Source organism: Aptenodytes patagonicus, chromosome 2 (genome assembly GCF_965638725.1).
Source record: "Aptenodytes patagonicus chromosome 2, bAptPat1.pri.cur, whole genome shotgun sequence".
NCBI lineage: Eukaryota > Metazoa > Chordata > Aves > Sphenisciformes > Spheniscidae > Aptenodytes > Aptenodytes patagonicus.
The window spans coordinates 43,332,882-43,456,421 of NC_134950.1; the positions used below are offsets into that span (position 1 = coordinate 43,332,882).

At 41.6% G+C, this 123,540-nt stretch overlaps 3 protein-coding genes across 6 annotated transcripts; 2 read left to right on the forward strand and 1 right to left on the reverse strand.

The window, feature by feature from the left end:
* The first annotated feature begins 26,643 nt into the window (after positions 1 to 26,643).
* On the forward strand, positions 26,644 to 40,219 carry LOC143156347 (epidermal retinol dehydrogenase 2-like). Of its 2 annotated transcripts, none has more exons than XM_076329684.1 (7): positions 26,644 to 26,778; positions 29,810 to 30,153; positions 35,578 to 35,709; positions 36,727 to 36,826; positions 38,032 to 38,176; positions 38,762 to 38,887; positions 39,433 to 40,219. In XM_076329684.1, exons 2-7 carry the CDS (start codon positions 29,833 to 29,835, stop codon positions 39,524 to 39,526), a joined length of 918 nt encoding a protein of 305 aa, XP_076185799.1. In that variant the 5' UTR covers positions 26,644 to 26,778; positions 29,810 to 29,832; the 3' UTR covers positions 39,527 to 40,219. The 2 variants fall into 2 exon arrangements, with proteins under 2 accessions (XP_076185799.1, XP_076185801.1); XM_076329686.1 differs by having other exon boundaries at positions 26,644 to 26,772.
* Positions 40,220 to 58,539: 18,320 nt separating this feature from the next.
* On the reverse strand, positions 58,540 to 69,595 carry CHCHD7 (coiled-coil-helix-coiled-coil-helix domain containing 7). 2 transcript variants are annotated; one of them, XM_076329688.1, is made up of 5 exons: positions 69,457 to 69,595; positions 68,403 to 68,509; positions 66,478 to 66,555; positions 65,810 to 65,908; positions 58,540 to 64,979 (listed from the first exon to the last, which is right to left on the reverse strand). In XM_076329688.1, exons 3-5 carry the CDS (start codon positions 66,529 to 66,531, stop codon positions 64,878 to 64,880), a joined length of 255 nt encoding a protein of 84 aa, XP_076185803.1. In that variant the 5' UTR covers positions 66,532 to 66,555; positions 68,403 to 68,509; positions 69,457 to 69,595; the 3' UTR covers positions 58,540 to 64,877. The 2 variants fall into 2 exon arrangements, with proteins under 2 accessions (XP_076185803.1, XP_076185802.1); XM_076329687.1 differs by lacking the exon at positions 68,403 to 68,509 and having other exon boundaries at positions 69,457 to 69,520.
* A 208-nt stretch (positions 69,596 to 69,803) lies between these two features.
* On the forward strand, positions 69,804 to 120,081 carry PLAG1 (PLAG1 zinc finger). 2 transcript variants are annotated; one of them, XM_076329689.1, is made up of 4 exons: positions 69,804 to 70,005; positions 111,274 to 111,373; positions 115,219 to 115,577; positions 116,159 to 120,081. In XM_076329689.1, the coding sequence occupies exons 3-4, from the start codon at positions 115,336 to 115,338 to the stop codon at positions 117,420 to 117,422; spliced, it is 1,506 nt and encodes a 501-aa protein (XP_076185804.1). In that variant the 5' UTR covers positions 69,804 to 70,005; positions 111,274 to 111,373; positions 115,219 to 115,335; the 3' UTR covers positions 117,423 to 120,081. The 2 variants fall into 2 exon arrangements, with proteins under 2 accessions (XP_076185804.1, XP_076185805.1); XM_076329690.1 differs by lacking the exon at positions 115,219 to 115,577.
* The last annotated feature ends 3,459 nt before the right edge of the window (positions 120,082 to 123,540 follow it).

Genomic DNA, 123,540 nt, shown 5'->3' on the forward strand with positions numbered 1-123,540 from the left:
TAATGACAAAGTTCAGATGAAAAGAATGTGAATTAACCAATGGGTCAGCAATGATTTCATTTAGATAGAACATGCATCAGGAACCCAAACTGTGGTGACTTATTGTAGACTTCATCTGTCCTTGCTTTCAACTGATGACTGCACAGAAAATGCCTCAGAATAAGAGGCGTAATTCTGTTTTCTTAACATGTCCTGTGCAAAAAAAAATGTGGCTTTCTGACAATAAGGTTCCTAACAAGTCGAATATATTCATCCAGCTCTACTACCATCTTTTTAAACAGAGAATGAATTTACCACATAAGATGTGTGAAGTGGGGTATTCTCCAGTGCTCAAGCATTGTACAAATTGCCAGTCTCATGACAAGATATCAGATAGTTGTTCACTGCCATTACAATCTGTTCTTTACCTGATTCAGAATGATAAAAGCCTCTTACTGAGATTGTGAGTATATTTGGTTTTACTGTATGAGGCTGTGACTACGTAATCACTTTGGTAGTTGGTTTCAGTAAATACCAAGTAGCACATATGTTGAAAGATAGATTTGCTCTTGCAGACCAGTCGAAGACCAGCATATTATTTTCAGCAGGGAAGAATACAGAAGAACTTAAATCTACAATCCATTCCCTAGGAACTGGAAACTTTTCTAAAGAAAAAATTGTACACAGAAGATCAGCAACATACGGAAGCCAGCAAAAAAAAAATGAATACATCCCTATAATTCAGAAGCCAAGTTTACCGACTATAAATCTGCAGTGAAATGCCTGGAAAACCACACAGCAGACTTTCAGCATTGACAGTGCGTTTCCCCCCTTCTGATGTTTCAGCATCAGCAAGCACAGGGCACTGCTCAGATGCCCTGAGTGAAAAACGGTGCATCTCCCCTATCATCTGTCCAGACAGTATGTGTTTCACTCAGACTTCTCCCCATCACTGGAGCTATGTCTATATCATGCCCATGTTGTTCTTTTTTAATTGTGGAATAAGCTCTTGAGCTCTATATTCTCCACTTCTATTTAGTTACAAAACAACCAGAAGCAGAAATCATGACAACTGAGGCCAAAACTGTCCAAGTTTTTGCCGGATAACCAGGCGCCCTCTTGCCCTGTCCTACTGGATGGAAAGCTCTCCTGGTGAATTGAGTTTTTTGGAGTCTGACTGAGCTGTGCATACAGGCTGAAAGGAGGGGATGCACTGTGCTCCCTCCAATGCCATTACCCAGGGCAATCGCACCAGTAGGCCTCGGCCATCCCTGTCAGGAAGGTTGAAATTTCTTCTTTTCTACTGAGTTCAGTTCTATTTCTTTTCTAAATTTCATAGCCCACTTTGTTTTAATGCATCCAGCAATGACTAAATCAGAGTTCTTCCTACAGTCCCTAAGAGGCCCAGCCTGGAAGCTAACCTTCTTTTCATCCCATTCAAAACCATTTCTCTCAGATGAGCCAAACCCCGTACAGCATTGCCTGCTCCTGCTTTACCCTCCGACACACCAAAGCCCATCTCTCATGCATTTACAGCAGAGCACCACAATATCTTTCCTATGCCATCATCTCCCACGGCACGCAAAGTCCTTGTCCTACCAACCCGCCGCACAAGGGCTCATAGAGCAGGGCTGGGGCAGCAGTACTGGTCTTGCCACCAGTGGGGGACCATTAGCAGGACCTCGTGTGGAGCCTGCTTCCACCTGCAGCCTATAGTGCTACCCGCAACACATCAGTCCATAAATTAGCTCAACGCCACCTTCCACACTGAAATGAAGGAGAATCTTCCTGTGCCAAATCCTTGATATTTTGCTCCTGATTCCTTTAAAATCTGGTGTTGTCGTAAGACAGTTATGATAATTCAATGCTACAGATTGTATTGATACAGGTGGTAGAATAAGAGTTTTCTGTTTAGATTATGTTTCACTGTGAATTTTGCACTGAAATCAGTGCCCAATTTCTGCACATTCTTTAGTCATTCACACTTTCCCATACCAACAGAGGGAAGGGCTGTGGAAAGTAAAAGAAATGGAGAAGTGCCTAAAAGGCAGGTATCTTCTGGTGATGGCATTCCATCTTCCCAAAATACTCTACTTCTTAGACAGGTTTTTGCAAGTCAAATGGTAGAAAAGATCAGACATCAAGAACCTTCAGCTCTTGTAAATCTTTCAGTTTTACAATCAGGCTACACTCATACAAAGTTCTTCTCAAGATAGTGCAGAAAGTGTGTTACACTCAGTCATATTTCCCTGATTCTGCACCGACATTTATAAGGTCCGAAGACTTTCCTGGACTGATGAGTTTGCCCAGGAACAGTTGTCTCTTAAAGCTGAAGAATAAACACTGAATTTGAAAAACAAACTGAATTTTAACAGAACTAGGTAAGACTGATGCCTTTTTAGAAAGCCTAAGAAGCACTAGCACGCTGATTTTCCTGCTACGTTCTTCTCGGAGCAACTTTGCCTTACATTGCCATTAGCAAATCCAGATATTAAATTCGTTTTAATGATTAAGTTAAAAGGAATCACTCAGGTATATATAATGCTTAGTCATAATTTCTAATATCTTGACCACACTTCAAGAGATATAAATGCACTTTTCCTACCATACCATCATGGATGAACTCTACTATTTGGTGTGAATGGGACTAGTTTAAAGCACCAGAATTAACTGTTTTACAAGTTGCCTTCGATATTCCTTTAGGACAACCTACTTTGATTTTATAAAGGAGAAAGATGAAGGTAGGCTTTTCAGTTAGGATAGCAGAATCCAGATCCAAGGAGTTGCATTACTCTGAGCACCAGCTCAGCCATGTCACTTTTATGACACAAGGGACAATGTTATCATTGGAAAAAATGATAACATCCCTTCGGAGGACTGACAGCCAGAAAAAAAATGAAGCCCCATTCCAAGTTCAGTTTCTTTTCCTGAAACTTCTTAAAGAGAAGAAAAAAATCTGAGTTTCCAGAACATAGATTTTATGGCTTTTTGGCTTGGTTTTTTTCTTGTTTTTTGTTTGGGGTTTTGTTTGGGGTTTTTTAAAGAGCAAGATAGTTCTCTGCTTTTGTTTTGGACTCTTGCCAACTGACTCTTCCTGGTTTTTTACCATTTGCTCTGCTAATTCAACAGTACCCAGTAGGTGGCCTCAGTGTATAATGTATTTCTTTACTCTTTTTTATTAATTCTGCCTTGCTTTTGTCATTGTAACAATTTTACTTTAGTTGGAATCTCCTGCTTTTGATTACTTACTTTCAACATTTCAGCATCAGCTATTTGTTAAGTACTAATCCCTTTAAATATTACTCCTCTGTTGGTGAAAAAAATTCATTCGATTTCTAGAGTGCAACTAATTATTTGGAAAAAGAACAAACAAGATCCATACAGTTCTGCCCTGGTTTAGAGATACCACCCATATATTTCTTGATTCTCCCTTTACCTCTCATTTTACATTCCTCGGGGCTTAGAGAAACATCTTCTTTAGAGAACATGACATTTTATCCAAGTCCAGACAGACATACTCATATGGGCTGACAAACGTGGCAGGTCCCTGGAGTCGTCTGCTCTGGATCTTTCAAAGAGCTATTGCTGACTTGTTCTCACACATATCCATCTTCAGAACTCTGTTAACTTTTGGGATACAGTCAGCCCTTGTTTATGAACAAGGGTGTTACCTACATTCGTCATCCTGTGGGAATGTCCTTTCAGATAAAGAGAGGGAGGTTCTTTTGATATGAAAACTGTGAAATGCATTCTTAACTGATTGAAGATCTTAACTATCCTATTTCTTGTTCTCATGGGAAACATTTCTTAGTTTCTAGGTAAGCAAGATTACCTATAGCTGGGATCACTGACACAACGTATGTGCAGCTTTTTCTATTTTCAAATACCAGAATGAATTCAATGCAAGTATTTAAGACACATTCAAAGTCATGTATCTACCCATTATCACAAAATAGGAACTTCTGAGCTCCACTAATTAGTGGAATCACTTCTATAATATTTTGTCTTGATGAGACTCCGTATTCATTCTACCTTGCTAAATGTCATGCAATAAATCCTATAACACAAGACCAGTTGTCATTTTCACTGTGACCTTCTATACCGAAAGAAATGCCAGTGTATTTGTGAAACACATTTGCCAGTGAAGTATATTTGTCTATAATGGATGTCCCCAAACTTCCTGATCCTACTTTTTGTAGATAACTGATACATAAACTCAGTCTTTGGCTATTGCCAGTAAGCTAAGACGACAGACAGTCTTATAGTTTCCCTACCATAATGAGGCCTGAAACCAATTTGGCTAGGATCAAGGAAATATGAAGCCTCCAAATATTTCTGGAATTGCCTCACTATAAACTTTTTCAAAAAGACAGATTGAAATGTCCTATAATAGATGTGACTGTTTGCATCAAGAAGCAGATATTTTTAGGTTTGTGTTAACAAGGGCTTCCTAAGGAGAAGTTGGTGTCTGGTCCTATCGTACCCTAACACCACTCTCAGCTAAGCTTGGGATCTTCATTGCCCAACAATGTGGCCTCAGTACTGTCTTCACTTAAGGCTTCGTTTACATGGGGACGCTAAGGAAAATGTCTAGTCAAGACAAATTAACTAGTCGATGTACGTAAGTGAGGCATTTTCATTCAAAAGAAAGGCAGTTTTATTTCACAGTAGGCTAAGATACGGTGACCTAAGTTACAATGAAAGAGAGCATCCACATAGAGGTTTAGTGCAACTTAGCATATGTGCATTAGTTTATTTCATTTTCACAATCCTGAGTGTCCCAGTGCAGGCAAGTCCTAAGAAAACAACGTTAGCCAAAATGAAAACTTGGGTTTGCATTTGTCCCCTCCATAGCCTGCTCTACTACCATGGAGACGGACAGCTCTGTCAGAATCTAGTAATCTCATCTTCAAAGAAACAAAAACATTCTTGGTGAAAGAGCCTGCAAAGCTATATTGGCCCTAAATGTGATCTTGCACCCTTCATCGAAATCCCGCTTCATCACAAAAGGAAACAGAACTATTGTCTGCCACCCTTGTTTTCTTCTAATCTCTTTCTCTGAATGGTAATCAGAGCTCCTAAATTATAAATTGTTCCATGGGCAGCACAACTAACGGCTCCTGCACAATGCCCTACATCTCCCCAGCAGCACCATCATAGCACCCCTGTCCCCTCTCCCGCATCCCTTCTGCTCCTCAGTGCAACTATTCCAACTCTTCCCCACCAAGGCAGGACCCTGCAATACCTTCAGTCCACCCTTGCATGCCTTGCTCAGGCTACTTAGTTCACACCCTTGTTGTCTCCTCTCCATAGCTCAGTCTCCTCTCCATAGCTCCTGCCGGTTTGGCTGGGGACTGACAGCACGTCTCCAGAGAGCACTGGAGGACTGGCCAAGCGGTTGGCTGCCTCTCGGAGCAGGCAGTGACTCAATTCTTCCTGCATTTCCCTCAGTTCGACTCTCTTCTCCCCTACAACTCTTCACAAAAAGTATGGAAACGTAAATTCTATGTCCTTCTGCCAAACATTCCTGATTGGATTACTGGTAGGGCAGCCAAAAGACATCCTGGTTAGTAACGTGTTGTCGTGGTCAGAAACCAGGCCTGTGAGACAAGAGCCCTGGGGTCCCGACCCAAACTGAGAACCAGGTGTCCCTGTGCTCCCCACAAAGGGACTTCACCCCACTCCTCGTTTCTTTGTCTATGTAATAGAAACGTGAAATCACTTATCAAAACTAATGTTCAGAAAGGTGTTGGGAGCTTAAGACACTGGTTGTATATTGTGAGACTGCTGTTCTTTAGCACTGAAGAAAGAACAGAATCGGTCTTCTAACTCTCAATAACATATTGAAATGAAGAAATTAAAACTACATTCAAGTGCTTGGGAATATCTGTATTTTGGGGGTACATTCTGAATTCTGAACATAATTTAGAAGGAACTCCAAACATTTTTAAAGAGAGAAGTGACACATGGAAGTTATTTTCATGTTAGCTGGAGAGACATTGAAGGAAATGCAAATTTAACTCTCAGATTGGGAAGGATAAAACTGCAGCACATTCTACTTTCACGAGATTTAAGTAAGTCTCCTCTTTGCCACAGAGGCGTAGACAGAGCTCTCACAAGCAATCGCAGATCTCGGCTCTGTTCCTTCCGGAAGCTGCTGCCAGAAAATCTTGACCTTTTATTTCTTACTTCCCTGGAGCATTTTATACCCATATGATTATACACGATTTGGGTGACTATAGTGATCACAAGCTCTTTGTTAACATACCTGTGCCGTGCATAAATTACTGAGGAGTCACTGGCCTGGGCTCATCTTCCACCCAACGCACTGATCTATCCCGATCAACTACTGCAATACTTTCTCCGTTTTGATCAGATCTTGGTACAAATTCACTAGGCTGAAGACAAGAAGAGTCTTACCCTTTCCTTTTCCAAGAAAAATAATCAAGGTAATCACCCCATTGTAAAGCGGCATCTCCAGATGCAGCACATCAGGTACCTCAGGTAACGCAGAACTACTGAACCCCAAACTAAACTGATGTCTGTGGTGTGTCCAGCAACAGCAAATGTGAGATGGAAAGCACCAGCTTTTTACACACTTAATTTTGCCACTTGCAACAGTTCAATGGGAATTAAAGAGGGTGAGCTGGGAGTGCTGCCTGGCGTAAGGACAACGTATTTTGGGGAAAGGTGAGCAGGTAAGTGGAAAGGAGAGGGATGTGCCCAATACACTGTCAGGATTTGGCAGAGTTAGACCAAATTTTTTGTTTCTCTCACTGCCCTAACATATTTTAGCTATTTCAAAGTATGACCATTAGCCCTGTTCTATTATAGAGAGGTATACAGGGAGAGGAAGAATCAGACTAGGATCACATACCATCTACACACCGCGTTCAGTGCCACTCAAACTTCTGAAGTCAGGCAACAACGAGTTAAGATACACATCAAAACCACGAAAGTTCTGCTCTCTTTGAGCAACTGTAGTTTAATTCACATAAATATATTTTGCCTGTGAAGATTATAGGTATTGTTCTAGAACTGAGGCTCCGGCACTGATTCCATCCCATTGCTAAGTCTAAGCATATGTTTACATGAGACATATTAAACCAAAGCATCCCGCACAGCTGTGCACTCAAACTTCTAGTCTGGTACCCAGAATTAATCCTGTTAAATTTTACAACAGTTTAGTTTATTCTCAGTCACATAACTCTTACACAAAGTTATACTTTCACAGGCCTACCATGGACCCCCACAAACCCCTCTTCCCTGTACATCAGCAGCCCTCACAAGACCACGGGAGTCCAGCACTGACACATGGTATAAAACTTGGCTTTGGCCATTCTGGATCCATTAGGGAACCTCTCTTGGCTTCTTCTGATCATACAAATGGGGTGGATCCTCTCATGCCGTAATAACAGCTCTCTCAAGCTGCTCCAGCTAATCCCGTAAACACCTCAATTCAGCATCATCTAAAGCTGGGGACAGAGCTGGATGCCAGCAGACAACTCCAAGTGATTATTGCCCATTCCAGGAGGCAGAGCAAAGGTTGCATTAGCATATACCTTGATCCCTCACTCTGGTTTTGAGATCAGAGTGTTCTTGAACTGCACACCCTGAAAGAGCGTGAGACATTACAGAGCAATTTTGAGAATGTGTTAACACATTTTTCTGCAGTGAAACCAGCAGGATTATTGAGCTAATGGCCAAGCTTTTTAAATCACAAGCTCACCCACTTCCCCCCACCCTTCTGCATGCAATCCTCTCTTCCCTTGTGTGATCATCCCATTCAGAAAAATTGAGACAGTTTATCTCTCATGAGTCTTTAATGCACTGCTGGCCCAGTTTTTCTGGTTTAAGAGCTTACACATGGTGTTCTTGTTTGCCGTAAACTTAGTCATAAGTCTAACAAGCTTGTATTTTACCTATGCAAACTATTCTGTGGAGTACAAAAAATGTACGTATTTTCTGTAAAGAGAAATATGATTGCATTTGAAACTGATGTGGAATATTGGAAAATAACATCCTGCAAAGACTGTAGCCACTTCCAGTTTTGACCTGCAGCTGTGCTTCTAAGTGTTGCAAAATAGACAAAGCAAAACCTGAACAGACATGGAGAAATGGGAGAAGTTTTAATGGATACCTTTATTATTCAGTTTGTGAAGCTGTAAGGTGCTTGTGCTCGGGACTTGTAAAAGGGTGTCTAATTTTCACAAGAAACACCTAGTACTGTGCTCTTGTGTTTATCAGAAAAATGAAAGTTGCACTTTCACAGTCAGTAAACAAAGAACAAGATATAAGAAGTTCAAGTATTACAATAATATGGAGTGTAGGACATGTGTGACTATGTGGATAACAAAAAAGGAAAAGAAACATAAAAGAAAAGGAATACGTTTAAATTAAAAATCAACATCTTACTTCAAGCACCAACAGAAAGATAACCCATAAGGGAAGAAAATCTTCCCTTCCCAGCACATCTACGTCTCAGAGAAGGTGTGCAACTCCAGCAGATGTGAACACAAGCTTAGCACTAGAGGAACGCTGCCTTGGAAAAAAAAACTTCTTTTCTCCTTTTACCAATAGTACAAAGTTGTTTTACAGGTGTACCTGTACAAGGTGATTAGATACGTTTTATTACTAAATGACATTGACCTATATGAGATAAATAAATCCATCTACTCCTGATAAAAAGTTATCTTATCCTGTATGAGGCAACAAATATATACTGATTATTTCAAATCTAAGGTGGCCTTTGAACTTCTGCCCATAGTGAGCTCCAGTTCATATTTTACTTCTGAGTCTTCTCATCTCTGATGTCTTCCATTCATCTCCAGTTCTGTCAGGCCTTGAGAGATGGTCACCAGCAACTGGAACTGTAGTGAGGTTAGGTAAGGCTGAACACAGCATGATGACAATCTTGCCTGCTCCACTTCGCACACGTTTAATTGCACAAATATGAAAGTCCAGGACTTCCTTATTACATTTGTCCCATTTTTCTTGGTAATAAATCAAATCAAGGTGTCATTTTATTATGTATTAAGTACCTTGGTGTGTACCTTTTACTGTGGTTGCTACAGGTCCTAAACAAATGAAGGAATGCATCATTACATCTATGCAGGAGGTGGCAGAACAGACAAGATGAAGTTCACAGAATACATTGATAAAGAAGAAGCAGGAGAAACCAAATTAAATTGGAAATTTGACGCAGGGACTTTCTACAAAGGGACACCAGAGACAAGATGCTGAGAACATATAGACAAGTAATGGCTCCACTAAAAGGACTGATTAGTCTGGACATTAGATCTGAAAACCAAACAGCACTGGCTCAGCTGTTCAGGATAGACAACTGCTGGCTCAAATTCTCAAGGAGCCACATGCCTTTCACTGCGTAGGTTTTTCACTTAAGATTTCACAGTAACAGGAGATTTAGCCATAATATTAAAATTACACAGAGGAAATTTCTCTATACTAGTACAAACATATCTTCTTTAAAATTAGATTGTTTTGTGAATCACGTTAACCTATCAAATCTGAAACCTGTGTATTGCACTGACCTTCATATATTCAATGGACCCCAGGTTTAGACATCTTATGGACAGTTAATGTAATAGGAATATAAGTCTAAATATATAGTGATGAGATGAAAACTACACTCTCCAATGTAACTCTTCATTCCCTGACTTTCAACATAGAACAGAACACAACAGAACAGAACAGCATAGAATAGAATAGACTATTTCAGTTGGAAGGGACCTACCATGATCATCTAGTCCAACTGACTGACCACTTCAGGGCTGACCAAAAGTTAAAGCATGTTGTTAAGGGCATTGTCCAAATGCCTTTTCAACACTGACAGCCTTGGGGCATCGACCACCTCTCTAGGAAGCTTGTTCCAGTGTTTCACCACAATCTTGGTGAAAATCTTCTTTTGCATGAAATGTGATTCATTTGTGGCCTTCTGTGGCTCCATCCAGCGTATGCTATTAAAAGATACGAGTATGTGATTTCCAGCAACACCTAATGACCATCACCTCTTCAAACAGCCACTATATCTGAGTTATGGCACTCAGAAAGCTTTTATTTTTTTTTTATTATAGGGCCATCAGGAAATAATGTTCAGTATTATAAACTTAGCTAGGGAACCTGTTAAATGGTTCAGAGGAAAAGTTAAAAAGACAAGCTAGTTTCAAAGTGTTTGCAGTTCAGTTTTCCACATGGCAAGGCAAGTTTGCCAAACATGAAGGAGGTTTACAGGGAAGTACATGAAATAAAACGCAGTGGGTTTCCTTTCCTATCACACCTGAACACTGTGAAGGTAGGATAAATATTTGGCAGATGAAGAAACACAGGTCTATTTCTGTAAAAAAGAAAAAACAACAAAGCAAGCAAACCACTGGATGAATCGTTCTTGAGCACTTTGCCTCCTACCCAAATTTCATTCACGTTTCATTACACGCAGAAACAGTCATATGGAAGTGAGATACAACAGAAACAGAACTGATGAAGAGGTGGACAACAAACATTAGCAAATTGTGGAGACAGACCTAAATATTTTAATGTTCAGCAAGATGTAGGAAGAGTAGATGTCAGCCATTATTTGTATGGGTTTGGAAAGAATTCTGCCTGTGGGCAAGGTACTTCCATAATTTCTTGTTAGAGGAGCTCTGCACTTTACAGTAACCTTTTGGTAAGTTACAGTGGGTAACTTACTTAATGGTTGGCATCATTCAGGCCAGCACCCTCCCAGTGCCAAGGAAAAGAAGTCAAAGAGGACTGGCGCCAATAAAATGTTGCTGCTCCCCACTAGCTCCTGTTCAGGCCCATGCAGCAGAAGGCTCTCTTACACTGCAGTCCTGACGTGTGTAAGTGAGGCTGGCAAAGCGCGTTCCTATGCGCTCTATTATCCCGGCCTTGACTACTGTTGTTTCCCCTCCTCACAGAGGCTTCTCTGAGGGGGCAGCAGGCATGTGCATCAGAGGTCCTCCTGTCCGTTTTCCAGACCTAACAGAAGGAATGAAAAAATAAGCAGATCCTGTGGGTCATTAACAATGCATTCTCCACTCTTATATCCCTGATGCTTAAGAGGTTCTCTGGCTTTTCTGTATTGGGAACTGATCTGCCACCAGCCTCTCATAGAATCATAGAATCATTAAGGTTGGAAAAGACCTCTAAGATCATCGAGTCCAACCGTCAGCCCAACACCACCATGCCCACTAAACCATGCCCCTAAGCGCCTCATCTACACGTCTTTTAAATACTTCCAGGGATGGGGACTCAACCACTTCCCTGGGCAGCCTGTTCCAATGTTTAACCACTCTTTCAGTAAAGACATTTTTCCTCATGTCCAATCTAAACCTCCCCTGGTGCAACTTGAGGCCATTTCCTCTCGTCCTATCGCTTGTTACTTGGGAGAAGAGACCGACACCCACCTCGCTACAGCCTCCTTTCAGGGAGTTGTAGAGAGCGATGAGGTCTCCCCTCAGCCTCCTTTTCTCCAGGCTAAACAACCCCAGTTCCCTCAGCCGCTCCTCATAAGACTTGTTCTCCAGACCCCTCACCAGCCTCGTTGCCCTTCTCTGGACACGCTCCAGCACCTCGACATCCTTCTTGTAGTGAGGGGCCCAAAACTGAACACAGTAGTCGAGGTGCAGCCTCACCAGTGCCGAGTACAGGGGCACGATCACTTCCCTACTCCCGCTGGCCACACTATTTCTGATACAGGCCAGGATGCCATTGGCCTTCTTGGCCACCTGGGCACACAGCCGGCTCATGTTCAGCCGGCTGTCGACCAACACCCCCAGGTCCTTTTCCACCAGGCAGCTTTCCAGCCACTCTTCCCCAAGCCTGTAGCGCTGCATGGGGTTGTTGTGGCCAAAGTGCAGGACCCGGCACTTGGCCTGGTTGAACCTCATACAGTTGGCCTGGGCCCATCGATCCAGCCTGTCCAGGTCCCTCTGCAGAGCCTTCCTACCCTCGAGCAGATCAACACTCCTGCCCAACTTGGTGTCGTCTGCAAACTTACTGAGGGTGCACTCAATCTCCTCATCTAGATCATTGATAAAGATATTGAACAAGACCAGCCCCAAAACTGAACCCTGGGGAACACCGCTCGTGACCGGCCGCCAACTGGATTGAACTCCATTCACCACAACTCTCTGGGCCCGGCCATCCAGCCAGTTTTTTACCCAGCGCAGAGTCCACCTGTCTAAGCCATGAACCACCAGCTTCTCTAGGAGAATGCTGTGGGAGACGGTGTCAAACGCCTTGCTGAAGTCCAGGTAGACCACATCCACAGCCTTTCCCTCATCCACTAGGCGGGTCACCCGGTCATAGAAGGAGATCAGGTTGGTCAAGCAGGACCTGCCTCTCATGAACCTGTGCTGGCTGGGCCTGATCCCCTGGTTGTCCCGCTCATGCCTTGAGAGCGCCCTCAAGATGAACTGCTCCATAATCTTCCCTGGCACCGAGGTCAGGCTGACAGGCCTGTGGTTCCCCGGATCCTCCTTCCGGCCCTTCTTGTAGATGGGCGTCACATTGGCAAGCCTCCAGTCGTCCGGGACCTCCCCCGTTAACCAGGACCGCTGATAAATGATGGAGAGTGGCTTGGTGAGCTCCTCCACCAGCTCCCTCAGCACTCTCAGGTGGATCCCATCCAGCCCCACAGACTTGTGAGCATCCAGGTGGCGTAGCAGGTCGTTGACTGCTTCCTCTTGGATTATGGGGGGTTAATCCTGCTCGCCGTCCCTGTCTTCCAGCTCAGGGGGCTGAATACCCTGAGGATAACTGGTCTACCTGTTAAAGACTGAGGCAAAGAAGGCATTAAGTACCTCAGCCTTTTCCTCATCCTCGGTGACAATGTTCCCCCCCGCATCCAATAAAGGATGGAGATTCTCCTTGGCTCTCTTCTTGTCATCAATATATTTGTAAAAACTTTTTTTGTTGTCTTTAACGACAGCGGCCAGATTGCGTTCTAGCTGGGCTTTTGCCTTTCTCATTTCCTCTCTGCATGACCTAACGAGATCCCTGAACTCTTCTTGAGTCGCCTGCCCCTTCTTCCACAAGTGGTAAAATCTCCTTTTTTTCCTGAGTCCCAGCAAAAGCTCCCCGTTCAGCCAGGTCGGTCGTCTTCCCCGCCCGTTCTTCTTACGGCGTATGGGGACAGCCTGCTCCTGCGCCTTTAAGACTTCCTTCTTGAAGATCGTCATAATCTCCTACACATTGCATTGTCCTGATATTCAAGTGTCTGGGCAACCTCCTCTGTGGAAAGTCTTTCCTTAGATTTCTGAGGTCAATGGGAAATAACTGAGACACAGATAACCATTTCAGCAATGGGACTGGCAAGTAAAGGATTGATTTTTAAGATTTAAAGAGGTGAAATAAAAGAAGTTGAAGAGGATAGTAAAGGGGAAAAGAATAAAACAGTGGTCAGCTTGCTGAGTAGGAAGGACTGCTGAGTTTTGGGAGTGCTGAAGGTAGTAATGCACAAAAAGGGAGTGGTGAAAAGAGCTGAGTATCTGTCCTTAAAAAGGTGTGTATGAGATCCAGCCAAGTGTTGAAGAGGTGATGCTTTGGAAACTGCTAGAATTACAACATGTAGCAAATGTAGATTGGCTAAGGATCTCCAAACTGTTTCACTGGAAGTAGATAGGATTCTCCTGAAGGAGGAGGGACTGTGATCTGTTTCTGATACCAAAAATGTTGAGGAAAGCACGACACCATGGTTGTAATATGGCCTGTAACATTGAACCCCGGCACCGTGAAATTGGGGAGTGGAAACCCGCCCACATGTAAGTGTCCAGGTGCTTTTCCCACTCATGGGAATGTCATCATAGGGGCACACCTAAGCTCTAGGCTCAGAGAAATTTCAGGACCCACATATCAGACGTCTATCACTTTATCAGCTGTCATTGCTCAACTGCCATCATTGACGCGTGGAAGTTCATCTGCCCTCAGCTACGTGACTGAACTTCGCGCTGAGACCGAACCGCCGGCACCGAGACTCCCTGCCCTCTCCGGCGCAATCGGCAGGTGCCATTTTGTGGCACAAGCGGCCCGAGCACCTCACCCAGCCTTCGCCGAGGCGCCCCCGGCGCTGCCGAGCCTCCCGGCGCGCAGGCCGGCCGCCCGAGGGGGCTGCGAGCGGCGTACGGCGGCGGACACCATGCCTATGCCCGCGCCCGCCCTGGGCCCGCAGGCACGCTGCGAAATCACTCGCGCCTCACTCGCCACGGGCCGCGTCCCGCCTCCCCACGGCCCCGCGCCGGCACTACACTTCCCAGCAGCCCCGGGCGGGGGAACGGCGCCGTGACCGCCGCGGGGGCGGCTGGGAGAGCCGTTAGGGGGCGTGCCCCGACGGCCGCCTGTGAGGGGGGGGCGGCGGGAGGTGCGATCGCCTCTCCCTGCGCTTGGGAGGAGGCGGTTTGCGTTAGCCGGTGCCAACCGGCACCTGCAGCTGGCAATAAAACTCGGGTGCTGGCCGATAACGTAAACGCTCATTGCGTAAGTGGTGACACGCGGGTTGAGAGGGGCCGGTGCGTGACAGCAGGACGCGACAGGGGTTCAGCCCCGTTCTCCCGCCTCCTGGTTTTCCGGAGCATCAACGGCTTCGTGCACCATAGGAAGGAAGGGGAGGGGTTTTTTTGTCGTAGGTGCAAACCTAAAGGGGAAAGCCCAACGGCCCTAAAAAAGCAAGAGCGCTGACTCAGTCCCCATTCCTGCTGGGACCAGTAACGGTAGTGCCAGTCAGTACAGAGGAGGTTTTCAGCTGGCTCCCAGGTGGTTATATGGGGGAAGCAGCGCCTTCCTTTTGAGGGCTGCGGCACTTCAGAGATCGATTTTAAGAATCATTTATTAAATTTACGATCTCTATAATCGCTTCACAGACATCCTGGAGAAGAACAGCTGCTAGAGGATGTCCGTGCCTATGGGCTGTGACTGTATTTACGGGCATTTGTTCCAAATACAACGTTGAGGCCCTGGGAGGCAGAGACTATGACTCTCTACTGCTCCACAGGGACTTGTAGCAGACCTTGCCCACTGCTTACGTGACCTGAGATTAGCAGATACATCACACATCTTTTTGTTTCTCATGGCTTTTTGGTCTTTCCTAGGAAAGACTGGGAACATGAGGTTGGTAGCTGGGCCATTTCTTTGGCAATACCTTCCTGACCACTGTTTTCTCACCCAGTGTTAAGCCAAACACGAAAAGGCAGTCTATCACATCACTGTAAACAAGCAAAACAAAACCGTACCCACAAGTATTTAGGAGTATAAATAAATTAGGACAACGTGAAAATAAGGTTTTCATTTGTTGTAGATGAGGCGCTTAGGGACATGGTTTAGTGGGCATGGTGGTGTTGGGTTGACGGTTGGACTCGATGATCTTAGAGGTCTCTTCCAACCTTAATGATTCTATGATTCTAAGAACTGAATCTTCAAAGCTGACATTTGGTTTTGGTTGCTTCTAGCCAAAAACCTTTGGTACAACGCTGCACAAGCCGGCCTATAGATTTTCTTTGCTCAGAAAGTTAGTAGATCACTATTTTTCTTGAAGTTTGTGTGGCCTGTCAATTAAAAAAAAAAAGGATGGAAGTCTCTGTTGAACATGATGGGAAGCTTTTGCCCACCTTCCTTGCTGATCTTCCCTTCTTAATATATTTTTCCATCTTAGTTTGCAGATGCCTAGAAATTTTCCAGTGGAGCTGTATGTCCCCATATGGCAAATTTAAGCCCAGTGAGAAGAGGTTTACTTTTTTAGTTAACTTTGTCATTATGTTATGCATGATCCACAGATGACACAACCCATGGATCACAGTTTCAAATGCAACAGATACAGGGTAATCCACATTGTTTTCCAATTCAGTGGTATCTTCAATAGTTAATCACTTCCCCTGATTGCACAGTATAAATATTATGTGCCTATACTCTTATGCCTACGAAGGCAGGTAAGTCAGATAAAACCCTGAGACTTTATCTGTACATGGGTGACACACTAATATGGACAAACTGAAAACATGTACTTTACATACAAAGGTCTTTTCTGGGGGAAATTATCCAGAGCTCAAAAGGCAGAAAAGCAACATTTCCATAGTTATTCAGAAGCTGCTGTAACGTGCAAGCACATCAACTGCATTTGCTCCATTTATCCGTCGGGACCATTAAACGCACAACTATTTTCTGTGGCTTCAGAAGTCCCTGCACTGAATGTGTCTGTACACACTGGGGAAATAGCACTTGTATGCTTTCCCTGTTCTTACACTGTTTTTGTAAGTATGTGCTGCTGGTTACCTGAGAAGTAACATACTAAGTTAAATAGATGTTTTGTCTAACACAGTATGGCTGTTCTTCTGTAAAGAACTATTTTACAGCCAGTACTGTATAGGTACATGAATCAGTCGTGTCGGATCAGCTATGTAATTTAGCTTTCTGAAATGAAATGCTTCTTTCTTTAAACTGCTGCTCTGAACAATAAGAACATTCTCCACAACCACTTTATAAAGTGTCCAGTAGTCATACATAACTTAACTGACTGCTGAATCTCTGAAAAGGGGCTTCTAGTAGGCAATTACTAGAAACACTGGTTAATAAGTACACTTTTATGGGTATGTATTTGTTTTATAAACAACCTGCATAAAAGGGTTGCAATTTGCAGCATGAAAATCCGTCTGATTTCCAGGACTAAGGGTGCTGAGGGAAAGGGCAATTTCTTTTCTTCCATTTATAACTTGAGGATGAAGTTCACTTGTTATCACCTATTTACTTATTGTGAGAAACTGAATAATCATTCAGTTTGCCCACATCATTAGAGATTTTATATTCCTCTTTTACACTCCTCCCCTCTCGACTCTCTTTCGAAAGTTCTTGAAATGTCTCTTAAGCAAAAGCTATTGCATACCATAACCAGCCTTATCACTCTCCTGCATACCTCTCAAGTTCTACCAGATCCTAGATGGGGGGAAGATGCAGGGGAATTAGTCTTCACTCAGCGTTGAAGATGTGGGTGCACTATGGATTAAATCCTGGTGTGATTATTGCTTTCTGTTTTCTTATCCATTTCTTCCCTGAAAAATTGTTACTTCACTTCACGTTACTCTGACATTCTTCCCAATGCTCCCAGAGCTCTTTCCCTAATTCAAAGACAATTGTTTTGGGTTTAAAAAGCAAGTGATTGTCAGCCTGACAGATTTTGAAACAAAGTCCAGTCTAAAACCAGGTTCAGTGGTCATGTTTTGTCCAATTTTCTTTTGTCCATTTTATCCAATTTTGTCCATCCCTTCCCAATTTTCAGGGAATGGGAAGGAGGCTGAGGAAAATAACGTTAGTGGAACTATCCTTCAACTACAGGAAGTTAAATGGGCAACAGTGAAGCTTTTTAAAAATGGTTTTGTTTGGCTTTGAGCTGTGGAATTAACACATTATAGATTTCAAGGCTAGTACAGAAAAATATTTTAGAAATTAAATGAGCACTATGAAATACAGACATTTTAGAAAATAAAAGGAACCTACTTCATATTCAGATAAATGAGAAATGCCACAGTGAGTGCTAAGATCATATCCTGCATTCAAAAGTAACCAAAAGAAAAGGGGAAAAAAATTCTGCCTCTGTAATAGTGGGCTGATTTCATAGGATTCTCTGTGGGTGAGGTTTCACACTTAGCTAGGTGATGTCTGGAAAAAAAAACACATCACAAAAGTAAAAATCTCCTGTGGCTCTTCAAAGTCAGCTGTGGAAAAAAGTTTTAATTGAGCACTGTTTTTCTAGGTTTTCTAGTATAAAATACAATGAAAGATAAAGGGCTACAAGAGCAGCAATAAGCTTTTTCCTTAGGGTTAGCTGAGAGTAAAGATCTCCTGGACAGGTTTCCTTTCTTCACAAACTTGGCTGGTGTAGATGTATTTTAGAAAGTGAGATTTTTTTATCATACCACTTTGTGTTGCTGTGGTATCACAAGCATCAGCCCTTTGTCACCTAACAACATCATGCAGTTTCACACATCAGAAGCCAGGTATAGGCATTAAAACCAGAGCTGAAGTGTGACAACAGTGAATTTTTAAAATACGACTCTTATATCTAATACACAAAGATAAAACAGTTTATTGTAGGCAAAATGTATTAACAAATGCAGTGGATGCACTTCAAACAAATGTAGGCAAATTGATGTAACAAAATCATCAAAGTGTAAATATAGTAATTGATACACACCAAAATGTAGTACAACTTGCAGAAGGGTTGGGAAATGTGTCTAGAAGAGCTGGACAGGATTGTTTTTCCCTGCTTTTATATTTGAAATGTCTTTTTCCTTACACTTTCTTTCTAACGCACAGAGCACCACATAGGCCGGTAGCCTCGTTAGTACTCAAGACCTCAAAGTCCTGAATACAAATCATCTCCCTGGTTTAGATCAGAATTTTACATATGAAAACAGCGGCTTGCACTGCATGTAGTATTGTGTGCACCATGCAGCGTAAGCGTGTACCACCGAGGCACATCCAGAACCACCTGGTGGAAATCCGGCCTGTACACCCTTATCTTCTTTTGGGGGGTTGTTCGACTTAAATAAACTATTGACTGGACCATAGAAATCCAAATCTGTAAATGTGGGAGAGTGACATTTAAGTTTGAATGAAACCTGGCAAAGCAAAGGGGATTTAATTTCTGGTTCCTCAGACACCAGCTGGATCACTCAGAAAGTAGCAGGTTTGGAGCTCTTCTGAAGTAACCAGGGGAACGCAGTGAAACCTTGTCCAAGCCAGTACACTCCTGTAAATACTTCATGATCAATGTTCGTGAATTTACATGTTCTCTGACAAAATGGTTTCACCAAAAATTTTATGTGTGGATTTTCTGTGCATCTGAAGACCCTAATAATTTAGAAATGATAGAGAAAAAGGCAAGTTAAAATCCAAAAGCACCAATGCTGGGATTCTGCAAATAGCAGAGACTCAAGGGTGAATGTCATTGCAGCTGGTAACTAATTATGATATTATGGACATAAAAGTTCATATAAAAGTATCAGCAGTTTTCCCCTTCATAGCATTTTTCTTCAATTTACAGACCAACAACTAATGCAGAGAAACGTAGCAGCCTTTACTCCTCTCACAGCCATTTGCAGCATCATCTCAACTTCTGAGAAATACACAACAAGCCAAAATTGACCATCACAAGATGCGCAAGTATGTTCTGGCTTTCACAAAGTTTCACTGAGGGACAGAGGGTACTTTACTTCTCATTGAGAGGCACTTACTTCAGAATAGCCGAAAAACCTGATGCTTAATGATCACATCAGCGGGTATCCTAGAAAGCATGGTGCAGAGCTGGAAACTCCCATCTCCTTGAGACCTATAAAACACAAAGCAATGAAAGGACGAGGGAGCAAAGGACAAGTTTCCTTTTTTTACAGTAGCTTACAGTGATACAAGTATAGAATGAGGCTGAACACTCAGAGAATTAGTGGCCACATGTTAGAGAGTGCATTAGAGTACGCTAAAAGTTCTGCACCTCACTGCCTCCAGACTATTTACCATCTAAAACAAGACAAAAAGCAACAGAATTTGAAAAGAAGGAAAAGCAGAGAAATAAAATTAGGTCTGGCAAAGAATCATTATTTCTTTGTTTTCTTCTTCCCCTCTCACTTGTCTCCACATGCAGCCCCTACCTACCTGCAAGGCTGCCCCGACTTTCCATCAGGGCACAGATCTGCAAGCCCAGATTAGATATTCATCACAGCCTCACCTGGAGTCTTCCCTCCAGTGCATGGAGGTTTAAATTAGTTCTTTGGTTTGTTATACCCTGCTGTTTCCATCCCATGTTCTCCTCCAGTCCCTGCTTATTCCCATATTAGAACACACTCTCCCACCCACTGCTTTCATATACACTCAATTAATTAAAACCTTGCTAGCTTTTCTTTCTGTTAGCTGGCCATCAGCCTTGCTGCCTCATTTCCTAAACATCACTACAGACCTAGGATCTCTTTTGCTAGTTTTGCTTCCCTGCTGTGTCTCTAACTTTTCCATGTCAGAAACCTTGCATTACTCTTTAATAGGAAGACATTTTTCCAAGTCCCAAATGGTAGGAAGCTGCCTCACTCTTGTTTACTATTCAGCGAGGATTATATTATGATGAATTACTTTTTTTTTTTCAACTTCTCCCTTTAAATCCATCCTGACAGCTTGTACACATCTGTATTCTAAATTATGTTTTAGACCAAACTCCCCAAGTAACCACTCACAAATATATTTTTTTCCTGGAGGAAGGAGATAAATCTCTTGTGGGCCACTTCCTCCTGCAGTACAGGCAGGTTCTCTTAAAAGTAGAGATACTATGAGGAATATATACCACAGGCACATAGGGGAACATGCAAAAACAGTGAGCAAAGAGCTACATAGCAGCAATCTCTTTGCAGCTGACTATGGCAGGCTACTGATTATCCGTGTTCGTTGTGCATCGAAGTTATAGCTTGTGCATTTGCTAGTGGAGGGATCAGAAAACACAACGCTGCTAGATGAGGCCCTGATTTATAACACCACTCGGACACATACTCAGTATTTGAGCATATGCTTTAACACTTCTGTATCACACTAGAATTACTTGCACCTTTTATTTCATTCGTCTCTCTGTTCTGAATAAAGTAGGTCAGCTCTGGAGGCAGACGAGAGCTCAGCCAATGCTGCTTGCTTACCTGAGCGAGCCCTCAGCTGCCACTCCCAGCAAGTTTGTGCCAAAGCATGTCTGGGATCGATAGACTGAACGCTTCTGTACCTGAGTACCGAGAGGGGATCGGAGTGTGCCAATTCCATCTCCATTGTAGGGAGTTCAGTAAAGTTCAGCACCCTTGGCAAATGTCACTTCAAAGAAGTGATGCTGCTGCTGTCATCCACTTTTACACTGCAAGGCAAGGGAAGGTATCGGCAAGGCCAGATACCTATGCTGTACCCTCTTGTCCAGCATGACTCAAAGCTCTGCAGCTCCGATAAAGAAGTTATAACCAGGTATTTGACATGTCCTCCTGGGAGGTGGAAAACGTGGTTTTAAGTCCTTCACACCATCATGGTCATAACCCTACTATAACAGAGACTGGCACACGTTTCCATGACTGAAGGGCACACACCACTTCTACCATCAACAGACACCAGTTACTCATAAGAGCTGATGTAGCCACCTACATCCACAAGGAATAACTGAACTTCGGCATTAGAGGCCTAACATAAACAGGCATTCCTGTCTGGGTAAAGAACATCATTTCAGACACATCCCTGTCTGTGCTACCTGTTGCCAAGGTTAGAGGCATCTGCCCATGCCATATTTTCACGTCCCATGGGAGCTCCAATTAAGTTAGTCTTGTTCTGCAGGCTTTCGCTCCTATTCCCACACAATCCTCTCCACTGTGTGGGCACATGGTAAATTTGATCACAGAGCTGGCCCAGATGAGGAAGCAAACTCCAAATATTGTCTTGCAGGGTTTTACTCATCAGTTCTGATCAGGTTCACCACGCTGCAGTAAAATGCTCAGGGAACGAAAGACAAAGTGTCAGGTCCTGACACCAACCATCATACTGGAAACACGGTAGCTTAACAGGCTGTGAACTCTGGGATCTGGACATCCAATGGCTAAGTCACTGTCCTGGTTTCAGCTGGGATAAAGTTAATTTTCTTCCTAGTAGCTGGTATAGTGCTGTCTTTTGGATTTAGGATGAGAATAACATTTATAACACACTGATGTTTTAGATGTTGCTGAGCAGTGCTTACACTAAGTCAAGGACATTTCAACTTCTCATACTGCCCTGCTGTCATGGATGGCGTGAGAGTGCACTTCACTTGTAAGAGACAAGGCACAATATACTTTATTGATAGAAAACAGTAAGTTAACAAAGTTCAATGGTAAATGCGACAGTGGTTTAACAAGATTTGATGGCAAGGTACACTTGATTATTTACTGCATAGAGGATAGGGTCAGACATTACTGTCAGGGAGACCCTCCCACTGAGTCATGAGGTTCAGAAAGGACCCCCTTGCTTTCTAAACTCCTTCTCAGAGAGGAGTCTAGGTGTGGCTGGATCCAATCCTAGTCCCAGACTTGGTCAACAGTTCATGTCTAAAGGATTATAGATGTGCAATTGATCCTTTATATCACTTAGCTAAGATTTCAAAGTTTAGCATGCTATTAGTCACTTACTGAGAATCTGTTGTGGCAAGGAATCTCTCAACCTCGATGAGTAACCTTGAGAGGTGTCCCTACTCAAGGGGAGATCCTAGCGTGCAGCCCGCTGCCGTGCAGGAGAGCTCAGTGGGCCCTGGGCTGTCTATAGAGTAAGATGATTGACTTATAGTCATATTCGCATACCAGCAAGTTGTTTGGGTCACTGCTCCAGACAGCCCTTGGCTACTGTGTTGCCATCCGTCCCCAAAGTCCAGCATAAGCTAGATGCAGCCATCGTGACCCCCACTGGTGGTTATGGCTTACGCGGGGAGGGGGGAGCACACCGCCACAACCTGCCAGCGAGGAGGCTGGGGTTACACAAGCAGTTGAGAGGGGACACAGCCGGGACAGCTGACCCAAACTGGCCAAAGGGATATTCCACACCATATGACGTCATGCTCAGCACAGAAAGCTGGGGGAAGAAGGAGGAAGGGGGGGACGTTTGGAGTGACGGCATTTGTCTTCCCAAGTAACCGTTACGCGTGGTGGAGCCCTGCTTTCCTGGAGATGGCTGAACACCTGCCTGCCGATGGGAAGCAGTGAGTGAATTCCTTGTTTCGCTTTGCTTGTGTGCGCGGCTTTTGCTTTGCCTGTTAAACTGTCTTTATCTCAACCCACGAGTTTTCTCACTTTTACCCTTCCGATTCTCTCCCCCATTGCACTGGAGGGGAGCGAGCGAGCGGCTGTGTGGTGCTTAGTTGCCGGCTGGGGTTAAACCACGACAGTCATGATGATATTTAGTGCTGGCATATTCCTCTTCCGATGACAATTTGTCCCTTTCTTAATTTAATTTGCAAGGGATAGAAGCATGCTATTCAGTGCACCAAGCTGCCGGTTATATTTGCTGCGTAGGTAGTAAATATCTTGAACAGATGTTAGTGCAGCACATCTCGCCTCCTCACCCTCACTAAACAGGACTTCGCATTCTTCCCAGATGTAGTGAATGGGGCACCAGTGAGTAATAGTTTGTCAATTCTGCAATTCCTGTATTTTCAATCTGCTGACAGAGGGAACTAGAATTCAATTAACTCCTGTCAGAGGGTAAATATGAGTCAAAGGAAACGCATATGGTAAATGAAAATTCAGAATGCAACAGTCTTCTGCGTTCAGGATGATGATCCTTCCTTTTGACTGGAATCTCCTTTGCCCCAGCTGTTTTTCTTCTGCTGGAAGAAGAAAAAGTCAATTTTGAAGAATTCTGGCTAAGTGGTGTTTGCCCTACTTCCTTCATAGGCAACACGGGAGACATTTGACTTCTATTAGCAAGGCAGTAGTTTTCAAACTAAGACCCACTCGTCCATGGGTAGTTGCAATATGTGACTAAAGACAAGTTTGTGTATGCTGCAATTGCAATGATGTACCTGCAATTGCTAAAGCAGCTGACACTGCCATTGGAAATTTGTTAGGATTCTGCAAGTTTCACAGTAGACATATAGAATGAATCACAGTATATAGGCACCAGTGGTATCACCTGTACTTCCTTTCCTACTTCTTGCCAGTTAAAAGAAAGCAGAAAGATCAGACAGTTTACAAGCATATTACACTATTCCACTTCAGCAGCTGGGGTAGGTGGGGGGTAATTAATGCTTTAATATCAAAATATTTATCATATTTTGAGTGCTCTGATAGAAATAAAAAAAAAATATGAGCGCTTTTAAGAGAATATGGCTCCAACAGCAAGCCAGGCTGTTGTTGGTTTTTATTATTCTAAAGTGCGGATGGGTATCCTAGTCACCATGCAGTTGCATTTATCCAGCTTAGACCAACCCTTACTCTCTATTTGCTTTATCCTCATTTGCTGTGATACTTCTGTAATCAAGATTAAATGGTGGTGGTCAGGTCAATGCAATAAAGAATCTACCACAGATTCACATGAAGCATAAATAGCAATTTAGTGTGCTACTGGTTACACTGTTCCATTAGAGGTGCCAGCATCTCCCTGACAACAAATGCCAAGAGCTTTCAGAAATTAAGGTAGACCAAAATACAGTACAGCCCTCAGTAAAAAACGGCTACAGACTAGCAGTACACTTACGTAGCACAAGTACTACAGACAAGCAAAAGTGAGAGCACTCACAAAGTTCCTCAAACTTGTTCTTATGACTTGAGTGACCTTGGGTTCCTCTGAAAACATCCAGCACGATGTTATACAAAACACACAAACACCACCAGTCCCAGTTCTGCACTCCTGGGATTTTGCCAGCACTCACAAATTGGTCCAAAAATAATGTGTGGCAAGAGGGAGACATCCTCATCTAATACAAATTAGGGCAATTCCATTTCTGAACTTGAATCAAGAGTAACGATTCCATTTGGGTCTTCTCTGATTGCAGACTGTGGAAAACACTAATTTGACAGTCTTAAAAAGGGTATCTTTACTTTAAGGCTAATTTTAGCCTTTCATCATACAGACAAGTAAACTCAAGACATTTAGTGAGTTTTATTTCAGCAAGTTTTATTCAGCGAGTTTACTACTTGCAGGAAATCTTTGTACAAGGTGGGGAAAGGAGCCAGGTTTCCCACCTTCTAGCCTCCAACTCCGATCATAAGGTCAGTCTCAATGTTAAACATTATTAATTTCCAAGTATTATTACAAAGCACATATTTTATTTAAACCTTTTTGAAAATTAAATGAATGGGTGTTTTTTACACTTCCTTGTTTTAAGCGAGCCACTGTAAACAATACAACCCACAAAAAGAAAGCAGCAGCCAAACCCAAATTTCATCAGTGTCACCGTTTGGCTATCATCAGCCTCCTGGATTTACTGTATTAATACAATAATACATTAACTCCCACTAAAATATTCTAATCCAGCAGTTAATTTCTCTTCTGTGAATAGCTCTTGAGAGCGCAGCAGTCTATAGTCAAGAGCCTAGACTCTGACCCAAAACAGCATACCTGAAAGAAAAGACCTTCTGACCTCTTTCAACAATACTTTAAATAGAGTGTGCGGGGGAAACAAGAAAAGTATTTATTCAAACAGCACAGCACCTTTCAAACCCCTGCTCTTTTTGACTATGGGGAACCATTTGTTCCAAGGCAAGCAAGCAAGTAAAGCAACCTGCTCCCTCACCAGTACGTACAGCAAGTGTTCTCTCCATCCCTTCTCTTTGAAAGCCTTTGTGCACAGGGAGGTCTTGAAATTTCTTTGGCGATTACTGGATCAAATGGCAAATTTTTAAAGCAGCCTAAAGAAGGTTACATTATAAATTGCTGTTTCATATTCTTCATTATGCGGTATATTAAATCTAGTGTTTCATAAGCAAGTGTTTGCTTAATTCATCAGATGAAAATAGCATTCAGAAAGTTGTATTCTCTTCCTTCTGCAGAAGTGTAACAGCAACCCAAACATACCAATCTGGAAAGGAGGCATACTAAGGATCTCAGTGCCAAGGAAATACCTTCAGTCACATTTTTTCTGGTGGTACTAAGCATCCTCTCCTCATATGGACATTCTTTGAAGTTGTGAATATTTAGCGCTTTTCAATATCAGAGTTCTGCTGCCTAAGGATGAGCATAAGGTAAAAAACAACAAAGCAACTCTGATCTAAGGGAAGAAAGCATCTATAGCAGTTAAATACAGAGCACTTCACTCTATTCTTATGTTTTCATTTCTGTCCAGTACCCTGACCACTGCTAGAACGCATTTCGCAAGCTCAAGTCTCGTTCATTCCCTTGAAAGGACACCACCCTGGAAGGGTCACGTTCACCCCGCTGAAACCCTTTCCGTGCAGCATGGCTTCACACAAGGTTTGGCCCTACAGGCCAGGTAATTTCTTCACATCCAAGCGTACCCTCAGGTGCAGGTCTCTCTACATGGAGCAACATTCTTCACACGGGCTTCCCTCAATCCTACATGTCCCAGAGCCCAATACTGCCCAACAGGTTTCTCCAAACTTCCTCCAAAGCCAAAATCGGCGCCCCCCTCTCCCCCAGTACCACCCCTCCAGCGGCCGCACCCGTTTCCCTGCTCCCCCCACAGCCCACCTAGGTTAATTCCTGCATTGACCCTACAACACAGATCTAGGCCAGCCCCACAAAATCCACCTTCTCCCAGTCGATCACCTCTCCAATATAAGTTATTTCTTCCCTCACAAAAATCATAATAAATAACGCTTTTTTTAAAAAAAGCAAACTAGGCGGGGGCGCGGAGGGAGCTGCCCCGAGAGACCCGGCCAACAAGCTGCTCCGTCCTTATAGCCCTTCGCCCTACTCCCGGCCTCAGCGAGGAGCTAAGGGGGCCGAGCGCCCTCACCGCCCTCCCCGGGCCGCAGCTCTCCTTCCCGGGGACGGCCCCGCAGCTCCCTGCCGCCCGGCCGGAGCTCATCCCACCGACCGGCAGCCCCGGGCGGTGCACGGGCGGCGCAGCGGCTGGCCGCGGCCCGGCTTCCTGACGGCGCAGAGCCCTGCCGCCCCGCCCCCGGGCATCCGGTCAGCCCCGCGCCGGGGCGGGCTGCCAGCATAAAGGCTGGGCCGCCCCGCCTTGCTCGCTCGCTCGCCGCTCTTCTCGGTCTGCTCTCGCTCGCCCGCCTCGGAGCCGCCGGCCGCTGCGCCACGCCGGGCAGGCGGAGGTGCTCTCTCTGTCCTTCAGCCCAGCAGGTGGAGGTACCTGCGGCCGCGGGGGGTCCCGGTGCTGGGGCCGTTATGGGTTGGGCGTGCGCTGGGGGACGGGACAGCGTGCGTGGCCGCTCGGCGGGGGGAGCCGTGTTTCCAGCCTCCTGCCGGTGCCGGGCGCCTCCTCTCGCCCCTGCGAGGGCGGGTCCCGCTCTCGGGCGGGGGGGGGGGGCGCGGGCAGCGGTGGGAGAGAGGGGTGCTGCGGCGGGTCTCGGGGAGGCGGGCCTGAGGGAGGGCGGTGAGCTGGTGTGCCAAGTGGGAGTAAGGCAGTCCAGCATCTTGCGGGTGGTGAGGAGGGTGTTGCTGCACCTCAGTCCTTGGACTGTCTTAGCTACAGGACCACTATGTTTTTGGAGGGGTCACAACCCTCCAGATGCAGTGAGCAAGTTCATACTTGCCAAGCTCTGCTCAGGTGACTGCGTGATCAACCTTTAAACCCTTTGGCTAGCAGAGGTGTTTTGTGGTTCAGATGCCAGCCTCAATTCTGTCCCTGTGTTTTGTGAGCACTGACAAGTCTGCAAGAGCCACTCGTCTGTGAGCATTGGCACATGCACCAAGTCTGTGCTGGCAAAGTTGTCTGCACTTGAAATCTGTCTGATAAGCCATTGTAAAACCTTTGGTACTTCACTACAATATAAAAGCCCTCCATGCTTATGTCAGTGTGGATGTAGGCATATTAAAAAACAATAGGTGGCATCAGAAGGGATCTGAGATCTTACATGTGCCAAAGGCACCCTTGGTTAATTCACCTGTAAATATATCCCTGCTTACTTCAGTTGAGGAGCCAAAATCAGATAAGCGTGTTGGCTAATTTAGTTGTCCGTATGGATATGCTTGGTTACAATAGCTGGTGTAATTAGCAGTACTAATGCAGTGAGCCAGCGAGAATGGAGGACTCTTGGCCCCGTCAAAGCTGGGTTAGGTGAGAGACCTGTCAGTGGAAATCAAGCGTCTCATTGAAGGATGTGGAGTTGGTGTTCCAGCAGAAAGTCTCCTGTGGTCTGTATGCCTAAAACAACTCTACTTCTCTAAGAAAAAGTCAGTACGTCTCTAAGATCTAATGGGCCTCTGTCCTGTGTAAGCCTAATACCTGATTATTTTACTTAATAAATTACTGACATAAGTTCTAAACTGGGTTTAGGTCAAATTGTGTATTATACTTCAAAGGCAATTGCCCCTCTTGTTTTTCCATAGGGATTAACTGTAACATCCTTACCTACTCCAGAGATACCAATCTCCTTTCATGCAAATGGAGGATGTTATGTTAAGCGCATTAAGTTAGTGTAATCAAGTTAAATTCAGCAACTACATTTATTTTAAAGGTTTGTTGCTTCTGTTTTAGACTCAGCAAAGAACTTGTGTTTCCAAAAACTTGCTGGTTTTTTGATGTACATGAAATTTAATAACATTTTTCCTGTATAACTCTGGTTTTGCTTATATCTGTAGTAGCTCTATAGCTATGAGAGCGTACTACAGGAGATGTCAATATTTGCTCTAGAAAAATGTTCCTGTGCAGTTTTGATATTTCTTCCATTTCTTACTGGTGTTACTGCCTTTCATCTGTGCCAGAACCTCTGCACGCATTTTGTCCCATTTTAAAGGGAACTAAGAACAGAAAACATTCACCCTGTGACTCCTCTTCTTCAGAAAGAAGAACTTGTTTCCCTATCCACTATGTTTTTAATGAATGTTTTTCTGTTATTGGAATAGTTTAAAGATGTCCTAATGTTTCTGCCAGAAAACTTTCTGAAATAACTTGCTCTGTTCTAGCAGTGGCCTATCCCTTTTCAGGACTGGCCTTGTTTCCCACGTATAAAACCTGAGACTCATGATAACATGTGTATGTCCACATGCTAAATTTCACAAACTTTGCTCAGAGTAGCAGAGATCTAAGTAACGTGGCACTGGTCAAAGTGCTTACCTATACACATAGATAACAATGTTAACTAAGAGATGTGATCAAACTGGGCGTGTAGTGCTAAAGGTTGAAATGTAAGTGCCAGAGTGCTCTACCTTTAGCTGAGAAGGAAGATACTAATCCTTCATACCGTAGTTAGTCAAAAATCAAAACCTGCTTTGACCAAGGGTACATTTCTTGCGTAGCATTCATATGCTGGGAAATAAATAGCATTCTTTCAAGGACTTAAATGCCTGCTTGGTGTCAGCATTACTGTGATGAGTACAGACTGTGAAGTTAAATGCATAGCTGAGACAGTATGATTCAAGCCCATGACATTTGCTTAATGCTGGGAGGTGAAGAGAAGAAAGTCAACAGCTTGGCAATGCATTCCTAAACAAAACACTCTGTTCAATTGCAAAAGCAGGCTCTCCTCCATAATGGTAGTACTCGTAGTTGAAAAGCTAGAGGTGGCAGCCAGTAATTTACCTGGTGTGTTTTGGAGATTTATAAGCATATTGTATTCTGAAGCTCCCTATGCTGGCACTTTTTCAGCAGGGTTGAGACTGTGACTTGGTCTGTATATGATTTCTTGATGAGAAGGAGTGCCAACAAAGCAAAAAAAGTCATGGTCCTAGAAGGAGAATTTTTCCTGACCTCCAGTACTGCCTTGTGAGCACTAAAGTTGCTTGATCAAGCCATAAGTTTTGATTTGTAATTGCCATGCATTTCTGCTTATGATGCTCAAGGGGCAACTATCACTTTTCTGATTCTAGTTTTTGAGCCCACATTCTGCCAGAGCAGAGATGGAGACCCATGATGTGAGGGGTGGGGAATTTCTAAAGCAGGTGAGGGCAGGTGTTTCCTGCCTCTGACAAATGGTAAATCAATTGTGTGCTGCATTCTGGAGTAGAGTAGGAGCAACCTGGAGATAATACAGAAACAGGACAAATGGGTCAGATGTGCAGATGTAAGCCTATACATTTTTTTTGAAACAACATTCAGAAGCAGGCTAGAGAAAATGTTTAGAATGCATCTGAAAATGCTTTTCAATTTTGAAATATTGATGTTTGCATTTTCTCTCTTCATGGTTTATTCTATCTGGTAAACATCTTCTTTTATCAGGTATCTGAAGAAATAGCCTCAAGATGAACTTCTTCCTGGAAACATTCAAAGTCATCGGACTTACTATTTATTACTTGCTGGAGTCGCTAGTGTTCTTCGTTGTGCCTAGACGGAAGAAGAATGTTAGTGGTGAAATAGTATTAATAACAGGAGCGGCAAGTGGCATTGGAAGGCTCTTGTCTTTAAAGTTTGCCAGCCTTGGAGCCACGGTGGTTCTCTGGGACATTAATCAAGAGGGGCTCAAGGAGACAAGTAGACTGGCCAGAGAAAATGGAGCAGTGAGAGTACACTGTTACATCTGTGACTGTAGCAAAAGGCAGGACATCTACAGGGTCGCTGATGAGGTAAAGTATCTTATTTGTGGCTTTGACACTATTCTAAGATGAGTGCATGCACGTGTGTATGATGTATGATAAGTTTTAGTGACTTAAAAGCAAGAGATTAAAGTTAATTCATTCAGAACGTATTGCGCATGCTGCCTATTTCAAGAATACTGTTTTTTTAGAGTTGACTTGTGTACCTCTGTTCCTTTAAAAATAAAAAGAGCTGGTTTTCTTTTTCAGTAGCTAATTCCAACTGGGTAGCTTCTCATTCATTCAATTACTGAGCAAGCACTTACTGGTGAAGTGCAGAAAATGAATTTATTGAAGCTAAAGCAGTATTTCAAGTTCTGGCAGCCTTTTACCAAAAGTAAACCCTAAAGACCATACATTGTAAAAAGGATTAACTGCTTAGGCAATTTTCAAATAATTACATGGCTGTGAATAGATTTTTTTTTTTGCAGACTCACTTTATCAGAATTAATAAATGTATCTTGAGGTCTTACGTATTTCTTACTTTCCGTTCTGAAGAGCTTTGTAAATATAGCATGTGGTTAGATATTTTGGGCAGACTAGTAGAATTGCCAAAAGCTAAAATTGCTTAACAGTTTCCATTATAACAACCTGTTCTCATTTGCTTAAAATGTTGCTAAACTTAACTGTTGGACTAGAAAGTTTCCACAGTGAGTGTTTGCCTGAGGATGAATTCTTAAAAAAAAAAAGTTCAGCTGTCTTCCCGAACATCTGTTGGCTGAAATAATGTTCCTCTTCTAGGGCTGTTTAAGAAGCTCTAGCCTTCTGCATTTTTCTATCTGTGCAAAAATAACTAGAACAAACTTTCTGATAAGTGAAGCTTGTGCATGACTCGCAGCTTGTTAGAGGCTGGTACTAATGGTTTTGTATGCTGGTAATGCTGATTACCCTTGGTGCCCCTTGCAGCTCTGTTATGCCAGCTGAGTTGCATGTCTGCCGTCCCTGCAGAGCAGTTGCACATGTCTCACTGCAGGCCTGTAACTGTGCTTCCCGATGAACTGGGAGGAGCGGAGGAGGGGGGAGTATTGTAGTGTGAAGGACACTGGAATGAAGAAGATGGAAACTAACCTTCAGTTTTGAGGACTCAAGGGCTAGCACTTCAGTCCCATGGAGAAGAGCAGTAGCAGAGCCTTTCTGGCCAAATATAAAAAGGAGAAGAGGGTGTAGATATTTGCATGACGCAGATTAGGAATGATAAGAACAGACATAGACAGGAGTGAAGAAGTGGCGAGAGGGTCTCAGTGCATGATTCCTTGCTTATAATCTTCTGTCAGCGGTTCACTAACAGCTGATCTACATAGAAGAAAACGCTCTACTACTGTTATTTCAGAAACATCATGTCCTGCTGATGACTGTTGTAGAACCATGCTGACAACCTTCCCATCTTACTAGTGACAAAGACTTTAGTATTAGTTAGTGCTTGTTGTCACTGTTTACTTAATGTGGTGTAGTAGACTTTGGCTCATGGCGTGCAGCGTCAGCCTTTGCAAGATGAGGCAGCACAGTTCCAGATTTTGGTTTCCCCCCCGCAGTGATTCAGCTTCACGCAATGACTGGGAGTTTTGCAAGACTATAGAGAACTAAATTCATGCAGGCAGGACAGGGTATGGTTGAAAACTTTGTGCCTGATAAAACAATCTCAAAGCCAAAATGAAAGGTATGTGAACCTTAAATACCTGCTTCTGGTACTTCATCAGCCATGCAGAGGGACCAAGAAAAAGTCACTTCAGTAGGAAGAAATCCAAAAAGCCCTGCACATGTGGTGTCCTTGTTCCTTTCCTGTACCAACAGGATGAAGGACAGCTTTTGGCTTTCAAGAGCTACAGCTTAAAATTTATTTCTAATGTCCCTGTTCCAGAAGTACCCAACCCCAAAAGGAATGTGGCCTTCTCTGACCTACCCCTTCCTTCCTCAAGTTCAGCTAAACTTTAAGAATCTAGGGCTTTGAAAGAGGGAAGTAACTCTATGGTTTTTTGATCCTCCTACTTGTGAGGAAACAGAAGCCTTTTCCTCATTATCATGTTGCAAAATTGCATCTGGGCTCACATTTACTTCCAGGATCTCTCTTGCATGGTACTTTTTTGCTTATCCACTGTTTTTTCTTGCTTGTTAGTCAAGATGACCGTTTGCAGACAGTTTTCCACTTTTCTGAGAATCTTTTTTCCTGTGCAGAGGAGCAACAGTAGAAGCACATTTCCTGGTGGTGTTTCATGCTGCCTGTAAAACATCCAGTGCTTTCTTCCACCTCTTGTAGGCAGTTACGGAGGGGTTCATGGTTCTTAGAAAGTAGACACTTTGGGATGCTGTTTGCGAATCATGGGAATTGCTCACTACTAAACTTCAGTATAAAAGCATAAATATAAATACAGAAACAAACAGGAAATAGTGTTTATACCTAAAAAAGATGTTTAACCAGATCAGCTGTTTGCATAATGCTTGCCTTACCTAGGCCTAAAACAAACACCTGCAACATACTTTCCTGCACTACACAAATGGAGAGGTTTAGAGCTCTGGAAAGTTGACATTAGCTGCCTCTCCCCACCCCGCACCCCCCCCCCCCCCCCCCCAAATCCTTAATAGCTCGGGAAAAGGCTTGGTAAAGGTCTTCTGTCCTTGGCCTCAAAGCAGAGTGTGGAAGCCTGGGCTGAGTGTCCTGGCTCTGTCATGCACAGGGGAGTGCTGAGAGGAGAAGGGAATTAAAACAGCCAATTTGCTGCGGAAAGAGCTGCCACATCTAGTTAGTAGGGAAGCAGCATGAACAGAGGTGTTGTAAAGCTGGAATTATTTGTCTGGGTTGCAAGAAGGCACTTGGATGCAATTCAAAGCAGATTCAAAGTGTGACTATATTTTGGAAGACTGAGTAGAGACAGGTGGTAAAGGAAGAGCTTGTTTGGGTTTTTGCCACTAGTTAGAAATGGGATGATCAAGGTTCTGTTCTTACTTCCCTTCTCCCATCTAACCTGAATGCCCCAATTACCAAACTGTATGTACCATATCCCCCACGTTTCGTTCACACAAAAGAAGCATGACTGCTTATTCAGGTATTTGTTATTTGCCTTAAAGGGTAGATTTGGGGTGCTCGTCCAGGCTTCCAGAATTGCTAGATCATCTGACACGAGGCAGTATTAAAGCATCATTTACTAATGATTACATTTATGTCTCTGAATGCATACTATTTTTAACTTGTGATGAGGGGTACATACTCAGGTTGGTGACTAGAACAACTTATCTAAGGCTGTCTATGGAGATCATGTGGTGCTGCTTCAGAAATATTTAAATTGTTACACAACAACTTTTTGAGAGGGGAATAGACAGACAAGAATGTGTGAGCAATGACTGAGGTGGAGAGGGGCTCCGGCTGATGAATTTATTATAAAAGCTGTTCTGTATAATCCTACCAAGGCTGCTTTCTGTTTTTTAAACCCTTAGTTAACAAACACAGACAAGATTGGAACAAGTTAAGGAAGATGAGGAAGTTAAGCTAGAATAAAGGATAGGTGGTAAATTATCCTTTAATTCTTTACTGTTAAATTATCCTTTAATTCTTTACTGTTATACAGGCTAGCCTACCTGGTCTGCTTGTGCTTTCTTCAGTCACTGTAGACACCTAGCAAAGGAAACCCCATTAAGAAATGAGGTTCTGTGATCTGGAGCTGTATGGCAAGATGGCATAAAAACAACATGGTTTCCCAAAGCTACTGATCAGCACATGTTTAGCACTTGATCCGGAAATCACAAATTAAACAACATATAGAGTACTCATTTTCTTTTTCCTAGATAGCTCAGATCAATGAATTGTACTTCAAATACTGCATTAAATATTTTCTTTCTCCTTTTGAGAGCTAGCACAATATCTTGATAATAGCTGGCCTATAGTTGTTCTCTCAAGTGAGTCTGTTCATGAAAGTTCTCAGTCTGGAACTAAAATGAGAATTATACTTCCTTTTACTGAACTAAATGTGTAGATATTATTCTTTAGCCAACTTATTTTCTGGGAACTATCTTATAAGGATTCTGGTACAGTGTTAGAATTGAAGCAAATACACTAGAAATAAGCTTATGTACCGTGAGCCCCAGAAGCTCATAAGGCTTTTGCCTTCTGTGAATGCACATGTCCTAAAATCTTCCTTTATTCAGAACCCTATGGCTTTTGTTTAATTTTCATAACAAACTACTACTCTTCCTACAGTTTTCTCACTTCTTGTGTTGTCCTGAGAGCGAATATCAATGGAGACATGGTGTTCTTTCAGGCTGTCTTCATGAGAAATAAACTTGTAAAGAAACCTTTTTGTTTTGTAAGATAAGCTCTTAAGTTCCTGACCTGTAAAGTTGCTTGAAGTAGTCAAGATACTTGAATAAATAAAAAGGTTGTAAGGAGGAAATTAATTTTACAGGTGGTCTTTCTCACTGCCTATTCATATGAGGAATACTTCTTATCAAAAGTGGCCACTTGCCCAGTCTAATTCCAACACAATGAGGGCAGAAAACTCCACCTGCTCCCCCAGAAGGCTGTAGGGAAGTCTGGTTTAATATATGTGCTGTGGACTGCAAGTAAAAGTTATCACTAGTGAAAAACTACTTCGTAATACATGTCCGTGTTTAACAATCACAGCCAGGAGATGTGGAACATGTGGAAAACAGCATGAAGAATCTTGAAATACCTGGAATATTAAGATGCTACTAAGTGGCCGCTGCCCTGTGCAGCGGGAGAGATGAACCCCTGGACTGTTGGGATGCAGGCAATTAATGCTACCAACAGGGAATCCAATTTTCCTTCTGCTAATCAAAAGACTCAAGTACTGTGCAAGCTGGCTTCAGCCTTCAAGTCGTATGGCAGCACTGCTTCTGTGCTCAAGTTGCTCTGTGGAAAACACAGAGGATTTGAGTATAATGCAAGGAACCTCACAAGTGAAAGTTTAGATATTGCAGCCCTCACATAGATTTGATGTACCTGATTCTGGTGAACTGGCCCCAGGATCTATGTACTGTGCCTCACCACGTGGCATAGAAAGTGGCCCTACAAACAGAATTGCTCATTGGTTTTAAGAATTGCTCATTGGTTTTAAGATTGGTTTAAGATGGGTTTACTGTAGCAAAATACTTGTTGCGTTAGTTAAGCTCTCTGCAATAGAGACTTACCTGGAACAGTTGCAGCAAGAACCAGAGGTGCTGAAAGCAGAAGCCTGTGTGGAGTTGTTGGGCTCCACACCTCCAAAGAAAGTCCAGTTGTAAACTCAGCTCTGAAAAGGCATTAGGTGAGAACATGCAAGAACCTGAGGTGTTCGGATCCGTAACAAGCATAATAAGTTCAACTTAGTTGAAATACACAATATTTCTTTCTTATGTTTTCATACATAAAACTTGGAAAGCATGTTTGGTATTTATTGCATAATATCTGGAGGCTTTTTGTTTTAGGTTAAAAAAGAAGTTGGTGATGTTAGCATCCTAGTCAACAACGCTGGTATTGTAACTGGGAAGAGGTTTATTGATTCTCCAGAAGCGCTTGTGGAAAAAAACATGGAAGTGAACATAATGGCACACTTCTGGGTAATACCTGTACTTTGCATATATGTACTAAAACTTCCTTTTAACATGTTTTCAGTGTTAATTTTGCCTTTTGGAATTGAGGAAAATATGCAAGGATATATAGTTCTTTGTAAGTTCAGTCAGAAATGATACAAGAAATTACTTTCTGTGCCTGGGAGTCTGTAAAATAAAAAAAGTGGAAGAATGGATCCTTTGGGGACTTTTGGGGTAGGTAGGTGGAAGCAAAACTGCTTCGTATTTAGAAATACTCTCAAGAACTGAAGTTTACCATCTGCTAAATTCTGAAGCTAGTCATATGTTATAATCCCTCAATATTAATTGACGTGAAGCAGGCCCAGCCTTAAAGTTGCTGCTCTAGTAACAGAGAAGTGTTCAATTCTGATAGTTGCTTTGTGGTTATGATAGTTTCAGTAAGAAACACCACATGTTCAGGCAACGCTCTTAATAAGTGGGGCTTTTGTCCAAAATGAGTAACTTCATGTGCTTTTTCTTCCTTCCAGGGAAGGCAGGTCATCTATATGGTGTTCCTATCACAAAGAATTGCAAAAGGGATGTTAAAAAATGCTTCAGTTTCTTCAAAAATAAATCTAATCACAAAGATGAAATGAATTTAATAGGAGGAAGACATGAAATTCAAATTTTTGCCATTTTACAAAATTTGCAGTGAACACAATTCTTATTTGAAACATTGCAGTGCTGAACTTTAGGCTGAAAGAAACTTAACTAGCTGAAGCTATACCTTTAGCTTTCAGCAAGTTACATTTGTCTTCGGTGTTGAGGAGAAAGTGGTACTGGTGGGGCCTGGAAAGTCCCAGCTTAGTAGTTGAAGGTTAGAGTTCAAACAACTGTTTTTTCTTTTTTTTTTCCCTCCCTCCCTTCCCCCCCTCTTCCATAATGGAAGGGGGGGAAGTTATTTAAACTGTAGGGAGAATTTCTTTAATAACAACCCCTTCAAAATACTATAGCATGTAGCTTTCTTAGTAAAATGTTTCATTGCAACTCTGACTTACATTGCAGACTTACAAAGCCTTCCTCCCAGCAATGATGGCCTCTAACCACGGACACTTGGTTAGTATTGCAAGCTCAGCGGGACTGACTGGAGTTAATGGTCTTTCAGGTAGTGTATTAAAGCTAATGTTCATTTAGACAATTAGTTTGATTTAAACTCTGCAATCAATGCTCATGAAAAAAAATCCTAATTTTGAGTTTCTGGGTCTTTGCGTATAGGTAAAGCAAATGGTCATATTTTCAAACCAGCTGACCTTAAATAGACTATTCCTTTCAAAAGAGTCTTCCAGATGCTCAGCAGGGCTGTGAAATAGGTTTTTCTGCCAAGGAAGTTAGAGGATCTAGGAGCCATGTAGAACTTGGGAAACTGAGAACTTCAATGTTGTTAAAGTTAACCTGCAGGTATTTTGTGGGGAAGAGGCCTCTCTTCCTGCCCCCCCTCCCCCCCCCCCCCCATGTTCTCAAGCTAAGCAGAGTCCTGTACAGGTTTCCCTAACTCAAAGAACTACTAAAATCCAGATGTGGTACAGAGGCAGAGGTACGATATCTCATTTTACATTCTCTGTCTCTCAGCCATTCATTCAAGGGGACCCATACAGTGATGCAAAGAAAGTGTTGAGATTAGGGCAAACTCTGAAGGCATTTCTGGAAAACGTATACAAAGGGAGAGGAAAATGAAATAAGGTGACATAGCAGTAAAAGAAATCTGGCTTCAAGGCAGTGATAATGAAGACAAATTGAGTTTCAAGTTGAAACCACATTAGAGAGTCTTGAAAGCTTGAGTTTGATGCATAAGAATCCAGTGCATGGATTCAAAGATAAGGTCTGGTATGAAAAGATAATTTCATTTGCTATTGTTCAGTAGAGAGTGGAAAGGTGATAGCAGGGGTGCAATGAGAAACTCTGTCTGCCAGTCTAGAACAACAGTTAACTTAAGAGAGGAAAAGTAAAGAAGTTAATCACATCAAAGGCAAATTTTATTGGTAACCTAATCCTGAAAACAGTTCCTACTCTGTTGTAAAGTATTTTAATATCGGACAGTATTTTTCTGCAGGTACTGTGTATATATCATTTCTATACTATAGTGCTGCTGCTGTATACTGAAAAAAAAACCCACAAAAAAATGCACAAAAAAACCCAAAACAAAAACCCCATGGCTAGTTTACTTGCTAGAGCATAGTTTTGTCCCTGTTCTCTGTCAAAAACTGTTACAGCTCCTGTGTACATGTTCAGTGGTAGGACTTACTGAACCTGTTTTTTTTAATCAGTAAATTAAAATGTTTAACTGCAATTAATGTTTTATTTATTTTACAGATTACTGTGCAAGTAAATTTGCAGCAGTTGGTTTTGCAGAGTCAGTTGACTATGAGATGAGAAGTCTGGGAAAGACTGGTGTTAAAACCACAATTGTGTGTCCTTACATCATAAACACAGGAATGTTTGATGGCTGTAGAAGCAAGTGAGTAAACTCTTGTGAGGTTTTTATGCAACTTGCATGTTTAGCATGCTACGTACTCCTATTTCCTTTATGAAAATCATGAGCTAGGCTTTTCTCTGCTTGTGTTATTTTTAGGGCCTCAGATGGGTCTTAACAGTGCTATCCAGTGACTGAGTAACCCAAATGGCAAAGCCCTCAGTACTTTACTATTCATTTAAGCTGAAACGTGAAACATAATTGGTGTCCTTTCCCCTGCAGAAGCCAAATGCTCCAGTTGTCCTCTCTGGTTTCCAAACTCCCATTCACATCCTGAAAGCAGTGGCATAGCTTTGCTCAGTATGCTTGTATAATGACAAATTTAGGAGCTAACTAGAAGCCTAGTGTGTCTTAATATGAGGACTATGTGGATTTCTCTTGTTATTTTCCCTTTGTATGATCTCTCACAATGGCCACTCACTGTCTAACATAACGAAGGTTCTGTTGTTCACAGGATTTGTGGTATTTATTTCTTCTTTTAGTTGAATAACTGCAAAATGGAGGCTTATTTTGAGTAAAATATGAATCCAAAGCAATTTGTATTATAGTAAGAAATGTATTCTCTTCCAGGTGGCCAAATCTGATTCCCACTCTGGAGCCAGAGTATGTGGCTGAGAAGATAATCACTGCTATTCGGCAGGACCAAGAAATATTGCTGCTACCACGCAGTCTTTATGTTTTACTCTCTTTAAAAAGGTAAGTTATGCCTCTCCTTCTTTTCCTCTATCTCTTTTCTGTCCAGGGATGTTTCAGCTATTTTTTTTTTGACTAAAAGCGCAAACCAGGCTTCTACTTGTTGGTGTGAATCTTCATTAAGTTCAGCACATTTCTGGAGGTTTCTTTTTTTCATTTCTAGGGGTTCGGTCTACCCTTGGACCACAGAACAATGACAGAAATGTCTAACTGATTTGCTGACTCCACTGGGGTGCAGTCTTACTGTGGGCTGTAGAGACTGGGCCTGCTCCTCAGTAACTGCATATCTGGTGTCTTGGCCCCAGCATTAGGGCACTTCTGACCCTGTTGCAAGCCAGGTTGGGGAATTGATCTGTCTAATAACTCAGGCTGCCAAATGAGTGTAATGGATATTTTGAGAGGACCAGTGGTACTGTATTCTAGAGAGTATACTGTCTTTGCCAGTATTAGCCAGGTAAAACTAATTCTGTGACAAAACTGCACAACTCTTCTGATGTCTGTTTTGGTCTCTTTTTTTTTTTTCCCTCTTCAACTCCCCTACCTTGCAGTAGCGTACCAGTGAAAATATCTGCTCTCCTTTCGGACTATTTTGGGACCCTCCATATCATGGATAGCTTCAAAGGTCGAGCGAAGAAGGACTGAAAAAGCGCAAAATTCGGAGACCAGCAACTCTGAAGTGGACCTTGTTAAAGGTGGTGGTGGGAAAGGTCTGCTTTTCTAGCAGCTGTGAACTTAAGGTGCCTCACTTCTCATTAGTAACAATTTTTAAGGAAATTGCTTTTTAATTGGCTCTTAATCAACAGCTTTCACTTGAACTATTTTTTTAATCCAGTGAACTGTTTTCTTTTCACCGCATTATGGAAATACATTAATTGAAATTAGTTCCTTTGGTTATGTCTGTTATAATGCCTTAAATATGATTCTGCATCACAAACTAATAACTGGCAACTTTGGGGGGGGAAGGGACCAAGAAAACACATGTATTTGGCAGGGAGCCAGGAAAGCCTCTAGTGAACCTGACTTTTCGCTGCCATTCACTGAACCATGAGGTGGGGCTGTACTGCTGGTGCCGTTACCATTCCCTGGTAAGCTGAGGAATTCAAGAGCTTCCTGAAACAACAGATTTGAATTTGTACAAATGGAAGTTTTGTGAAATGAAAATATGTGCTGTGTTGGTACAAAACCAATGAAATAAATTTTTGGAGGTGGTGATCTTGGGACTCACAGATGACTATGGATGTTGGGGCAGGGAGGGGGAAGCATGTAAATTATGTATTTGTGCTGCTAATCTACTTTTTGTCTAATTCATTTTAAAAGCTAATACTATGCCTGCAACTTTGTAGTAGAAGTCTTTGTATCTTCAAAGTGCAGTATTTTAAGAAAAACTTTAAATTTTCATCTCCTAAGCAGAATAAACTTGTAGTTATAAAGCATAAGACTGCCAGTCTAGGTGGGCTATCAAACGTCTTGCCAAGTAAGACACTAAGCTACTAAAAGGAAAGGTATTACATTGTATAATCAGGGCTTCTCTTGGGATTATTTCAGAAAGGAATGATGCTGATAGAAGTAGAATGAATGGGATCATTACAGCCATAGCTTGAGTAACAGCGTTATGTTTTGCTTCTCTGAATTGGGCGGCAGGTTGCCTTGTGTCTACGGAGATTTGTTTTACTTTCCCTTTACTCTTAGGACTATCCATTTATTTTGGACATATGCTGAGGAGGCCTTGCCCTTTTTGACAATGGCCACTTAAAAAACTGAAAGCCCCCTTGACTTTTTTCTTGTTTTGGATTTACCAAAAGATTATACCTTAAATGTATGTCATTTATGAACATGCTGGCTAAGCCCACCTCATGTCACAGTACTCTACTGGCAATTGGTAACACCTGCAAACTAAGACTAAAATGCATTAGCATGCAATTGATTGAAGGACAGTGTGGAGAAAAGGGTGATTTTTTTTTAATGGTTTATTTTTCCCATAATGGCCTAGAAACTACCTTCATTTCCCTTGTCTATACAATTAGTGAGGTTTACCAGTGGAGAAAGGTTTACATAGAACTACTTTACTACTGATGAGCAAGAAACCCTGAGTAAAAGAAGCGTGTTAAAAATAGCCTTACCTTTATGACAGATTGATGAGAGTTAGAATTCAGATTGACGAAGAAAAGATTTGTCTTACTGTCTTTTCAGATCTGCAGCTTTGCTACCTCACAAATTCTGCTCATTTTTTCAGTACACTTCAGGAAATGAAAATTACTAATTAAAAAACAGATATTGCCTGAGTGTGCTGTCCAAATGTACATTGCACTGTTCACGAAGTCAACCACTAATAACTGTGCAGTATATCTGCGTCTTGTAGACTCCTCACCTTTTTACGCTAACAGAGCACACTTTTCCTCCTAACTATGAAATACTAGGTGTGCAGGATTCTGGAGCAAAGGAGGAGAGAAGTGGATTATACATATGAACAGTATGTATCAAAGCTCTTGTGAAAGCAAGCAGCTTTTCATTCTTAGTGTCTCTGCTTTCAATTTCCCTCAGCAGAACATGTTCACAATGAGTCTGGCTGTGGGATTTGTGGATTCTCAGCAGGTTCAGGTTTGTCACACCACTGGGAGGACCTTACCTGATAATCTGTGCCAGAGAAGTACATCTCCATAGGGATTTTACTGCTTCACAGAATCTTTGAGCTTGGAAAGGACCTCTACTCAGAGCAAGGTCCATTAGAGGCGGTTGCTCAGTACTGTGTCCAGTCAAGTTTTGACTTGACATCTCTAAGGCTGGAGGCTCTACAACTTCTCTGGGCAGCCTGTTCTAGTGTTTCTTCACGCTCAGTTTAAAAACAAATAAATGAAAATTATGTTTAAATGGAATGTACTCTCTTCCAATTTGTGCCCATTGCCTCTCGTCCTTTCAGTGGATACCACTAAGACTCTGGCTCTGTTTTACACCTTCCCATCAGGTACTTATGCACATTGAGCCTGAGCCTTTTCTTCTATAGACTGAGCAGTCCCAGCTCTCTCAACCTCTCCCTGTATGACAGGTGCTCCAGTACCTTAATTGTCTTTGCGGCCCTTCACTGGAGTCACTCCAGTATGTTCTCATCTTTTAGAGACCAAGTTCTGTAGTAGGTTGAGTGTGCATAATCTGTCATACAGAGCTTCCCTGGAAAATCTCTGCTAGCTAGCTGTCCTGGTAGGCGTACACAAGTATTGCTTTCATGCAAGTGTGCTGCTACTGCTTTGAATAGTGGTCACTGTCAAGTTACTTTGTGTGACTGGAGGATAATAGCCTATCCTCTTGGTGGTTTTGATCTCCCACGCTTCCTGAGATGGCATGACAGATATGTAGAGTTGTATCCTGGAGGTCAAACACACAAATCCTTCCGCTGTGTTCAGGAGGTGGTATGGGGGTGAGTGTTTGGATCTTCAAGTGACATATGAACTTCTTGAGATAAAAGATGGCTTACTTCCAGCATAACAATGATCTTGATTGATTACTTTCCTGATGCCAAGAAGGACTCTTCTTGCTGAGAGCAGGAGGAAAAACTCACAGAAGGATCGCTGTGAGACCCAAACAAGAAGGTAGAACATGAAATGGAAGAGCATCTCAGTTGTGACAGCATCATGTCTGACAACAGCAGGGGACTGCTTTCTGAAGTACATCAGGCAGCTTCCACAAAGGAATTCTTGGTTTCATGACCTTTCCTTGAAACTTTAAATGGTCTCTAACAAAATGACTGGGTCCAAATTTGACTGGGATGGCTGCATTGGCTTGACAGTCACCGATACAGTGATTCAAACAAAGACAGTCAAGAACATGGTATTTTGTTGCCTGTTGTATTTCTTTTCCATGTGAGTTCATATTCCTGTGGTAGCAGAAATCTTACTATCCTCTAATGCTTCAAAGCACAGAGACTATAATTTTTCTTGGCACTAACTTGATCCTCTGAAAAAGACTGAGGAGGAAAACAACAAAAAAAAATAGCAGCTGAGATTACAGGCTCTATTATTATGTATTTTATGAGTTTGGAAATCATACCCAAGAGGAATATGCAGCTGCTTGGAAGCTGGTCTTCATGGTGGTCTGATCTCATTTCAGGAAGGAACCAGGCAGGATACCTCTCTTCTGGTAACTTTCCTAGGGGCAGTTGATCTTCTGAAGACACCTATGTGGACTGCATGCTTTGCTAAGCAGGTGTCTAAAACCATAGGCTTTGTAAAATAAATCTTCTAACAAAATAAATTAGCTTCTCTGACTGAGTTTTTCTTCGCTGTGACAGTCAGGAGAGACAGTTTTGGATCCACAGCTATCAGATATTCCAGGAGAATGCAGAACTACTGTCTCTCTGGTGAGACTTAGCGCAGGGTCATTGATGCTTCAGTAGGTGGGGGAGCATTACAGGCAGTGGCTTTTGTCTAATCTGTGTATAACACACTTTCTCTGTAGTCCTAGGTGTCTCCAGCTTGACAGATCTTTTCTCTGCCTGCCAAAGCCACCAAGCTCACAGCCTGAAGTTGCGCAGATAGCATATACCTAGGAAAACATAGCTTTGTCTAGGGAAGAGGGGTGGAAAAAAAAAAAAACCTTCACACCTTCTTTCTTTGCCCTTAGCAATATTCACACTAGGAATAAGAGGGTCCTCATGATCTGGACACAGATATACAAGAAAAGGGTATGACAAAGTCATAGGTTACATGCCAAAGTGCCTTGCGGTGTTGGGTCTGCTGGGTGGTTACTGCTCAATCAAAACACACCTTGATTTTTGGTATAGCTGTGTTGAGAGATGTCACCCTTATCCAAGGTGGTGAAAAACTACATCTAATTAAGGAAACATGGTTCTGTAGGACTTGTGTTGGGATAGTCTTCCACACTCCCTGCCCAGGAGGGAAGAATTACAGAAAAGACCCAGGAGAGGCAGAGCCCTAAGACAGGGTCTGGCATATTCTGACACTTCCTCCTCTCCATGTCTTGAGGTCCAGAGGCAGCATCCCTGGCTGTGGCACGGAAAGAAGAATCAACAGAGCCAGAACATGAGCAGCAGCAACAGTACTGTCAGCAGATGCAGCCAACAGAAAAAAAAAAAAGAGGTTTTTGATGAACACGTTTTGTCTGGTGGCACCATAAATTTCATGCCGTGAAGGTGCCATGATCTAGGCTATGAAACTTAGGTGATGGTGCAGCCCCACTGGGGAGGAATCTGCATCACCTGTATTACGTGCATCACTGTAAAAGCAGCTTGCTCAGAGACTAATGCAGAGTGAGATGTGATGGTTGAGGAATCTGTTGAGCCTGCAATCCTCAATGATTATTGCCCAGAAGTGGGAATTCTTGGTGGAGGGCTAATAAGGAGGGTCTTCTCTATATTCATTTTAGAAAATACAGTTTGCATTACTTATTGGTCTGTCTGCATATTTCTGGCATGATAATGGTTGACCCTGAAGCACGCTCATACAATGCACCATGCACAGTTAATTAAATTCCAAAACTGATTTGAGTCATGCTACAGTTAATGCAAAACGGCATACCTGTGTTTTGGGAAGCTTCTAACAACTTAATTTAAGAGAAAGCTGTCAGTTCCAAGTAATCACATCTGTAAAGGATGTGTATCCAGAAGGAAGAAATCTCACCAGAATAGCCAGGTGAGGTGCTTGTTTGAAGTGTTCCCTTCAGGAAGTATGTTATTTCCACGCTCTGGTATTGAGTCCGTCTGTAACAGAGGATGGGAGTAAAATGACAAGGTATCTAGTTGAAATCTTCTGTGTTACAACTCCCTAAAAAAATGAATACCAAGTTAATTTCACAAAAAAATTAAATACTTGAAGCAGGTAGAGCTTGCTTGTAGAAATTGTCTCCACCTGCAGCAACAGGCAGAAATCTGTTTCCAACCTTGCTTCTGAGCCAAGGACTTGGAAGACAGCTATGAAGCTAGTTTCTTCAACTTATTTTTTTTCATTGCCAATGAAATGGCTGACTGCCTTCACTCATGCTTTTAGATACAGATAATTTTATCTGCAATAATATTTATATTAACACTTCAAAGATTATAGATTGGTCCTTAGCATTCAGATAATTAAAAACCCAAAGTATCTTTGCTTTTAATTTGTGCGTGATTGTAACTCTGCCTGTGTAAAACAGGTCAGGTTTTCAGATTTCCTTGAAAGGGGAGAGAGCACTTAAACAACAACTTCACGTTCAAGGAATAATGTCCTGTCATTTGCTTCTTCCTAGATTTGGAGAGAGGCAGCTAGTTGATAGGATAGTTTGATAGGAGAGAGCTACAGTTTCCAAAGTGGAAAAGCACCTTAGAGAAGGCGGCTGGAGGACAGATGAAAAAGTAGTGAGGAAGTTTATTTCACCAGTTCAAATGGGAGTTCACGAAATACGTGGAGGGATGCAAGAAAAGAGGGAAGGGTGATATTGGTGATGAGTAATTAGTTGGTACATGGTCTCCTTATGGGAAGTACCAGAAGACATCCTTTTGGTCCACAGGATTCTTGAAAGCTGGACCTGTTTCTACTGTTTTAGAGAATTTCCTGAGCTAAAAAAGGGGTAGGTTAGCGTTGTGTCTTAAAGTCTCAAACAAGGTGTTTTGTAAAGAGGATAAGCAGAGGGTTGGGCATTTTGGAAAAGCAGAATATAGGACGGGGGGGAGGGGTGTCTGTATATATCTACACATACATACTATACATATATACTTCAATTATACATGTATGAAGTATACTTCAATTATACATACAGGAAGTATAATTTTTAAGTTTTGTTTGGACTCTGCCTGTACAGAGGTAAAAAGAGGCAGATCAGAGCTGTTGTGAGTGAAGGAGCAACATGCCCCCTTCCTGAGGCAGACAGGAAGACTTCAAAATCCACCCCCTTTTCAAAGTCTTTTTAACTAGTTTTTGCAATTTGGTATGCCATATCAGGCTCGAGCTTTACATCTGAGGCCATGTAGTGACTTGCCTGTGCAATGCTTTCCCTCTTGGATTAAATAATCTCTTTAAAAATAGCAGGCATTTTATGGGGTAGCACCCTGACTGCTAAGAACCCACACTAAGGAGACACTGGCACGTTCACATCTTTTTTTTTATTCACCTAGTCACAAGGCCAGCCTTTTTGCCATTATTTTTTTAGAACATGACACAGAAATAATGAATTTTTCACATCCGAAGGAAGAGCTGTTGCATTATTTCCACTGTGGAGGCCTGTCCTGTGGTTTTTTTTATATGTATGATTTTTGTCTTACTGTATTACAGCAGACAAAGCCACAAAGACGTACCATGAATATCCATCCATGTTCTCCACCTGAGTTACAGGTTGGTTTGGGGTTTTTTTCTCTTTTTAATAGTGTTCTTTTAATATCCAAAAAGGAGCACTAAAAGTACACACAGATCAAGGGAACAAGCTAGGAGAGATGTTCAGGGATCGCACCATTCCTTGGCTGAGGATTTCAGAAGAGATATAATAGAACAACAAATTATGCCTTTACAAACCAAATACGAATTCTCTTAACTATTTTGAAGCACCTGATCTAGCCACTTTGAAATCCAGGAAATAATCACCCTGAAGAAATCTACTACTTCTTCTTCTTTCTCCACTGTGTAAGCAAGCAAGAAGCTTCGACTTTGTTGGGATACATTGATAATATCTGCTAATCAGGGGCAGAATGGTCCTGCATCGAACTTTCATCAACCAAATATTCATGAGACTGCATCAGTAATGACTTACTAGCACTTCAAGATTTCTGGAAATTCCTTGGCTCTCGTCCTATTACCACTCCCAAGTTGGACCGTAAGGAGACTTGGATGGAAAATATTAAGAACCTTTGTATTTTGTCTGCATAGAGAAAGGACTGCTATAAATTGACTGCTGTTATATTAGAGCTTTTTAAAGAAGACTAGCAAAATGGATTGATTGTAAATGGAGTATAATCCCTTAAGAAATAAGATCCCTCTTAACAAAAGCAATTATCTTATGAGAAAAAAAAATACCTGTAAACTTACATACACATACACTATGCTTAACTTTTGAATAAAGTTAATAGAATGGTAAATAGCTTCACTAGTCTGGAGACTTCCAACACTAAAATGGCTGATGGTTTGAAAATGAATTGAGGTAGAAAGACAAAAAAAGGCAAATCACAGTCAGTACAATGCTGATAATACTTGTTTGGCTCTAAGATTTGTGTGTGCTGTCTTGCAACTAAGCACGCAGCTTAGCAGTGGCTTTTCACTGAGGTTGGAATGGTATTAGAGTACACAGTATTACATGCCACTTAGAGATGTATGTGTACCCTTGCATTTGTTTTTCTGCAGATATTTGGATATCTGCATTCTGCGTGTGGTGATGTTTTGGAACATTACCTCTGCGTGTAAGAATCTCAAATAGCATCAAGTCCAATGTCTGCTATTCCAGACAATGGAATATTGTTTAATATTAAAGATGTGGGATGTTCATTGAAAAATATGTGAAGGAATGCCTTTGAGTAAATCTCATATCTGTTTCTCAAATAACATGCTTATCATAAGACTAATTTGAAGGCTTATTGAGAGACAGCAAGTATGATTATAGGAGCAAACCTGGCTCATATTGGGATTCTGCCATGTCCTTGGAACTTCCCCCACAAAAATGTTAATACAGTCGGACTTGTTCCAAAAATAAGAATTGATAGAATTACACTTCTTCATTTAGCTTGGTCCTGCCAGGTGATGAACCCTCTGACTTTGCCACAATGAGGAGTTACACAGATACATAACTTTGAATAATCCTTTTTGGCACTGTTTTCTCTACCCTACGTGACTAAAAATTTAACCATCTGTGCTGGTTTTGGCTGGGGTAGAGTTAATTTTCTTCATAGTAGCTAGTACGGGGCTATGTTTCGGATTTGTGCTGGAAACAGTGTTGATAACACAGGGATGTTTTCGTTACTGCTGAGCAGCGCTTACACAGAGTCAAGGCCTTTTCTGTTTCTCACATCACCCCACCAGCGAGGAGGCTGGGGGTGCACAAGAAGCTGGGAGGGGACACAGCCGGGACAGCTGACCCAAACTGACCAAAGGGATATTCCACACCATATGACGTCATGCTCAGCATATAAAGCTGGGGGAAGAAGGAGGAAGGGGGGGACGTTTGGAGTGATGGCGTTTGTCTTCCCAAGTAACCGTTACGTGTGATGGAGCCCTGCTCTCCTGGAGATGGCTGAACACCTGCCTGCCGATGGGAAGCAGTGAATGAATTCCTTGTTTTGCTTTGCTTGCGTGCGCGGCTTTTGCTTTATTAAACTGTCTTTATTTCAACCCACGAGTTTTCTCACTTTTACCCTTCCGATTCTCTCCCCCATTGCACTGGAGGGGAGCGAGCGAGCGGCTGTGTGGTGCTTAGTTGCCAGCTGGGATTAAACCGCGACACCATCATTGTGCAACCATTGGTTTGCAGGAGGATTTTGGCTCAGAGGACCCTGACAAAAATGATAGGAAATATCTGTTCGGAAAGGGTGATCTTGCCAACCAGCTGAACAGGGGCCATGATACTGCTGCTCTCCACAGGGGAGGGAGGAGAGCTGAAGATGTGCTTTTCTTGAGGATGGAGCCAATCCCCAAAAATAGATTAAGCCGTACAACAAAGAGGCTGGATGTAAACAACATCTAGCAAAATAATTGCCATTGTAGATAAAGCTTAGTTTTTTCCTTTGCACTTACTAAATTCTATCCTCTTGATGGTGGGCAGTCAAAGTAGCTAGCTGTGACTATATTTTCTTCAAATTTCAGCCACTCAGGGAACTATTGCTGGTTAGATTAAGTAGTACAAATCTGTACCACAGCAGGTGGAGAACAAAGTGCATGCTGGTTCTTGCCAAGGCTCACAACAGAGACTTGGAGATGATCTTCTCACAATGTCTGCTTGCTTGGCAGCAGGGGCGGTTGGTGCTACTGTCACTGAAAACAGGCAGCTGGCTTATACACTACTTTTCTTTGATTATTAAGGGGAAGAAAGTACCGACACTGAAAGAAATAGTCAGAAAGGCCCATTGATCACATTAGTTAAAAATTCTTGTGGTAAACTAGCATTGTTTTGTATCTCTCAAACAGCCTCTGTTTGCAATGACCTGTATTGTTATGTGGGCTGGAGGGATCAAGGATGAAGGAAAATTGTCCAAGTAAATGCTGAATGTGAATGAAAAAATAAGAACGCCTCCCTTAATGCCAGGAGGTAAGGGCTTATTTTCTGTAGGGTAGGAAATCAGACACTGGACTAAAACAGTTGTATAGGACCATCCTAGACGACACCTTTGTAAGCATTATATGGAAAATTTGGAGTATGGTGGCCTCCCTGGGATCCAGTGGCACCTCACATAGCGTCTCCTCACATCTCGGGCACCCCTTGGACTTTGCTTGACGTTCCCTCTGTTCGTGCCCTGCGCTGCCGCTGTCCCCCTTCTGTCTCTGAAGCCCGTGCTGCGTGAACATTTACAGCATGTGCTGGGCTTCAGCGTGTTCGCAACCTGTGCAATGGCTGTAACTTTGATACTGTGCACCCATGACTTACGAGGAGCGGCTGACGTCACTTGGTTTGTTCAGCTTGGATAAGAGAAGGCTGAGGGGTGACCTCCTCGCAGTCTACAACTTCCTCAAGGGGGGCAGCGGAGGGGGAGGTGCTGATCTCCTCTCTCTGGTGACCAGCAATAGGACGCGAGGAAATGGTATGAAGCTGTGTCAGGGGAAGTTCAGGACCTTAGGAAAAGGTTCTTCACTGAGAGGGTGGTTGGTCGTCAAACAGGCTCCCCAGGGAAGCGGTCAGAGCACCAAGCCTATCAGAGTTCAAGGAACGTCTGGACGACGCTCTTAGTCATGGTTTAGTTTTGGGTAGTCCTGCAAGGAGCAGGGAGTTGGACTCAATGATCCTTATGGGTCCCTTCCAACTTGAGATATTCTATGAAACAGCTGTAAAGGACATTTAGACTCGCCACATAGTGACAATAGGTTCTCCATGTTTTTCTCCCTACCAGCTGGTTGGACATGTGCAGTCCTGTGGGGATGTAGAGCCTGGCAAAGTTTTCCATGTGATTTTTAGTTTTTCTCCTGTCTTTCTCCACCATCACCAATCCAGAAAACAGTAATTTGAAATAGCAAGATTTCAGAAGGCTTTTCTAGATCTCATCTCTTTTGGGGAACAATCTCTCTGGTTGGAAATATTCCATTACTTTCCATGTCGCCAACTGGAAAACAGTGAAACATCCCTGACCAGTATTTCTCCAGTTACATTCACCGACTGGTTTCCTGCTAAAGAAAGCTTTACAGCAATGCCTGTGAAAAGCCCTATCATGAACGAGCAGCTGCACAAAGGAGCTTTTATTAAGCAAGATCTCAACAGGGATTGTTGAAATTACAGTAAAAACTATGCAACCACGTCTAATTGCAGCGAATCTAGGTGCGCAAGCAGGAAAATTCTCCCAGCAGCAGAAGACAATTTTCTTGTTAGTCTGCCTTGACAGGTCACTGTTGCTTGAGAAAATGGAGCCAAGCTATCACTTTTAGCACTTCAGCAGGTGATTCACCAGCAGCTGAGTCATCCCTGTCCAAGGCTAGCACAGCCAAAACCCCGGGAGGGGTGGACGGCTAGGGAAAGGAAGCACAACAAACCTTCCTCCACTAATTCATGCCATCTGGGAATGACAGCCCATAGGCCTGCAGCTTTATTTGCAAAATACTGTTTACAGTTTTTATTACAAAGTCCATAGGGAGAAAGACTTAATTTTATTTAACAGTTCATCATCATGACACAAACTGTTGTTCTGGATTCAGCTTCAGAAAACAGGAAGCAATACTCATAAGATTGGTTTGTCAGGCTTTTTTTGCAGACTTTTGTTGTTCAGAAGTCAAACAATTAGATGGGAAAATTGGAATCAAACCCACTGTCATGCAATTGGAGTCTTTTGGTGTTAGAGGTCTCTCTGGTGAGCCACAGAGGATATGAGCTGTTGCAGAGTCTTGACTCATCACTTTGGTTGGTGGTAACCCAGGCTTACATGGGAGGTCTCTTGGCCTAAATGTTCATAACTGAACAGAAAAGCAGCAATCACAAATGGTTATCTGTGAGCAGATGCTGTGTGGTGCCTGTGGCTCACATGTCCCAGTGCTTGCACAATCACTTTGCTTAAGTGTGAAATTACGTAAGACCAGTCATTAACCCCACAGAAGCTGTTCCCTTTAACCTGCTGGGTTAGCAAATTTGATCAGCTCAGTGAAGGATCCAGCAAGTGTGAGAACTGGCAGAAGGTTGAAGATGAGACTGTCCCTAGGCAAGGGGATGCGGTAAAGGGAGCAGGGTCTCCCCATTTGACAATGGTAAGCTGTTAGATAGCTCAGCCCTACAGTTTAACTCACAACATTTTGTTTATTGATCTCAGATACCACTTTAAAAAAAAAAAGAAAATCGGTAATAATTAGTTGCTTTCCATCTGCTGCAACCAACAATTAAACACCAAACTTTGCAAGATAAAGGTACACAGGGGATTATTCATTAACCCACAGTGCAGGAAAAGCAAATTCACAGGCTGCGTAATGCTTTAGAACACTTGGCTACAGTCAAAATATGTCTTGAAAATCACTTTGATCTGTAGTTTCCATGGAGAAGGAGCATCCACTGCACTTCCACGCTGACCATGCAGCCTGGGTTGAAAACAGAGTTTCTGCCATCAAGAGTGAGGGTGAATGAAGTGGACACACTTGTCCTCTCAAAGGAAAGGCAAACTTTGTCTTTACCTCAGGACAAGAAAACTGGACTAGAACTAGGCTCCAGGTTCCCAAATCAGCTTAGTTTCTGTAAGGGAGCATGAGACGAGGCAAGATATTCCCATATCTTCTCTCCCTTTTTGCCCCTACTTCCCCAGACAGGAGGAGTCGGGAATGTAGCATGTGGTGCAGGTTCTTGAGGAACTTAAATGAGGGTGTAAAAACATCAGGAGTGTGATATGAACAGTTAAAGGTCAGGATTTGAGATGTATCAAGTGGTTGGGCTTTCCATGCTATGAGTATAGCCTGAGACATACCCAGAGGGCCAACAGTCACAGGGAAGAAACACTGCCTAAAATCACAGCTTTCCATTCTGAAAACCTCATCTGAAACTCATAATATTTGGGCCTGGGTCTATGAATACAAGAGTCCTGTGGGGATGGCACAAGTCTACAATGAACAGGGCACAGTCTGCAGTGTTCCCCATCCATGTGCTCTAACGGAACATACCACTGGTGATCGAGGCTCCAGACTTTGCCATTTGCTGACTTGGGAACTTTGATACTACAGGTGCATATGAACTTCTAAAAGTTATTTGCAAAAGTGAAGTATCTATGGCTTAGGACTGCATTTTTTTTTTTTTAAATCCAGATTTTACATTGGCAATAAAACCCTTCTTCTAGAGGATTTTTTTTAGATAAAAACATAGTTCTGTTATTAAATACCAAAACAAGTCTGCAAATACTCTCAAATATTCTTTTTTTTCCATTCTGTTTCCCCTTTGCTTGAATTATCCTCACAAATGATACTTAGCTTAATAACATCCAAATAGTTTAAACAGGTCTCAAAGAAGGGGGGGAAATACGCTTCTAGTTTTGAGCGCTAAAATGCGATTGCTTCACCAGAGGGAAAACACGCACATGATCATACTCTTGCAGTGAACACTGACATGCAAATGCCTACTTAGGTGCGTGCTGGTTTCCTTTCTGGTTTTGTTGTGGATTTGTTTGTTCGTTTGTTTTTTAGGGGAATGAGGCCTAGAAGTTTGAACAATGAAACCATTGGTATAGGTTTTACCTGGGAAACTACCTGTCTTCATAACAGGGTTAGAGATGGCCTCTTCAGAGGTGCCACTAGCTGCCATTCCTTGCATCATTTTTTTCAGCACAGCTGGTAGAATGTGGTCTGCGTGAGGAATGTGGAAGCTGTTTTTCTGCTCTCGGTTAATAAAATCTTAGCTGTCCTTGATAGCAGGGCAAAATTCAGGGCAGACGTAAGAAGCACAGAGCTACTGTCTTTTTTTTCTCTTCAGAATTAGGTTTTTGTAGTACCTGAGGAAGCAAAGTACCAGTTATATGATCTGGTTTCTTTGGAATAGAAAAAATTACTTCAGGTTCCTACCGCTCTTTTTACTGAATCAACACATGCTTTAACTCTGCTGGGTGGCCAGAGGTTGATGGACGTTTTCTTTCAATGTCTATAGGTGAAGCTCATCTTCAGCAATGCTGTTTGATACACCCTCAGAGAAGTTGTTAGGAGCAGATGACACACTTTAATAAGCAGGATGTCACACTTGGCATCTCTCTCAAACAGCTTTGATTCTGTTTAGCAGAGAGGGAACATTTCAAAAGGCTATCCTCATTTACAGCAACTTGTGACATTCTGAGGTTCATCTGGAAGATGATAAACTCCCTGACACAAGCAATGCCTTTCCTGACATGTAACTAGTATTTGATAGTTTAAGTGTTTCTCATCCATCTCACAGAAGTAAACTCACTCCTACCAGTCACCCAGAAGGGTTCAACGCTGCAGCTCGGTTCTTACAGTCTGCTAACAGCTTCTCTCAGATCCATCAGTGAAATTAATGAGCATTCACATGCATGCTAAGTTGCTGGCTCAGATCTTTAGGACAGATTGTGAGAATGTGGATGTTTCCAATAAATCAAGACTAGTTTACAGACATAATGACTGAAATGTCTTTATTGGGTTATCTTAGTGGATAATACTGTTAAAAGAAATAGAAGAGAAATTAAAATACAATGAGGTTATTGAAGGACAACTAGTTGGTGTTGCTTCATTTATTTTGAAGTGTCCAGATTTTTTTTAAGAAATTGTTTTTAGAAGTTTTTTTTCCTGTTGTTAGAGTTGCTAAACTTTAAAAATAATAAAATTGAATCAAAATGTGCTTCTAATTTTAAGAGAACCAAATCAAAACTCCTTTTTAACAAAAAACACGTGACTAGGAAGAAAAACAATATTGGTTCAGCTTCAGAAACCAGGAAATGATGGCACAGTCTAAGGAGTATGTATATTAAGAAACATAAAATTAACTTGGCAAGCAGATACTCTTACAACCAAATGCTAATATTTCAAAATAAAATTAATTTCTATCCACTTTGCTAACAAAACTCTTGTTCCAGTGGCTGAAGTAGTGACATCTAGTACTGGTTTGCCTGAGCATTTCACATAACATCAGGAAGGACTTATTAAACCCTACTTAACAAAACAGAGTAGTCAGCATATGCTGGGTAACGACAGTAGAAGCGATAGGTTAAAGTGGGACCATGGGCAGTGAAACAAAGGGCTTGTGGATGGCTTACTCTAAGAAAAGCCATGCTAAGGACCTGCCTTCATAATAGTGTGAAATTGTCATTCTGGCAGTCTAGTAAGCTGTGTTTCACACTCGGAGAGTACTACCTACCCAGAAACAGCAGGATATATTAAATAATTGCTGTAATGTAAACCAGGGGAATATAAACAAAGTCTTCTTCCTATATCTCTTGAAGAAATCTGATCTTTATGCAGCTCTTCAGGGGGTTGAGGTGGGGAGGGGAAGGCTATAACCTTTTTTTTTTTCTTTGACTAAGTCCCTTTAAGGTCATTGGGGTAAATACTGTGGGAGTCAACGTTAGCTGTGAGCTGCCTGACAGGCTCTGTGTCGGACAAAACGCAAAGCACATGATCCGTAATGTCTCATCCAAGACCCACTGTGACGATACAGCCTATCCCGAATCCCACACACATCTTTCAGTAGAGAAAGTGATATAAGGAGGCAATTTCTGGCAAAAAAAAAATCCTCTCTCGTGGTGCAATCATCTCTCTTTGGAGAAGTCACACTTAATTATAAAAAGCGCCCAACTTTTGTGGTTCTCAGTCTTTGGGGATACAGAGAGATGACTTGCTGTCCAGAAATGTTGAAATCTGTATTGAATACGGGCTTTTGAAAGAACAACTCTGCATATGCCAAAGCATTCACTACCCACAAAAGGGTTTATGCATGTGAATTTAACGCACTGAATGGTTCCCCTTGTTAGAAACCCCAGAAATCACTGTGAGACTGGAAGCAGAGTCCTAGGACGCTTTCTGGTGTTGTGACAATTTCCTACTCCAGCCCCCCTCAGGTTTTTATCGCTGATGAAATGGAAAACAGTGAACCGGACACACGAAATAGCTCACCTTTCTTTGGCTTTCATTTCAAATTACGATTTTTTTCGAGTTTCAGGGATGGGTTGTGTAGCACAGTATCGATCCCTTCTTTAAAAACCCGGAGGAAGAGCAGCTCTGCAGTAAGTGCTGCTGCTGCGCTCCCAGCGGAGCCGCCCTCTTTCGTCGGGAAACCTCCCAACGCCACCGGCTCCGCTCCTTCCCGTCCAAAACACTGCGTGAACCAGATAGCTTAGTAAGCAGTAAATTATACTGCACTAATAAAAATAAATTTCTTGGCAAAGTACTTGATTTGGCTCTATCTAGTTCGATGAAAAGCAGTTTATGAAGTTAAGACAATTTGCTTACCTAAAAGTTGCTGAATATGTTCTTGCAATGCCACATGTCGAATGTCCTTTAAAGGCTTGTGCAAGAACATCTGTGAACCTCCTGTGTCAAACATCTCATCAAAAGTATTAATCCCTTACTGAACAGAAAATGTTATTTCTCTTGGGTTGGTGCAGAATCTAGCAATGCGAAAGCTGAACTGGAAATAAATCACGAGGAAAAACTTGCACATAAAATCCTTCTCTACAAGTGAATAGCAATTCTAGACCTGACAGAGGATGCAAACAAAACCATAAATGAATCCATTAACATTTTAAATTAGCAAATTGCTTTGATTTTAGAAACAGTGTCAGCTTCTTGCTGCTTTACAGAGGCCAACTGGTAGCAATCATCAGCAACAAATGACCAGCCTGCATTTCCAGACCAGTACAAAATCGGGCAGATCTGTGCCCATTTGGGTCAAACTGAGAATGAGATTTCCCTGACACAAGGAGCAGCTGGCTGTTTGCAAACATCCAGCTTTACAGCAGCTTTTCCAGCAGGCCGATCTCCTGCAGCTGCCAACTGGAAGAGACGGAGAGAGATACTGATGCTCTCTGCCAACTCCTGGCTGGCAATTTTTCTACACTGCAGAAAACCAAAGCATTTTGTGAACTCTTCTTGTCCCACAGCAACCCTAAAAGAGCTGAGGTGTTAAAGTATTTATTAACATAATTGATTCTCAGGGTTTTGAACATTAAAATTTAAAGGGCAGAAACCTGCAAACTGCTTTTAATGCACAGGTGGGTAAAACCTACCAGTGAGCCTTTTCAGTGCTTTTCTACTCCTCATACAGGCGTGCTTGCAGCACTTAACTGCAATGTGATCACATCTAGGACTAGAAAAGACTGGCACACTGTCAAGAAGACTACTTAAACTGCCCAGCTGGAGGTGCTAGGAAATTGTGACTCCGTCTAGCTTTTATCTGCTTTTAGCTGCCTGCCACCTCGAGAATCACAGCCCTTGTGTACTCACAGCTTTGAACACCGAAGCCCCTTTTTCAAGCACAGAAAGCCCTGCTTGACCTGCGATAGCAGCTGTGGCTTCAGCATTTGCTCCCTGTCTTTTGTTGCTCACTCAGACACCCTACGTTGTCCCTTCCAACCCAGGGGCACAAGTGTGGCTGCAGCTGGGCAGTGAGGTGCCCGGGGCTCCAGCTGGGCTGAAAAAGCACCGGGCCTCCCTTTCTCCCCATTTTCCCTTTGCTATTTTGCAGCTGGATACGTTCCCCAGGCTAGGGTCCTGCACCAGCACTGACAGTGGGGACCACAAAGAGGCACCAGCTGGAGGGCAGAACAAGGGACTTGAAATGGCAGTTGCTGAAGGGAATCACTGAAAATACAACCATCAAGTAACACCCTGCACAAAAATACATTTCTTTCTGCTCACCCACACACCAGCAGACTTCGCAATCGCTCCCCAGGGCTGGTGGAGTGGAATGTTTATTCCATAAATCCCAGCAGTGCCGAGGTGGGGAGAGACACCTAGTCCATCAGCACTGCCGGCACCAAAGCAGAACATGAAGCGCCAGGGACTTCTGATATCAAAGTGTTTGGCGCCCACAGGCTCTAGATGTCTGAACACGCAGACAGCCAACAGGTGAATGGGCCCTTAGGTCTACATTTAAATTTAAGGATCTTAAACTGTCATCTTTAACTTAAGGAACTGCTTTTGTTTACCTGTCAAGTAGAAGAATACCAAAATACAGCATTTCTCAGACCATCAGTAACACCTGTTTGAATCCATTCACCACCAAACCTAAAGCCCAAGTACTGAAGACTGATATTGCAGGATATGGCACATTCATAGCACACACCCTACTTTAGGATCTGTCCCTTTATCTACATTCCATCCTTTTGTTACTTATGCATTGAAGGAAGCACTGTAGTGCTAACATATCCCAGTGCAGCAACTTCATTCAGTTCCACTATTCGACAAAAATCAGGAGAAAGTACCACAAAACTCCTGTCACCCTACTTTGCACATGCAACCACATTCACTGATCACTTCCAACAGTTGCATGCAACTCTAGAGCCAAGGACTGCTCAGGGGTCCACATTTCAAGGCAAGAAAAATTTTGAGATTCACATGTGGCACAATAAAAAAATATTACCAGCAGGCTATTTCTGTGAAAACATTGCAAAATCTTTTTTGACAACACACTTACTTACAATCTTTTATCATCAATGAAAAATGTTTAGATTCTTCACAGACTTATGATATCAAAGTGGCAAGCTTGAGCTGATGCCCCCTATTTCTACTATTAGTCTAACTTTGTCTTACAGCTGTGAATTGCTTTTATTTTACTCAGCAAGTACCTCTTTTCTATCTTGAGCATAATGTTTCTTGTTTGTCATTATACATCTTCTTAATCACCTTACAATTGTTTTCCATTTTGGAACAATTCTGACATGTAAGTGCAGTTTTTAACCCATTGATATAACACAGTACAGTATTCTCTGTAGGCAGAACACCAGTTTTTGACAAATTCAATTTTGTTGTACGCATACACAATAAAAATCTGATCCAACCCATACAGTTCCCAGACTGTATAGTTTGCAGCTACTTTTAACATCATCCAGCATTCATATTCAACTGCTTTTACTGAAAAGCAGTTAAAGAAATCTTTTATTTTCATCCCTTCCAGTAAGTTTTAATTAGAGGGTTGCTTTTTTTAAAAATTGTTTTGTTGATTTGTTACTTTCTATTTTAAATCTACTGATCCATAGCACACATGAAATGGTGTTTTGCAATGGCTGAGGGTGATTATTCTTATTTTACAGGGCAATGGATGACATTGATATTCCCTGGCACGAAGGACAGGTTTTGTGCCAGGAAACCATCACACGAAGCGCTAACAAAACAAAACGTAAACATAGCATAGTTAATGTGCTGAAGTACAGGAATTTTAACAGCACCTTTCCAAAAGCAAAGGCTGAATTTAAAAACCTTCAAGAAAAAAAAACCACAAAGTATACTGGAGAAGGTGTAAATTTAAAATACTGAGTGGTGAGAGACAAACAAAGAATGGGTAGTCAAAGATGCCTGTATTTCTGTTCCACTGAGGATGTTAGATACAAGACAACCTCTTTGCTAGAAGAGAATGAAATATGTAGTACAGAGAAAAAGCTAAAACAGAAGGCAAGATTTGTGGTAATGTTTACCATAAAAGGGTAAAAACATTTTCCAGGTAAAATAAAGAGTTTGGCATTAACAGAAAGTGTTTGTTACATAGCAGCTTCAAAAGGTGGCTCATAGCTTGTATCCATTGATGTGACCCAGAAGAAATACGAAAGAGGAGGCAAGATGTTTTTGAAACTGTTTGAAAATGAAAACAATGTTAAAGAAAATAGCAGGGATTGAGCAATTTTCATTTTTGTTTCAAGCCTGTGTTCTGCCAACGTCACGTAAATATCAGGAAGCATTTGCAGTGCATAGCTGTTTATCGAAGTAGAGTAAGTAAAGAGGTAGCCCAAGGGTAGTGGGACTTGAGAGAGTAATGATTGGAAGAACAGTGCAATGCAAAACCTAATTCGCCAACAATTAATGCTTGCTTTTAAAAAAAAATAAACAGCAATAGCAGGTTGTGGAATAGCTCCAGATAGATTTAACTAGATTAGGGTTGGGGCTCCAGACAGAATCTGCTCAAATTGAATGTTGCAAAAAAACCACACAGCCCTTGAAATAGGGAGGCTGTGAATATGAATAATCCTTTGGGGCATAAAGGACCTAGAAATTAATGGAAATATCACAATTAACTTAGCAAAAGGGGAAAAGGCCTAGATATAGAAAACAATTCTCAAAATTAATTTTGAAAGAGTGTTCTTAGAAAAAAAAAAAAAGATGTATGCCTAGCTTCAGTGACAATGAAGATTTTATTAGCTTAAAAAAAAAAAACCAAAAGAAACCTCTGTACTATTGGTGAAAGACCCATACCACCAAAATTTTCTGATTTTGTTAGACATTATATAATAAGTTAAGGAATTTCTCCCGATGCTGTCTGTGGGAGTAAGTGTTTCGTATTAAATGGCCATCATGTCTCCCCTCAGGATTGATTTTCTAGGGAAGGAACTGCTAATAATAATTAGGCCATCTGCCACATTACTTCAGTATCAGAAAGACATGAAAATCTGTCGTAGCTCTCAGCCTAACCACCTTCGGTATTATTTTTGCTGTTTCTCCAGTGCCACAGCCATGTACAGCATTCTACAGACTACTACAAAATGGCAGGCTGCTGCTCAAGGGGCTGACAGCCTGAATTAAACACGATGCACCTGCATACAAGTGAGACTGGAAAGCTTTTTTTGAGAAAGGGCTACCAGAACTTTAAAAAAAAATATAAGGGAGATGATTTCACTAGCTACCTAATTAGCATTTTATATAGATACACATGTAGTCTTAGAGTTTGCTGCTAGAGCAGCCTTTTTCTTAATCACAGGGAATTTGCTACAAAAGTGCATTTTTGGGTTGAAGGGGAAGATAGTGTTGTAGAAACCAGGCGCTCAGGGGGAAAAAAAAAAAAATCAGTTGTATAATGAGTATATGTAGCAGGGAAGATATTCCAGCCAGAGCTAATGGAAATTAGCTTGTGAAAGAGATGACTAGGCAAAAGGCAATTAGGGAAGATAAAGCTGTAGAATGAAACCTCCAAGATGAACTTTGAACCTCAGGCATGGATGGTGATCACAAAGTTTTAAGACAGGGTGGGAAGCAGTGTAATTGATAAAAGCAAGAAGGTAATATAGTAATCAGGATATGAAGCAGTATTGTACCCGAGGAAAAAACCCCAAAAAATAACGTAATAGGAGAACGGTGTCCACAGGGCAGAATATAGCATCAGTGCAAGGAAGACAAGAGGCTGAGCTTATTGAAAGGGACGCTGAAGGGAGAGACAGGCAAGTTACAAAGGAATTTCAAGTTAGCTGCATTCAGTCAGCAGCTCAATTCTCAGAAGGGAAATAATCATGTGCGATTTGAGGATTGTTACATTGAAGGCCTTAAAAGTGAAAATCCTCAGAAAAGGATTTTGAGATAGGAGGCATCAAGATAGAAACCTGAAGGATGGAGAGGAATTACTCATTCAAAATCTTATCAGTCTTAGTTACTGCATAGATGATTATCATACATATAAAACATACTAAGGTTTTATTTTAATGACTCACTGCATTCAGTCAGTATGAATGCAGTACTTCCCTCTTACATTTTTTTTTCTGCCAAATAGGCTGCAACAAAAAATTAAAAAATTCTGAAGTAGTATGCTTGTTTTACTTTTTACTACTTATGGAACTATTTCCTCCAGTTGCCTCAAATTCTTGCAAGAGAATAAAAGCCTGCAATAGCGTACTATTTTTCCAAACTTTTTTCACACGATTACTTTTTTTCATAGCTATTTTGGAAGACTGACTTTAAAGACGCAGATACTTTTAACATGAGTTAAGGGCTGCCTCCAAAGGCATTAGAACAGAGTAACACTGTGTACTCTAAATTCGTCCTATCTGTTCTGCAGAAGTTTTAGGGAAACCTCCCCTATACGCACGCCTTTGGTCACACGAGTGCAAAAGTTTTATTAGAAGACCATGAAAAAGACTCAAGAGCTGCAGCACATGCAACTCCCTGCCTTTCAAAGCTTCAGCTATTAAACCCAAAGAAGTTTTCAGGACTCTAAAGCTAGATGACTTTCTTTTAACACCTTCAAGAGCACAGATGCATCCCAATTGTGGCAGCACAAAGCTTCCAGAGCCAAACATACCAAGGCCTTGCACTGTAGGGTAATGAGAAAGGTAAGATGGTAGAATGTACAGGTGGGAGTCTGGACATTCACCTGGGCCTGGCAGAGAGCCCACAGCTGCTGCTCAGTGCTCAGCTGTGATCAAATGACTACAGTGAGAAATACTCTTTCAAGGACCATATTCCAAAGCTTCTCAGGCTGCACAGAAACCTCCTATTTTCCAGCAGTGATTTAGACTCTTGTCCTCCTCTTCTGTTTATAGTGTAGAGACAGCACCAATCTTCCCTTTCTCCTGCATGAATTCTGCTATCTCTGTGGGAAGAGGCTAAAAAAGCTCAGAAGAGCCAGTAGTGGGTGGAGTGAGTGTTTTCATACCATCTGTTGTGCAACAGCACCATCCAGCTGTCAAAAAAAATAATGAAAGATTAATGCCACTATCCAGATTTGGTCCTTGTACCACAAGCAAAGTGAAGAATTACACCTATTAAACAAAACCAAACCCACAGGTCTTTTCCCTGCTTCTGAATTATATTGGTCCATTGTGTTATGTTTTCTGGGTTAGCACACAAGAGTGTGCTTTAGCAAAACTAAGAATTCAACCCAGTTTATTTCTGCCCAGTAAGACTGGCAGGCTAGAGCTTACCTCCATGTTGCAGTGAAGTGTAGAATATAAGCTCTCAGGTATGAGGAAGAGACCATTATCTTTGGCTCACAACCAAAGACAGTTAATCACACTACAAAAATTAATAGAAAAAAACTCTTACCATTTCATACGTAAGAGCCCATGTTTTAGCTATTATAACTAACCACTCGAGCTTCAGTAGTGAAAGCAAGAACAGCAACCTCCAGTGAGGGGGAAAAAACGATGAAAACTCAGACTTAACTAATGGATTACTCGAGAGGCATTATGACATGAGGAAGAAACTTCTTGCTTTCCAAGATTCTTCATAAAGTTGTGCTCTTTAACAGTAACTACAAGGCATATGCAATGGAAATAAATAAATGGCATTCCCTACAACGGATGACTGATCACCTGAATTAAATCCACAAGGTCACTGCTTAAACTGCCCTCAGTTCTTCACTAAACTCAGTTTTGCCATAACACCTGCAGGGAGCTTACCGTGTGTGTCCACTGATGATCAGGAAGTCTAATATTAGAATACTGTTCTTGCATTACATATGCCTTAGCCTGTCCTGTGATCCCACATTCTTGCATTGTTTGATACTTGAAAGCAGGGAATGCATCTCCTTTTCTGACTTTCTGAAGTCCAGTACTAGTTCTTTACAAACACTTTACAAAGCAGTGTAAGGTATCTATTAAGTCTAAAGATAAGTCAATCATCCTTTAAAAGAAAAAAAACAGTAGAAACTTTCCAAGTAAATATTGGCAGGAAAAAATTGTAAATGCAACAATAACCTAGGAGAAAGGGCACTTCTACACTCAAAGAAAACTTGAAAGGAAAACCTAGGATAAATGAGATGATTTTAAGGAACTTGAGCTTATGCAAAGAAGAATCAGCATAATCACGCATCAAGAGGAGATGCTGTTTTTCTTCCACAGAACTAAAACATACAGCAGATTTTAATGTAAGCCCAGAACATCAGAGCACAGCAACAGGAAAACAGCAAGCACTAGAACAGCAGCCAAAGCCATAGGAGCAATGAACACACCCAAAGATACAGTAGAGGTGCCAAATGACAAGCCTGTGCCAACTGGGAGAGAAGGTGCCCTTAGACAAGCAAGGCAGCAAAACCAGAGGAGTCCAGAGAGACACAGTCCTAAGGAAAAGGGGACAACCAGCTCCCCAAAAACTGCAGATGAACAAGATGAAACAGAGGCATGGCCAATAAGGAAGTATTATGGCTAAGCTTGACTAATGAAAGCAAGGAGTTCTCCTCTCACTAAGACAGGGAGAACAGAACACAAGACCTTCAAGAGGAGCTATATTAGAAAGTCACTGCAGACTCCATTAGATCAGAGACAGAACAAAGTCACTAGAAAAAACACGTTGGAATGAAAACAGACCAAAATGCTCAAATCTGTAAAAAAGAATTGGTGTCAAATGCAAAAAAAAAAAAAAGGAAAGACTGGTATGTAGGAGGGTACTGGAAGAAGGTGGCAAGGAGGTGGTGGGCAAGAAAGAGCCTTTGAATCTATAATGAAAGTTTCTTCTCTGTTCCACAAAAAAAAAAAAACATCAGCAAAGTTTGAATTTTAAGTACAGAGAAAGTAATTTACCATAAAGAATCTGATGATCTTGACTGAAGAAAGTCTATTTCCCTTGCCAGGAACTGACTAGACAACTTGTGACATGGCTTGGAGGCTGCATAGCTATGCTCAGAGAACTGCATACTCAAAAGGCATAGAGTTACACACTCATTCCAGTAACAGAAAGGGTACGATCAATCTATTTCAAAACTCAGATGTGTAAGGAGAACAGACAGAAAGAAGAGGAGGTCGAAAAGAAGATCTCCATTAGTTACTAATCAGGTCAAATAACAAGGGGAAAGGTGGAAACAGCATAAAAATCCCACTAAGCATAGAAATAGGCCTCCAGTGGAAAGAAACAAGACAAGCCAGACAGAAGGAGAAACAGGAAGCCATGAAGTCTTTCCAAAACAGTCTAAATAGAGACACTTTTACACCATCCTCCATGAGGTCAGCCAGAGTTCTGCCAACTTGATCACAGTAAGTCCTAAAGGATTTCACATGGAACTTGAGCTCATGACAGTGGTTTTTCTATTTTACCACAGGGTGCAAGCTTTTAAGCCAGGACACCTGAAGGTACAAAAGGTAAGAAAAGAGTGTTTCCACTAGACAGCAACCCGTTTACACTTACTAGTTGTTCAGTTTAGTTAAGGAATCAATCTTACTTAAGATTAGAGTACCTGTTCAAACTGAGCTTTGTAGTCTTGTATGAGTAAGCATTTCCAAACCCAGGGCTTCAGCTGTCCAGAGAGTCTTAGATAGATGTACTATAGTTAAACCTGCCATGTCACTCAGAGTATATGTTTACATGTCTGCAAGTCCCCCTGCCTCCCCGCCAGCAAAGTATCTATTTACTATCCACAGAAGGTACTATTCAGTTCAGACCTGAGGAGTTCAATTCTATCTTCATCAACCTCTCTAACCTTGTAACAAGGAAAGCTTGTGGATCTGATTTATTGCAAGCTTCTGCTGTCACTGATGAGTGCAGTGGCAGACCTAATGACAAACTTGTTGGATTTGGGATTTTAGTTCATGAACAGTCTTAAACCAGGGACACAGAATACAACTCATGTGGGAACAGTGATAGGATCACACGTGATAAATCCAGAATATTAGGCAGAATAGCTGGATACAAAGACATGTTGCACATACAGATCTTTTAACCTGCTCCATCCTTAGAACTACACTGCAACACTCACCAGCCCCCTCTTCTCAGACTGTGAGTCCCATTAAATTTTGTATTTAGCATTTCACGGCAAGTTAGTTTCTACTTCCAAAGTGTCTAGACATAAGCTGTGTTGATACCCATGTCTTCCAGTGAGAGGCTAAGTTCCCATGACAGGGAATATGAATAAAACCAAGAAGTTCTATCCTAGAAAGCTCACACATTTCAAAGTTTAAAGAGCTTATTTTAATCCAAGATATGGCAACTGTAAAGTCCAGTTCATAAAAGGGCAACTTGCTGCTGATAAGTCTTCAAATGTACAGTGAAAACAGTCAATCAATGCAAGTTTTTAGTCAGTAGGGCTTCCCCATTGATTCCAACAGTTTCTTTCTCTCTTCTGCCGAGGGCATCTCTGGTTTCACACCATTTCTCCTCCTTTGCATCATAATGTCATGCTGAAAATAGAAGAAAGTGACAATGAGAACACAGATTTCTCAGAAGTCTCTGCCTCTGAGCTCCGAATGAATAACATTCTTTAACAGAAGTACTCTTTATATATCAAGAGCCAGATACGCTAAGTCTGATTAGCTGATAACTAAATGTACTAGTATTTAATTGAAGATATCTGATAGTTTACCTTGCTGCTTCAGAAGACAGTGAAATTACAGTATTCCTATTACGCAATATAAGACTAATGCGCAATTGTCTGTAAAGTTTTTTGGTAGTTTGCACAATTATTTAAAGGCTAAACTAAAAGACTCTTTACTACAATGGCATAGGGAAAGAAAATAGCAGATAACAGTTTAACTGCACATAGTTCCTCGTGATACTTTTCTACTGCAACAGAGAAGGAAATAAGGACACCACCAAATAAGAATGAACTCTTCCTAAGTTTTATCTTAGGTTAAAGTAAATATGACCCAAACCAATGGAAAACCAGATGAACTTCTCTTACCTCAGAATTTTTTTCATTATATTCATTTAAAACAGAACTTATTACTAGAAATCTCTGACTCAAATTCAGAGGGAAACATATCAGGTACCGCAAGAACACTGACTCACAACCTAAGAGGGTAAACTTGGAAGAACCAAGTGAAGTACTTCCATATGCACCTGCTTGAGTCTTCCAGTAACACATACCAAGACTACCTAGGCCTGTAAGTCACCGTAAAAACAGTAGCAGTCAGCACTAGCTAAGCCCGAAGAGTTCAGAAAGCAGTGTGTCAGAAGTGAGGTACTTAAAGCAAAGCATGGAGTAAAATTTAGAAAAATCTACTGCGCTTACCCAGAATTTCCTGCAGCTTTTGTACTTCAAAAAATAAGCAGTACACATATCCTTGTTATAGTTGTTGTCATCCATACATTTTCTAGAGGCATCCGTTTCCTTTAATAGGGGAAAACATACTTCAGAGCTGAGGGAAGTTACTGTACTCAGTGTCTAAAAATTCTAACAAGTCCCAGAATATCTATGAAGATAGGAGGCAGCTTCTCAGATGAAAGAAAACTATCAAAGAGAGCAGAGGAACATCTATCACAAAGGATAATCAGTAATTCCAAACAATGACTTCATTTAGAGATAACAGACATTAGTACTCTTTAAACAGTAAGGATAGAGTCCACAGAATAGTTGTTTATAAAGATGCTTGGTATAACCCACAGGACTTTTAAAAAATCAACCAAGCTTGTCTAACCAGGATTTCAGGCTCTGGTTTTAAGGACAGAAAATTGAAGAGATTGCTATCAGTTGTATTACTCCTATTTACGCGGAATTACTGGTTGTTATTTCACACCTACTGTAACAGATGATTTTCAGCTTTTCCCATCTTCAGACTCTTTAAGAAAGTTTTTCTGCAAAATGCCAATGCAAGAGTGCTATCCATAAAAAAATCCTCTAGAAATTGCATTATTTAACATTGAAACATACAAACAGAAATCCCAATTTGATCATCTTACCGCTACACATGGATTTATATCATGGTCTCTAAGCTGCTGTGCATGCCTGGACATTCTAGACAGACACTCGTACCTTGGCTAGAAACAGAAAAGGAACAGGTTAAGTATCTACTTTTAATAGCAACTCAGAATTAAGTCTGAACTGCAGCATGTAATAAAGGCTTTCCAATAACACACACAGTCTGGCTGTCTTAAAAAAAAAACCACCACCATAAAATTTCTTTTGCAAAATGTTATTTCAAAAGCACTAACAGCAAGACAACTCAGGCAAGTTTAGCCTGTCACCAAGACTGCTTACTCCCTGATAAATTCCTGCAGAGAATGGAACCACTGCAGTGACTCTCATACCAGGCTGTCGTATTGTTGAGGAAGTGACCGTGTCCAGGAGAAACAGCTCCTTAGAAGCTGTTCACAGCCAGCACACTGTAGACACTTCAATTAATAGTGTGGGGGAGCAATGTAAACTTTTCCAGATTTGTGCCTACTCCTTAGCTGGATCACATCTGTGTCATCACTGAGCTTTCCCAGGTATAACAAGTGCCCAACCATCTCCTGTGTTGCTGTATCAGATACTTAACAGAAAAAGAAATGGTTTCACTACAAGGAGGGACCAGATCCATTTACACTGTGTACGACAGCTTGAATCACATTTTTTTACCAGTTCAGTAGTTTGACATTGACTCTAGGAACTGTAAGCTTGAGACACACAGAGTTCAGTGCCAAGAACCTATACTGATCCAAGATGATGACATCAAGATGAACAGCAGACCCTTGTTCCCTTTACTACTTCCCATACATTGCCTCTGGCACACATATGGCCATGCAGGTATTTGTTCCAAACAAATACTAAATCTAACCAAAAATAAATTAATGTTGACCAGATGAGTGTTTGAGCCAATGCAAACAGAAACACAGGACTGAGGAAGAGAGCGCACTTTGCAGCAAATTAAAGTACAGCTGATTAAGGAAACTGTGAAAGAACATCCTTGCTTGATCTTGTTGTTGTTTTGTTTTTTTCCCCCTAAAGACATTGCCACTAATTCTAAACTTAAACCTGTTTCTGTTCACATTAGAGATTGATAACCGCAAATCTGCAGTAAAAAGCCAGTTTTGCTTGATATCAGCAGACAACAATCAAATACTGCTCTTAGTAGCTCACAGACAGAAAACAATGTTTTAGATGAAGGTTCTTCTTGGGTAAGAGTAAGCTATTCCAGGTGAATAAGCCTTACATTTTACAATCCTGTTCAAGTATACTCTCCTGCTGCTTGGAGTATTTTTTGCATTCCACGTGATCGTTTTCTGCAAGTGGGCCTTTTAAAGAACAGTATCAGGAAACCCTTCCACTTTCCTTTGAGAACTATCCAGTTTTTAAGTTAACTTTACAAACTAGGCAAATGTTTCCTTTTTGTGGGTGCAAGAGGATTTCTGATCAGGCACTTCCAACTCAAATGGAAACACAAGCATGTAGAATAGCACCATCCAGACTTCAAGGAAGGAGGGGGGAAAGAAGCAGAAGAAAACAAAAGCAGCATATCACAATGCCTCATCTAAGTCAGTACTACAGACACAACGTTTTTAGGGGTTTGTTTCTGTCTGTGTTACAACTCTGTTTCATTGATATTAAAGGTGTAAGTACCACTTAAGCAGACATGCCACAAGGTGTGCAGTATTAGACTAACTTCAGCCTTACTCTCTGAAAGAGTATTTGAGAGTTGTAGGATGTGTCATCAGCAGTGTTCATTATACAAACTGCAATTAGCATTTTCAGTTTGATTACACTACCACATAATCACACAACCGTGCCCAGTTTAAGGAACAATGCACACAATACATTAAATACGCACTTAATGAACAGGCAGTTCAGGTTCTCATGAAGCTGCTTAGTTCAGAGTAGGCAAATGCTTAAACATATTTAGTACTACCGAAAAGGTCTGATAGCTCCTGCGCCTGTTCCTCTCTCCCCATCTCCGAAGTACTTCAGGATTTGAAGCGTTATCAGCTAGAAGGGCAGGCAGGTCACACCGAAACGCTGCTGTGCGATTGAATGAGCAGTCGAGCAGGAAGAGATCTTTCCCCCCAGTTTTCGCACATGCACAGGCTTCCCTTCCTGCTTTCAGATTACAGGTCTGAGCCCAACCACAACCAAAGGCTTTTATATTCCACAGTTCTTAATTATGCTTTAACACATTAACAGTTGTAAACCGTACCACAGAGAAATACAGTTGTTGCTAGCACTCTTTAACCCTAGGGCTTTTTTAGTTCATAAACCATCAGGATACTTTTCTATGGGCTCCCTCCCATTGAAAAGCGTTTGGCTTTTTTAAATGCATATATACATACAAAGTTGCTAATTATGCTGCAATACAGACCAGCTTATTAAACCTTAGACCCTGGAGCGAAGGCCGTATAAAAATCCTACGGTCTTTATCGCTATTACAGCAGGACAAGCGAGGGGCGGGAGGAGGCTGCCGGCGGGTCCGGACGCTCGGCACCGCTGAGCTGCCTCGCCCGCCTCAGCCTCCAGAAAAGGGTTCGGGGGCAAGTCAGGTGCAGAGGAGGCGGGCAGGCCGCCACGGGGCCGGCCAGCGCCGGGGAGACGCCGGCGCCCACCACCTCAGCTCCCGCCTTCCCCCACCGCGCCCCCTTCCCCCCGCCGCCGCCGGCGGCCCCTCTCCCCGCCTCGCGCGGCTAACGGCCCTCGCCCCAACGGCCACCGCTGCCCAACGGCCGCCGGCCGGCGCGCGCGCGCAGCCCTCCCTCAGCACCACCTGCCGCCGCAGAGAGGTGCCCGGGCCCCGCCGCGCCGCAGCCGGGCCCCCCGCGCCGTCTCCCGGCCAGGCAGGGCTCCCCCAGCCCGCGAGCGGGCGGCGAAGGAGCCTCCCCTCCCCCGGCGGAGAAGGGGAAGCGGCGCCCGGCCGCAGGCACGGCAGGCGGGCGGGCAGACGGGCAGCGCGGGTCGCCGGCGGCGGCACTCACCTCCGTCCCCGGCCGTATCCGCGGGAGCCCGGGGCGGGAGGGGGCAGCCCGTCTCCAATTCGAAAGACGTCAGCGGCTCGGGCAGCCCGCTTAAGTACGGGCGCAGCCTACCCCGCTCCCGGCCTCGCGGCTCCCCCCGTCCCAGCGCCGCCGCCGCCCACGCCCCGGCGGCGCTGAGTGGCAAGGCCGGGCCGCCAATGGCGGCGGCGGCGGGCCCGCCCCGGCCTTGAGCGGCGCCTCCTTCCACCAACGGGGCGGGCGGCGCGGGCCGCAGGCGCCGGCGGCGGGGCGCGGCCGCGGCCCTGACTGACGGGGGGAGGCGTCCAACCCGCGGTGCGTGTGGGCGGCGGGCGGTGTGGGCGCGGCGTGTGCGGCAGGCTGGGCTGCACCGCAGCGCATACACTACAATGGCTGCTGGAAAGACGGGAAAGCAAACAATTTCCAGGCCCGCCGCGTCCAGCCCGAAATATGGGGAAAAAATTACAGAAAAATCGGAGAACACTGTAAAGGGTGGAAACGGGGCGCAGAGGGGATGCTGAGGCTCCCGCGGTGAGTCTGCTGCGGGTTTGGGGGGCAGGCGCCGGGGTTTAGCAGGGAAATATCAGGGTTATTTAAATTATGAAGGGGGAGGAGGAGAAGGAGGGGGGAGAGGAGAGAGGAGCAGCGAGCAGTGAGGAAAAGTTTGTGTTAACCATCCCTCCCTTCCATCCCGCTCCCCCCGTCTCCCGCAGCCCCCCACCGCCCCGCGTCGGACCCCCCCGGAGGGGAAAAGCAGGGGAGGGGAGGCGAGGCGAGCGGTGCCCCCCTTCCCCTCTCTCGGAGGGAGAAAGAGATGATTTTGAGAAAAACCTCTCTCAGGAGTTTCCTCCACTCCTCCCCTCCCTCCCCGCGGCGCTATGTTGGTTCGCGAGCGAGCGGGCGAGGCAGCGGTCTGCCCGGGGGACGGCAGGAGGGCGCGGGGTGCCCGCCGCCGACCCCCGCGGCGGGCCGGGGCCGGGGCCGCGGCGGCGGCGCGGGGCAGGGGCAGGAGCAGGAGCCGCGCGGCCGCCCCCTCCCCTCCTCGCCTCTCCGGAGCCTGTGCTGTGAATGCAGTGACAGCGGCGAGAGCGGCGAGAGGGAGCGGAAGACATTAGAGACCGCGGTGCCGAAAAATGAGGGAAAAAATTAATATAAATTCGCCCCCCGCCTCAAACCGGCCGAATTTCGCACAGAAATTTCCCCCGTGGACCCGGCTACCCGTGGGGTGTTCCCCGGACCTGGCGGCTGCGTCTTTGGGGGGATCCGGAGTGACTTTGGGGCACTCGACCCCCCTTTCCCGTCGTTTTTTGGACAAAAGTTTTTTTTTTCGTAATAAAGAAACGAATTTGCCTGCTCTCCCCCTCCGAGTGGCCCAGAAGCTTTTCCCTTCCCCATCGGTGTGTGTTTAGAGAAAAGTGTGAACCCAAGTAAGTGCTGAGTCGTGTTGCATTGGGGAGGGGGGTTTGCTAACTGAAAGCAGGAGAGATCCGGAGAGAGAGAGAGAGAGAGCAGGGACAGCTTGTTGTCAGTATCATAAACAACCAAAATGGAGGGAGAACTGAGGCATATAACAAAATAAAAATCAGAAAAAAATGCCAAAAAATACCTAAAAATCGGGGCTGCTCCCCCTTTTCTTCCTCAAGGTAACAGAATAAAACCCGTGTCTTCCCGAGACCGTTTTAAGGTTTCAGGGAGCAAGGAGTTAATATTTATTATTTTTTTTTGTTGATGAATTCTTTGGAAAGGCAAAAGCCTCTTATAACTCGCCACCGACAATGAGAAAACGTGAAAATCCCTTTCAGGAGAGAGAGGTAGGGGGAGATGATAGTGCAGAAAGTGCATAACTTGGGGGTAATGTGGAGTGATCCTAGATAAGATAAATGCTGTATGTGCTGCTTTAGAACTTCCTTTTTTAATGCTTTTTTGTATGTTTGGGGGGGGGTTGGAGATGGGGGCTCCTTTCTTTTCCTCTGTCTTTTTTTTTCTTTCCTTTTTTTTTTTTTTTTTTTTTTGGACCGGAATGTAATGCCTTTGTAGTGTCACTTTCCTGATCTAATTAGGATGTGTGAGGCAAAGAGTAAACCTTTCCGGTTTATAAAGTGCATTTTCGTTGCCTTTGAATTTCAAGTTTTCCTGGTGGCTCCCTCCTCTATTTAAACTGGATTCTTCAGAGTAGTGTGGGGTTGAGGTAATGCTCCATAGGGAAAGCAGAGAGGGCTCAGGGGCAGGGCACGTCTTCTGCGGGTGGTTGCTGATTTCCCTGGCACGTTCAGTTCACCTGTTTGTCTCCTACAAAGAATGTATTCTGCAGTCTCCTCGTTTTATTTATATAAAATAATGATGCCTCATCTCGCCTCACATTGAAGTTAATGCGAAAGTGCTGCTGATGTTGGTTCCACGTGGGATCAGGGACATAGCAGGGCATTTTAAAGAGACAGCTTCTCTTTTCCTAGGGTTATCATCACCTCTGCAGCACCTCTGCCTCTAGCAGAGGGATGGTTCGTTGTTTTTTTTTTTAATGGAAAGGTATCAAATCGGCCCTGGTCTGATAAATTAAGGCAGAATAATAGGGGAAAAACGTGCAGATTCGTTTGGATCAAAGCAATTCTTTTGTGTGTAACAGGTCTTCAGGGGAGTTTTCTTGGTGTGTTAATTAAAATGCTGTGTTTTGGAGAGCGTTTTTTGGAATGGGTGTTGCAGAAATGAGATAGTCTCAGGTTGTTTGATATTAAAACCTAGTGCTGGTCTGCTAGCTGTGAATTCCCTGGGAGGAGACCTATGCGCATAGGGCAATTTCACAGACATTTTGTAGAAGTTGTGAAGTGCATTATTTTTACTTTGAAAAAATTCAGTTTTGTTGGGGACACCTGAGTTTGTTGAAAAGGATTGTAGAGCTTGTCCTATACTTAAATCTTCTGAACAGTCCCCAAAGGTTTTGAAAGTAGTGAAAATAACTGTAGGTTTTAATTGGCCAAGCTAGGGGCTTTTTACAAGTACACCTTAGCTGTGTAATTATAACATCACTTGGAAGAATTGCCTCTGGCTTTGTTTAAAAAAAGAAAAATCATCCTAACTGCGGTCTAGTTTCATGTATATGTGTGCATGTGTGTGTGCATGCATGCTTTTAGCATGGGTTCTGGCTGATACAGTTTTTTGCTTAATTTTTAACTTGTAAATGTTTAACTGTAATGATGTGAAATGCTCTGTTTGTCCCTATTATCTCCCATGTATTTTAATTTTCAGTGAAATATCCTATTTAAAAAATTAACATCACCTCTTAACATGGCAATTTGATATCTTTATGAGGAGTTATGATGTTTCCTTTACACATGCCTTGTTTTTGTAGTCTTTGTGTTTAATTCTAGATTAAGAATTGAATACAGGTATGTGGTTCTCGAGAGGGAAGGTGGAGTACTGAACTTGTAGGGAGGCTATTTCAGCAAATGTTTTCTTTGAACTTGTGGAAGTTGAGTATCAGTTGTGATAGCCCTCTGTGTTGAATAGCATGTATTCGCAAATGATCTCTACCTTTTCTGCAAGTGTGACCAAAGAAGCTATTGTACAGTAGTTGTTGACTAGGGTAGTCTTGTGGTTAGAGATTTTGGAAGAAATCTCAAAGTTTTCCAGTGACTCACAGTTGTGAAAATTAAATCACATTAACTACTCTTAGGCTAGAAAAAAAAGGCTCATTAAGGAAGAAAGATTAATCAGTTTGTATAAAGGAATGAAATTGAACATTTTTCCAAAACTGTCTTTTATGATTTAGAGATCTCTTTTACAGTTAGCAAGAATTCATACTTCAAAGTTCCTTTCCTAGTATTTCTTACACTGATCTCTTCTTTTGATTGACTGAAGTAACATTATCCTGAAATGCATAGAAATTTGATAAATTAATAGCAGTGCACCACGTGTTGGTGTTTTTAATGTACCAGGGTAGCTAGATAGTAGTAGATGTACAGAACTAACTTTAATAAACTAGTTAATGGTACTGAGAACAGTATTTAAGAACTCTTCAAATACTGTGTCTGTGACCATCAGTATGAAGTGTTTAACGTGTTACCACATTTTTACCTAATTAAGAGCTTCTAAATCATTAATATTGTAATGCTGAAAATAGGTGTGGACACTGGTAATAACAACATGAAAGAAGCATATGTCGTGGAGTATCTTTCTTGACTTATAGTTATGTATTACAAAGTAAATTCAGTGTATCCAACCATAGTACAAAATTCAGGACACAGGGAGGAGGAAGAGGAAAGGGTGTTCTCACAGAATTTGATACTCTTCTAAACTGGGTTTAATTTTAAGGTATAATCCAGATGGTGATAATAATAGCAGAAGATAAATGTTGTTTAGGATTGGTTTTTACAAACTTACTCTCTTTTTGTAGAAAACTGAATTCTTCTTACAGGGAAGATGTGGTGTTTAATAAAAATAGAAGTAACTTTCAAAGCTTCCTTACTTCTAAGAGTTAAGATAATCTTCTCTATTATATGTGCTCTGTTTCTATACATGATTCAGTATGATTTTTTCAAGATTTTCTAAAATTAAAACACCTGAGGAAACAAATACTATGGGCTGTTGTTGGTAAAGTTACCCTAGTTTTTGTAGGTAAACTGGGGAGCTGTAAATGTATTAAAATCCTTCTTAGATACTTATCAATCCTATTCAATAATGTTTAAAAGTTAATAACTACAGTATTCTACAACAGTACAGCAAATACAGGAATCTAAATTGACATGCATTCAACTTTTCTTGAATGCTTAGTTCAAGTTTGTTTCTTGGTGTGTACTTTTCATTTAGTAATTATCTTGAAAAATGAGTTTCCCAATGTAGAACTTTGAGATTTAAATTAAGAAACTTTTTTAAAAAATTGTGTAATTCCAAAAGGCGCTGCATACAAAGCGCAGCCACTTCTAATGGTCGTCCATCTCTGCAGCTAGTCAGTCAAAATGGTGCCCTTAAGTCTCCTCCTTTCAGGGTAGTGCATGTGTTTTAAAATTATTGGGTTAAAGAGGGCACTGCTCATGTTCTAAATAAACCACTGTTTGTAACTGTTCAAGGTTATTTTGTTAAAAGAGATGTTTTATTTCAGAGTGTAAAACATAAGTTTTTTAAATTTTGTATCTATAACCTCTTAGATCTTTAAAACCAGTTTTTGTCAGCAAATACCTTTTGGGAGGGTTCTTGACCAAGTTCGTCTGTTTACTAAGGGGAGATATTCTGGAAAACATGAAATATGTTGGAGCAATTAGACCGTTCTTAAATCAGTGTAGAGGTAAAAGGAGCTAGCAGCCACCACCACCAAAGTGATAGGGCACTTGCTCTCAAGGAGATATTCTCTAAATATCTGTTACTAGTGAGGATTTAGCTTGAATTACTTTTGAAAGAAATGTGCAGTATCTATCTACTGAACTGTTAAGCATCTTTAACCAATTACCAAATGTTTAGGTAGCCTTAAAAAACTATTTAAAAATAATTCAAATATTAGAACAAAGTAACATTTTGTATTGATCAAATGTAAAATGTTTAAATTTCTGAAGTGTGGGGGATTTTTTTTGCATTTATCTGAACATTTGGATAATAGCATTGTGTATTTTACCTGCTAATCAAAAAATCACATCTAGAATTTAATTAAATTTATTTTGATTTTTAAATTGTGTGAACTTGTAACTTGAATGTAAAACACTGATTAACTCTCAATATAATCACTTATACAGCTGCCTATATTTTATTTTTAATTTTTCAAGGAATATAGTGACCCTTTATCTGAAATTGAATAGATTGCAGTTACTAATGCATTTTAAATGAACAGCTGTCCACCAAACATCAAATGCGAAAAATTCTAATTGTATGCAAGTTGTGAAAACCTAATATTGAACAGAACTGGTCACCATTAATGCAAGTTCAGTTTTACTTTTATTTAGATTGGCTTGTTAAAGTATTTTTTTGTCTACTTCAGTATCAGTGTTCACCTGTTATTGTCTCATCTTAGAAGGACAAATTAGCAGAAATGAATAGACTTAGAGGGTTTTTTTTTTAATTTTTGTCGAGATATAACATGCTTTTAAAAACAGTTATGTGATAACAGTTAATAAAGGATGGGGCCTTCTCATAGGATATATTAAAATTGTTAATATTTAAATGGACCCTGCATGTCTTGTAAACAGTTACTGTAGGATCATGGCATTAAAATTACCCACCATACATACCGGGGTTTTGAGATGACTGCATAAGTACATACTTGACAGTGAAGAGTGGGAAAGCTTATATAGTTATTCTCATGTTGAAGGAATAAATCAGTTTCTATTATAGCCTTCTTTGTAATAACTTCTGTCCCTTTCCTAATTCACTGTCTGTCCAGAGTGTAGAGATACCATGTCACATACATTTAAAATACATGGCCAGAGTGATGGGCTATTTTACGCATGCCCAACCCTAGTGGTTTTGATAGGCTTACAAGGGGGCACGAAGAGAGTAGAATGTGGCCTGATGTACATAATTTTATTTTATTTGTTGAAAGGAAAGGAAAGAGAAGGAGAAAAAGCCAGGGCTGAACTAGTATAAAATCAAAATGTGAGATACAAAAACAAATGAACGTAGACAAATGTGGCTATAATACACAGAATAGTAACTCAGAACTCTGAAGTAAAATAGCTCAAATCAGCTTTGAGAAGTCAAGTGGGAATGAGGAAAGTAAAACCTAGAATTGCCATCAAATGCAATTAAGAAATAAGTATGTAAAGGAACTTGGAAAAATGCAAAAAGTATCTGTTACAGTAAACTGAATTGCTGTAATCTTCTTTTGCACTTAATGTGCTAAATTCCTCTCTCAAAGGAGAATATCCCTAGAAATCAGATTAGAAAGTGTTTAAAGGGAATTATTTGTCAAAGTTGTTTTTTTACTAAAGTTAGGATAACAACTAATAATCTCTTCCATATTGTTGTAAATAATACTTTATTTGATATCCTTTAACCATGCAGATTGCACATAGACTTACTTACGTATTGTACAGGTAATTTAGCTGTTAGCCTGACACTGTGCACCGCTAACTCTCACCCTAAAAGCTTTTCTTCATGGTTGTGGGTCGCATTACACTTTGGAGACTGCCAAATCTGAAGTATTTCTCATGAAATAAGATGTAGATGGCTGGTTTTGTCTTATGCACATTTACTGTGAATTGCCAAGTAATCAAAAAGCAAGGACAATGTCAGAAAGCCTATCTTCCTGCTTCATTTATTGAGTATGTATTTGTATACTACAGGGTATCAGATTTACTAGTGCATGAGTTCTCTAAAAAGCCCTGCAAGTCATCTGACTCTAAATTCATGAGATCTGACTACACTAAATGTTTGAACAGCAGAAAGACCCTGTGTATGCAAATCAGATTTTACTGTCCCAAGTGCTTGTCGCTTCTAATAAAACTGTTTATTGTGTGGTATATGTATTTATCATGAATGTTACATTTATATGTAATAGAGGTATACACACACACACACACATATTTTAAGGAAACATCTGGCTGTTTAGGGAGAATGTCATGTCTTTTGAATCAGTTGATGTACAGGAATTTTTTTTTTTTTAAAGAGACCTTTTTGAAGAAAAGGCAGAAAGAGAGATTCTGGCAGCTTACTATTAAATTTTAATCAAGCCTATATAGTTAGTAATAAAAGATTTACAAGTTTGTAAATGTTAAGTTTCTCCAAACTCTTACTGTCACGTGTGGAATTTTCATTTATTCTAATTGTGCATTTACTACAGCTGCTTACATGCAAGGCTTAATAATAATACTGTATTTATCACATGGAAGTATCGATACAATGTAAATATGTAAAAATAGAAATTGCCTACAGCTGTTCTTACATTTTCATCAGATGATGCACTCCAAAGGCATAAATTTATGGTGTTAGCTACCTCTTATCAGTTACTGGTGCTCTTCCCCTCACAAGTACTTTAGGAAGAGTGAGTATTAAACTAAAATAAAACAAATGTAAAACCCTGTCAGGGTTTTGTGCTCTGTTTAAAAGCTAAACATAGACATTGTTCAAGCTTATTTTGTTGACTGGAAGTTATTGTGGTCAATACACGCATAATTGTTTCATCTAGGACACTAGGAAACTGTGAACCACGTAGCTTGGAGAAGAGCTTAGACATAGCTGATCACTATAAAAGCCAGTTAATTTGAATCTGTAGATTTTTTTTTTCCCCTCTGTGACTTGACAGTTTTCTTTAATTCTTTTGAATACTGGGATTGTGTTTAGACTAAACCACTTGTAATTATACCCCAGCACAAACATATAGCTTATGGCTATATTTTAATCAGTTTCAGAAAAAGTAATAAAAATATTATTGCATCTGTCAAAGGATGGTGTTGCTACATGCTATTTTAAATGGTGTTTAAGTACAGTTATAAGCATACCAGTACAATGAAATCAGCTCTATTCCTAAACAACAAAGTTACATTATTTGTTACTTAAAAAGTTACCAAGAATCATAATATGTTAATTATCCTAATTATTCAGGCTGTTTTTAATATGTGTTGAAAATGCTTTAAAAAGTATATATGAAATATTTATATCAAACTCGTTTAATTTCTCATTACTTGTAAAATGTAATGTTTTCCCAGTTGTAATTTTAAAGGGTTTTTGTCTTAGCTGGATGAGTGTATCCTTTTCTTTTGGATACACTCTTTTCTGAACCCAGCAGTTCTTTCACTTATTTAAAACACTTTCGTTCTCTCGAAATGAATTTGTGTCCCAGTAAGTGTTGATATTGATCATTTTTGTACTACAAAAATTGTGCTGAGGAGTACTGTGGAATTAACTTGTGCTGATGCTGCTACAAGTATAAAAATTGGGTGTAGAGTAACACGGGAAACTTACTCATAGTGGTATTTGGATGATGGGAATAGTCCCAAACTGGATGAATGTTAAACTAGCCTGTGAGGAAAAGATGTCAGGTTTTGCAGCCTTGTAGCATTAATCAAATATGTGGTATCACTATTTCTCATAAGAACTACTGATAGTCCTAGCATGAATTGCTGTAGAAGGCAAACAGAAATACAGATTACACTTTCAGAAAAAAATTGGTTTTAGAGGTCTCCCCTGTAGTATAATATTATTTTACCTTTGAAAACTTGACCACTTCAGAATATTTGAGAACAAGTAAGTTAAGTCCACCTTGAGTTATACATTTCAGTTTCTAGTACAGTTTTTATCTATGCATCATGTAAAACAAACTTCTTACTCTTCACTATACTTAAATATTTGTACTGAGAGGAAAGTGCATTTAAGCAGTTTTTAACTGCATTGGTTACTCGTTCATTCGATTGGAGTAGAAAGGTGCTTTAGTTTGGGAGGTTGAATATGTATTATTATTTTCTGTTTTTCTGTAGTTTGCCTAATAAAAATACTGAACATAAAAGAAGACTGGATCTTTATTCAAGCCTTGAGTGAAAAGGGAGGTGTGGTTAGGAAGGGGCTCTGATGACTTAAATCACTGCCCCTCAGTCTCTCAAAATACATAAATCCTCTGAATTTGTGATTTCAGTCATGCAGTAATGTTGCAACCTCGAAACTGATAATATTTTCAGTTATCTTGAGATGAACTCCACAATTCTTCATTAGGCAGATTGAATTCCCTAAAGGTTTTGTCTGAATAAGTACTTGAGTATTGTGCTGTTTGTTCCAGTTTTCATCAGGAATCAAGCCATAGAAAGTGTCTCAGCTCTGAGCAAACCCTCAAAGACTTCATGGATGCCCTAAACCTCCCCTATTCCTGTCATAGTTTTGGTTGTTAAACTATGATTGAAAGTCAAATAATCCTTTCTGCTAAGCATCTGACTTTTATCATAAAGGAGGTGGTTCGACATTTGGTGGTAGTTTTAGCATAATGGTTTTATGTAGGTAGCTTAACAAAAAAGCTTAAAGGCAGGCAGAAATTTGCTGTCAAGTTGCAAGTATTCTGTAACTGTTATGTGAAGTAGTACTCAAATCGCACTTGTTTCATTGAGATAGTAAGACTCGTAGTTTGAAGAAGACAGAGCTTAACTGATTTGTTAATTCTTCCTTCCCAAATATATGTAAAAATTTGCCACCATTTTTGCTGCCAACAGTGCTCTGAAGATTATCCATACTTCCCCCCCCCCCCCCCCCCCAAACTTCTTGTAACTTGGGCCTTTGTGGGAAGGTTAAGAGGTCTAGCGAATGGAGATCATAATGTATTTGTATCCCTCTTACGAATGAACTGTTACTTAGCAACTTTGTAAATTCATAATGTGGTTTTGTGTTTGGGGGTACATCTGAGAGAGTATGTAGTCAAAAACAGGTGTACTCCCCCCCATGCGTGGCAGAGCTCAGGCCTGAAGCGCAAGTATTCTATCTTCTTGCTTTGGGTATTTTTAGACTGGTTATGTGAAGATAAAAATTTATTCTTTTTTTTCCCCTCCACTTGTTGCATTCATCAGTTGTTTAGAATGTCTGTTTCTTGATATTTTTTGAGTACGTTGCAGTGGCTGGCAAAGTTATTAAATAACTTGAACTACAGAATTTGTAGATGGAAGAGGGAGACTTTTTTTCCTGTCTGATCTCGACCAGATTATTTGAAAGTTTCCTGGGCCTCTTCAACAGTGCTTTTCTATAAAACAAAACAAATTAAATTGAACAAACAGTCAATAAAAATGCATGTCCCGGGTTCCTCTGGCAAAGCTTATTAAAATCCAATTGGATGCTGACAGTTCTTCACTGTGACCTCCAAGATATTCAGCCTCTACTTCATGCTTTCCAAATATCATCATTTCCATCTATCAGATTCTAGGTAGGTCATTAGTAAATGCACAGTAGTAACTGTATAGTCTGCAATGCTAACATTTTAAGCCTGTCTCAGAATAAAAGATCTATGTTAAAGTTGAAATGCTTCTCAGGGAGCGAGTGCTATTTCCCCATCTGGTTTTTTTTTATTGTAACATGCATTTGAGATTGTTTCAGGTGGCACTCATGAAAAGGAGTGATCTTTCAGGTTGTCAAGAATCAAGCTGTTCAGGGTTTTATAGGTTAAAACCAGTATTTTTTTTTAGCATCATTTGGAAACTGGTGGTCATTGAGGGTACATCATGGAACAGTAGAGTCATGTGCTTCTCAGCAGGGGATGCTGCTTAATGATGGAACTGCAATGTCTTGAATGTGGAAGGAGCAGACCTGCAGTGAAGGACTGGTCTCTTTCTACAGTGTGAACAGGGAGCTGCTTTACTCTGGCTTTTACAAATAAATTAATTATTTGGAATAGGATCCTTCCTTCACTCACTGACATTTTCATTTTTTCCTGCAGTATCAGAAATGGACACTTCAGGATGATTTTTACAAGTCTGTGACTTGAAAGGGCAATTAATGTAACCACATATGAAGTTAGAGTGTTTGAAAAGGACAAAAATCCTTTTGCTAAAGATCTTGGAAAAATATTTAACTGTCTGGAAAGCAAAGAAAAATAACTACTATACTAATCTGATGATATTTTCAACCAAATAAATAATACTTAGATGTCATGGGAGATTCATTTAGCAATAGCTTGGATCCCTCAGTAAGGGAAATGCGTGTTATAGTAATATATTTATGAAAATAATACATAATGTAAATTTAGAAGAATGTAGTTTTCAGTAACAAAGCCCTCGGAACTTGATTGAAGGGAAAAAAAAAAAAGAAAAGATGTCCTGTCCATGTACATCCATAACTTTTTTTTTTTTTTGAGGTAAAAAGGTTAGGTACCTAGACATGCATAGGTATTCAGAACCCTGTCATGATTATTTCTGGGAGCTGTACAAACACAAAGCTCTTCTACTACATTCAGACAGTGCATGATAAAGTGCTTTCTAAGGTTAGTGAGTTTGTTGGTTTTGTGGGTTTCAATTCAGAATTAAAAGTGATACATAGAAAAGTGATATGGAATCACTTAGTAGCACACAGTGTTTTAGTCCAGTGTTGGAAATGCATATTATAAAACCTGAATGTAAATGTTATATGGCTTTGGAGTGGACTTTCTAGTAATGTGGGTTATACCTAGGAAAACAAGTGTTTTGTTTTGTCAGAATTACCGTTTCCCGCTGGTATATTTGCCTTTAATTGAATTCTGCTCCGTGATTTTTTTTTCTTGTTATTTGCACGGAATTGTCCTCATGCTTTTTCCTCCAAACAAATACAAATAGCATTGTACTCCTGCTGTGATTATTATGCATAACACCTCTGACTCAGCAGATCAAAAGTTACGTTTATTGGAAAACAGAATTAACATTTTATACTTTTTTTTAGGACTACTTATAAATAGCTGTGTCAGAAGAGATTATGCTTTTAACATGCTAATCCACTAAGCCATCATACATCATTCTGTAGGCAATGTTTTTATTCCAGGCAGCTACCTCTTACTAGAGTCCATCTGAAAGGTTTCAGGTAATCACAGAAATATACCCATTAACTTGAATTGTTAAGGAGAGAGGCTGCTTTAATAGAATGCATAATACGTGCCTTATCAAACTGCAGCCTTTTTTCCAAGAATTGTTTTATATGTCAGCATGGTTTGGCCTGCTTTAAGGCTTTCTGGTTATTTGAGACAAATTGTTGATTAAAAATGGCATCTGCAAAAACTTTTTCTCAGTGGGGGGTAGCAATTCCTAATTTTGATGTAGAATATTATGTTGTGATAGCCAAATACCTGAATGGATTGCTATACTGATTATGGGAAAGATAGAGTAAAGGAGGATGAGAAATTATTCCAGCTGGATTTGGAGACTGAGATTCATCTGGATTAGTAGTTTCAATTGCTAATCTTGCCCCATGTTCCTCTGCACTTTGTTTTCTGAAGTTGTGTTTTCCTCATTCAATTTCTGTAATTGTATACTGTCGCTGTGGAAGGAGTCACACAAATGTGGGAAACAACAATACTGACCTGGCAGAAAATTCTGTAAAGTGCAAAAAATACAACAGAAAAATATAGTTCCGCCTTATCTTTTCACTTCAGAAATCTTAGATGTTACTCCTAAGAACAGTAGATATGTGTGTGTTAGTCTGAAATTTGACTGTAGGTTGACTGCCACTGTGTACATCAGTGACTAGAATTTTTTAGGTATTAAATACCAACATAAGGAATTTGCTTGTACTTAGTTGAATTACAGTGCAAAGTTTGCTGAAACCGCTTAGCAATAACCATTTTCATTTATTTTTGCAAATGCTAATTCAGAATGGTACAACATGAGTGAAAAGTTTCGTTGGTTGTTACTACTTGATACTCTATTCTGGCTAGTTATGGAGCTCTATTTAATGTTATCTGACAGCTTAGAGTATTTAACTTGAAAGTGTGCTGCTGCTGCTCGACCGGCGAGCTGGGACATTGCCTACTGTGATTTCCTACTGGCAAGAAATCTATAAAGACCATTTTAAGGCAAGCTTGGCTGTACTTGAAACTAATAGACTTAGGTAAGGTTTGACACGCTGCTTTCTTCTTTAGGCACACTAAAACACCTTTTGCCGTTTGGGCCAATATATTTTTGAACTGGAGACGTGTGTTTCATGTAATCTAAAAGTCTCCTCGGTTTTGGTGTCATTAGCCATGTACCTTGAAGTATGATTCTGTGGGGTTTTTGTTACGCTGGTGGTCTATGAACACGTATGACCAGAGCATAATACGTTGTGTTGTTGATCACTTCCATATACAACCGTCTGCAAAGAACAGTGCCATAATGAGACACAGGGAGAATATGGGAAAGAAGATGGTATGTGATACAGAGCAAAATGAAACATCATAGGGCCTACACTGAGGATGCAGTGACAGTCCAAAGAAGGTTATCCTCACAGGGTTTTGCTGTAAGGCTGTGTGCTGTTTGTATGTGATAGTACTTCCTACATAGTACCTATAGATTATGTTAATAAATAAAGTATTTACAACAAGGAGTTTTATGTATCTGTAGACTGAAGTGCTGCATGGAAGTAACTGTGCCAGTCTTTATGTAAATTGTTTTTAAATAGCCTGTTGAATAAGGTGGTGTTCCAAACAGTCACAGTTTAAAATCCTGATAAGGAAGGAATTGTTGTAAAGTGTTTTGTTCCAAGGCTGTATACTGAATCGTCCTAGCAGATAGAGTTCTTCGTTCTTCCAGGGTTGGATTTTCACTGAACAATTACATGAAATTACCTACATTTGAACTGATTCCTGAAGTTAGCCTAACTGGAGTGAAAAAGATAATGCTGAAAAACGGTACATAAATCACTTTGTGGAGCTGGGTTGTTAACTGCATTAATAAAAAATATGTTCTTTGACTCACCAGTTGAAATTAAAAAAGAATAAAACACCTAGAGCATTTTGTGTGTGATTAGGATAGGGTATTACTCAATTTGTATGTATGGCCGGTGCAGAAACAGAGAATGTCTCTAAATTCAGCAAGTGGTGTGTGTTGCTCTAAAGGCAGCAAGTGACTCATGTGACTGTCTTAGCAGCTGGGCAGCAAGATTAGAGAGCTACTATGTACACATTCCCTTACTGAGGGGTCCAAGCTATTGCTAAATGAAGTTGTATCACTGCCAGCAGCTGAATAACGGGCATAAGAAAATATAGTAAATAAGTGTGTCATCAGGTTAGTGCAGTAGTTAATTTCAGACAGTTGTCAAAGTGAAGAAAAAAAAAAACTTTTCCAAGATTCATATTTAAAAGATTTTTGTCCTTTTTTCAAACACACTAACTTCATATGAGATTACATGTTAATTGTCCCTTTCAATTTGCAGATTTGCAAAAGTCATCTTGAAATAGCTGTTTCTGACACTGCAGGAAAAAAAAGAGAATGTTAGTGAGTGAAGAATCTTATTCCAAAGAATTCATTTATTTGTAAAAGTACTAAAAATATGCTTGTATCATGAAGTATTTTGATTTGAACTGAAATTGGCAAAGCGTATACTTCTTGGTCACTTGCTAATTTGAAGACTTATTCATGATGTTATTCCTCATGTATTTCCTAATTGTAAAAATTTGTGAAGTTTGTTCCAAATTGTCTTTAAGTTTTCCTGGCATGCCAGTATGGATTAGTGGAATATGTATTCTTTTTATTTTTTTTAAGTTTCCCTCATCTAATTTTTTTTTTTTTTTTTACTCAGATACTTGCTTTTCTTAAGAAAGTTGCTAAACATTTGTGAATGCTTTGTACTTTATACATATGTATTTACAGTTACACATTGATATTTCAGCTGCTATTTATGGATGTAAACTCAAAACTGTCACCCTGTCAAATACCTCTTTAGGACTAACCCTCGTAAGAACTCCTTTCAGTCTGGAGGACCAGAAGACATATGCTTGACTGTTGCAATCAAGTAAATTGATACAGAAATCAAGAAGACGTGAATATGAAGCTCCTTAGTGCTATTTATAGCGTCAACTTTCAGATCATAATTATGTTTTAAAGATGAGAATGTATTTACCAAAGAGGAGCTTTTCTATTTAAAACGCTAAGACAGAGGAGAGTTCAAGCCCATGATAAATTACTTACAGTAAAAGAGGACCAGAAGAGTGTTTGTTCCTTGCCATCATCACTGCGTCCCACTGCCCTCAAAAAGATTAAACTGTTAGTTATTCTGCTTCAGGTTTTCTGGATTTCTGCTTCCTCCTTTTCCTGTCTAGTAACGACTTGTTTCCCATCTTGTTACTCTTTCATGTTTATTCCAAGTTTGTGCAGTTTTCCTCAACAATGGCTTTCATTTATATCTCTTAAGAAAAATGGAGAGCATAAAATAAGGTTGTCCAGAGTTGTCAGTACATCTGAAAACTACCTTCTCAAGGCGGACCATCATTTTAATAATAATTCAAAACACCTTGTTGATCTGACCCTTTTATTTTTGCATGTGTTTAGATTTCTTCATAATCAAATCTCTTATTGTTTAGTATTTTGAAATATTTGACTTATAGGAAATGTTCAGTTTGTTTTTTGTTTTGATTCATCCTCTCCTGAATGTTTCATTACTACTTTTTTTAATGTACCACTTTCCCGTACCGGATTGCTTTTCTACTCTGCTTTCATCATTTTTCGGTCACATATTACTCATCAGTTGCAAAAGAAAAATGTTTGTGTTCTTATTTCTGCACCGCTTAGTCTGATGGTACTCTGTGACATAGGAGCACTAGGAAACAGAGGGATACTTGTGTACTGGTAAGTAGTTTATAGATAAAGCACTAGCAGATTGTGGCCGAGGATATACCTGCAAAATATGTCAATCCTCTGACTGCCTGAACGCTTCAGTAGATTCTTGTGTGCTCTTCTTAACACATTCCTTGAGATGAACCCTCAGAAATGTCCATCTGCTGACAGAGTTTCAGGTCCTGGGTCTTGCTGCCCTGTGTTGTGTGCCGCAGCGGCTTCTTGGGCTCTGACTTCTCGCCCCCCAGGGAGGAACTCTGCCGTAGTGCAGGTTGTGTTGAGCTGCTTCCCTTTCTTCTGCAACGTGCTCTGTTTGTTTAGAGCACCTTTTGCACAGCTGGAAGAATTATATAAAGTAAACAACTGCCCTGAGAGGATATTTGTGTGAACTTGGACTTTGGCTTGTTTGTTTGTTCCTTTCAGAATTATGCCCAAAATTTCTTAGCCACAAATTTGTGCTGCTTCACTGAGCTGAAGAGGGAAGTGTCTTCTCATGGATTCTAAGGAGGAAAGCTCTTAAGCTACATCTAGCCAAAAATACAATATTTTATTTAATAAATTTGATTTCCAAATGGCCAAGGAGAAACAGCCCAGCAAGATCAGCCAAAAATATCTTGTATTTGTGTGAGATTGCCTCTTGTAAGCAGGCATGGTTTAAGAAAGGAATAGGAAAGATTCTTGCTTGATAAAGTCCTTCTCTCCCTGCTCCCTCATGCCATTCCATTCTTAGGATGGGGAATTATCATGGTGTTTGCTTCCTAGGGCTGCTAGAAAATCATGGATATTTTGAAGGAAGTTGAGGTGCTGTTTCTGATGCTATTTCTGTCCTTCTGGTGAGAGTTGCGCAGTGTTACTGTGGTAGTGTGTGCCACCTGCCCAACATGCTTTCCTTTGACAGGAAGACCTACAGCTAAGAAGGAAAAATGGTTTGGGGGAAGTTGGTAGCTGTTTTTTAAAAGCCTGTGTTCTCTGACAGCTTTTCTTAGGGCTAGAGTTGCCGTCGCACCACTTTCCTTGCACCGGGGGAGGCCTGGCAAGTTGGCTGGAAGTTGTAAGTTGATCAGAAGTGACTCTCTAGCTCTTCAATTTCAGATGTGATCTTGGTTCTTTTAAGGAATGATGAGCTTCCCAGTGATGAGAGAGAATTTCAGTAACTGCCTTTGGAAAGAGGGAAATCTTGGTTCTGGTATCCTCTGAGAAAGCAAGCCTTCTGGGGCAAGCTGAAAAGTAAAGCATGGGAAGGATCAGAGCCTAGATAACTGAAGCGCTCTTCTCCAGTAACTATAGATACTGTGGTCTTTCACAGGAGAGCAGTGGACAGGAAGAATGTTTGTTTCTAAGCACTGATGACCGGGTAAGAATAAATAGAACTAAAGGAGGCTTTCGGAGTTGTGTTGCTTTGTTCATGTCTTAAAAAAAAAAAAAAAAAAAAAAAAAAAAAAAAGTAGCATCCATTTTTAGGATTCAGTGTACTAGAGGCTGAAAAGGAAAACAGCAGGCATCTGTCCTTCCCCTGACAAGCTTACAGTGTTACTCTAAGGAGAACTGAGACCTGTGGAAAGGAAAGGGGAAAAAGCAGTTGAAGTACTTGCAGTTTCATATATGCACCCTGCTTAATTTTGTATGCTAATTTAACAACAGTGGCTGACACTACTGTTTTTAAATAAAATAGTAAATTCGGCTGCCCCTCTCTTACACAAAGCCAAATTATGTTCCTCTCAGTCATCGCCATGGGCACTGCTATGCTATCCTACTTTTCAGGCCCTGGATCACTGAAGGCAAATACCCAGTAGGATGCTAGTTCTCAGAGCTGTATGTATCCCACAGATGGGAGTTCACAAGCCAGTTTGCTGGCTGGAAACTTATACATGGATCTTGACAATGGAACATATTTATACAGAGTTCTGGTATGCTCTCTAGCACATTTGATGTTTTGCTTCAGGCTCTGGATACTTTGAGAAATCCTGCCCTACAGCCACAGTCCATACCTTTGTGAAATACCTAGCTGCTTGTATATTGTTTCTGACTCTTGTGATGGAGAGACACTGCTTGCCCAACCTGCATCATGAGACTTGTACTGTAAGCACCTTGATACCAAAGCAGGAGAGCCTGCAGTGCATTTACAGGATAAAACGCAGAGTAAGAGTAAAGTAAACGGTTGTGTTTTTTCTGAGGGCATTTTTTGGGAGAACCTGTTTTGAGATTACTAGGCCGAGTTTTTCAAAACCATTGTCTTCATAATCTGTTTAGAACGCGGCTTTCACTGCCTTCCACTGCAGCTGCAGGCACTAAGTATTTCTGCAAATCACTCCTTGTAGACCCATGCCAAGGACCTGGAAAACTAATGACCTCTTCTGTAGCGTTCAATTTAAATGACACAGAGATCTCTAGTAGAATCTGAGTTCTCTAGGACAGCATTCAATTATCTGACTCAAAAGAGTGGTTTCTGAATGACTAAAGGGCTTGTGGAATAAGTAATCAAGAAATTGGCCAAATTTGGGTAGAGTTCACAGGAATGACAGCTCTGCCACTATCCCTGTCTAATTTCAAGTCTCCATCCCAAAGGACAGGGGTTCAAAACTCTAGGAAAAGGAAAAGTAGGAAAGGTCTGCCAGAATCTTTTGACACAGACAAAACTTTTTTTACACTAACCTTTATTATTTTTTTTTAAATGGCTGTACTGTTTTGAATGAATAAAAAGTGAAGAAACAAAATACCGAAGCAGACACTAACTTGTAAAATTTCGACCCAAACAATGGCAGTTTGGCAAAGTCATAAGTTGTTTTACGTAGAGGAGAGTTTGTCTTATAATGGCAAGTGTTTGGCAGCATGGTGAAATGTGATCCTACTCATTCTGCCGATAGTAAAATATGCTGGATTTGAGTTAGCATTTGTACCTTCTGACAGCAGTGTCGGTTCTTGTGTAAATTAACAGAGGAATTGTCCTGCTTTCAAATCAAGAGTTGTTAGAGAACTGTTATCACAGGTCTTAACAGCCCAATCAAGGCCTGAGATGACAAATACTACTTTAAATCAACCTGATAAATGCTGATCAAATTCTGTTTGCGTTTTATTTAGTAAGAATAATTGCTCTTGTGTGCATATCAAAGCCCAGTGTTCAGTTTCTGATAGTGGCAAAACCAAAGGTGTGGTGAAAGGCACAGGAGCAGGGCAAGCGTGTAGGGATAGCTTTCCCAGAGTATTCTCCTGATCTTCAATAATTTGCTTGTCAAAGGCTTCCTGAGCCAGACATAGTGGGGTTTGTATTTACTAACCCTTACTGGACTCTTTCCATGAACTTCTTCCTGTGACCTCTTGAGCCTTTGTAAACTCTTAAGTGTCTAAACACCCTGTTGCAAGGAGTTCCACAGCAGAAATGTGTGAAGAACAGGTACCTTTCCTTCTTGAGCCTGTCTTCATCATTTCATTTCGCATCTCCAGTTCTTTTATTGGAAGAGGCAGTAACTACCAGGCCGTTAGCTTTGTCTGTCAGTCTCTAGCCACTTCAGTGCAGGTATACCTGCATGCTGTTCAGTTGCATCTCCCTTATCTACGTGTTTATTGATTCCTTCAGAGAACTCCACTTGCTTTGTAGAGCTTGATTTCCCTTTCCAAAAGTTGTGTTGCCTCCACACCAGTATGTTGTATTTGTTCATGTATCCTCCCACGCATCCCCCCGCCGCCCCCCTGTTGTTATTCAAGTTTATGCTGACTTGCCTGATGTAGATGTCAAGCTTACTATCTGTAGTACTTCGGTGGACACTGGGAATTGTTAGGAAAGAAATAAAACAGGCAGCAATCCATGATGTGTCTGTCTCCTGAATACTGTACAAAAGATATATGTAGAATGGAGAAAATACAGGATGTGATAAATATGAACAAAGTAGTGAAACTGCTTCCATGCAAGGAAGGCCTAAGTAGGCTTAGGCTTTTCAGCCTGGTAAGAGACTACAAAAGGGAGAATACAATAGAGGTTTCATATTACAGACAGGGGATCATAAAGGAATCATGAGTGGCATAGATGGGATGAAGGAGGAGCAAAATTATTAACTGAGAGGAACGAGAAATAGTGGGAGATGGGTTCAGACCAAGCTAAAGGAAAGCAGTTGTGAATAAAATGTGAAATTAAGCTGTGGAACTCCTTGCCGTGGGATGTTCTGAGTAAAAAAAGCTTACATGGGCATGAGGGGACTGCCAAATTAGTGGTAAAGAGGGCTATTAAATCTATCTAGCACAGGAAGCCCCCAAATCACAAATGGTGATTCTTCCCCAAAATACTACGCGCTTGCCTTCTTCATGATCTGCTGTTACTGGAGCAAGGATGCTTGCTGGGATGGGTGGGCTTCTGCTCTTGACCCGCTAGGACCATCATTGTGTTCTGATGAGAATTCAGGGACCCAGAACTGGAACAAATCACCCTGTCTGAGCCAAATGCCTTGCTATCACAGAAACCGTGTTTGTCTGTCTGTGAACCTGTATAGATCCACTTGCGAATTAGTTACATTTTTTCCCTCTCTTCACATCCCTATCTTGTGACATGTAAGCTTAAAGCCAGAGTTTTGTTGGCTAGGAACCCTTTTAATTTCCAGCCTAAACTTAGTTATGATAAGCTTACACTTATTCTTTATGCCAGCCCTGCTGATTGTCTCATTGGTGCGCTTATTAAGACCTTTTGTTTGGTTTTTGTGTTTGGGTTTTTTTGCCAGATGTTTTGTTGTGCTATCCCGAATAAATTTTTTGTGAATATGTATTACCAGATTTATACATGGTGTTCCCAGCAAGATCTTGGTAGTCCGCTCTAGTGGCATCTGTATGCCCCTTTCTGAACTGGAAATACAGCTGCTTTTTTGAATCATTATATTTTCTTTCTTCTGAACCGGCTCTCTTTAGTGACTTTTACTAGCTGCTTATAGGATGGTTATACACAAACTTTTTCCTTCTCTGCTACTTCCAACTAATGATTCATCACTTTTCAGCAGAAACCACTAGTCTCTAAGTGTGTTACTCTGTCCTTTGTTGTTACTTTTCATCCCATTTCTGTTGCGGCTGTCCTTAAGATTTGTTGCAGTTTTTCTTGTGTGTTGTTTCAGTCTGCACTGTACTTCTGCTACCTCCTAGTTTTGTATTTTCTACACATTTTGGTAGTGCTCACTTAAAGGCATAAAAAAAAATTCTAAATGAAAATGTTGAAACAAAAAAGACTGAAGACCAGTGTTGGCAGAAGTCCATAAATAACATCCTTCCACCTTTCAGAAAGAAATCTGTTGTCATCTCCTCTGGATCTGCTGCTTTTCCTGCCATACTATTCTTGAACTAACCCCTCTCTTCTCAGCTCAAGAAACCACTGCTCAGGTGGTAGTATAACAGATTTCCTACTGAGTGAGACTAGAACTGTTGTGCTTCCTTTATATAAAGACTATTTTGTCATGTTGAAGAAAAGTTGGATGTTTGACGTAGTTCAACTTTTAAAAATTGTGTTACGTTTTATTCGATTTTCTCTTTACCTTCATGTTTTCATGCTTTCTTTGAAAACATGCTCCAAGCAAGAGGCCATGCTACCATCACAAATTGTATGTCCAGATAACTATTCTCCATCTTTCCTCAATATTGAAATGAGGCAAAAAGTATTTATTTGGATTTGATACTGTTCTGAGACTCTTCCATCTCATCACATGGCAGCCTTGCTTCCTGTTAAATCAGAAGATAGAATTTCAATATGAAAGGTAATGTTATATAAGTATAGTAGATACTTTTTTTAATTCACCTTTCAGAAGTCCCTGTATTGGTCTCTGTGGGTGGTAGCCATCTCTGGTGCAGAGGACTGTAAACTTCTACCTTATTTTCACTGTAGTGGGAATAGTGAATTGAAACAGTTGCCCAGTGCTTCTCTCTGTTGTGATTGTAGCTGTTTGGCAGACTTAGTTCTGACCAAGTTTATTCAAGGAAATATATGCGCCGCCAATAATACGAACTTAGTCATTTAGTACCTCTCATCACCCCTGCTAAGGTGAGAGCATCTCACAGTGCCATGATACTCCATTAATCTGTTGTCCTCAATTTGCTCTGCCAGGTTGGTTCCCCTCGCCGCCCTCTTGGACGTTGGGTCTGCAAGACGGAGGTGGTGCCAAATCCCCTTGTTTAGCAGGGTCCTGAAATTTCTGTTGTTCCTGACTCTGAACAGCCGCTCAATCCGGTTAGTGCCAAGAGACCACAGGAAATCCGTGGGTGCAGTTTCTCAGTGATTTGCAGTTTGGGCTAGAGCTGCGGGAATCCCGACATGCTCATCCCTGTACCTGAGATGGCTCTTCTTTGCCTCCTCTTGTGCTGACACTAAGCCACTCCAAAGACTTAGACTGCATGGAAACGGTCGGCATTTTTTCTGTAGGGTTAATTTGACCGTTTTAGCTCTCTGGCCTGGTACACTGTGTGGCCAGACAAGCACCAGTGCAAGAAGGAAAGGCAAGGAGGAAGAAGCACCGTACCTTGAACTGTTTCAGTGTGGAGGCATGCTCAAAATAACTAAGCTCTGAACAGACTGACAGAGTGCTGTCCTGTGCTTTTTTCAACGTGACAGCTGGACAGATGTGTCCATCTCCAATCCCAAAGCGTTAGCCAAGGTGCTGTGCCAGAGCTGTTAGCCCCTGCCTCCGAGTTGCTCATGGGCGCTTGAGCCTAGCACTGCTTTTGCCACACAGCCCGGCCTCCAGCAAGGAGGTGGCTTGTGTCCGGCCCAGCTTGGCTGGGCACGGTTGCCTCTGCCTATAGTCGACCCAGTAAACAAGGCACTTGTTTAGGTGGAGTTACCTAATTCTGGAGATAGCTGCTTTGCTTTTGGGATTGGGTCCAGAGATGAGAAGGTAACTGCTGAAGCTGCTTGCCAAGGCAGCTATCAAATCTGATGAGGGATCAGGCCTTGAGGTTAACTGGCAGCAATTATCTGTACCATAGCTGTATCCATGCTGAGTGATTCTTCAGTGGTGTAGTGGTGGTTTTGTGTTGTTTGTTTTGTTTGTTTTGTTTTGTTTTAAAAAGCAATGTCTCACAATGCTAGTTTCTGTGACCCTGTAATTCAAGGAAAGTATCAGCCCTCATCTTTGCAAGTACAGCCTTTTGGGTACAAACCCTGAAGTTTCGGTGACAACTGTGGTAACAATAAGACTGAAATACAGATGTCTGACATGTTCTCATGTTCCCATTTGGGATACAGGCTCCTCTGAAAGCACCCCCCTGCTTTGGTAAGGAAATGAATGATTTCAGAAGGGGACATGTTGAAATCATCAGGCCATTGTACCTGTTTTGGTAGCGTTGTGTCGTTTTTCTTAGCCATTCCTTTGCATAACCCTAGCTCTTTTTGACCATGTTGTACCCAGCCCTTTAGCAGATGTTTCCCCCCAGCACTAGTCATGGTAGCAGCTTGTGCTAACTGGCGGGGCTGGGGGAGGGCGGTGTGTTTGGGGAGAGGGATGGAAGGTTATCATGGCTACAGGTCAGAAATAAGTGTATTGTGTGTGGTCGATAATATGTTAGAAGTGTGGTTTAGTAAGATGAGCTTCCAGCTCTCTCTGCAGGAGAAGGCGATGCATACCTTTCTTTACTAAGGCAGATTTCTCTGATATGATAGGAGGCAGGAAAGAAATGTAATTTCTGCAGTCAAGTTTCTATGTGTTACTTTCTCATGTGTTCTTAATGATAGAAAGCTTGGGTGGGTGCCGTGCTGTCAGGCTGTATTACCCAGTGTTAGCTGGTCATGAATCCACACTTCGTGTTTTTGCTGGGACCACCATATGTAAATCTGGTAATACATATTCACAAAAAATTTATTTGGGATAGCACAACAAAACATCTGACACCCCCCAACCCCCCCTCCCCCCCAAAAAAAAAGAAACAAACCAAAAAAAATATTTCTTTTTCCTTAAAGACTGCTCATTTGTGCAGTTACAAACACTGATGGCATGGGCACGAGTCTCCACATCTCCCTTGCCTGCCCTCTGCTACTCAGATTTGGGTAAGCAGGGCAGTTGCAGTTTGAAATTTGTAGTTGTAACATTATCTGTCAGAAGTAAAGAAAAAAAAAAATCCTGCTAAAACAAGTAGTGTAGACCACACTAGATCTGCTTCAGATAAGTCTGTCCATTATTGTGTGCAATTAGACCAAGTATTTTAAAGGATTAGTAGATAATATATTTTAAGAGATTGGTTAGTGGTAGGAAGTAAGGCTGCCAGTGAAATTTTTCTTCTAGAGTCCAAATGCAAAGATCTCTTATTAAAATTTATCCAGTTGTTTAGCTTTTCTTAACAGAAGGTTCATAGGTCATAGAAACAAGTGTGGTATGAAATTTCAAACCCCATAGTCACCTGCTTTTAAAGAAAAATAGTAATATGCCCTCATTTTAGAAGGCAACGCAGTTATTTAACTACTGCTTTGTGCTGTCAAAATATGCCCGTTTGTTTACATTCATATGTATTCTAAACTGGTTTGATTTCTGTTTTGTTAATTTTATTTTTAGCTGTAGAAGCCCATACAGGCTCCCAAGGATTTCATTGGCTTTCTTTCTAGCCACTTTTTCCTAAGAAAAGGTGACCATACCAAGGCTGTGAATAATCCTGTCTGTATTCAAATCTGTTGGACAGTGAGCGTTGCCTTGCAATTTGTTAACACTCCTGCTTTGCCTCTGCTTTGCTTCATTTCACTTTTTTAGGCCCCCTCTCCTCTTCACGGGATTCTCCATTTTGGGGATTTTTTTACCGACTTGTCACCCGCCAGATAAAGGGGGGGGGGGGGGAAGAGATTGCTTTCTTATAACTGTTTTATTAAGAGAGCCTTGTTGTTCCTAATCCACCTATAATTTGTCTCTGTTTCCTCTTCCTTCATCTCCTTTCGCCCCTATCTCTGAACCTCCTCACCTTCATCCTCATCACTCCTCCCTCCCCGATCTTTGGTTTTGGAAGAAGCCAGGAGGCGTGGTTAGATGCCAGAAGAGCTCAGTTATTACTTACACAGGGAAACTTCATCCTGTCCAACAAGTATGCTATTCGTAGCCTTGAGGGATATATCTAAAGGGCACAGAGTTTCCACTCAAAATTTAAGTAGATTAGATTATGTGTAGATATTTGTTGTGACTTGGCAGGTATCCCAGTGCCCGAGGTCTTAAACATATACTTTGCTATACTCGAGGCAAGCTTGACTGCATGTTTCAAATGATGCTCTGGAGAGATGGGAGGCTGCTGTTTGGAGTTCACAAAAGTGTTATCCTCCCTAGATCTGATACGACACAGGAATTCTGACTACTGTTCTGTCTAGTCCTGTATTTTGTCTTGATATTAGCTGCTATCAGATGCTTCAAGGGGTGGTATAACCATAAGATACAGAGGAGAAGATCCTCTCTTATTTAACTCTCTGCTGGTTTGGATTTTGTCCTGAAAAAAGAGAGTTGGTATTATTTTTTCTGAAGCCCTCTTGAAATCATATAGTAATTCTGGATGATCCAGTTATCTGTGTAAGTCTTGTCTGTGTAACTGTATGCTACCTTCCGGCAGTAAATCTCACAGGCTAATACTTTGCTGTTAAAAAATAAAGTATTGGTGTTTGTTAGTTTAAAATTTGCTATGCTGTGGTTTTATTGAATGTCTCTCACTGTCGTAAGAACAGATGAAACCATCTGAGCAAGTTACTCTACTGCTAATTATTTTAATAGTGTTATCTTGTCATCTTGTTTAAAAAAAAAAACATAAAAATGCAGCCCCAAAATTCAGGTGCTGCAGATATGCTGGAGGGAACCGTGAAGTTAAAACAGCTGTATTTTATGAAATTCTGTTTGGTATGGCACTTTTCCTTATAAGGTCCAATGACCAATTGTTTTGATTATTTAGAAGGAAAAAATTCCATGAGAACTGTTACTGAAAATGACTAACTTGGCATTAGTGATCTGTCGCTCTCTTACAGCATTTGATGCAATACTGAAGTTAATTAAGATAGCTGAAATATCCAGTTAGCCACTCAGTGCTTCAGCTGTTCATATCTGACCTGTTTATTACATTTTCTTGTAAATTGCTAATGATATCTGTAAATAAACACTCCTTCTGTTTGTAGTGGTGTGGTCTTAACACCCAAACCTTTGTAAATAAAGGACAGCCTGTGTATCTAATAGAAGGCTCTAACGCTTTATTCACAGTGACCTACAGGCTTTTGCAGCGAGGAGCTGAAGTGATTCCTCAGGTTTTGCCATTAGAGCAGTGAAGCCTTTGAAGGAGGAGTGTGGCGCTGCGATTGCTAATGGGTGGTGGAGGATCTGCGAGAGCGGAGTGGCTAGGGCTGCTCGTTAGAAACTAGGGATGGTCAGGTCAGGTTGCAAGAGAAAGGGCATACTTGACAGAGAGGTAGGCTGGATTTAGTTAAGTGGTTTTGTTTCTTTATTTAAGCAAGGATTGGAGGTTGATAAAAATGCACTAGCTGATAGGCAGTAGATACAAGCTGCTTTTGCTCAAAATTGCAGAAGGGTACATGAGAGAGATGAGACCAGGACTCAGCAGATCTGAAATACGTGTCCACCTGACCTGTTCTTTTGGCACCTCAGTCGCTTAGAGAAGATATGCTTGAAAACAGTTACTACCGTTGCTCAAACCTGTTTGTGTTATCTATTAGAGTAGTCTCTTAAAGGCAGAGGATGAGGAATAATCTATTGTGGGGATTTTTTTTACCTTCTGCATGATATTCTTCCTGTATGTTGAAAAAAAGATTTGCCCTAACAAACAGAAACTGCATGCAAAATTTACTGCATTTTCTTTTTTTACTTCTATTTTGCTTTTCTAAGTATGGAAACATAGGATTCACTCAAGCAGATAATAGGTAGAATTGTCCCTTTGTGAACCTTAAAATGGAGGTAGTGAGAAAGAATGTCTAGGCTGTTGATCACTGGGAAATAATTAACAAAAACAATTTACTATGGCTTAGTCCACAGTAGGATGTTACCCTGAACACACTTCAGTTCCTTTACAGCATCATGTGTCCACGCTGAACTTAGTTCTCAAAGTTATACCAAAAATGACTACTTACTGTAGTAAGTGCAGTAAATGCTTGTTGCGGTCAGTTAGTTTCTGCTCTAAGATTTCTTTGGGTTAATTGCTTATAACGTGCTGGAGTTTGTATTTCTTCCCACCTGGCTCACTACCCATGTCCTCCTTTACTCCAGGATCATCCTGAACTGGAGGTAAATGCTCTGTACATGTTGGCAGGTAGCCAAGAGTGCTGCTTTTTGTGGTGGGGGTTGTAAGCAAGTTGGTTGTAACAACTGATTAGTTTTGAAGAGTCTGCCAAGGCTCTGGTGGCCTCCAGTTCATGTATGTCTGACACTACTCAGATACGAATTGTTGCGGGATGGACAGGTACAGGTCACTGCCCACATAAACGAAAGCGAGAGAGCACACCTGGACCTGGCCTCGGGGATGAATCAACACAAAGCACCACAAAGGATGTAGCAGAAGACAAAGAAACACAACGGGATTCTTGATCAGTGCCCTCATACGTGCTCTGGGCTGTTGTTCTGCAAGTGACATTGCCACCGAATCCAGGAGTGATTTATTTTTTTTTCCCCCCGGATGGTGCACAGTGCCACAGCAGAGGCCTGAGGTAACCGGGTAGAAACCCAGCAAATAAAGGTCAGTAGCCTCACCTATGCCATAGTGTCCAGCTGGGCCTGGGCCTGCTGCAAGCACTGTGACTCATCAGACGTGAACAATACCCAAGAAACGGCTACAGGATCCTGCAGAGGCTGGAGGAGGAAGCCGATCCAGTAAGTATTGCATGCCCAGTTGCACAATAACTTCACAGGAGGGTTTAAACTACTTTTTCTGGAGCGGAGCTCTCTGGCTCAGGTAGCAGCCTTCCCCTTGCCATTTAACTTAGCCGTTCTCAAACTCAGATCAGACTCTTGTTATATTTATTTGCTGTGGGCTCCTCATTCACCCAGATGCACTGTCACTCCCTGGCAACGTCCGAACTTCTGCACTCCAGCTACTGTCCTTACATGTCTTAATTTCTCTTACCCTCTCACCCAGAGTAATAACCTTTACTGTTGGTATCCCCCACCCCAAAGTTTTGCATGTCAAATCCAGCAAATTCTGTTCAGTCTTCGCTCAGCTACCCTTGCCTAGTTATCAGTCCTGCTGTACTGAAAGACTTCTCAGAAACTTTACTGTGTCAGCTCCCTTGTACCTCCACGTCTTTTCCTTCCCCTCGTTCTCCGCACTCTCTACCCTCTGTGTAAGAGATCCATCCCACGAGGAGTGGCATCAGGTTGTCTTCATTGCCCAAGTCTTTGCGGCTCTGTCCCATAGCTACCTTGCCCTAGTTGGGAAGCCTGGAGATCTCTAGAAGGAGAGGGGTGACCCTGCTCTTGGCGCTGATGTCACCACGGAGCACGCTGCCCTCTCCCTGCCTGCCTTGGGGAGCCCTGCGGCTGTGGGGAAAGCATGGAGCAGCGCAGCCCAGCTAGACGCAGCAAGGAGCACACCGGTCCCAGCTGAGCCGGACCTGACTCCACAAATACAAGAGCTCTTGATCACACTTTTTGATGCTTTTGCATTTTTCATATTGCCTTTTTTTTTTTCACTCTTGCTCCCCTCCCCGGAATGGCATCCTCTCATCAGTCTCGCTTTAAAGCTTTAACGGTATATTTCTTTGCTGTGCCAAGTCCCAAACATGAGTTGCACTTTTCTGCCTCCTTTCTCAGCTGATTTGATCTCCTCTCATTTCCTCCTCACTAGTCACAGCCCTTCCCCAGCTTTGGTTATGCTGCCCCCCTGCTCCAGACCTTAGTCATGCTCAGAGTGTTTATAAATCTTAATGCAGCCTCAAATATAAAGCTCTGCTGTCACAGAGTTTCATTAGTGTGCTCAATCTTTGCTGAGGGTGAAGTACACAAGGAATTTTGAACTGCTTTGCTGTTCTAAAACTTTTATTTAGTAGAGTGAGCTTGTGTATATGTAACAACTGCTACAGAATTTTCTTGATTTTGCAGTGTATTTTACAGTAATTTATAGGAGTGAAAAGAGTGTGTGGGAGGGAGGTTTGACACAAACATTGCAGGTAAAAGAGGTGTTGGGATTTTTCTTTTTCTCCCCCCCCCCCCCCCCCTTTTCTTTAAGGAAATGCTCCTCTAGCACTCCTGGATGAAGCTTGTTGATAGGTAGCCTTGCAGTGTATTATCGCAGTTTGCCTGTTGTCTTTATAAATGGGACCCTTAAGTCTCCCAAGAATTTGCTAGGGAGTAATATCCTTCAGCATGAGGACAGTTAGTTGCACATGTGTGCTGTTACAAATGTAATGCCTACTGTTTTTTTCTTTTTAAAAAAAACAAAGGCAGAACCCTTTATACTCAAATGCCTATCCAACAGTGTCTGACCATTTCAAGTTTTGAAACAATAGCAAACAACTTACCCCATTACGTATGTCCCAGAAAAACCTACAACAGCATATGTAGTATGTGGAAGTAATTTGGAAGGCATCTTGCAGTTTTGAAGGGAACACGGTGAAAAGAAAAGTTGGGGGAAAAGAATTTGGATGTGGTCATGAGGGAAGAAACTAGTTAGCAGTATTAAAATAGAGTTTGTAATGAGTGGGGTGACTAGTAACATCTTTATTTTTTCTGATTTCTCTTAGCACGTAAAAAAGCTGCAGCCCATATGAAGAGGGGAATTATTAGCTAAAAGATAGCCATCAAATTTCAGAAGATAAACAAAAGGTGGATCTGAACCTTGAAATTGTCAGCTCAGCTCAGCAGGAGGTTGCAAAGGCAGAGTGGTGAAAGGAGGGTTTCCTGGAGAACTCCCAGAAGACTGAAATGGATTATGCGATTCTGGAAGGGGACAACAAACAGGCAATACAAAGGTGCTAAACATAAACAGTTGTAACAAAACACTGGTCAAGCACTTTACCTTCAACACCCTGTAAAACATAGAAGATGTTCCATATTGAGATCACTGTGTCAGTTGAGCTGATTGGAAATGTTGCCTGACAGTATTCAGGATCTTATGTACATCATCCAGAGGAGCACTCCTTGCACGACCTACTTTGTTTTTAAGGTCATTATTTTTTCATTGAAAAAGCACCATCAGCTAAATCAGTAAATAAATCCATTTTCTAAACACCTGTCTGAAAAATAATTGAACACCCGGCTATTGTAAAACTCATCTCTTCACAACTTTTTGAAAATAAAACTAAACTAAAACATACCTTTTGATTGCAAATTTTTTTGCTAGCCTACAGCTGCTTTCCCACAGCGTGAAAGGAGCTCAAGCGTCTTGTTGGAGAGCATTTAGAGGAATACGTTCTCCGGGACTCTCAAAAGCATCTCCATTTCATGTTTCCATCTGCCCTCCGGGATTTTTTCCCATAACGTGCATGAAACATTGATGCGTACCATAAAGTCATAAGACTATTTTTATTCTATCTTTTTTGTCACCATCTTCCTTCCACCTTTCTGGAAGCCTGCCCCACTGGCAGTCTGCAGCTGTTCAAGGCAAAGTCTTGCGTGTGTTTTTCTCCCATCACTTAACGTAGGCTTGGAAATCAGGGAAGCAGAGTCCACTAAGTTGCTTTAAAAAAAAAAAAAAGAGGAGAGCTCTTAAATGCCCTGGTGTCTTGGACTGTGGAGAAGAACAAAAATTACCTTGTAGGACACAGGTGTTTTGTCGTAGACCACCCATTATTAGTATTGGTGAATGCTTACTGCGATAAACTCTGTCCAGCAGGACTGTGAAGGAATATGCCATCATGTTGATAAAGTCTTAAGCCTGTGTGTTTGGGAGGTGGAGCTAGGGTAGAGTAGGGCAACAGGTATGCGTCTCACCACCTGCTTCTGTGCCAGTAGGGAACCCTGTCCCTTCAAAGCTGTCCGTGACCTCCTGTGCATTGACAGACATGGAGAAATCTCCTCATGCGACTGTCAGCCTTCCTGACTTGGTTGCCCTGCCAATAACAAGCTGATCACCTTGTGATTTAATGGTAAAGTTGTTTGGTGACTACATCGTTATGACATTTCATCAGGCTGACAGGAGATCCTAGATTGGTTTTCTGTTGGTGCAGCTCCAGGGCAGAATCTGTGTGGACTTCTGGCACATTCTGCCTTTGCTGCCTGAAACTAGTAGTTGCTGCCGGTCACCTGAATCCAAAAATTGTACTCCAGGTGGCTGTTCTGGATACTAACTGCCTGGCTTCATCTCCCTCTGCTGTGTTCAATCATGTAGCTCTAAATTACGCATGACTGCTTTTAATTGTTCATTAATCTGGCATCAAATCTCAGAATTATTAAGATGCGCATCCCAAAATGTGTTGCATGACAAACTGAAGCAGAGCATTGTAAATGAACCACTCAACACACCGAATGGGAGACGGGAACAAATGCAGAGCTATGTATTTACGTCATTAACAAGGATGTTCTCATAGCAAAATGGCATGCAAACACTCTGTGAAGTCACTGTAATCAGAGTAAGCTGATTAGGTGTATGCTAACATCATTGCATAGACAAAGCCTGGTACGTATGAACAGAGTCAGAAATACATTCAGCGTCTGCGCTGTGCAAGTTCTGAAAGGCTCACTGATTACAGCTTTGAAGAGGGATTTGCTTCGGCATTACCCTAAGTATTCTGCATCTTTAGTTCTCCTTTCCTAAGGCTTTTGTGTTTTAGCTCATAAGGTCATTGATACAATCATCCAGCATCGCAGCTGTAGCAGCAGTAGCAAAGGCCATCGTGACTAAATGTGACACTTTTTATTTAATGTAAAGTTACAATAATTTATGAAGTATTTTCTTTTCAGATAGAACAGCAGTTCCTCGACTGCAGAGTGTATTGGAAGATTAGCAGCTGCTTGGAAATTGGGCACTCGTTCTTACTTGTTGCCTTTCTTTGGGGGCTGGGATAAGAGGCAGAGGAGACGGGGCAACCAGGATCAGCATTTTAATTGGAATAGCGTCAATAAATCATATGAAAATCCAAGGTTATGAAAAAAGCAATGCTAAACCCCGTCACAGTTTTTGCCCCCAGGCAATGTTGTTCAGGCAGCGTGATTCAGGGCAGGACTGGGCTTCTGCTACGTTCTTTGGACAACTGTGTAGAGTTACTACCTACACCCAGGATGCAGCATATGTACTGGGGAGGCTACCCTTTCTCTCAGTCACTTTATTTCTGTCCTTCATGAGTTGTCATTTTGTCCCAAATGTGAGCTTCCCAACCATCTAACCTAATCTCATGAGGCAAATTTAACTCTCCTGTGAAGGGTCTTGTCCTATTACAGTCACTTCAGCTTCTATGTGGTATTGCGATTTTTCAAAGACTTCTTCCCACCACCTTGCCCCTCTTATTTGAGCTTGTGTTAGCAAGACAGGTAAGTATATATATATATATATATTTTTTTTTTTTTAGTAGCAGACAGAAATTGAGGTAGGGTAGAGGATTTCTCCAAGCCCAAACGATGAATCACTGGTTGGATTATTGTAGTCCTATGTTTTCTGACTTCTAGTCCATGCTTATTTTACAGACTTTGCTATTTAAAACCTGTCCCTGCCTTCTGGCAGTTCCTTTGTGCTGTCTGCCTAGCAGACCTTCAAGTGAAATTACTGAGCTCTTTGGTAAGTTTTACTTTTTCAGCTTAAATGAGGAGCACAGCACAAAGTGGAGTGACTGGTGGCTGCTTTTTTCTGTGCTGTTCCAGTTCAGACCGTCTCTCTCTGACCGAGCAGAGATCACTAGCTGCACGGGATTATGTTGTGTGGTGATATATATGAGTGGAGTTTATCTTGAGTTCACCGACGTCATTGTGATTTCCACCTAGCAGACTAGAGCACCAGAAACCCTTTTACTTGACTGAGTACTGAAACTGTTAAAAACATCTTGCGTTACAATTCAAGTTAGATGACTGTCTCAAAAAGCAAAACTTGTAACTTCCTATCCTATCTAGTTGTGCTCTGCAACCTAATTATGTTGTTTAAATGGTACAACCTAAAGTATTCAGGTTTAGAAAAATCTTCTGAAATGTAAGTATGTAAAATCATGGTTTCAGGGCTGGTCTGGGCCAGGCAGGCCTGCACCAGGCAAATCTGAAATCTGTACCAGGCAATTTTGGTAGATGCTATATAATAAAGCGTAGAATTGCTGGCCACCTGGGTAGGTATGATTATTTGGGAAGAGTCAAAGCAGCGTTTGTAAGGGAGTCCTGTCTTAGGGAGTTGGAGTTCTTTGGAGGCATCAGCAAGAATTAAAGATGTTCTGGTTCAAAAATCAAAGTGAACTTTATCAAATAGGCTTTTTAAGGAAACTTAGGAGCCATAATGTAAGAGGGAAGGTCTTTGCATAAGTAAATGACAGATTAAAAGGTAGGATCAAAGGGTAGAAGTAGAAGGTCAATTCTCAATTAGAGGAGGGTCCCACTTACATTCCACAGAGATCTGTGCTGTTCATCACATTCATAAATGGTATCAGTAAGGGGATGAGCAATTGGGTGAGCAAGTTTGCTGTGAAGAAGAGGGCCAGCTGTGGAAAACAGTAAAAGGACGTTAAAGTGCTGAGGGCTGTGCAACAAAATGGGCGATGAAATTCAGTGTAGATAAATGAGGATAACTGAGGAGCACTGGGTAGAACAATCCTGATTATATATAAGATTATGAGTTTGAGCTATTACAATTGAGGAGGAAGATTTGGGGATTGCGATTGGTGATTCTGTGAGATCCTGAGCTCATTGGTCACCGAAACACAACCCAAATGTTAGGGGAAAGAAATACAGAATAAAATTGAGATTGTCATTACAAGAGTGTATGGTCCAGTTGCCTCCTGAGTGCTGCGTGCACTTCTGGAGCCTTCATCTCGGAAAGGATTTATTAGAACTGGAAGAGGCTTAGAGAAGGTCAGCAAGGATGATGAGCTACATGGGGTGGCTTCCATATGAAGAACACTTCTGTAAACTGGGATTTTGGTCTGGGAAAGGAATGAATTGAGGGCAATGTCATGGAGATCTGCAGAGGCAGGAAGAGGCAGACTAACCACTGCCTTTCAAAACAAGAACATACACAGTTAGGAGGGAAGACAGTTTCACAGCCTTCAAAAGGAAGAGGTTCTCCTTAAAATTGGTAGTGGAGAGACCTGTGGGACAACTTTTCAAAAGTATGCTGTAGATACTAGGAACTGATACGGTTTCCAGGGGGAGCGTGGGCTATTGCTTGGAAGGGTGATGTACTGAAAGTTGCTAAACTAACAGAAATCATGTACGGTTCAGAAGTCCCTGACATTAAAGTAGTTGGAGGTCAGAAGGGTATCAGTGAGAAATATCACACGTTCGTGACCTGTTCTGTACTTTTGGCTATTACTGGAGGCAGAATACTGGCCTAGATGTACCATTAATCTAGCCCGCACACCTAGTCTCATTTTAAGATGTCTTGGGACAAAGGAAAATAATACTCCTTATGAACATCAATTGATTCCTGATCATATTAGTGTACAATCTCATAGGCACCTTTAGGATGTATGTTTGTGTTTACTTGTACATATACAGGATTTGCTTTTGATTTTATTATAAAAATAACATGGTCCTATATGCAGATTAAATAGTGACCAAAGTTTGCTTTCACAGAAGCATCATCACTTTAAAAATGGATGCAGATTATTCTTGGGGAGCGGGTGGTGGTGTGATTCCAAAATACATGAAAGCACTTTTGCAGGTTTTAAACATTCTAACAGTAATTACAGTATCAACGTTATTTGTATCACAGCCTCTCCAAAGTTTTTAGAAAAACATCTATGCAGTGCCATAGAGATTCTTAAAAAGCCCATAAAACCACAATCATCAGATGGGTTAACTCTAGGCAGCTCTTGTTTCCTTCAATTTAGTATATAATCAGGAATCCTTTGGAACATTTAGTAACCAAAACTGAGCTCTCAAGATTTAAAGTGGACCTAAGTAATTTGAAACATGGAAAGCCCACAAAGAGATGCTGGATAGTATTGTGATTTTTTTTTTTTCTTTAAATTACAGACTATTAGGTCACGATAAAATAAATGTTGGTAAGTTCATGTTCTACTTTTCCAGAAACTTAAGAAAAAAAAAAAACAGGCAGGCACGATAACCTTTTTCAGAATACAGAAGAAAAATTCTATGTAATACTCTCTCTAGTGTAGCATATTATGAGTTATTTTCTAAAATTAAAAAGCTGGTTGTCCAAATTTCATGACTGTAGTACAGCTTTCAGGAATTGCGAACAGTCTTATGATCATGAAAAAAAATATGTTGCATTTAATAGTCAAATCTATATAAATACCTATTTTTGTATGATGGTTACTGTCCCACAGCAACCTAGTGGGTTTTTTCCTCCAAATGCTTGCTGTATTAATTAATAAAAGGTATATATATTTAACAGATGTTTACTAGTGGAATCCATGTATTTACCATCCAGAAGAAAAGAAATGGGTTTAATCATTTTAGTGCATTTGTTCCCCTTGCTACCCATATTTCACACTAATTTGAAAGGATCGGGGGTTTTTCCTGCTCAACTTTATGCAATTTCAGTAAGTTTCTCTGTTTTGTGGATGTTTTCCAAAAAAACCCAACAAAGAATTTGTTAAAATTTTGAATTGATGAAATATCTTAATTCTTGTATTTTTCTACCTTCTGTATAAGTCTTTGCAGCATAATCGTTGTTCTGCACACAGTAGATATTACTAATGTGCTGTCACTAACAGTAGACTACAATGGTTGCATGGTTTTAGTTTCCATGCTTATGTTGAATTCATCATGTTCTTGATGTTAGGCTGTTTCCCCAAGGGGTAAAGTCTTATGTGTTAATATCTCTAAGTCATTCTTATGTTTATACCTAAGATCGCTGGATAGATATTTTCACTGTTTTGCCCACGTCATTCCATTTTCCTGCAGCAGCTTTCACAGGCAGTTCTGCTGCTGCATGCTTGGATTTGGTTGTGTCTTCCTGCAGCCTGTGCGTGCTCTTGCTGCTGTCCTACCACACTCCCTCAGCCACCCCTCTATTACTGTAGGCTAGAGCTTGAATCCATGGAGAAGGATTTCTCTGAACTCAGCTGCCTGCTATAAGGAGAAGTCCTGAAGTTCAAGATAAGATAAATACAGCCTTGTATTTAAAAAAAATCAAAAAACCCTATCTGTTCTTTTGTGATTAGTTTGCATATGTGCAGGTGCTCCCCTTACATGAAACACTGCTGTACGGTAGGGCCAGTGCCTACATCTTTGAACGGTTATTTACAGTAACTGTTGTCCAAAAATGCAAAAGGCCAAGTGGCTTCACCCACCTCTCAATGCCATCTCATCCCCCGGGGGCCTCAACTTGGAGCCCTTTGTCTTTTCTCATCTCTCCGTCAGCTTGCGAGAGAACGGGAGCTGTAAAACCCCGGCCGATTCCCGGCTGCTGTTGGGTGGTGTACCTGTTGGCTCTCTTCCTCTCGCTGTCTGCTGTACAAAAGGCCACGATGGCCGGAGGCAGGGCTCCGGGGGTTGAGATCTGTGCCTCCTGCCGTTTGGCAGTGCTGTGTTTATAGACAGTCGTGCCAGGTGTCTTCATTGCTTAGGGCAGAAACATGTGCGTACATGTTGCTTGCTGTTCAAATCTCTTCCAAATTACACAATAAAACAGGCAGAAAATTAAATGAAGTATCACTTTGTGAAAGTGCAGGCGCGAGCTGCTCCTGGCCTAGGCAGGCTCCTTGGTCAAACCCACCTTCTGGTTAACAGTCTCACCCCAGCAACACCCATTCTTCCTCCTTCTTGTCCTCTAGATCAAAGCCTCAGCTTGAGCTTCCAGATGCAGGAGAACTCGGGCTGCAGAGGGACACCTCCCTTTGTTGCCCCCTTCCCCCTCTGGCCCCATCCAGCCAAGAACAAATGGGGGAGAATCAACATCTTCCTACCAAAGACAGGATTCTCCTTCTAAACGTGAGCAAAGGTGAACAGGCTTCACTGGTTGTCTCCTTTAGAGTGATGTGCTGTTCAAATAAATGCAGATCAGATGGCCTGTCAAGAACAAACAGTGATGTAGACCCCTGCATCAGTCAGGAGACGGATTTTAATTCAACACAGAGAAAGGCACCCTTGAAGTCATCAATACTTCAACATCTGTGCCAGTTAAGCATGGATTTTTCTTACCTGCTTGACTGTTTCTATTGGTGGGATCAATTTCTCCAGTTGAGATCCTCCCTTACTGAAAGTTAGTTCTCCGTAAGAGGGACCTCTGGAAGTCCCTGGTTGGCAGCTAGACCTTCTGCCACCTGCAGCTACTTTGAGATGAGTCTTCTGCTGCAAAAAGTCTAGCATTTTTCTACAAAGTCAGTCAGACCTACCGCTCACTCCAAGGTCAGTGCAAGTGTGCAGTAGGCACATTGATCCTTGATGATCCAGGAAGGATGGCTGAGCCTTGCAGGGCTGCAGGTCGCAGCGTGCTGTCCTGGAGCGCTGCAGGCTCTTGGCCAATTATGCCCTCAGCCCCTTCCAACAACTGTCCCAGCAGAGGTGTCTGAGGAAGGAGGGTTAAATCTGCACCTCCACAAACTGCACTGCCTAGCGAGAGGCTTGTGTGTAACCTACAGCACAAGGAAAGCAGGAGGAGGCGAAGTGGTGCTCCTTCTTCGGTTGCCTTAACCCAGGGATAGATTCCTTCATCTTCAGGAGCTCTGGCGACATTTGCGCAATTTTAACAGCCCCGGCTGAGAGGGGCAGACATGGTGAGATTTGTAGTTCAGTTCTGCCGCTCTGTAGTGGAGGTGCTGTCTGACTGTCACTTTGGCTTTTCTGAGCTACAGAAGAGTTGACTGTCTCTTGCCGATGCTTCCTCCAACTCAGCTCCCCCAGCTATGCCTGACTGCTCGAACAGAGCAGGTTTCCTCTGTCAGTACTTTTTTTAGTCAGGTGACTATTAGTCACCTGATACAATAATTGTGGCCCTTCCAGGCACGTTCTCCATAGAGGCACCACAAGAGATCTCTTGTCCTTCGCTCTGAAGGAGTCTTTACTGTTGGCAAACCTGAGAGAGGTTAGACTGGGGCATCCTGAGCTTAGTTTGCTCCGTTACCACCCTGAGCAGCAGCAGCTCCTGGCTTCCTTGGGCTGCATGTGTTCATCCTCCTCCTTCCCAAACCAGGATGCCAGTCTGTGTTTCACCTTTCCAATCCTCACACCGCGCTCCCAGCTAGGACATCAACTCTTGCCCGCGTATTTCTCTCCCGTGGCCCTGCTCCCTTTCATCAGCCACACCAAACCTTGCCAGCTCCTTCCCATCAGCATCTAAAACGCCAAGACGGGAGCACAGGTTTGGGAGTGGCAGGGCTACAGCAGCCACTGAAGAGGGAGGTTGCTGCTTCCTCAAGGCAGCACGTTGATGGCAGTGGCGCCCGTAACGGCTCTTGCCCCACAGCGTGAGTGAAGAGCAGAGCTGGGAGATGCCATTGCTGCAGACAGCATTAGGTGGTGCGGTGATGCGCGTGGCACAGTTCGGGAGCCCTTTGCCTTACACCACTGCCGGTAGCAGTTGGGAGGGTTCACAGGCACAGCCTGGATGGACGTTACTGTCTTCAGAGAACTTGATCCTGTTCATGTGAGTACATGCTCACCTGGGATCTGTGTGGACAGCACTTCTTAAAGAATCACAGTTTCCATAGGGTAAGTAACAGCTTTTCATTTTGCTTCCGTAAAGAAATACTGAAAACCCAGGATGACTCTGTAATACTACTAAATCCTTAATCAGTTCAACCATTATTATGACTCTGACGTTTCTAGGACCCTTCCTCTCGTTTAAAACTGATTAATTTCAGGAATTGAAGCTAGATTCACTGTTCTGTATACAAGGCGCAATGACAGATACTGCGTTCTCATTATTGCTCTCTTATTTTGAAAGAAAATAACCATGAAACTGGTGTTTTCCTTTACTGTGCTTGAACACTCCTAAGAAAAGCAAGAAATGCAAGTTAGGAGGAGGATTATTGGTTGTATTTGTGTAATGTCTTCATTATCCTTTTAGTTTAGATACCATATAATGTTTTAAAACATTTTAAAGTGCAGCTATTTTTTCAGATTTTTAAAGATGAACTGTGAATTTTTACAAAAAGTATGTTACTCTTTTTCAGTATTAAAAACAGGAATAAATGATTTAGCTTAGGGTTTGGGGGCTTTTTTTTTTTCTTTGACTCCTTAGATGGTAGATATTCAAATATTGTCTAACCTGGAATTATTTGGGTGTTTGGAGAGTTAGCAAAATTAGTGCCTCACGGATACTGGAAGATCTGATAAATTCTAAGAATGATAATGTGACAAATTATAGAAGTCGTATTTTGTTATTAGTTCCCAAGTGGGTTTTGGGCATGTGCATGTGACAATGCTTTATGCTGTGTGATGCTTCTCTATTTCACGTGGAGAATAATTTGAGCTTTGTTATTCATTAAAAATTGTTCCTAACTCATCTAGTTAAGAAAACTTAATAACACTATAAGCAGTTACGAGAAGAATGGTACATCTTTGTCCAGTATTCTGCCTCAGAGATTTTCTAGCACCAAAAGCTTCTGAGAAAGGTGGTCTAAAAATCAGCATTATCATAGACAACTTTTGTATTCTGTGCATAAGAAAAGGTCTGTTATCCAATAGCTGATTTATTGTCACAAAGCATAGGAATTTTTTTATTTCACTTAATCCTGTCAAATGTAGCAGATGTTTTCATTATTCATGCAAACTTATCCCCTTTTGTGTGTATGTTTTGTGTGTATATTAAGCGCTCTGCTTAATAATGGTCTTGTAGAAGTTGAGATGCCTCTAATTGTGGGTATAGCATTGCCCTCATCTGGATCCACTGCATTGTGATTTTGCTATATTCATAAGGTAATGAATAAAAGTACCTGACTTTCCTCCTTCATTCTCTTCAGCATTTTAACTAGATCTGGTGTTTATCTTGCTTATTTACTTGTTCAGTTGCTTCAGTTGCCCCTGATACAATGGTCTTTCCATGCCTCTAATGGCCCGTCTCTGAGGGCATCTGCTTTTTGCTGGAGCGACTTTAGATGTGCAGTGAGAATTGAGCACCATAAGCATTTAAGAAAAAATGTTGAATACTGTTGAGAGGGCATTATAATATTTTAGACAGAATTTGGGTTTTTTTTTCCAAACAGGAAATGGTCTGTAAATACCAATAGTGGAGGAACTAAGTCCACAAGGACTTAGTCCATTACATTTATGTGGCTGTCTTAAATATTGTCTACTTATTGTGAGCTACATTAGTAGAAACATCTGGATAACAAAGCTCTTCCTTTCTGCTGCGATAGTGGAAGATGTTGAATAGGCATCGCAGGGTAACTAATTTATAAGGGTCTTGCTGGGAGAGGGAGTGAGGAGTCATCAGCATTTTCTCCCTGAAACAAGGTGATTTGGGGACCTCCAAAAGAGGAGGTGAGGGTTGTGCCACCTCTCTTGCTCGTTAGTTGAAAACAAAGCTTTCATTTTTTTCTTTGGGTACTGGAGCTGTTTCTACCTCCTGCCTGTATGTACAAAGCCCCAAATAAATGCTCCTCAGCTGTCAGAGAGCTTCAGTTGGTTGCTCTGAAGCACTTTAGCCTTTAATAGGTGTTTGAGGATGCCAGTTTGGTCACGTTCATGCTTACCGGCAGAGGAGGCTGGGGCTGTGCGAAGTTGAACTTTACTGAGCTTTACTGGAGTGAATGGGAAGGGAGACGGGAAAATGGTTTGTGCGGGGGGAAATGTTACATTACTCCGGGGCTCCTGCCAAATACCTTCAGCCTGCTATGCCACATGGGGTATGTGCACTGTATAGGGCTTTGCCCTTACATATCTGGAAGAGTTGGAGGGGATGAGCCTCCCCGTTACAATGAGGCGCTGAACATGTTTTCCACATATACCTGTCTCATCCAGGAGGCCTTCTAGCAGGAAAAGGAAGGCATGCTGCAAGTTTACAAAAGGATGGTGGCAGGGAAAAGGGAGATACAAGGGAAATTCCAGAAAGGCCCTCTGGATTTGCTCAGGCACACCTAGACTTGCCCTCTATTGGGATTTACCTGTAGCATGTACATCATTAAGAGGCTTTATTATTTTTTTAAAATTAATTTTATTTTCCTTTGCAGGTCACCTTTTAAGCTGCTATTTCCTGTATAATTAAGCAGAATGAAGGCATTAGGTTCTAGTAAAGTTGGGCCTAATCCAGAAATCTTCTCTTATTCAGTCCTTTCTGAGTAAGAAACTCAAGTCTGGGCCCAGCATTTTACGTGTTTCACTGTTATTTCTAAATTATTTGTGGTCTGTGGATTTTTTTTTTGTTTTGTTTTTAACTTCATTGAAAACTCCTTTGCTTTTGTCTAATTTTATCTCTTTATGTGTTACTGTCCAGCGTAGCGTTAGTTGACATGATGTAAGTATACTGCAAATTGAAGTGCATAATTGCTACTGATAATGCAAGAACGATTGATTCCTACAGTTTATAATTAACAGTACATAATGTTCTGTGCATGGGTTGGTTCTATCCCTTTTAACTTTTCCTTTCCGATTCTTTCCAACCCCCGGTCTTGCCGCATCCCAGCCTTTCTGAATATACTGGTTTCGCTGGAGTCTAGTCCATTCTTCCTTTTGTTTTTCAGACCAGTAAAAATGGGAAGTACTGGATTCTGGTTTCCTCCAAGAAGAGTCAGCGGAACTGGTTAAGACCAAAATCTGAGGACTTTAGTGGGCAAACATCAGGTGTGCATTGAACAGAGGCTGCTTTAATCCTGCTTTAAGTATATACTTCTTTAAAAATAGTATTATATATAAGCTTTTGTGTAATGTGTTTGTTATATTTGATACTGCATATAATCATTCATCCTGCAGTTGTGAAAGCACCAATAAGAATGGGGATTTTAAGTGATAATATGTTGAGACACAGACAGGCAATATTACTCATAAAATTCTTTCAGCTGGTCTTTGGAAAGTGTAATATTTGAGGATCAGTGGTTTTTTAAGTTTTATCTCCATTGCTCAGTCTATATATCCACAAGAAAAAAAGAAAGTGGTTATTTGCTATTCAGAGATCAATACTGAAGTTCTTAATTGCCTCATCTGTTGAGAAATGGTACTGAGATAATAGTGCGTACATGTTTTTTTAATAAAACACTGTTATTGTCAAAGATTGGATCCACACTATATTTGTTCTAATGATGCATTTTTAAGGACACTTAAACACAGTTCAAAGTCAGCTTAATTAGTTTTGATCATAGAGGAACAAAACCTGAATTCTTCATCTGTGAGAACGTTCTGAGTTACATCTGGTACAGCAACTAGGTTACCTGAAGTTTTGGAGAAGATAACAGTAATGTTATATTGGCCTGAATATAGGATGGCCTCCAGCCTGAGATGTGATCCTTGCATTGACAACAGGAGTGAGAAGTTGTCAGAGTTGTTAATTTAACAGTTAAGCCTCGTATGCCGTTCCACAACAAATGCTGCTTTTGGCCTTACATCAGACCCTGCATATCACCCTTCTGCATGGCCTAAGATCCTGCATCTCCCCAGCTTGATGCATGTTCATTTCCTCCCCTCCTGCCCCCAGCTTACCAGCTCACCCCTATCCTCGTGTCCTTAGATCTTCCCAATCCCCACGCAGCGCTCTCTGCACCTCCCTGGCCCCACAGCCCCATTCTAGTTCTGTCCGTTGTCCCTCCCCACGGCAGCTCACCCTCCCTTCCCACATCCCACCGGCTGTGCCTGCTTCCCTTGTCACCGGCTGGGCATGGAGGCCACTTGCTGCTGAGCTCTGGACCCAGCACAGTCAAATTCACCACATTCCCCTGCAACAGACTCTGGAGGTAGTTTCTTTGCTCTTTGTTGCTAATGCTGCCTACCCCTCTCAGGCTAGGTGTGGATTTAGCAGGGAGGCAAAAGGGGCCGTAGCCCATTCTTACCCCTTGAGACCGTAGGTGCCTTAGCCACGCAGCGAGGGCCACAGCTGCTGCACTGTCAGCCCTGTGCAGCGGGTCTCATATAGGTGCCTGTGTGGTATAGATACACCCTGTGTAAGCAGAGTGGGTTGGATTTTTTTTTTCTCCCCCAGAACTTCATTTGTGAGGAGAGATTAGGCTAAAACAAGATTTCATTCTATATTCAGGCCAATATGCATAGAAGACCAGTGTGTTCATTTACAGGAAAACACAATTTTATTACCAGATTCTAGTTAAAGCATATATTGAAAAATCTCTCAGTCCACAAATTTATCACAACTTTGATGTGAATCGGACCCTCCTTTTGATTACATCGGTGGCTCCATTGAAGTTTTTGTAACTGGTCTTCATTTACTTTTATTGCAGAAACACTTTGGTCTCAAGTCTCCAAACTGTTTCATTTCTTCACTTATGAGCTAGAAAGCTGCCTATGAGACAGAAAATAAAATTAAGCTGATTCTTTGAAGACCTGTCCCTATTCCCACTCATGGTATTGATGTCTCCAGGCTTCGTCCCATGAGTGGGAATGAGTCAGAGACAAATCTGAAATGATAAGAGTCCTTAAAGAAACACCTTTGCTTGGGTATCTTTAAAGAGGTTAGTGGTTCCATATAAAATTTGGGGGAGTAAAGGTGGTCTTACAAAACTTCTTGCTTGAAAAGAAAGTAGCATAGTTTAACCTGCCATTCAAGGACTATAGGGTTGAAAGGCAGCAGATTTCCATCTTGGTGTGCCAGTGTTTCTCTCCTCTTGTAAAGACAAGGGAAAAGTTTTGGGGAGGAGGGAGGAAGAGGCATAGACAAAGACATGCTCCGTGTACGTGTTTCAAATGGAAATCTCAGTCTGAAGCTTTCATAAAATGCAGACATTGAAGAGGCGCATCCCCTTCTTCCCCTCCATGCCCCCCCACCCTCCTGTCCTGCTGTGCATTGAGAAAAACACAGGCTCTCCTTCCTCCCCGCTTTCTTCCAGGGCCACGCTGGGGCTCTTGCAAGGACCGTTTCATTTTGTCCCCATTGCACCTGGGCGCTGCTCTCTGCTCCCCTCTGGAGCGGTTGGCTCCCTCCATCTCTACTGAGCCTCAGCAGGGGAGAGAGGACAGCTGAGACCGGGGCCAGGCTGCCTCCAAACTATCCAGCCTCCCCTCGCTGCCAGCGGGGAAGAGTCCGTTTTGTTTATCAGGGAGGTGGCGTTAGGTTGGAGCAGCTGCGGCCTGGTGCGCCCTGCCCGCCTCCCAGCCGCCCGGCTCCACCTGTCCCAGCAGCTGCTGGCTTCCCCTGCCCCGCTGCCGGGGGCCGCGGGGGCGGCCGGCCGATGAGCCCCCGGCCTGGCCGCTGCCCCCGGCCTCGGTGCCACCCGGCCCAGCCGCCTCTCACGCAGCTGCCCCGGCAGAGGCCGGAGCAGATGGCAGCTGTGAGCCGTGACACCCGGGCTGGGGGGGGGGGTGTTGCTGCTTTTGAGGGACAAGGGCCAAATTTTGGGGCTTTCCAGCCCTGCCCAACGCTTGCATTGAGTGCCGTCTTCCCGCTGTCCTCCTCCTCGCCCCTGCTGTCGCAGACCTCGCACTCGACCCTTCCTGCAACGAGTAGCACTGGATTTTGGTATCTAGAGTAGCAATTGTGCTCCAATGATGAAAAAAAGCTGTCAGCTACCCCTTACAAAGGAGGGCTGTTGAGTGCCCTGTAATGGCAGGTGCCCAGTTGCTACTATACACTACCAGATGATGAATTTAAAGCCGTTCGCCCACAAGACAGGCATGAGTGTTATGCATCTCCTTTAGCTGAAAGCCTCTGTTTTAGTTCATGGTTTGCGATGCCCCGGCAGGACTAAAAGCCTCCATCCTGAGCTAGCCTAAATCTCAACACTTAACAGCCCCTACATCTTGCAGGATAGCGTGAGGAGGGTGGGGGTCTCCAGCGCTGGGCTGATAAAACCCTAATCTATCTAATCTGTCCCTAATTCATGGGATTTCTGTTGTTAATACATCAAGTCTCTGTTAGCAGAGGGTAAGTTTACAGGAGAATTTCACCTGGCGTTAGCAATCATTTGCAATGCGTACATTTTACTAGAGTAGATGTATAGATGTGCAGTCATCAAAACGAGGAGGTACGCCCCAGAACGTGAGCTTTGCCCCCCCAGACTGTCAGCATGGGTATTGCTGCTTTTCATGCAGGTTTTCAAACATTTCGAGGCTTACAGATCGTCGCTTTGATAACTGTGTGTGTGCCTGTGTGCGTGCATGTGTGCGTGTGTCTGTGCAAAGACCACAGGCACGGCTTTAATTCCTTTGAAATCCGAAGCTGCCAAAAGCCGTCTGGGTAGGTAGGCTCTTTGCCTGATGCCTCCTGTAATCTGACAAACTTTGCTGTTCTCCGTCAGTGCTTGGTGGGAAAGCTGTGAGGTGTGATTTCAGGGCATATGTGGATCTGTTCATCCTGAGCAATGCATTTTAAGAGTTGCAGCAAATAGTGTAAAGAAACCTACAGGTATTACATTAGACCAGCTGAACCTAATTTTATTTTTAAGTTTTATTCAGAGCATCACATAGCAAGTAAACTTCAAAATCTAAGTTTAGTTACAAACTAGTTGTTTCTTATTTTTTTTTTCCAGTCCCCTTTTGCTTTCTTTTACGACCACATGAAACTTGAGAAGCCATCTAAAGCTAAATCATTTAGTGGAGTTGGGCAATTCCCAAGTGTCCAACAAGAAGGCCTGGTTTAGGCTGCGATGGCCACTGTCATTCCTGGTGATTTGTCAGAAGTAAGAGATACCCAGAAAGTCCCTTCAGGGAAACGTAAGCGTGGTGAAACCAAACCAAGAAAAAACTTTCCTTGCCAACTGTGTGACAAGGCCTTTAACAGTGTTGAGAAATTAAAGGTTCACTCATACTCTCACACAGGAGAGAGGCCCTACAAGTGCACACAACAAGACTGCACCAAGGCCTTTGTTTCTAAGTACAAATTACTAAGGTATTAAACTCTATTTATCTTTCAGATTATATTATCTATTTTATGTTGGCCGTGTTAAGCCGTGTAAAAGTATATATTTGTGTACGCCTTCAGCTGATTGCAGAGAGGATGTGTTAATTAAAGTAGCCATTGGATTGTTTCTAGAATTCTAAATTACCTAAGTTTGCAAGCTAATGTCTTTGATTTTGTTTCTTAATTTGTTTTCTGCTTTTGTTTTCTGTTTGTTGTTTTTTTTTTTAATGAGCGTAGAATTTTCATTTGTATAAGGAATTGTCACGAGAAAAAAAGAGTATGGACTGAAAATTTTTTGGCTATGGACTTTAACACGAGTACTTTCATACTTGCCCATATACCCCTGTTACAGTAGCTAAAACCCACCAAAACTAAAGTGTCAATTTAAGAGAAATGGCTCGCGTTTTGCTATATTTAAATTTGTCGAACTGTCTTTGTAGTGTCATGCTTTCAGTTAAAAGGTTCTGTTGCAAAGCAGCCCTTAGTGTAGTATTTAGCTGCCATTAAAAAATGAGCACATGTGTTTTTTGATCAAAATAATTACTTACAGAATATATCTGTGTTTAAAGGCATATGGCTACTCATTCTCCTGAGAAAACCCACAAGTGTAATTATTGTGAGAAAATGTTTCACCGAAAAGATCACCTAAAGAATCACCTACATACACACAATCCCAACAAAGAGGCCTTTAAGTGTGAAGAATGTGGAAAGAACTACAATACCAAGCTTGGGTTCAAACGTCACCTGGCTTTGCATGCTGCAACAAGCGGTGACCTCACCTGTAAGGTATGTTTGCAGACTTTTGAAAGCACAGGAGTGCTGCTGGAGCACCTAAAAACTCACGCAGGCAAGTCATCGGGTGGAGTGAAGGAGAAAAAACACCAGTGTGAACACTGTGATCGTCGGTTCTATACCCGAAAGGATGTCCGTAGACACATGGTAGTGCACACTGGAAGAAAGGACTTCCTCTGTCAGTACTGTGCACAGAGATTTGGGCGGAAGGATCACCTCACGCGCCACATGAAGAAAAGTCACAACCAAGAACTTTTGAAGGTCAAAACAGAGCCAATGGACCTTCTAGATCCCTTTACCTGCAATGTTTCTGTGCCTATTAAGGATGAGCTGCTTCCAGTGATGTCTTTACCTTCCAGTGAACTGACATCAAAGCCATTTACAAACACTTTGCAATTAAATCTCTACAACACTCAGATTCAGTCCATGCAGAGTTCTGCATCTGCACACCAAATGGTTGCCACATCGTTACCATTGGGAATGCCTTGTCCAATAGATATGGAGTCTGTCCACCCTTCTCACCAGCTATCGTTGAAATATCCGCTCGGTACTACCTCATACGCAATTTCTATGCCTGAAAAAGAACAGCCATTGAAAGGGGAAATCGAAAGTTACTTAATGGAGTTGCAAAGTGGTATGCCTTCTTCATCCCAGGATTCTCAAGCATCTTCATCAAAACTAGGGCTGGATCCACAAGTAGGGCCACTAGATGATGGGTCTGGGGAGGTTTCCCTTTCCAAGGGCTCTGTTCCTATTAGCGAACCTCTAAACACCCCATCATTGGACTTTTCTCAGCTGTTCAACTTCATACCTGTAAATGGCCCTCCCTATAATCCTTCTGTTTCAGTGGGAAACCTCGGAATGAGTTATACGCAAGAGGAGGCACATTCTTCTATGACTCAACTTCCACCACAAACCCAGGATCCACAAGATCCTAGCAATAGTATAGGTCTTGGGTCTCTGCACTCGTTGTCAGCAGCTTTCACGAGCAGTCTAAGCACAACCACCACCCTACCACGATTTCATCAAGCTTTCCAATAGGATGTACAAAGCTGGCTTGTTACTGTCTATTTGTAGAAATGCCTTAGGTGACCATTTTTAACTTAGTGCCTACTATAAGACATTATAAATTCTCTGCTTTTGTACAGTACCAATCTCATGAAGCCAGTAAGAAATTTAAATTAACTTTTTAAAAATGTTTTGAAAGTGTTTATTCTCAGCTGTGTTTACTTGTTTTTTTTTTTTAAAAGTCTCATTGTATTGTTTTCATTTTCACTGCCAATTGACACATTTAAAATGTTCAGTAGAAAGTCATCCCAAGCAAACTCTCAACGCTCATCCCTTTTTTAAAACTTTTTCAACCATACCAGCTATTCCGTTTTATTGATGTCAGTGGTAGAACTACCGCTTCTACCTTTTAATATATTCTAGTATTTGCAAAGAATCCAGTTAAAATATGTATCACAAAGGTTCCTGAAGATTTGGGAAAAAAATTCTCCAGTCCCTTTCCAAACAAATCCTCTTCCCAAATGGTGACACATCTGATCTGTTCTATAATGACAAATCCAAATTTTTTAAATAAATATAGAATTCAGATTTTTCTGAAAACTTGTGTGTGTATATATAGAAGTCCATATATACACATGTACATATATATAGCATTTTGACTTGTATTGAAGTCATTATAAAAGGTGTTAAGAATTTTGCCATTTTCTGGCTTAAATTTTTGTGGCCTGTTATGGATAACGGAAGAAAAAAAATTAGTTTAATTCTCTAAAATCATGGCTGAACAGAATTTCAACAGAGAATCTCTGCTTGCCTAAATGACGAATGTTTCAAGTTGAATTTGGAACTGTGTTGTTGTGCTTTCATGACTCTGGTAGAGGGAAACAGGCAAAATTAATGGCTGATCTTGAAATATAAAAGTGTTGTAATTTAGTAATGCAGAATATTTTGTCGCAGTTTTTGTTTTAATTCTTAACTTGCTGTTTTTTCTCTTTAGTAGCATAGAAAGAGTACTGCATAGGAATCTTCCAATAGTGTATTCACATTTGTAGGCATCAGTCTTCTCCCAGCTGCCACCGCCAAAGGGTGGATCAAGTCCAGCCAGAAAGTGTGTATCTATTTTCAGTTCAATACTAGTGTGCAGTCAGAGAGTGAATGTAAATTTGCAAATACCAGTTTTTGTTTTTATTTTTTTTTTTATTGGAATGATCTTTTCAGTTGTGTTACATGGTGTGTTATGTCCTCCTAAGCAACAAGTTAGATGTTAATCACACTTTCTACACCTGGGTACTTGGTTAGGGACTTTTTGCCCATTGCCAAGATTTAAAGACAGGACTCTTAGGAGTGAAGTAAAAGCATATTGCTTACACCACTTTTACCTAATGCAATATATTCTATTCCCCAACCCCTAATAACCAAAAGAGGAAAAAAAAAAAACACCCAACCCTGTGATGCATGAAAGCAAACTAGATTTGCTGTAATTCAACAATAACATTCTTTTCCTTGTCATTTTTGTACAAGGAATTAAAAAATAGAAATCACGTACATTAGTATCTCTCAAACAATAATGAGGATTCATACAAGGTTTTAAGTGGTTAAACTAAATATACTTCACAGAAAAAAAAGTTGCTCCCATTTAAGGAGCTCATGCTCCGGATGTTTTATCAGTAGCTCCTACTTTTTTTTTTTTTAATTCTAGGAGCAATATGCAGGTGTAGTTTTACTATTTTATACATATGTGTATTTAAATTTTATTACTGAAAGATAACATTTTTATAAATGTGTTTGTGTTCCAAAGGCATTAAAATAAGGATGTATTAATAAGGAAAATACCTTTTGAAATTCTGCAAACTACTCCTAGATTTTGGGTTTAGGAGCACGTTATCTCAAAGTGGGCTTTTAGCTCTGCTTCATGACTGCTTCCTCTGGTTTCTGTGAAACAGATTGCTCGCTTACTTACATCTCTAGTTGAATGATTTGTTCAATATTGCTTTTTTTCTCGTCACCTTTCTAAAGGAAAAAAAACATAGATGAACAGAGCACAAGGTGAATGCAACCGAATGTAACTCTAGTTTAAATCAGCAACCGTAACACATCTAGGAAGAACTCGTGTTTATTCTCAGTCTATTAAGTCAATCTGAGGTGAAGATAAATGGACTTCATTCCTCCAGTGGGCCATGTCCCGCGTGGAGCCGAGCTTCTGCAACTCCCCCTGCAGCAGAGGAAAGTTGCGAGTGCTCGGCATCTTGCAGCCGGCCGAGCAGCATGGCCGGGCAGCGCTGCCCATCCTGGGCAGCCTCTGGCACACAGATTTCCAATCCGCAGTGACTGTTTATCAGTCTCAGTTGCCGATTAGACTTGATTAAAAAAAGAAAACCCAACAGACGCTTTGCCAACACCTGTTTCTTAGCGCGTAGCCAGAATCCTTACTACTTTGTTCGTGCCTTAGCTTCCTGAAAAGGGATTGACATTTCACTTTGGAGTTAGACGTACATTTCACTTGAGAAATAGGGACCTCAGACAAGATATTGAACCTCATTCAGTCAGGGTTTCAGTGGGTGGCTGCACCGAGTGTGTTTGCCACTGAACTAGGATGCACGGTAATGTGGAAGCAGACTGACACCGTAAGCAATACTACCACCACCGTAGTGCTTTTGAATATCGCTTAGGCAGAGTCGTTATTGGCCACTACTAAAACGTCAGTTTTCAAACCCTGTTTTCTCGATTTCAGATGGATTCTCGGGGCGGGGGGGGCGGGGGGGGAGGGCTGGCTGATCATGCACCACTCTTTGTGCAACTTCTAAACTTCTAGTAAGGTGGTTTTTTTTTTTTTTTAAATATATATATTTTTGTGTACTTGTTGCTTGTGCTTTATTTAGTAGTAAATTGTGGAATAGAGTGATTTATTGTTAATTTGGCAGTAGCGGTTTTTAAAAACCATATACTGACTGAAACATGAGCCAGAGCTGATTGCTTTATTAAGCTAATAATGAATGTTAAGAGTACATATTTTCAGGATCATTTGCCTAGTGAGCTAAACATGTATTATAGGCCAATATTTTTTAAAATAAAGCTTGGTCAACCTCTATGTTACACATATTACAAGATATAGCACTTTCAAAAAGAAAACCTAAACCTTTTAAGAAAATTTCTTACAGGTTATGCTTTTTATTATAAAACCTTTTATTATAATTTGTTTCAAGTGCCATTAGATTACATATATGTAGGCCTTTGGTATAATGCTTTGTGTACAAAATGGTAGACATTGTAATTTTAAACAGGTACATTTTTACAGTGTTTTCTTATCAATTTGCTATATTGCACAGAACCAGTGTGTCTTTCTTAAGGGTTTTACAATGGTTTTTACTAGGTTTACATGTTTCAAACTACACTGTCTTCTACCGCCATTTTGAATACCAGTCAAAAAAAATTAGGAGTTTGTCCTCACCAATTGCAAACTGTGTCCTCTGGAGTTCTGGATGGTAAACTATGGCAAAATGTTTAACATGCAGTATTTGATACAGTTGGTTTTTTTTATCATATCCTATCATCGCTATGCTGCTGTCTGAAGTTAACTTAGGGCCTGATCCTGCATCCGTAGAGGTCGAGGGGAGCAGGATTGCATCCTTTGTTATGTCTGTCTCATACACTGGTTTAGCAGCTCATCCTGTATTCTTCTCAGTCTATAGATAAGCCTCTGAAATAAATGTACTTACCTGGTAGTAAACCGTATAGGCTTAGCTGCCCATCCTGCATCCTCCCAGTGTACAGTTAAAACCACAGCCTACTTAGCATCACACTCAACGTACAAATAACGCCACAGTAGTTCAAAATGTGTTTGGATAGTCCCAAAGCTTTTACGCAATAAGGGTGTCTTACTTTTGTTGGAAGGCAGTGTCTTTTGATAACAGTTATCTAGCCCTGGAAGTGACACAGAACTATTGCTAATCATATGTAAACACTTTTCAGTATAAGCTTCAGTGGTACAGTTGAACCAGAGTGAATGTTTATCTCCTCAGAAACACTCCTGCAATATTGTTATATTGGATCATGCTGCTAATGTAACTTGGGATACAACTCCTCTCATGGTGCTACAAACCTCCCTGTCTCATTCAGATGTATTTTTACCCATAGAAAAAAGGACTATACTAGACCTATAGTTGTATGATATATTTTTATACTGTGACTTAATTTGTCATTAATGAACTTTGTGCAACACCACAATGTATTCATAAGCACTTGCAAAAGTAAAATTTTGGACATGCAAATTTAAACGCTGACAAGCCCAGCTCTTGTTCACGAAAATAGGTGACTGCTAGTTAAAATTAAATGTGGGCTTTTTATATGGTGTGGAGTGAAGAACATACTATATATTACTAAAAGCCTTTGAATTTAGACAAAAACTGGGAAAAGTATATTGGGGAATGATGACACACCCAAACCTGACTCGGATTGCTGAAATTATATTTTTAGCTAGTGGAAAAATTGTTTGGACTTGTATGCTAAAATGTTTTAATGATAAAAGTTTTGAGTCAAAAATAGAGAAAAAAAAGAACACAGAAAACCCTGCATTCCAGACTGAATTTGTATATGTTTCTTGCATTTAAAATTTGCTATCCTGTGATATGGGAAATCGAGTTGCTTATCATGTATATGTACTTTAAAATGTATTCACAAACTACTGTTGTATTTGTATAAAATATAGACAAAAAGATTGCATATATATTTTTGTGTATAAGCTCTGTAAAATAGCAATCACATTATGAAGCTGCAGCAGAACTTCATTTTAAACATTCACATCCAAAGAAACAGACTATTTATTGTCCACATACCCTGATTATAAAATATACCTTGCTGCTATTAAACAATAGTGCTGCAGCTTCTTGTGGCCTACAGTGTTATGTTTGCTGTACAAAAATATGTGAACTCCACAAAATATATCAATAAAATTACAGAATGGTTTTAGTTAATGAATAACTTACGCCTGGCATTTCAATAGATAATCTTGATCTACGTGTTTGGGATTGCAGTAAGTAATCACAGAATACATCCAGTTTTGCTGGGTGTAGTTATTCAGAGTTTGCAAAGGTATAACTGTCTTTCTAATTTATGACTGGTAAAATGTCAGTTTTTCAGAAAATCTTAAAGCATAAGTATCTGCATTTCATGATTTCACCAAGGAACGAATTGGATGATGCTACTATGTCTGTGACAAGACAGTTCTGAACTGAAGGAAACAATTGAGTTGCCATCAAATTGCACTTTGAAACACTGTGAGACACTGGAAGGTGAGTTTGGGGTTTCCGTAGTGGGACCGCTCGTTTGGGAGACGTAGGTGAGCGATTCTCCATCACTTCAGGTTAACGCAAGTCATTTACGTAGATCGTTGTAGTTTGCAGGATAAACTGTAAGGGTGTGGCGTGTGCTAGACACAGTGTCTAGGTTGTCTCTCTGAAATATTTCCAGGAGAAACCCCATTGCGTTGATCCCACAGACCTCCCGTGGCTCTGCCTGTGACGCTGCCGAAGAAGTCTGACTCTAATGCATGGGGGGAAGAGGTGCTATGCAGCCAGACGAGCAGCCTGCTCACAACTGCAGAAAGTTGCCTCTGTGCTGGTTCCACACAGTTGTTCCTTAGCGTAGACTGTTTGCCAGGAAAGTAAAAGACTAACATTTCACGTTTCATTGCTTTTCGGAACATATTTTGTTAACAGCCTCAGCATTGTCTGTGTTTTCCTGCTTTTGGGTTCCTCTCTTTTCCAAGTCTTGACTTTTTAGATTTCTTGCTGTAACCCAGTCTGAGAAATGATTGTTACAGAGAGTTGTTGGCTTTCGCCTTCTCCATACACAAACATTTTTCTTTTCTTGTGATCCCTACTCCTTTCCTCTGAGCTGACTTACCACTTCTGTGTCGCAGGTTTCTAACTTGCTTAAGAGGATTGGCCTTATTATATTGAGAGTCAAAAGCTCTGCAGATGCTCTACGATATGAAATACTCTGCAAAACCATTTATTACCACCCCTGAGAGAAAACCACCCCATTGTCTCGCTATCATAGCTGGTCTCACCCACCATTACTGAATTAACATGTCCTCCTTCCAAACGGACACCCTCTAGAAACTCCGTCAGCCTCTGTAATAAGTGGAGTAGGGTTG

What these genes read in the sequence shown, in the direction of transcription:
- PLAG1 (XM_076329689.1), top strand. Translation starts at nt 115,336, where the DNA reads ATGGCCACTGTCATTCCTGGTGATTTGTCAGAAGTAAGAGATACCCAG. An exon ending in TCTAAGTACAAATTACTAAG is followed by an intron (nt 115,578 to 116,158) that starts GTATTAAACTCT and finishes CTGTGTTTAAAG; the next exon opens with GCATATGGCTACTCATTCTC.
- LOC143156347 (XM_076329684.1), top strand. Translation starts at nt 29,833, where the DNA reads ATGAACTTCTTCCTGGAAACATTCAAAGTCATCGGACTTACTATTTAT. An exon ending in ACATAATGGCACACTTCTGG is followed by an intron (nt 35,710 to 36,726) that starts GTAATACCTGTA and finishes CTTACATTGCAG; the next exon opens with ACTTACAAAGCCTTCCTCCC. An exon ending in TGGAGTTAATGGTCTTTCAG is followed by an intron (nt 36,827 to 38,031) that starts GTAGTGTATTAA and finishes TTTATTTTACAG; the next exon opens with ATTACTGTGCAAGTAAATTT.
- CHCHD7 (XM_076329688.1), bottom strand. Translation starts at nt 66,531, where the DNA reads ATGTCCAGGCATGCACAGCAGCTTAGAGACCATGATATAAATCCATGT. An exon ending in ATATAAATCCATGTGTAGCG is followed by an intron (nt 65,909 to 66,477) that starts GTAAGATGATCA and finishes CCCCTATTAAAG; the next exon opens with GAAACGGATGCCTCTAGAAA. An exon ending in AAAGCTGCAGGAAATTCTGG is followed by an intron (nt 64,980 to 65,809) that starts GTAAGCGCAGTA and finishes TTCTATTTTCAG; the next exon opens with CATGACATTATGATGCAAAG.